At 39.1% G+C, this 144,179-nt stretch overlaps 1 protein-coding gene across 4 annotated transcripts; it reads left to right on the forward strand.

Annotated features, from left to right (window-relative positions):
- The first annotated feature begins 25,909 nt into the window (after positions 1-25,909).
- LOC105484395 (paired related homeobox 1) lies at positions 25,910-100,632 on the forward strand. Of its 4 annotated transcripts, XR_011611038.1 has the most exons (6): positions 26,644-27,611; positions 82,021-82,196; positions 88,542-88,723; positions 92,603-92,674; positions 97,345-97,622; positions 98,229-98,364. XR_011611038.1 is itself a non-coding variant. In XM_011745926.3 (5 exons), the coding sequence occupies exons 2-5, from the start codon at positions 27,512-27,514 to the stop codon at positions 98,365-98,367; spliced, it is 597 nt and encodes a 198-aa protein (XP_011744228.1). In that variant the 5' UTR covers positions 25,910-26,025; positions 27,458-27,511; the 3' UTR covers positions 98,368-100,632. The 4 variants fall into 4 exon arrangements, 3 of the variants coding, with proteins under 3 accessions (XP_011744228.1, XP_011744227.1, XP_011744226.1); XM_011745926.3 differs by lacking the exons at positions 92,603-92,674; positions 97,345-97,622 and adding an exon at positions 25,910-26,025 and having other exon boundaries at positions 27,458-27,611; positions 98,229-100,632; XM_011745925.3 differs by lacking the exon at positions 97,345-97,622 and having other exon boundaries at positions 26,645-27,611; positions 98,229-100,632.
- The last annotated feature ends 43,547 nt before the right edge of the window (positions 100,633-144,179 follow it).

A 144,179-nucleotide genomic window follows, 5' to 3' on the forward strand; every position in this document is an offset into this window, starting at 1 on the left:
GGATCCCTTCCTTATACCTTATACAAAAATTAATTCAAGATGGATTAGAGACTTAAATGTTAGACCTAAAACCATAAAAACCCTAGAAGAAAACCTAGGCAATACCATTCAGGACATAGGCATGGGCAATGACTTCATGTCTAAAACAACAAAAACAATGGCAACAAAAGCCAAAATTGACAAATGGGATCCAGTTAAACTAAAGAGCTTCTGCACAGCAAAAGAAACTACCATCAGAGTGAACAGGCAACCTACAGAATGGGAGAAAAATTTTGCAATCTACTCATCTGACAAAGGGCTAATATCCAGAACCTACAAAGAACTCAAACAAATTTACAAGAAAAAAAAAAAAAAACAACCCCATCAAAAAGTGGGCAAAGGATATGAACACACACTTCTCAAAAGAAGACATTTATGCAACCAACAGACACATAAAAAAAAAGCTCATCATCACTGTTCATCAGAGAAATGCAAATCAAAACTGCAATGAGATACCATCTCACTCCAGTTAGAATGATGATCATTAAAAAGTCAGGAAACAACAGGTGCTGGAAAGGATGTGGAGAAATAGTAACACTTTTACACTGTTGGTGGGACTGTAAACTAGTTCAACCATTGTGGAAGACAGAGTGATAATTCCTCAAGAATCTAGAACTAGAAATATCATTTGACCCAGCAATCCCATTACTGGGTATATACCCAAAGGATTATAAATCATGCTGCTATAAAGACACATGCACATGTATGTTTATTGCAGCACTATTTACAATAGCAAAGACTTGGAACCAACCCAAATGTCCATCAATGATAGACTGGATTAAGAAAATGTGGCACATATATACCATAGAATACTATGCAGCCATAAAAAAGAATGAGTTCATGTCCTTTGTAGGGACATGGATGCAGCCGGAAACCATCATTCTCAGCAAACTATCACAAGAACAGAAAACTCAACACCGCATGTTCTCACTCATAGGTGGGAATTGAAGAATGAGAACACTTGGACACAGGAAGGGGAACATCACACACCGGGGCTTGTCGTGGGGTTGTGGGAGGGGGGAGGGATATCATTAGGAGAAATACCTAATATAAATGACGAGTTAATGGGTGCAGCACACCAACATGGCACGTGTATACATATGTAACAAACCTGCACGTTGTGCACATGTATCCTAGAACTTAAAGTATAATTAAAAAAAAAAAAAATCTCCTGACCCAAACATTATTATTGTTAGGGACATCACATAAAAAATTACTGCAATTATTGGCATTTCAGCTTAGGAATTATTCCAAGTTTCTGATCATTCAGGCCTCTTTGAATCCCATCATGAATGGGTTTTCTCAAATCTCCAGTCTCCCTTGCCTTTGGATCTTGGCTTTCCCATCTGTTGGCTGCACAACCTCAGACCATCCTTATTGTTTTGGGTTGAATTGTATCTCACCCTCTCCCCTCAAAAGATATGTTGTAGTCTTGTCTTATCCAGTGCCTCAGAATATGACCTTAGTAAAGGCCTAAAGATGGAGTATTCACAGAGGTAATGAAGGTAAAATCACCGGTGCCCAATATGACTGGTGTCTTACAAAAAGGAAAGAGAAAGACATAGAGGGAAGACGATGTGAAGAGACACAGAGAAAACACAGCCATCTATAAGCCAAGAAGAGAGGCCTAGAACAGATCCTTCCCTCACAATACTCAGAAGGAATGACTGCTGCTGACATATTATTTCAGACTTCTTGCCTTCAGAGCTGGGGGACAATGTCTGTTGTTTAAGACACTCAGTTCATGGTACTTTGTTATGGCAGCCCTAGCAAACTACTACACTGATCCTCACCTGACACTACCTTCTGTTAACTGTTCTTTGGCTTCAGGCACTGAAGCCAAAGCCAGGATGCCGCTACCCTATGGAAAAACAGCAGCAAAACAACACACACTCCTTACCCTTCACTTATCAGGAGAAGTAAACTGGATAGCCACCCCTTGGGCTTCAGAAATATTTTTGCTATATAGCTATATATCTATTTAATAGTAATGATTAGGATTAATCTCTTTCAAACACATAATTCACTATTGCATTAACTCATAAGCATTGTCAAGGGTATTGTTCACCGTATCACCCACATATTTAAATAAAATCCCACATAAGAAACATCTTCTGAAATTCAGTGTTTCACAATTTGGTGATATCTATAAAACTTTCAAATGTAATGATAATCTATGACCGAGCAATTCTACATGGCTCTTAGGGAGGCAAAAGCTTGGAGTGTTTGTGGAACATGAAAAAGGCCAGCCTTCATCTTTAGGTGCTTCAAGATATGGATCTTGGCCAGGCACTATAGCTCATGCCTGTAATTCCAGCACTTTGGGAGGCTGAAGTCGGTGGATTGCTTGAGCCTAGGAATTCAAGAACAGCCTGAGCAACATGGCAAAACCCCATCTCTACCAAAAAACACAAAAATTAGGCAGGCGTGATGGCACCTGCCTATAGTCCCGGCTACTGAAGGGGCGGGACACTGAGATGGGAGAATCACTTGAACTCAGGGGGGGGCGGTGAGCCCTGGTTGCACCACTGCACTCCAACCTGGATGATAGAGGAAGACGCTGTCTCAAAAAAAATAAAAATAAAAAAGATATTTCTGGAACAGTCTTTTCTTCATCTTAGTGAACAATCAAGGTTAGAGCAAAGTGAGAAATATTCCTAAAGCATAAAACGCATGCCTGTAATCCCAGCACTTTGGGAGGTTGAGGCGGGTGGATCACCTGAGGTCAAGAGTTTGAGACCAGCTTGGCCAGTATGGTGAAACCCCGTCTCTACTAAAACTACAAAAATTAGCCAGGCGCAGTGGTGGGCACCTGTAATCCCAGCTACTTGGGAGGCTGAGACAGGAGAATCGCTTGAGCCAGGGAGGTGGAGGTTGCAGTGGGCCAAGATCACGCCATTGCACTCCAGCCTGGGTAACAGAGAGAAACTCCATCTCAAAACAAAACAAAACAAAACAAAAAACGTAAAATATTTTCTGTTTGGCCCTTTTGGCTCCTTGGAATTTACAATGTTTAAACTGAGGGTTTCAGTTTAATGTAGACCTCATCTATACCATTATAGGTGTGACCCTTCACGTTGTGGGTCTTCAAATATGAGATTAAGGCTAATGATGCTGATATGATCAAGTTAACAGAGCAGAGGCAACCATCAGGTGTGTCTTGTCAAGCAGTTCTATAGCATAGCTGAGATAGCCCTCACACCATATATATGGCCATGATGATGGGCTGCTTGTGAATTATTTTTTGTGTTGTCATTTTTTCAATTGACAAGTAAAGATTGTATACATTTATGGTGTAGAGCATGATGTTTTCATATATGTATACCTTGTGAGATGGCTAAATTGAACTATTTAATATATACATTACTACATACCTTTTTTTTTTCTTTTTTGAAACAGAGTCTCACTCTGTCGCCCAGGCTGGGGTGCAGTGGCGTGATCTCAGCTTACTGCAAACTCTACTTCCTGGGTTCATGCCATTCTCCTGCTTCAGCCTCCTGAGTAACTGGGACCACAGGGGCCTGCCACCACGCCCAGCTAATTTTTTGTATTTTTAGTAGAGACGGGGTTTCACCGTGTTAGCCAGGATGGTCTTGATCTGAACTGGTAATCCGCCCGCCTCGGCCTCCCAAAGTGCTGGGATTACAGGCGTGAGTCACGGCGCTCGGCCTACATACCATTTTTTTATGATGAGAACCTGTAAAATCTCTCCTAGAAATTTTTAAGTATAAAATATATTGTTCTTAACTGTAGTCACCGTGAGGTACAGTAGATCTCTTAAAGTTATCCCTCTTGTTTAACTGAAATTTTGTGTTATTTGACCAAAATCTCCCTGATTCTCCCACCTCTGTCCTCTGGTAACCATTATTTTACTCTCTGTTTCTAGGAGTTAGACTTTTTTTTTCTTTTTTTCTTTTTTTTTAGGTGGAGTTTCGCTTTGTCGCCAGGCTGGAGTACAGTGGCACAATCTTAGCTCACTGCAACCTCTGCCTCCCAGTGAGAGGTAAAGCTAGCTGGACTTCCTGGGTCCAGTGGGGACTTGGAGAACTTTTCTGTCTTACAAGAAGATTGTAAAATGCACCAATCAGCACTCTGTAGCTAGGATTGTAAAACACACCAATTAGCGCTCTGTAGCTAGCAAGAGGTTTGTAAAATGCACCAATCAGCGCTCTGTAAAATGGGCCAATCAGTAGGATTCTAAAAGTAACCAATCACAGGGAGGATTGAGAAAAGGGCATTCTGATAGAGCAGAAACAGGACATGGAGGGGGGACAATTAAGGGAATAAAAGCTGTCCACCCCAGTTAGCAGCAGTAACCTCTGGGGTCCCTTTCCATGCTGTGGAAGCTTTGTTCTTTCACTCTTCACAATAAATCTTGCTGCTGCTCACTATTTGGGTGCATGCCATCTTTAAGAGCTGTAACACTCACTGCAAAGGTCTGCGGCTGCATTCTTGAAGTCAATGAGACCACGAACCCACCGGAAGGGACCGACTCTGGACACACCAGGTTCAACTGATTCTCCTGCCTCAGCCTCCTGAGTAGCTGGGACTACAGGTACATGCCACCACACCCAGCTAATTTTTGTAGAGACAGGGTTTCACCATGTTGGCCAGGATTATCTCAATCTCTTGACCTTGTGATCTACCCGCCTTGGCCTCCCAAAGTGCTAGGATTACAGGCGTGAGCCACCATTCCCAGCCGGAGTTAGACATTTTTATACTCACATGTAAGTGAGGGCATTTGGTACTTGTCTTTCTGTGCTTGGCTTATTTCAGTTAACGTAATGTCCTCCAGATCATTCATGTTGTCGAAAATTATAGGATTTTCTTCCTTTTTAAAGGCTGAATGGTATATATTTTGATTTGTAACTGTATATATGTTTGATTTGTAACTGACTACATTATTGTGGATATATACTATATTTTCTTCATTCATCCACTGATGGTCACTTAGATCGATTCCACATCTTGGCTATTGTGAGCAGTGCTGCAATGAACAGAGGAATGCAGTTATCTCTTCAGAGTCTGATTTCATATATGTGCAGTAGTGGGATTGCTGTATCATATTGTACTTCTATTTTTAATTTTGAGGAACCTCCATACTGTTTTCCATAATAGCTGTACTAATTTACATTCCTACCAACAGTGTTCCTTTTTCTCCAGTCCCACTGGAATAAGCTAGTTTCCTGAGGCTTGGTTCCACTGGGGCCAAGAGTACCTATAGTTCAGAGGGGGTGAGCAGAGATGAAGTTGGTGCAAGTTTTAAAAAATGAAATATAAATGATCAAATATGAATTATTGATATGAAAACTGATGCCTTATTTTACACTAGAAGAAACAAACACTGTGCACCTGCTTCTGTAATCCTTATGTAAGTGAAGGAAGTGCTGTGCTTTAGACTTTATTGTGGTTTCTTTGGCTTCTATCTGCCCCCAAAGAAAACAAATACACACACAGCTGTTACAGCACTTGCTTTCTGCTCCAGAAAAGGGTAAGTGTGGAATAGAAATATTGGGTGCCTTCAGACATTGCCTAATAACTAATGTCAAACAGCAGGACTCTCCTAGTTCCCAGTAAGGAGGCACTAATTCATTATAAAAACAACCCTGCACCTGCAGTGATAGCTGTTTTATGCTCATCTGTGTACTGGAGGCTGTCCTTGCATAACTGTGAGTCTGAGGCTGAGGAAATAATATCACTACTGTGTAGAGTCTGGAGAAGGAATGCACAATGGTGATTCCAAAACCAAAGGACACAGATTTTCAGTCCCACTGGATAGACCAGTTTCCAAAGCTTGGTCCCATCCAAGTAAAAGTGCCTCCAGTTTAGAGGTGGTAAGCAGAGATAAAGTCAGTGTCAGTTTTTTTTTGAATGAAGTATAAACCAAAAACTTGAGAATTCTAGTACATGCCCATTTAAAATTATTTCAAAGGGCCAGGCAGCTGCAATACCATAGGTGCTTGGCTGATGTTGCCAATGCCAGTGAATTTAACCTTTCTTTCAACTGTTATTTCTCATTGTAGTTATTGGTGGTTTTGATGAAAGATTAGGTGATATATGGAGAATATCTTGTGGGCTTTATTTTAACACATCCCGTTGGTAACAGAGAGATGGACTGTCCTTTGAAGTTTCCTCTAAAAAGCTCTTGTCTTTTCTTCCTTCTATAAATCAAGTAATCTTGTAGTGATTTTAAATATGAATTATGTGGCACAAAATGAAGATACTAATTACAAATGCTATGAAGCATTTCACAGAAACATATTTACTCATGCATCCAACCAGCTTTGATTGATCCCTGAGAGCCAACTACAGGTTGGCTGGTAGAACAGAGATAATAAAAACACTCCATACCCAGGAAAAACATACATTTTAACAGGGGAAAATAGACATGTGAACTAATAAAAGCAATAGAATGTGATATATTCTATGATAAGAGGGTAAACTATGATTCAACAGGGCCCGAAGATGAGAGTGATCAAATATATCAGAATTTCTAGAGGAAGTAAAGTTTGAGTCAATTTCCTGAAATAGGACCAAATACAGGTTTTTAGGAGAAGGACAAATTGTCCAAGCAGAGAAAACTAAAAATGTGAAAGTAGAGTCTGAAATAGTCTGACACAGTTATACAGCTGAAGATAGATTCAATCAGAATAAGGGTGCAACCCTTTATTTATTAAATAAGTTCCGTAGAGGAGTGAACAAGATATGTTCAGTCAATGCCCACAGGAAGACTACGTTATAGTAATGAAGGCAGATTTTAAAAATTACTAGGTGAACAGATAAATAATATAATTACAAAGTATAAGTGCGTATAAAAAGAAAAGTGGGGGCTGAGATAGAGAATTGGGCAAAGAAGATGAGAAAGGGAAGAAGTATTCCTTAAAGTTCAGTAAGTGTTCTTGTGAGAGGTGCCTTTGAAATTGACACCTGAAGAATGAGCAAAAGCTAATCTTTAGCAAAGGAGGTGAGATAACCATTACAGACAAGTGAAGGGCACAAGCTAAGTCCCTGATACATGAAAAGGAAGGTAGGAGGTAATGCTAATCTAGTCAATGAAAGGAAGTGCATGCCATCACTATACTAAGATATTTATCCTCTCTTTTATTGGCAATAAGGAATCACTGGATAATATTAAAAGAGACAAATGATAATATTCTTTTTAGATATCCACTTTGGTGGCATGGTGGAGAGATATTGATCATAATGAAACCAGTTAGCAAATTACTGCAGTAGTCCAGTCAGTGGAGACAGAATTGAGGCAAACAATATTAAGGAAAGAGAACTGAAAGGATTTAATTTCTTTTTGGATATAGGATTTTTTTTTTTTTTTTGAGACAAGGTCTCATTCTGCCACCCAGGCTGAAGTGCAGTGGTGTGATCACAGCTCACTGCAGCCTCTACCTCCTGAGTTCAGGTGATCCTCCCACTTCAGCCTCCTGGATAGCTGTTAGTACAGGCATGCACCACTATGCCTGGCTATTTTTGTTTGTTTGTTTGTAATTTTTGTAGAGATGAGATCTCACTATTTCCCCAGCCTGGTCTTGAACACCTGGGTTCAAGCAATCTGCCAATGTAGGCCACTCAAAGTGCTGAGATTACAGGTGTAAGCCACTGATGCCAGCCTTGGGTAATTCCTTTCTATTTGCTTTATTTTACTTTTATTTATTGCTTATAATACAAGAAATGAATGTAATTTTGGAAGAAATAAATAAGCACCAAACAAAAATTTATACAATTAAATCATGAAAAATTCCAACATGTACACTTTCTTTCAGTCTCATTTCTATGCAAATACATAGTTTATAAATATGCTTGCCTAATTTTTTTCACATAACACCTGTACTGTGAATATCTTTCCAAATCAGTAACTCCAATGACTTCATTATTTTGATAGCTACATAATATTTAATTGAATTTATAATTTATTTAATCACCCCACTATTAGACTATTTGGCTCTTTCCATATTTTCTATTATAAAAATGCTGTAAGGAATATTACTTTATATAGATCATTGTCTTCTTGTTTGATTATGTTTTAAAGATTTATTCTTAAAAGCTGTATTATTATGCCATAGCAATTTTTTAATGCTTTTAATACAATTTACCAAAATATGCTCCAGAAAATCAGACACTTTCCTTCTATCTGAACTCAAAAACCATTTTCTCACACTGCAAAAAAAAAGGAACTTTTTTTTTTTTTTTTTTTTGAGACAGGGTCTTGTTATGTTGCCCAGGCTGGTCTTGAACTACTGAGCTTAAGCAGTCCACCTGCCTAGGCCTACGAAAGTACTGGGATTACAGGTATGAACCACAGTGCCTGGCCAAAACAAGTAACTTTTATTGGGACTGCATTACATTTACTGATTAATTTGGATATAATTGACATTTTTAATATATTGAGTATTTTCATCCGGGTAGGAAATGCCCGTCCATGTCAGGGCATATCTTCTTTTATGTCCTTCAATAGTGCTTTCTTAGTCTTCTTTTGTATGCCTTACACATTTCTTTTTCATTTTGCACTTAGATATTTGACATTTTATTATCATTATGATTGGGGTATTTTACTTAACGTCATGTATTCTGACTGACTATATTTGATATCTAGAAAAACTTTGGAATTCTAAATGTTTGATTTGTAACTGACTACATTACTGAATTCATTAGTTTTAAGGAACTTTTTTGTTGATTTTTTATTTTATGGTATTTGGTAAATTTACTTCTCTTTCCAGTATTATTACATTATTACATAGTTTTCCTATCTAATTGTGTTAGTTGGCATTTTCTGTATAGTCTTATATAATCATTGCAGTTATAGACTCCTGTCAGTAGTCTTGCCTTTAATGAGAATTTCTGTAGGATTACATTATGATGAATGATATTGTTCAATCATTTTAAGGTGTGCATTTTTATCATGTTAAAAAGTCACTTTCTAATTCTATTTTTTAAAATTTTATTGAGAATATATGCTCAATTTTATTAAATGCCTTCCACGTATCACTTCTGATACTTTTTATTTGATGAATAATGGTAATACATATTTTAATATCAAACCATCCATTTCTTTTACTTAGTCATTGTGGCTTGTCATTTTAATAAATAGCTTAGGTTGTTTAGTTAATATTTTATTTAGGAAATTGATGAGTCTTTTGATTTTTTGTGCTCTAAGACTTTGGTATCCAGATTGTGCTAGCTATATTTTTAAAAATTAGAAACACAGCCAATTCTAGCAATTTAATTAATTCTTTCTCTAGTTTTCTATACAGTTATATGTTCCTTCTTGATGTTTCCATTGTAATTTATACATTTAAAATGGGATAATATATTTCAAAATAATATATAATAGCACATAGTATATTATAAAATTATAGAAGTGTAATATATTTAATGTCATAAGATATAAATATATCACAATATATAATGCATATTAAAATGTATACCTTTCTTTTATTTTCCATGCATGTAACTTTCTAGTTATTCAGAAATATTAATCTACCTGAAGGTGGTAAATAGGAATGAAAAAGAAAAAAGCAAGAAAATAGTTGACATTCAACTTCTGACTACCAAAAATGGGACTTTTTAGTCATTTTTGTGACAGTATTCTCAGAAGGCCAGCATTGTGGAGAGAGTAAATAAATTTCTGTTTTTAAACTTTCTTTATAATATCAAGAATTAGGACAGGCTGACCTCAATATCAAGCTCTCAAGGGTAGAGAGAATTCATAGGCATAATTCCTTTCCATACAGGGAAGGGAGAATAATATGGCTTAATATGGGTCTAATAGATTATGAGAAGGAAAAGAAAAAAAGAGGTAGGAGGAGGTAAAGGTCAGACCTTGTCCCTCAGATGTTCTCCCCACAGGAGCCCCATCTTTCCCATCTTTCACTAACTCCAAGAGCTTGTCTCCCTACTTCCCAAAGACCAGAAGTTTGGAACTCCGGAAAGAGATGGCCTCACAGGGTACAATCCTGTATCAAAATAAAATGGTGGAGAGACTTGGCTTGCTTGTAAGACCTGAGTTAGCCATTAAAAGACTTCCTCATCTCCTCTAGTATATGGAAGGGATCCAGAAGTCTTCATGCCTCATGGTGTGGAGCGGGGCAGGAGTGAGAAAGGTAATTGAGTTGAGCCATTGGATCTGTAAGAGACTGCTGCGGTAAACAGTGAGGGGACCTACTCAGTATACTAGTGCTGGGAAGCTGAACCCAGCCAGCTCAGATTGAGAGGGATGTGCAGTCCTGGAGAGAGTTCAACTGGAGCTTAGTGAGTCAGGGAAGACTAATATGAACTGATCAGCTAAGTGAAAAAACACCTTTATTAATAATAACTGCAAAAGGGAGCCCAAGGATTGATCCTCCCCACCAAACACTTTGTCACAGATAAATTAAAAGTCAACATAGAATTTTTATTCATGGAACTTAGACTCTCTCTCCCCAGCTTCTTGTAGACTTCAGACCCCTCCTTGATATACAGTAAGTTCTCACTTAATGTTGTCCATAGGTTCTTGAAAACTGTGACTTAAGCAAAACAGCATATAACAAAATCAATTTTACCATAGGCTAATTGATATAAACAAGATTTAAGTTCCTATGGCATACTTCTGGTCATGCACACGAAAAAATCACTAAGCTTTTTTTTTTAAAAAGAAGACCAAATATTTCTAATATTAAACATTGAAATAACAGTGAGCTCTACATACATTAAAGAAAGATTAATAAAAGCAAGTAAGACATGTATTTGTCCAAGTTTTGGCTAGTCATTGAGTGACAATGGTCATAGCGGTGGTAGGTTAAATCAAAGAATGTTTGCAAAGCAAAAACTGTAATGAGCTCTTCCTATCCACATGCCATTAGAAAATATAACAAATGTGGTGGGCTTGCCAAGTGCTTTTGTACTGCATCATTTATTGCCGTGCACTGTATGATTATTGTACACTTTACTGATTTTTATTTGACAATAATTTATGTCTATTCATTCATTTCCCAAACCATTTATTCCAGTTCAGGGTCATGGGTGGCCTCCCATGACCCTATCCCAGCAGCTCAGGATGCAAGGTGAGAACCAACCCTGAACAGGACACCATTCCATCTCAGAGCCATTCACCCCTCACCACACTCACTTAGACTGGGACCAGTGAGATACAACAATTCACCTAATGTGCACAGCTTTGGGATATGGGAGGAAACTGGAGTATCCAAGAAACCCCATGAAGGCATGGGGAGAACATGCAAATTTCACACAGACAGTGGCTCTGGTCAGAAATCGAATTTTTTCTTCATCAATTTTATAGCAAAACGATATTGAGTAAAATGACGTTATTTGAAGACCTGCTGTGCTAAGATGCCATTGTAGAAGAAAGTCAGAGGAAGGGGAAGCAAACTGAAAGACTGAGCACTGATATCTCAAAAAAGATGAAATTACCTTTGAGAGACGATTACACACTCCCAGGCGTCTGAGATGCTGTTAATTACTTAATTTAGGCTTTTCCTTGGCCCTGATGGATGAAGGGCTAGGATAATAGCTGTTATAGAAATTTAAAACAATACTTCTTTTAAGATTTGAGGAATAGAGTAAATTTAGTCCCCCAGATCCCTCTGTTTTCCTCCTTTAGCCTCTACTTCACCCTAACTTGATCCCCTTGAGTTACTTTGCACTACACTGGCAATTCAAAACATAAAAATATCACAAGGAAGAGGAAAACAATGATACCTATGCTTATCTTATTAAAGGGTTCATATCCCAAAATAGGGTTAACACAGATTGTTTTAGAATCTGTCTAGTTTTTGAATTCTTTTCCTGAAGATGGAGTAAAGAGGGAAGATATATAGTCAGCATGCAGACTTGCTGTTTTTCTTGGTAAAACAATGGAAAAGAGGGAATTACAAAATGAATACTTACCCTATAAATCAGAGAATACCTGCACTTAGATTATTTTTTCTCTTTATCTTTACACCCACCCTATTTTTGAAAGGTATTCATTCTTTGCAATGAAAAACTCATTTGCCATGTCAATACAATGGTATTTCACATCTGAAATACCATTCAGACCCTTGAATTGGTATTTCTTTACATCATTAATGCATTCCAGCATGATACACCATCTAGCAAGGTACTTAAGAGTGCAAGCCTTGTCATAAGAGGGAACCAGATTCTAACCATGCCTGGGTGACCCCCTGGGAAAACTTCTTAAGTTTGATTTTCTTATCTGTAAAAGACAATAGTAAAACTTACCTTATGGTGTTATTGTGAAGATTAAATGAGATAAAGGATATATACTTAGCACAGTGTTTATCATATAGCGAATACTCATTAAGCCATTATTACTACTATTACAGTTCCTTGGTTATAAAATTGAGGTCAGTGTGAACAACCGGATAGCTGGGAGAGAATTATCATGGTCTTATATATTTCAGATGCCTGTGTGCAATGCTATATACTTAGTATATAATTTCATCAGACACAAAAAACATAGTTAAAATCCTGCTAAATATTAGAAGACAATTTGTGAAAATACTTTGTTTTTTGGAGCAATTGATATTCTGTTTTAAGCATTTTATTCACATTTCTTACTCATTCTTACAGAAATCCTCTGTGGTAGATAAATACCAAAAACTGAGCCTCTGATTTCTTGCTTGAACTATAGTTTCTGTGAGAAATGTAATCATATGAGATGTTTTCAGCTTGAGAAGTAGAATATGGAGACAACCAAATTTTTTTCTTAAATAAATGAAATGTACAAATGGTACTCTGTGCCTGACATTTTTAAATCAACATTATCTTTGTGAGATTTAACCATGTTGCTGCATGTAGCAGCAGACAGTTTTCAACTATGTAAGTGTATCAATTTTTTTTAACCCATAATACTGACATTTGGGTTATTTGCAGTTTGGATCTATTACAAATAGTGCATTACTGTTTGTGTGTGTGTGTCTGTGTGTGTGTGTATTTCTTTGGGTACACGTATGAAAGCATTTCTGTTGGATTGTTACCTATGACCCAGAATAAAATGTCTAGGTCATGGCATATATTTGACTTTAGTAGGTGCCGCCCGTTTTCAAAAGTTGTGTCAATTTATATTCCCTGAAGCAGTGTGTGGGAGTTTCAGTTGGTTGTACCAAGTTACCAGCAGTATATGAGTATTTCAGTGTATGAGAGTGGTGGTGTAACTATTCTAAATTTTTTTTTTTTTTTTTGAGACGGAGTCTCGCTCTGTCACCCAGGCTGGAGTGCAGTGGCCTGATCTCAGCTCACTGCAAGCTCCGCCTCCCGGGTTTATGCCATTCTCCTGCCTCAGCCTCCCGAGTAACTGGGACTACAGGCACCCGCCACCTCGCCCGGCTAGTTTTTTTTGTATTTTTTTAGTAGAGACGGGGTTTCACCGTGTTAGCCAGGATGGTCTCGATCTCCTGACCTCGTGATCCGCCCGTCTCGGCCTCCCAAAGTGCTGGGATTACAGGCTTGAGCCACCGCGCCCGGCCAACTATTCTAAATTCTTAAAAGCACTGTCTATTTCGTTTAACTATTTTGGTGATTGTATGATATTATCTTAATGTGGCTTTAGATTAGATATATCACTATGTCATTTTCACATAAAAAGAGCTTTATTTCTTTCTTTCCAATTTTTTTTAAAATTATTTTTTCTTCTTTTTTCTTGTACTGCCTAGGGCCTTAAAAGAATGTAAATAGAAATGATATTAGTGGGCATCTTTGTCCCATTCTAAATCTCAAGGGGAAAGCTTTGTATATTTTACCAGCAAGTATTATTTTTTCAGTATACTTTTCCTAAGTGTTATTTACCAGATTGAGGGACTTGTTTTGTATCCCCAGTTTGTTAAGGTTTTTAAAAATGATTATGAATGTGTAATTTTATCAAATACTATTTCTTCATGAGTTTAGATAAACATCTAATTTTTCTTTTCTATTCTCTTAAAGTGGTGAATGACATTGATTGACTTTTTAATATTAAACCAGCTTTGCATTCCTGGAATAAACTTAACTTGATTGTGAAGTATTATGATTTTTGTATATTACTCAATTTGATTTGTCAGTATTTCACATAATAGTTTTGTTTGTTTACTTATAGAGATTGGCCTGTAATTTTCCTTTCTTGTGATTTTCTTTTCTTATAATGTCCCATTTTGGTTTTGTTTTCAGAATTATGCTGGCCTCATAAAACAAGTTGAGATTTGTGTCCTCTTTATTCATTCTTCAGAAGAATATTTATAATACTGCTATTATTGCTTTTTTAGATTAGTGAAAAAATTTATCCTTCATGCCATCTGAGTCTGTCTGAAGATCTCTGAGTGGAAAAGATTAACTCAATTTCTTTAAAATGCGTAAGATTACTCGTATTTTCTAATTATTCTTGTGTTAATCTTCTTAAATTCTATTCTGTTTTGTTTGTTTAAGATGGAGTCTCACCCTGTCCACAGGCTGGAATGCGGTGGCGCGATCTTGGCTTACTGCAACCTCTGACTCCCTGGTTCAAGCGATTCTCCTGCCTCAGCCTCCGGAGTAGCTGGGACTACAGGCGCACCACCATGCCCAGCTAATTTTTGTATTTTTAGTAGAGACCGGTTTTCACCATGTTAGCCAGGATGGTCTCGATCTTCTGACCTTGTGATCCACCCGCCTTGGCCCCGGCCTCCCAAAGTGCTGGGATGACAGGCGTGATCCAGCGCACCCAGTTTTGTTTTTTTTTTTTTTTTTTTTTGAGAAGCAGTCTCACTCTGTCACCCAGGCTGGAGTTTAAGGGCGTGATCTCAGCTCACTGCAACCTCTACCTCCTAGGTTCAAGAGATTCTCCTGCCTCAGCCTCCCACGTAACTGGGATTACAGGTGCCTGCCACCACATCTGGCTGTTTTTTTTTTTTTTATTTTTTATTTTTAGTAGAGACAGGGTTTCACCATGTTGGCCAGGCTGGTCTCCAACTCCTGACCTCAGGTGATCTATCTGCTTCGGCTTCCCAAAGTGCTGGGATTACAGGTGTGAGCTACCTTGCCTGGCCGTTAAATTCTGTTTTTAAAGAATCTGTACATTTCTTCTGAATTTACAAATTTATTTGAATGAAAACATAATTACTCTCTTAAGATGTATTTAATATATAGAGATCTATGTTGATTCCCCTTTTTTTACCCCAATATTGATAATTCACTTTTTTTCTCTTTTGTTCTGTCTTAGACTTACAATGAACTTACTGATTTTCTTGGTCTCTTCAAAGTATCTGCTTTTAGCTTTGTGGACTTTCTCCATTGCACCTCCTTTTTTTCTCTCTGATTAGTTTCAATTCATCTTTATTGCTTCTTTTATTCTACTTTATTAGTGTTTAATCTTCAGTTTTTTATGTTTTTGAGATAGATACTTGAATCACAGGAAAAAAGACTGAAAACCTTTTTTCCCTAATATATCTTAAGACTATACAACTATAAAATCACCATTACAAATATTCTCAGGTGCATTCTATATGTTGGATATGTAGGATTTTCACTGTGTAGTCCAAAATGTTTCTAGCTTCCATTGAAATTTCTTCTTTGATAGTTAATAGAATAAAATAGCTTAATTTCCAAGCATATTGGAATCTTCTGGTTATCTCTTCTGATTATGTCTTTATTTTACACTTGAATTCTAGCTTGAGCATTTAATTGACTAGTTTCAATGCCTTGAATAATTTTGAAACTCATTTAATGGCTCTGCATATATTTTTCTGCCTTAGTCATTTTTCTGTTGCTACAACTGGATACCTGAGATTGGGTAATTTATTAAGAAAATGCATTTATTTTTCATAGTTCTGGTTGCTGGGAAGTCCAGGGTCTTGCAGCCACATCTGGTAAGAGCCCTATTACTGATAGAGACTTTCTTTAGAGCCCCCAGGGTGCTGCAGGGCATCACATGGCAAGGGAGCTTATTAGAGACAGCCAAACTGGCTTTAATAACAGATCCACTCTCATGATAACTAACCCACTCCTGCAAACCTATTAATCCATTGATGAGGTCAGAGCCCTAAAACCCTTTTGAAGGCTCCATCACATTTGAAAGTTCTCATCTCTTAATGCTGTTACACCGGGGACTGAGTTTCCATATGAGTTTTGAAAGAGACACACATTCAAACCACAGTGCATATAGTCATTAATATTTTGGTCAATGTTATATATGCACTTGGAAAAAATATACATAGTTTGTCATAGTTGACTTCAGTGTTCCATATGTGTCAACTAAGGCCAAGTATTTTTCAGACCTCCCCTCTTTTTAATTTGTTTTTTTTTTTGTTTGTTTGTTTGTTTTCTGTTATGGAGAAAGAGACATTAAATATTCTCTATAATTATGGTTTTGTATATTTCTCCTCTTGGTTCATCTACTTTTTAATATGTATTTTTGGAAGCCACACTAATAGATGCATACAAAGTTTAATTGTAATGTTTTCATATAACTTTATTTGTTGTTATTAAATATCTTTTTTCATTTCTAAAATTGTTTCTTCCTTTTAAGCTTATCTTTTCTGGTACTCATATTCTTTGTTTTGCTAATCTTTTCACAAAATGTTCTTCTCATTCTTTTGCTTTTTACTTTTCTTTGCCTTTACATTTAAGGAGTAACTCTTGTAGCAATCTGTAGCAGCATGATGTTTCTTGTCTTTTAATTTGTGTATTTAGACCATATGACATTGTTGTTATTATTATTTTTACAGTCAATAGTCATTCAGATTTATTGACATATTTGCCTTTATTTTGCACTTTATTTCTTCCTGAATTTCTATGTTTCTAAGTAAAATCATTTTAGAATGATGTGTTTAGTGTGAGTTTGCTGGTAGCAAATTATCTCAAGTTTTACTTTGTCTGAAACTATCTTCATTTTGTTTTAACAAAGATATTTTCACTAGGCATAGAACTTCAGGAGGGCAGTTATTTGTTTTCAGTACTTAAACAATGTCATCCCATTGTCTCTGGCTTTCATTGTTTCCATTGAGCAGTCAGCCTGAAGTCTTGCTTTTGCTACTTTGGGGTCAAAATATCCTTATTTCTCTGGTCCTTTAAAATTTTTTCCTTTTTGTTGTTTGTGTTTTGTTTGTATCTCACCAGTCTTATTACGATATATGTAGGTATCATTTTCTTTTATTTGTATTTATTCATCTTGTTTAAAGAACTTCTTGAATGAGTGACTTGATGTCTTCCATCAACTTTGGACAAATTTCAGTCAGATCCAATTTCTTTAAATTTGCCCCTATCCTCTCTTTATCCTTCTTCTGAAATTCAACTACATGGATGTTAGATATTATCCATATGTCTATATCTTATCATATATATATTTTCTTTTTTTCTATACTTCTCATTATTTTTGCTCTCTGCTTCAGTCTTTTCTTCTGACCTATTTATTTTCCAGCTCACTAATTCTCTCTTGAGCTGTGTCACATATCCTGATAAACTCATCTATTGAGTTCTTAAGTTCAGTTTTTGCGTTTTTTAGTTCTAGAAATTTCATTCAATTCTTACAGTTGCATGTTTTCTGGTGAAATTCTCATCTTATCATTTATTACTTTGATTATGTTAATTACAGCTATTTTTTAGTCCATGTCTGCTACTTCCAAAACCTGGGCCATCTTTTTCTGTTGTGTATTATTTCTCTTGGACTTACTTTTTAATATACTAGATTTTTTGGTGCTTTTTTGGTTATTTTTATCAATTGGACATTTTGTATAAACATTAAAATGATTCTAGGCTGGATGTGGTGGCTCACGCCTGTAATCCCAGCGCTTCAGCACTTTGGGAGGCTGAGGTGGGTGGATCACTTGAGGTCAGGAGTTTACGACCAGCCTGGCCAACAGAGCGAAACAAGTCTGACTTACCTCAGAGCATCCTTGTCTGGAATATAGGTTTGCTCAAGTCTTGAATGCCTTGGCAGGTGTCTGATATTTGAAGTGAGGAAGATATAAATATTTTTAGGTTCTTAAGTTGCTTTTGGAGGGAGCACTACTCTTCTGCTATAAGCTACTACATCATTGCCAAATGAATTTCTCAACTAACTTTTATTGAGTATTTATTACCTGCCAGGCACTATGTTACGTCTTACTTATTATCTTACTTTTTTTTCAGATGTACTTTGAGCTTCTGAGACTCAAAGTGTGAGACTCAGAGGAACTAAGTTACTTGCTCAGAATTTCTTTAAAGAGGTAGAAGCAAAGAATAAACTTTCAAAGCCGCTACAGCCTCTAGTCTTTACACCACATTAGGGACAAAGTAGGATGTAATACAGTGTCTGGTAATGGTTAAAGATTAATGGTGAACTACTACTTTATGTCATTTGGTCCAAAATAGAATATAAATGTTGATATCTTTGATCCTGTGTAACAATTTTTGATGGAGACTGAAACACACAATAGTAACGAATGTTAGAGAGGTCACTAAATCTCTTTTCATATTTTGAAGGAAATAATTCTAACTTTTGGCTTAAAGGAACAGAAGATGCTCAAAAGAACAAATCAGGAAAGAGGAAAGAATAAAAGGGTAAGTAGCAAAAGGAATTCCTTTTTTTTTCCAGTATGTATTCTGGAGATAGGTAGTTGTGGTGCTTTAAATGCAGAGCTGGGTACCAGGTTCATGAAAGACAAAGGTATATATTGCATGAAGAGGTGAATGGTGACTTAACAAAATGTAGAAATAATAGGTTTGTGATCTGCAAAGTACTGATATAACACATTATTTTAGACTTTTTAATAAAAGTTAGTTTTCTTATTTCCACTGTATAAATCCTTACTTCTTTTCTGTAGTGATAAAGGCAAGAAAAGAATGTCAGGAAAGAATGACAACTGGAGGTAATGACAAATATAACTGGTCCTATATACAGTCATACCTTTTACATTGAGTTCCTCACATATACATTATCTCAAAGCATCACTTTGAGGCAGGAAAGAAAAAAATAGTCTCTGAAATTTTGTGAAATTACTGTGGAGAAAAACTTGAAATAAGGCAGATCCAGGTGTTTTTAACAAGATAAAAACAAGAAAAATTAGGGTAAAATTTATATACCTAACCTAACAGGTATAAAGTGACAAAAGAAGTTGTGTCCAGCTTGGATGTTTACCTATGAGCTAGTATTATAGGAAAAGTGGAGATCTGGGAGATAAGAGAGAGACACGTTTAGAAACTTAGAGATTCATAGAAGGGGAGGAAAGCACGTAGAGAAGTGGGTTGTACTTGGTTCCAGATTTACGGGAGCAGCAAGCCAAGGAATGTTATCCAAAGTGGCACACCCACTATGTATGCTGTAAATAAGCACCAAAGTCAGCTGAAGGACCTTATGCATTTCAAATCAGCCTAACTTACCCAGGTCCAGAGAATTTTGTATTTGTACTGTTAGATTCCATCTTATGTCTGCCTGGCCTGGAAACAGAGCTTCAGGGCCCAAAAGTTGAAGAGCTTGCAGAGGCACCAACCTAGCCTGGGATATCAGCTTAGATGTCTTATTCAGGGCCAATAATCTGGTGAGTATCAGGTTCTCAAATTCTCAGAGTGAGACACAAGAAAACCTACCAGGCATGAATTCTTCCTGCAAAAGAATGAGGGGTTGGCATTGGTTTCTCTTACAGCTCTGTGTGCTGCTGCTTGCCTAGAGCCATTCCCAGTTTTAAGCATCTAAGTTACATGCCTATGCCCATCCTTAAAGGATTTTTCTAAAATAGAAAGATAGCAAGAATTAAGCCTCCTATTACCCTGTGCAGCCCAGAAGAATCTGAGCATAAGGTAAAGAGTGGAGGAAGGGAACTAACATTTGTTGAATATTGACTATGATAAGGCATTTTTCCTTTATTCTCTTTCTTAATCCTCTCAATAGCCATTTGTGGTACATCTGAATCTGCCTGGTGAGTAAGATTTGGGTTCCTCAAGATAGAGAAGGTATGGCACCTGTATACTCATATTTCCTCTGAGAGCATCTGGCAAGACACCTGGACTACTAACTGTTATGTTTATATAATATGAACACACTATAAATATAATACCTACATATTCATATATAGTGTTGCCTATTCACCTCCTCCAGTATTACTTTATTTTCAGTTCCAATTCCACAAGGATTTATTGGCTATTTTGTATCAGGATTGATGCTAGCTAGATAATTTAGGCAGACCTGGAGGTGGCATCAAAGAGGAAGAAATTTGGGATAATTCCTAGGTTTACTACTGGGGCAAGAGTTTAAGTTTATGTTTCTTCAATAAATGTGCAGATCCAGCAAGGAGATAGCTATCTTTTTTTTTCTTCAGATCTTACTATATGCTAAGCACTGTGATAAATTGATTGCCTGCATTCTTATTTAATTTTCACAAATATATATGGTAGGTGCCATAATTAGAATTATTTGAGTGATGAGTAAGCTGAGGCTTGGAGTGGTAACTTGCCCAGTTTGCAGCAGATGACAGTAAGTAGGTGGACAAGCTTAAGGTTTACATTTTGGACTCACTGACAAACAGGTGGTAGTTAACTGCTATGGTTTGGATATGGTTTGTTTGTTACCACCAAAGCTCATGTTGAAATTTGATCCCTAGTGAGGGCGGGTTGGGGGTGGGGCCTAGTAGGGGGTGTTTGGGTTATGGCAGTGGATCCCTCATGAATGGTTCAGTGCTCTTCCAACATTAGTAAATACATTCTTGTTCTCATAAGAGTGAATTAGTTCTCAGGAGAATGGATTCTCATTGGAGTGGGTAGTTATAAGCTGGGATGCCCCTAAGGTTTCCCTCTCTTCATACATGTCCACTTCCCCTTTTACCCTGTCTGCCATAGTGTGATGCAGCAGAATAGGTCTCACCAGAAGCCAGAACTTGAACTTGAACTTCTTATCCTTGAACTTCTCAGCCTGCGGAACCATGAGCTAAACAAACCTCTTTTCTTTATATGTAACCCAGTCTCAGGTATTCTTTTTAATTATTTATTCATTTATTTATTTATTTATTTATTTATTTGAGACAGAGTCTCGCTCTGTCACCCAGACTGGAGTGCAGTGGTGCGATCTTGGCTCACTGCAAGCTCCGCCTCCCGGGTTCACGCCATTCTCCTGCCTCAGCCTCCCAAGTAGCTGGGACTACAGGTAGCCGCCACCATGCCCGACCCATATTTTGTATTTTTAGTAGAGAGAAGGTTTCACCGTGTTAGCCGGGATGGTCTCGATCTCCTGACCTTGTGATCTGCCCACCTCGGCCTCCCAATCAGGTATTCTTTTATAGCAACGTAAAACAGACCAAGACATAACCCATAAAAAGTAAGATATCTTCTAAGAACAACCTATTTATGTTGAAAGACAGTAAAATGAAGACCAGAATTCTGGAGAATATAAATATTTAAGGAGTGAGCAGAGAAAAAGTAATACACTATGAAAACCAAAATAAGTGGTCAGAGAAACAGGGGACCAGGAGAAAAATACTCAAAAAAAAAAAAAAAGATGCTCAACACTATCAATTATAGCAGAAGCATTTAGCAAAATAAGGCCTGAGGAATACTTACTGCATTTGTAAATGTGCAGGTCACTAATGTCTTTAGCTAAAGCTGCCTCAGTGGTATATGCAAAGTCAGTGTCCAGCCAGTGATTTGAGGAGCAGATGGGCTTAATGAAACTATTCTAGGTCCCACCTGAATATATTGGGCTTCCCAGCCTATAACAGAGTAGATCCATTAGCAGCTCATTACTTGGAAATATATTTTTAGTCTGACTTCCTTTAATTATTATAAAATTTCAAAATAACTCAATGAGGCTATTGGATAAAGAATAGAGCATAGAAGAAATGCTCCTGAAATAACACGTTTATTACAAGAATCAGAATTGGAAGGATAAAGGAGAATTCCTTTCAGGCCTGACATAAAGACTCCTTCTAAAGAGATTAAAATATGGGAACCCTGCAGAATCCATTTTGCATTTGTCTTTTCCCCTGTATCATTGCTAATGAATATGTCCTAGATTGTCAACCATGAGAAAGAAAGCATTTTCATTCCCACAGCATGTCATTCTCCTGAGAGTGGTGGTGTCTTCTTTATGTGTCATGGAACCTGTGACCTGTCACCTGATTGTCATGTTAGTTTATTAACATGTCAGGGCGTGCCACCCCTGGTTTCCACCTCAGAAAGGAAATTGCTTAGGGTGGGAGACATTCTGCTAGCCAGATAAGGCAGAGTTCTGCCAACTTTCAGTGCCAGGGAAACCCTAGACAGTAATCAGTACCAAACCTGACTATTAATAGGACCACCCAAAGGCACGTGGCTGGGAACCAAACCTCTCTCCTACCTTGGTCTGATCTATTGGCAAGTTTCCCTGCTAGATCCAGCTTTGCTCCTACATACATGGGGAGGAATTCAAAAACAGAAATTGTAAAGGAGGTAGAGCAGAAGGAATGGTTGGAAAGTGGGTCTCAGATGCTGGAAGGGTCATAAGGGAGAAGTTTCTGGTTAGTTACATCATGCAGGGCTTCAAACTTCAAAAAATAATAATTGATGGATGGAAGTCAAAGCTAAAGCCAAAGAAAGGCCTACACATGTTCAGAGATTTTGAGTTAGAAATTCTCTTTTTCCAGCTCTCTCTCCCGCCCCCAAAAATCACTTGGGGAAAGCAAAGTAGTGATTAAGGAACTACAGGGGCAACAGCAGGCTATTCTCTGGGGCCTTCTAAATGCCAAGCCAAGCCTACCGCCTGCTTGGGAGATGAGTATGTGCTCTCCTCCAAAACTTCCTCAAGTCTCCTCTCCTGACATCTTTCTGCCAGATGGTAGTTCGAATTCTCAAGGTGCTTGGCCCTCCTGGTTCCTACAACGTGAGCCAAGCCCAGAGAACTTTGGTCCATCAGTTTCCCCCTTGCTCCACCCCTCTTGCGAGCAGGACCTGGAACCTGGAGGTCAAGGAGAGGCTAGGAGTACCGACCTATGGCGCTCTGGGAAGGAGCTCCCAGCTTGTCCATGGATGCCTTTGGGAGAGCATCAGCTCTGGCTAGGAGGGTTTCCGGAGCGCCTTCTCCAGCTGAAGCACGCCTTTTGTCCTTTATGAGGTGAACGCATTATCAGCTCTGACTTGAATTTCCCTGTAGGGTTATCCCGATATTTTAAAATTACAATCCAGAGTCTTAACAAATTACGAATGTGTGTAAACATAATCAGAGTGTGAATGCAATCCACTTGTAATTGCTAATAGAAAAAAAGGAAAAGAAAAAAAACCACAAAGACTTAAACAAGCAAGAAAAACCGGGGAGGGGGGGTTGGGGGGCGGGGGGATCAGTTCTGCAGGGTGTTTGCCTTTGTGATTTGCTTCCTAGGGGACTTTCCCAACGCGTCCCGCAGCCCACCCTGCCTCCCGACTCCCTGCGGTGATGTCCGGGCTAGAGGAATCCAGGGCTTGGTCCCTGCAGCTGAGGCCTACGGGATATCCCGGGAAAGAGCAGCCTCTCACGGTGTTGAAGAGTCCCTCAAGCCTTCGCGCTCTGGTGACCTCCCTCCGCCGAATTCTGAGAAAAGCACTGCGGAACGGCGGAAGAGGGCCCTGCTGCTTGCCTCGCGCTCCCCGGGGACCGCGACTAAGTCCCCGACGCCTATCTTCCCTTTCCCTGAGGACCCTGGGACTCTGCTCCCGAGTTCCAGCTCCAAGGACTCAAGGACACTCTCCGTTCCTCACTCTTCAAAGGCCACCTCCTTTTCTAGAGGTGGGCTCCCCGACCTTGTGCTTCTAGAGCTGCAGGAGCGGCGCTGCACAGGTCTAACAAGCCCGGCACATTGGCGGGTGTTCGAGCTCTCAGTTCGAAAGACATTTGGGGAAAATACTGCACATAGAAATTTATATTATACATTACGTATATTATATAATATTATGTATATAGTCGATAAATTAGCAAATGTGTGCGGTGTTTTTCTTGAAACCGTTAGCATCCTAGTTGGTATTAGTGGTATTGGTTGATATTAACACTAATGACAAGTGGGTGATTTTCAAGAAGCGCCCAGTCCCTCCGAATATCATCGGAGACGTCTGCGTATGCCTCCGGTGCCCATCTATAAACTCTCTTGCTTGTGGCTATTCCTCACTCACCAACCATATTGACCATTCACCCGGATAAGGCAACTTCCTCGGAAGGGCGATCTGAGGACGCTGACCCCCTAAATGACTGAGGACGCTGGATCTTCAGGGCGAACATCGTGTCTTGGGGATGCCAAAAGTCCCCAGCCCTTACCCAGACCTTTATTACGAGGGGCAATTCGGTCTGTGTAGGGGACAAACAGCAGCGTTAAAACGCAAGTGTGTAAATGAGGATGGAGAATGCGAAAGGAGAGAGAGGCAAGGAGCTGCTCCAATTCTAGGGAGGTTTTGGGGAGGCTGATCCGCTCCAAGGACAAACCGCTGGGAAGGGAGAAACGGCCCACATCGAACTGCCCGGTGGAAACCTCTCTGCGCTATTAGATTGCGTCCAGTACAGCAGATGGCACGAGCACGTGCGGCGCTCAGCTTAGGCTCTCGGAGGCAGCTGAGTTGGAAATTCCGACGAAAGGCACCCACACACTCCCACTCTGCGCTGGCCCACCCGCGTGCACGCCCACCCCCCACGCGCGTCGATTTCACCCTAGCTCAGAAGCGCACAGATGTTTACAGCTTAGAGCCGGTACCGCTGGGGAGATCGAGCGACGTGCGCGGCGCACAGTGCGGCGCTGGCAGGGCTCTGGGCTCCCGGTCGGGGGTTCGAGTGGCCCAGGGATGGGAGTGGGGGTGGGGAGATTGGGGGGAGGGAGAAGGACTGCAGAAAGGAGGGGGGAGTGGGTGGACTAATGATGAAAAAGTCTCCTCCATCCCTGCTCCTTAATTAAATGCATGGAAAGAACCGAGGCGAGCACATCTGGTTTCAATCTGCAGCCCTTTGATGGCATCAAATGTTCTTTTCCCAGATCAGGGCTGGAAGTTCTGGGCTAACTATGGCCGTTTGGAGCCCAGAAACCATTTACACACACTCGTGCCCTTCTTTCTCTCCAGTCAAGCCTCTTGGCTATAGGACGAAAAAAAAAAAGTCTAGCAATCAAGGGAGTGCGGGAGTACGGATGCATGTGTGTGTGTGCGCGCGCGTTTAAAGAACATAAAACGCCACAAATAAGCACTTAATATTTTACTTAGTCGTCATATAGTAACTCATTTCTAATGAGACTGTTAAAGCTGTTACCAAATTCCAACAGGTCATGAAAAAACTGCTCAGCACCTCTCTGTCTTCTGTCAAGTTAGGGCTCCGCAGACGGACGACAGAGGATTATCCGTAAACTTAAATGGGGGTTCCTCCGCCCCTCTCTGTCCTCCCGCCACCACAGCCAGGCCGGACGCAGAACCGCACGGAAGCCTCCCCTACTCCAGCCTCTGTGAGTGCTCCTGCCTGCTCCAAGGAATCTGGGCAGCGGGACCCTCTAGGTTTAGCGTCCTCGCCTGGGGAAGCAACCTTGGCCGTACCATAGAAGTTACAAAATCGGCAGGGGGTAGGGAGAAATATTATAATATATTTTTCGAGTCCTTTCCTCCAGTTTAATAAACACGTACATTTCTCATTGCCCTAGCCCTGGTATTCCTAATGGCTGGGAAAGCCTCAAATAAACTCGGTGCCCTCTAGATCTCCCCAACCTGCCTTCAGTCCTTGCGAGAAGCGTAAGAGAGCTTCCCATTAGCATCCCTCTTGTTATTTTATTACATTATTTAATAGGCTCCCTCTACGGAACCAAAAATAGCCTTAATATGCTTACTTTCTCCCTGTACTCCCCCCCAAAACTGTTAGAACAGCAGAAAATTGTGTGTGTGTGTGTGTGTGTGTGTGTGTGTGTGTGTGTGTTTTAAAGGTGGTGGGGGAAGGCAGAAGGAGAAGAAAATTTGATTGTGATGGTGGTGGATTTTTTCCAAATTTCCCCACAGCTGTTATCAAAACATGCAAATGAGATTTTCCAACAGGATCTTAAACAAATCTGGAGGAGTTAATGCCGAAGCAAAATAATCCGCACGTTTGAAGTGACTGTGAGTTTCAGTTTGTCTTTTCTCCCGTGATATTATTGCAGGGGAATGATAATTAGACCTTTAGAAATCCAAAGGGGCTCTCTTGCTCTCTTCCCTCTCTCATTTCTCTTCTCTCGTTCTCTCTCTCTCTCTCTCCTTCCCTCTCTCTCTCCCTCCCTCCCTTCCTCTCTCCCTCCCTCTCTCTTGTTCCCTCCCTCTCCCTTTCTTTCTAACTCTGATGTTGGCAAAGGGGGTTTTCTTAATCAGACTGTTTTTTGGTCCCAGGGAAAGGAGGAAGAAGGAGATTGTGATGGAGAAAGGGGGTCTGTGAAACGTCAGGCACCGCACAAAGGCTTTGCCACGTAATTACAGGCTCCTATTAAGTCGAGATCTGCCCTCCCAGGGGTCTCCAATTTTCTTGTATTCCCTACAAAGCCTCCTCTGCATGCCAGTTTGTGCCTTTTGAAGTGCCAGAGAGCTTCTTGATCCAACTGAGAAGGAAAAAGGAGCCCAGCAAGAAGAGGGGGAGAGAGAGAAGGGAAAGGGGGGAACCCAACAGCACCCTCCTTCGGACTCTTGAAGCCTTTTTTTTTTTTTAATTCTTAATTTTTTTTTTTTTTTTTTTTTTTTTTTTTTTTTTTTTTTACTCTTTACAAAAAGTAAAGTGAGAATCCTGCTCTCTAATACATCTGCAAGACATCACCCTCTCCTCCTGAAACTTTAGTCACTCCTGAGAATCCACAGGAGTGCAGAGAGGGGGGAACACGTTTTCTTGAAGATGTTTTAAAGCTGGAACAAGCCTTCTTCTGTTGGTGCTTGAACTCTTGCCTGGGAATAACTTTTTTAACCTTTGAAAAAAACCCTTCACTTTGATTCTTCTCTCCCACCCCTTCTTCTCTCTTCTTCTGTTTGCCTAACTCCCCCGCCCTGCTGGCCTCCGCTTTCCTTTCTCCCCCTTATTATTATTTTTAGTCTGTGCGTGTGGACACTTTTGGAGAGTTGGAAGGGATTTTTTTCTCCTGACTTGAACATAGGGTGACTTTTTAATATTGTATTTTAGTGTGGATTATCTCTTTGGACCGCCCCGGACTTGGCCTCAGGAAAGCAACCAAGGCTGTGGAAGGCGGCTGGTGCAGAACGCTCTGCTCTACAGAAGGGGGTCCCCCGCCCTCTTTTCCACTTTTTTTTTTTTTTTTGGCCTTCCTCTCCTTCCCTCCCTCTTCCTCTCCTCTCTCTCTCTCTCTCTCTCTCTCCACTACCCCCCTCTTTCTTCCCCACTCGGCTCCTCTCCCCCCTTGCGCCCACAGCGTTTGGTGTTGATTCGAGCGGGAAGAGAGGGGGGTGGGTGGGATCGGTGGGGGAGACCATGACCTCCAGCTACGGGCACGTTCTGGAGCGGCAACCGGCGCTGGGCGGCCGCTTGGACAGCCCGGGCAACCTCGACACTCTGCAGGCGAAAAAGAACTTCTCCGTCAGTCACCTGCTAGACCTGGAGGAAGCCGGGGACATGGTGGCGGCACAGGCGGACGAGAACGTGGGTGAGGCTGGCCGGAGCCTGCTGGAGTCGCCGGGACTCACCAGCGGCAGCGACACCCCGCAGCAGGACAGTGAGTGAGGGGCGCATGCCCACGGGGGTGTGTGCCCGGGACAGAGGGCGGGGACCGGTGTAGGGCAGCGAGAGCTCCTCCGCGGCCAGAAAGACTAGGTCCTGGGACCAGGATAGGTGGTGGCAGACTTCAAAGGAAGGGCCAGTTACAGGGGAAACCAGATAAGAAAAGCGGGTCTCGGTCGAGGGCATAGCCAAGGAGGACGCTGGAGAGAGGCTCCAAGGTCCGGGGACACTCCGAGGCCCTGCGGTCTTAGGCAGGGACTCTGTCCGCCGCGGACTCTCTTTACTTTGGTCAGGCACCGGCTCGGTTCATCCCGCACGCGGGGCGGCGGGACTGGGATGGGAAGAGGTCTTAGCGGGGTGCAAACTCAGAGAGCCACCCCTGTTTGGGAAAGCAGCGGGTTAAAGATGCTGAGTCGGGTTCGAAGGGCTTCTCTCAGGCAGCGTATGACGGCTTGTGGGAGGGCACCAGGCACAGGGAGCAGGACTTGACACTCCACGCGGGCACCGTAAGGCCGGGCGCGACTTGGAGGCCGCGAGAGAACGCCCGGCCCGAGACACTGGAGCTGCTCTCTGCCCCCTGCTGTTGCCTCTACGGCAAATGGGTTTGAGACTGGCAGAGTCAAAAGCCCGGCTGCCTCTGGAAAACTCAGGCCAAGCAAAGGGAATGTCCTTTACGGGTGAAACCTGAAATCCAGCCCTGCATGATCCCGCACAGGCGAGCTGCATCTGGGAGGCGCGGGCTTCAGTGCGGAGGTCAGAGTCACTTTAGAGGAGCTCTCCCTATTGGCTCTTAAACGTCCAAGAAAGTCTAGTTTCCCTTCCCCATACTCACTGACCAACCTCGCGCCCCATGAAAATCTCGCTTCGCTAGTGCCTTAAAAAGAGACTGCAAATGTATCCCCATGTCCCCAAGCCTGTAACAGACCGGTCACCCTGTTCATCCCAGGTGACATGTGGCCAGATACGTACAGATACTCCCTCTTCTCCTCGAGGTTGCAAGAGTCTGAACTTAGCTGTAAGTCCTCAAATGAGGCTGTTCACTTTCTATATCAGTAGTTGCTGGTTACCATTTTGTCTTCAAATTTGGAAACCTGGGAACCAGGGGACCCGCCAGCATTCTATGATTTTCACAAAACATTGTCTATTTCAGACTCTCAAAGAATAGACATACAAGTCAAACTGGACATAGAAACAACTGGAAACAGGGCCCGGGCACAGTGGTGGCCCAGCGGGCCACGCTAAAGCAAGCGTCAGAGAGAGCCTCTGGTGTGCTGAGGGCGCGCGGTCTTTACCCTGCTTCCTTAATTCCGGCCTGGGCGCCCCTGGGTGTTTTTAGCCAAAATAGGCCTAGGGCCGATCCACCTAATGTACTAGCAGACTGCTACAGGAACTGAATGAGGAAGTCTGGCCTGGACACCAGAGAAAGGTGGCCAACTCTGAGGAATGAAGTACCAGGTGTCCCCAAGTTGCGCATAAAGAGCTAGGCGCAGAGACAGAGACGTTCTATGTAGGGTTTGGGTTCTTGAGAGGCTGCTTCTGCTGCCGGCACCCGCAGCCTTACTTCAGTGTTTGCATAGGCACTCTTAGTTCTAACAAAATGCACTGAGAAATACTATGATTGTTTTTAAACGTTTTACTAGGGAAAATGAAAAATGAAAAAAGTAGGGAGAGTCCAGGCGAGGTAGCTCACACCTGTAATCCCAGCACTTTGGGACACCGAGGTGGGCAGATCACAAGGTCAGGAGTTTGAGACCAGCCTGATCAATGTGGTGAAGCCCCCTCTCCTAAAAATACAAAAATTAGGCGGGTGTAGTGCCGCGCTCCTGTAATCCCAGTTACTCAGCAGGTAGAGGCAGGAAAATCGCTTGAACCCGGGAAGCGGAGGTTGCAGTGAGCTGAGATAGTGCCACTGCACTCCAGCCTGGATGAAAGAGTGAGACTCAGTCTCAAAAAAAAAAAAAAAAAAAAAAAAAAAAAACAAAAAAAAAAAAACCGTAGGGAGAACAGCATTCGGTGTAGACCCCAGCTTCACCAATTCTGCACGTCTGGTCGTTTCTGTTTTGCCAGGACGACTTATTAATTGCGACATTTACCACTGTTCCGATACTAGAGGCTGGACCCACAACAGAAAACAGGAACACGAAGAAAATTCTGCTTAGAAGACCAGAGTGGATCAGGAGAGACTAGATGCTGCTTTGCCCTATGAGGAGGTTGGAGGATGAGAAAACCATGGCCAAGGCCAGCGGCCTCGGCCAGCCTGGGGAACAAGCCAGCTGTGGTGGCCCTCAGATACTGCAGGGGAAGAGGGATGCAAATTGTACAGGTTGTTTGGCTCTGAGTGGACGCCACTCCTGAGAAGGGAACACGGGATTCATCGTGGCCTTAGAGTGGGTATGGAGAGGGGCTGGCCCGGCCTGAGGAAGCCAGCTATGGAGCGCCACCCAGCAGATTAGGGAGGCGACGCGCTGTGGCTGGGAGGCCGCCCTGGACTGGGGACTGGCTTCTGTGAGACCTGAGCCTGGCGCCTCAGAGGCCCTGTGGAGCACGTGGGCGTCCTCAGGGGCGCTCGAGGACAAGCTCAGCATCGCGGGTGGAGTTGGGGACTGTATGTTCCGGGAGAAGGGAAGAAGTCTCTAGAAACTCGCCCACGTGATACTCGGGAGCATCTCAGAGTTACAATGACTAAAGAGGTCTTGTTGGGAGAAGATCCCGAAAGGAAACTGAGGTTCAGAAAGAGGATGCTCTGCGGAAGCGTGATCAAGGGACAGCTTCGGGAGGAGGCCGCAGAAGGCAGAGCGAGGTGATGGGGACGAAGTGACAGGCACCTGGAGCTAGGAAAGTAGCTGAGAACCCCCCCCACACACACACACAAACACAAACACACACACACACACACATACACCCCAGGCCTTGCTTCCTAGAGAGATGAGGGTAGTGTTCTAACGAATAGTTTGTTGCTTTTATAAGCACTTTTCTCAACCTCTTTTTTCTCCGCTGGGATGAGAATGGGAGGGCCTGATGAGTCTTATGGCTTCCAGGGGAACCCGCATCCCTAGTTCTTGGGCTCCCATCAAGAGTTGCCAAGAAGGCTGTTGTGAGCTACTTGGAAATCAGGACCGCTGGGCCTCCAGCCTGCAGTGACAATGAGACTCAGACTGTGAATCAGGGAAGAGGGGAGTGTCACGGGAAAGGATGGCTAGAGCAGACTCTCCCCCACCCCCAAAGGGACTCAGGGATGGAACCGGGAGTCTAGCGCTCTTTGTATCCCGCTGAAAGTCTACTCCAGTGGGAAACGATTGTCTCCTTCGGAGAGATGGGGAACATTAAAAAGAAGCCTTTGACTCTTTTAGCTATATAGAAACAGTCCTTGTCCTTTCTAAATTTTCTCTTCAGCTGAAATTAGCAAAACAAACTCCACTTACACCTTCAATATTAGGTTCTTAAATTTGCAAAATTCCTAACTACAACGTGGGCCGAATATAGTTAGAAGGAGTAGGTATTGTCTAAAGTCAGGGCTTCTCCCAGACCCTCCCCACCCCATCACCATCAGCAATTCTGTCCCCACCCCCACCTTGGTGGACATTCACTACACTGTCCTCTCTGTAGAGTGCTTTCTTTCCCTTTTTACTGAGTCTCTTACTAGTAAATTCTCAACTTCTGGGCTCAAATACACTAAGTGTCCAAAGAAATAGTTCTTTAACATTGTTTGGAATCCAGTGGCTATTGGGAGAGTGTGGAGTGTGAATGGGGGTGGTGGCAGAACTTGGGTAATCAGGGAGAGGAAAGAGGAACAGGTCATTAAAATAAGCAGACATACTCCAATGAAGACAGTGAATCCCGCTGTCATTTCTTAATCTGAACTTCTGCAAACTCTTTTAAAAAAATGCGCCTGCCTTCCACGTTTCCAACCTCTAAATTAGTGAAACCAGATTGTCCTAATAAGACCTTTTGTTGGAAACACATGTAGTCATAAAAAGGTAGACGGAAAGTCAATTAGACACGCGCGCACACACGCACACATTCACAAGCCGGTGCTAAGTGTGCACCCGGCGCAGCTGGTTCCCGGGCCGCGGCGGGATGCAAATGCAAAACAGCGACGCGGGAAATCGATTTGTCACAAAGGGAGAGGTGTAAACGCAGCGCAAAGGAATTGCCTGCCCAATCTACCAGCCGCACTCTCCCAGGACCTTGCCCCGCCAACTTCTCTTCGCCAGAGAAACTCCCAGGAGAGCAGGAATATTTTCTAGGGCGCTCCCAAGTTGGAATTCGCATCACAGTAATATCAACTTCTAGAGTCTCAGCGTTTGCAACAACCCTGGCGCCAGAAATTTTCTTATGCAGCACCATCCTGGGACTCGGGAGCCAGTGCTGGCAGTCTAAATTTGGGCTTCAATTATCTCGTTGAAGAGGGGAGCCAATGAAATATATCGTTTTAAGGTTAGCCTGGAAACTTTTCTCTTTAGAGGAGGAGAAATACAGGATTAAGGTGCCTCACTGAGTCCCCAAAGTCGAATGTCAAGGCCGGTCAATAGGTGGTGATTTCGGTTTATTTTACACGCAAACGTAGGGGCCCGGGTGACCTTCTTCTCTTAGAATTTTGGGGAAATTGATAGTCCAGGGACTCCTTACCCACTTTTGGGTGAAGGACGACTTGGAATTTGAAGTGTGGGAGATAGGCCTGTAAAGTCCGAAGCCTTAGGCTTCCAGTCCTCTCTGGGGCTCCAGATCCCCCAACTCTGGAATGCAGTGAATTCCCACCCCCACGCTTCAGAGCATCTCTCCGGTGCGTTAGGACGTCGTGCAGTCCTGCATTTTGGCTGAGAGACCTAACTTCGGTGCGCGCTCAGTTCAGAGCGCCAGGGAGTTAGGCAAACAGGAATGGGTCACACGGGTCCCTATAGTTCCTTCCTCTTCCCAGGAGTGTCACTTTAGATTTTACAACACGAGCGAATAAGTCATCTCCAAACCAACAAGATGTCACCTTCAAGCTCCCAGTTGAAAAAAAAAAAAAAAAGTCCATTCAGAAGCAGTGATGATGCCTTTCTATTCCACCGACCCAGCTTTGAATGCCTCTCCCAGCCAGGACGCTTTTCCACGAAATAACAATTGTAGGTTTTCAACCACGACGATCCCTAGACCAATTTGATTTTTTATTTTAAGAGGCATGTTTCTTTTACAATCCCTCTCCTACACACAGTTTCCCGCTCCATCCAACAGCCTACCACACCATCATCGCAGACCCCTAACTCCTGGAAAACCCTCCTCCTTAGCAGAAGCACTAGGGCCGCAGGTAAGGGGTTGTTGCAAAGATCTGCGCGCGCCAGTGCCTGCATTGCGACTCCCAGCGCCCCTCCAGTTCCAGGGCCGAGCCCACTTTCAACCGCTCTGAAAATATGCATGTATTTCCTCCACTCCCCCCACCCCCCGCTTTAGAAGGAGCTATACGAGGAACAACTTTTTGAAATCGGGAGTGTGTTTGTAGAGACGGAGATGAGGATTGCATTTTGCTTATTTTTCTACAGGTGGTGGAAGTGTTTTGGGGGTCAGAGTATCCTCTCAAAGAAAAAGTAAAACGTGGGGGTTCGCTTTCTCTAGCCAAGCCTTTGGAAGTTTAATTAACAGGACCCTTAAAGTATTCCTTAGAACTACAGATAAAAAATTACAGGCAATATTTGGATAAGGGGCCAACTCTCCCTGTCCAAACATTTAGAGAACTGCCTGTGAGTGTAATTGTAATTGTGAGTGCCATTGTAATTTGATTGGGCGCCCTTTGTCGAATTCTGTGTTTTACTTTGATGCCTTTTGAATACCACTTCCATTGTTTGGGTGTCCTTTAACTCCGTTTACAACAATATATTAATAAAGAGGATGCATATGTCAGCGTTATGTATCCACAAGAATTTGGATTCCTGTAAAATCAAATGGCTTGGTGAGCAGGCTAACACTCAAAACCCAAGAGTCTCAAACAGTAATAATAATACCAACAAATGGTTGCAATGCCCCCCTTTTCTCCAAATGCTGTTTATTCTAAAATCAGTATATTCGGAGTTACATTGCAGAGAAACAGTCATCAGTGGTTCAGGGTCGGCAGGTTTGTTTTTCAGGTGTAGATGTTCTTGAGTAATACCGCTCCACTGTGGACTAAATATTAGTAAATTGTCATTGACATTTTTCTAATTTAGTGCGGCAGCCTCAGGGAAGTACTCATCCAGACAATTATGGGGTATCGATTTTAACTTTAAGCCTAAAAAAATACCGTATTTCACTTGCCCTGGGACTACTTTTCTTGATGAAAAAATATCTGGGAAGACGATTTTAGGGCCATGTTAGCGTAGGGGAGGGGAATAAAGGCACAAATGGTGGTTGGTTAAGGAAATTTTATGAAAGAAAATAAAGAAAACATGTCAGAATAAACCAATCAGATGCACAAATGTGTTAGAGGAATCTGAGGACAACCAGCATCTTGGGGATTCTTCTGTTCCCGAGGTTCGCAGATACAGGAATAAGGGTCTGAGTTATGCCCAGAATACATCCGTCGGGTACTGCATGTCCCAGTCCCTTAGCTGTGCCACGTAATGAAGAAGCTCTAATTCCCCAGAACGTTGGGGCTTATTTTTTTTTTTTTACCATTATTGAGTCCGCCCAGGCTCAGCTCTCTTAAAAAGGGATAAATCTGAAATTCGTGTTAATTTGAATCCCCAAGATCCGAATTATGAGAAAAGGCAAGGGCAGGTTTTATTCCTATTTTGTTTACTTTCACCGAGTTACTGTGAAGTGATTGGAAACGTTCTCAACCGGCAGGGAGAGAATACACCGAAACTCAGATGCAGCAGTAAAGTTGATATAGGGGTCGGAACAGGGGGCTCTTTTTGGATCTCACCTTTACTGGGGATTGAGGTTGTGGAATGGGTGGAAGAGTAATTAACTCTATGAAGAATTTTAACGTTGAAAACAGAGCCCACAGTATTTTTGGTTCTAATGGTGTGGTCTCTGCCTCGGCAAAGAAACAAACACCGCCACCGCATCGCCGCAGTTCTCCTCTCTGCTGCACCGACGCCCTGCGCTGCTTAAAAGAGCTGCGAGCCTCGCCAGACGCATTCCTCCTTCCCTTCTTTCGCCGAAAGGGGGCGCGCTCCTCCCAGGCGGCGCTGGTACCTATCCTGCCTTCAAAAATCTTTGGGCTCCTGCAGGAGAGAGAGTCTCTTGAACACGAGTAACAAAACCTGGGAAATAATAGCTTGAAGGCACTTCAGGGACTATATGAATATAAGCTGCACACACATGCATCTCATTGGAAACATGTAGACAGCTGGCAGGAACACTGGCTGCCTGCCTCTCCTCCTTTCAAATGAGGGTGGTCGGGGTTCCAGGGTGGCAGGAGGGGAGTGGGGCCAGATGACCGTGGATGGAATTGGTGGGTGCTAGGACTGGTGCCTGGGTTCCATGCTGGAGGAGAGGGTTTGTCCCCATGGAGCTGTGTGGACTTTTCTGCATATGTACTTGAGGTCTTTAAAGAAAGAAGGGCAGATCGAAGAAATGGAGAACTGGCTGGTATTAGTGAGATGTTGAAAAACTGTCAGAGAAGCCCTCACAGTGCCTGGAGTGTTAAGACAGAAGAGAAAACCTGACACCATAGAGTTTTAGGCCCTTGGATCAGGGTAACCTTTTGTCCCCACAAAAGAACAGTAACTGCCCCAAATCTTGTGTGAGCCTGCAACTTGGGTACCTAAAGCCATTTCCAATCTACAGATCTGACTCCTGGCCTCCACTGATCCTCCATTTTTGGGCAAGAGTTTCAAGAGACTCACAGGACAGATGAGGATAAATTTTTAACCCCTTCTGTAAATTTAGGGATTTTCGACTTCTTAGCACACCCTGACAATGGGGGTCAACAAATCAAGGCAAGAGTGAGAGTAACAAACTGGAAGAATGAATGTTTTGTCTTCATAGCATAGATGATGGTTAATACATACCTTCCAAGATAATCTGAGCTGGAGTGTTCACTAGAAACAGGAGCACAAGGCCAGAACTGTAAGGGAAATTGCTTTCCCACAAACGTTTGTCTGAGAATAAGAACATTCACCCCATTCACTTAATTTCTCATCATCAGTCATGCCATTATATTTTCAAGGACCTCACAGTGCTGGAAAGTGGTATAGTTACAAATAAGCATAAAAACAGATGGGTGATCCCAGTCCTCTAAATATGTACGGGAAGGCCAAATCTTTTCAAAGAGAATTCAGATATACAACTTAAAGGCCAACGAGCCCAACTCAATCAAAATTTGAGCCAGGATGTGCTAAGTTCAATCAGCTTGACTATGGGCAAAGTGTTAGACCTAGCCAGCTCTTCAGATTCATACAGAGAACCACATTTTCTCAAGTTTCCATTGTTATTTTCCACACAAATTTAGTGTTAGTCTTCAAAGGGATTGTTAGATTTGGAGGGTGGTGAGAGTCAGTGCCCCACGCTCCTGTCCTTGTCTACTCCCCTTTTTTTTTTGGTACTCTCTCTGCTTCAACAGTTTGCCGAAAATCTGTGTTGCAGAGAAAACTGACACCTAGAGGCCACAGAGGTCTCCTAAATGCTGTTTTCTAGGATCCTCAGAAAACAAGAGGACTGTTGAGTTCAATTATATGTAATATACCTCTTTATGTATTTTTCTTCTCTGCTAATTCATTTTATAATAGTCAAGTTAGAGACTTATTGGAGACTTAGGTTTTGGGGACTGGATATCATTCTGTTTTATTTTCAGCTAACTCGTAAATATATGAAGCTGAAAGTTCCCATGGAAGTAGGTATTGAATGTAAACCTTTATACCTGGGCATTTTCACGCATTACCATTAATTCAAACTGGGAGGTAACGTTAAATAATTATGTACATTGTCACTTTCCATCTTCTACCAGTGCTGCTTTGCTAAATACTGGTCTAGATTCCAGCAGTAGTATACTACTGGGACAGTTGCTAAATTGTCGCCTGTGTTCAGTTAATGCTTACCAAGTGAGAGAATGAGCTCTCCATCCTTGGTGGAACACCCTTCTAATCTAGCCTAAGTTCTAGCCACTTTACCCTCCCCTTCCCATTTTATACCTTTTGCCTAGGAGGTATCTTCTAGGCCCACCATTTTAATAACCATCTATATACTAACCACTCCCAGTTGACAGCTTCAAGACCCTCCATTGGAGCTGCAATCCATAGCCACAGTCACTTATTTGACATTTCCATTTGAACATCACAAATGCGCTTCGACCTCAAAAATCAACAAAACATGGAACTAATGAACTTTCTTTCCCGAGTCTGATCCTCCTACAACTTTCCCTGTTTTCCTTATATGGTAACATGTGGGTGCAAGACTCAGGCACTTCAGACTCATCCTTGACTCTCCTTCCTTTATGATTCTGTTCCATCCATCCCCAAATCCTAGCAAGTTTACCTTCTAAAATCATTTGAATTCATCTACTATTTAAATCTCTATCCTGGCTCACCTGCACTGCTGTACCACCCTCCTAGCCTGTGGAAACTCTCTGCGTCCATACTTGTCCTTGATGTGTTGGTGACAAAGACTAGATATAATAGATCCCTAAAGAATATTTATTGAATGTCCGAATGACAAATGCTAGTGTATTTTTCTACAAATATATTTAAAAAATCATGTCATGTTCTTTCTTTAGAACTCACACTTTTCATCCTTTACATCAAAATTGTTTATCTTTTTTTAAAAAAAAATCACTTGATAGTCTACCTCTCTGTCTCTCTCCCTCACACACACACACACACACACACACACACATGCACACACACAGATTGTAACTATTTTCCTATTGTTCCCTAGTATGCTAGCTAGGCTAGTATAGTAACTCCATGTGCTCTAGTCTCCTTTCATGGGCTCTGGTCTCATTTTGGCTTCTCTGACTTCTGATGTGAAGTGTCCTTGCTCTGTGCCTCGTTTTTGCAAATCTTCCCATGCTATCTTCCAAGATTCTGCTCCCATCACACCCCCTTGCAAAACCTTCTCTGACTACTTTATCTAGACCAGACAAATCTCTTTTCTCAAGACTTACTATGAAAATAACAGTCAGTGGCTCCACAAGTAGTGCTCAGTTATTTTCTAAATATTTTATGATTATCTATATTTTTTTAAGATTTAGAGACTTCTGGGGAAAAGGTGTATTCCGCAGCGTACAACACTGCTGCAGTAAGCAAATAGATTTTTTTTTTTTTGTACATAGTACTTCTACTGTTTTTGTAATCCTTTTTTTCCTCCCCTCTTCCCCATCTCTGTTTTTGTAATCTTTAGCTGCAAGTAGTTTTTTAAATTATAGGAGTAATACCAAAGTGTAATACATGTTCATTTTTGAAAATGTATTGTTGTACATTTAAAAATTGAAATGGGAATATCAAGACACCAATTTTTTCACAAGTCTGAGGTAGATACAGTTAATATTTTGGTGTTAAAATATTTTCTTTTAAACTTTTTACACAATTGGCATCATATTGCATTAACATTCTTCTTTACTGATTTTTCTTTATTCAGTGGAAAAATTTTTAACCCCATTTTCAAAGACTGTGTTTCTCTAAAATTGAAAAACTGCCTAAACATTTAACCCACTTGCTCTGATCAGAAAAATTAAACAAACACGCACCACACTAACAACGGTTCTACAAGGATTGTGAAAGCTGTGTTATCAGTTAATTCCCAGCTTTCTCAAGTTCCAGTGGGGACGTTTTCAGCAGTGAAGTCCTTCAGAGTTAACAGCTTCTTTTTCTTTGCTGCTGGTTCTAGGTGGGAACCTTCCCTAGACACGAGCACATGTCTTCTTGTGAAATTGGAAAAGCCTGCATAATACCGAAAGGACGTTCCTAAACCACAGTTAGAGAACTACTCCTCCAAAAATTAATTTTTACATGATTTGGTAAGGAAGAGCTCACAAAATTAGTGGGGGAAAATTTTGTAGCAAACTAGACATTTTCTATTACTCTTGGTCCCTGAATCTTGAATTTTTAAAATGAAATGTCTTAAGGCTCACACATGCTTTTTGAAAGAGAAAAGGAGGAAAATGACAGTTATTTCTTTATACCTTTTAGAGGTAAGATAGTGACATCTTCCAGGACATAATAGTGTGGTTTGACAGAGGAAGAAGCAATTATAAAAAACTAAAGATAGTGCATTTACCCAGACATGAGCATCTACAGCATCTCAGCTTTTTCAAATGTGATTTTTCAGGGAAACAATGTATTTTATTATTATGAAGTCTATTTAAAAATTGTTCCCAACCAAATGGACATTAAAACATTTGTCTGATGCATGCAAATATTTTATTTAGGGGAAGTATTAACAAGTGATATAAAATCTGATAGAACAGAAATTTTAAATTATGAATTACATGTATGTTAATAATTAATCTTTCTCCTCACGAGAAAGGGAGAACAGAGAGAGTAAACACCATTTTTGAAAACTAAAAACCACACTTGTCTAATAAAAGTTTCTGAAGTTCCCCCACATTGCCTATTTCTGAGAGAGGAAAGAAAAGAACCACCCAGAGAGCTCTTTGCCTATAACCAGATGTGCTGTTCAACAGCTCTAATCCTCCAGATCAGGGGAAGACCACAGGATGAATCCTCAACACATTTAAGAAATAAAATGTAATTTAGTTCATTAATCATGGAACCAAAATCTGCAGTTTTGCTAGACATATTTCAAGACTGAATCCCTTCTGACAAGAGAAATAGAAAATAATATCACTCCACATTTGACTGTTACAGTCTGTTCTTAGCTTCCCTCAGGGAAGAAATTTTTCCTGGTATGATCGTTTTTACTCAGAATATACAGACTGCTATTTAAATTTATATCTCCCTTCTCTCTCTCTTTTTTTTTTCTTTACCTCAATATTCTTTTTTTCTGGGTGGTGAGAATATTTGTTTTCTGAACTGTTTTGGGCCTTTTGATTTAGAGATTCAGAGCTACCTTGAAGGTCAGGAAATCTATGTAGGCCTTGAAATATAACCATTTCAGCTGAATTAATATACTCAGACTGCTGGTTTATTTAGATGACTTACCTTGTCATAAAGAATTAATAAAATTCTTAATATGAGAGATAAGGTGGGATAAAACATAAAACTGCTTCACAAACTTTAAGAACATATGCAAATGCTACTATGTTCTATAAAAACAATTTTAAGAAGTAAGATAGGGCTAATGTAATTATTTCATTTTACAGATAGGAAAACTGTGGCTTGGAGCTGCTCTGATCCCATGTTATTTATTTTTCATTATATTCCATGATCTTTGATGTCAACCAAATTCCTCCAGATGCATTATTATCTGGTGAAATCATACTGAGTTAGGAAGGAAGAGTCTAGCATGCCATTTCACAACATATTGCCATGCTGCATAGACCTTTTTAAATTCCTCTGGTTCATGTTCTTCATTATAAAATTGGCATGTGACTGCTGCACCTATCTTCTTCATGCTAACATAGCAGGTCGGAAAGAAATTGTGTTTGTGAAAATATTTGAGAAATAAAGGGCTACATGTATGTGCGTTATCATACTATAAGGGAGTGAATGGAGAATTTTCTAAATTAAGTTGTCAAGTAACAATAAAAAAAAAAGAATGCATTTTGTTGGATTTACAGCAAGGTCTCAAAATGTGAAACATTTTAAATTTAGATTTAGATACATTAGAAGTCTTCATGTGTTTTACGTTGGATTCAGCAAATTATGCGTTAAATTATGGTTCCACCATTTATTAATACTTGCCAACTGATTTTAGACAAATCTCTGTGTCTCAATTTACTCATCTATAAAACTGGCACAATAATATTTATCACACAGGTTTGTTATTTGGGATAATAAAATGATGTAAGCAAAATGCCTAGTACCCTACTCAAATAAATGCTTATTATAAATTGTTATAAATGCCCTTTAGGGCAAGCATTTATTTGAGTGCCTTCAGTGGGAATGGTAGTAGGGTACTGGGCATTTTGCTTACATTATTTCCGCCCCACAGCATCTCTGACTAGTATGACTTTTTTCTGGCATGGATATATGTCCACTGTGGCTTCCCAATCAATGTTGGAGGCCATTTAGTGCCACTGACAAGAGGAATATTTGCATATTCCAAAAGCCATACTCTTACAGCATGTCACTGATTGAGTCTATTTGTTTTCTATCTACAGTTAGAAACTGATGCTTCGTAACTTTTAGCGATACTTATAAGGCCACCCCATGAGTATCTGGCAGAACCAGGAGTTTGGCTCAGAAGTTCCTGACTATGGTTATCACCTTTAGGCCACCCTTCCTCTCTCAGCATGAAACAATAACACAGATCATTTTATATTTTTGGATGGCACCAATATTAAAGATTTTATAGGGACTGAAGACGTTACAGGGATTGAAGAAGACAAATTCCTTTCCTCTATTTAGCTTCTGAATTTTATAGAGACTCTATGACATATGCTTGGGATACAGGGTGTTAAGGGTTCTTATTCCAGACCTGACATAGCTAGTAAATTTCTGGAGGCCAACCACATTAAATTCTCTCTGTCATATAGTGCCTCTAACATAGCACTACCTTACTACTCCACTGAGATTTCTGTGGGTTTACTTAATTTTTTGTACATGAATAATGCTCACCATGTTAACTATAATTATACATAAAGTTGCCATTCTTTTGCCAACTTAGATTTCCTAAACCAGTTGAGTAAGATAAACATTCTGTCCTCTGTTTGATATGTGACCTGTCTGCATACATATTTTCCTTTGAAATCTGATAAGCCTGGAAGACATACGGATGGCACTTCTATATCATGAAGCATCCAGGACCCTATTTTCTTTCTTTTTTTTTTTGCCAAGCAATCAACAATTAAATCTCTCTGGCATTCTCGAGCAATAGATCAGCGTGGCTAGCAGTTGTGGTACATGTGGAGAAAACTGGTCACCATGGGTGAGGCACTTTGACAAGTTTATTGCAAGGCTAGTGTGCTTGTGGTCGAAGAAAGTAGCTTAACATGTGCCTTATGCAAGAGAGAAGGGGCAGGTCAGCCTCAACATGCTAAGTGAGTGTTAGGCAAAGATTAGGAGCACAGTTCTCTTGGCAATAGCGCTCTGATATATAGAAAAGTGTTTGTGTGTGTGTTTGCTAAAAATGTTGTCAATATTTTATCATATTGTGTAGGGTCTCTAATTGGGGTTGTAGATAACTCTGGCTCTCTGTTCTTTGGAGTGCGTGAAGCCCTTCCTCATCTAGGAAGATTTTCCTTTGGTCATTGTTTTTCTTCTTCTGCCTGTGTCTCTCCCATATGTGCAGTTCATGTCTAATAATTTAGAGAATAGGGATAAGAGAAATAAATGACAGATTATGGGATTCTTTCTCTAGTGTCCTTATACTCTAATCCTCCATATCTTCAATGTGATGCCTGGTTCACTTGCATCAGAATGATCCGAGGTTTCTCAAAATGCAGATTTCAGGGCTCCACTCATACCCAGTGAATCAGAATCTCCAAAGCATATGCATATTAAATATCCCAGATGATTTTTATATCCCACAAAGTCTGAAAACACTGACCTAGACCACTTTCTCCCATAGCAATTGGTATTGAATAATATCTTCCTTGTGACATCCACTGTATCCTGTGTGTTCCATTGTTATTTAACTCTCCATAAGTGTCAGTCTCATCTCTTCAAAGGAGTGCATACAGCTTTAAAGACAAGGGCAGAGGCAAACAGTTTAAGCCTCAGAGCACTTATCATGGTGCTTTTTATATTATAGGAGGCTTAACAAACGGTTACTGAATAAACAAATATGTGAACAAACAAGTGAGAAATAAAGAGCACACACATAGCAATTATTAGGCATCTGGCATTCTGTTAAGCACTCCACATAAAATCAAGAAAAACAATGTGAGGCAACTATCAGGGGATGTAAAAATTCTAAGTAAGACTAACTGTTTTATTTTATTTTATTTTTTTGAGATGGAGTCTTGCTCTGTCACCCAGGCTGGAGTGCAGTGGCACAATCTCCGCTCACTGCAAGCCCCGCCTCCCGAGTTCACGCCATTCTCCTGCCTCAGCCTCCCGAGTAGCTGGGACTACAGGCGCCCGCCACCACGCTGGGCCAATTTTTTGTATTTTTAGTAGAGACGGTGTTTCACCGTGTTAGCCAGGATGGTCTCGATCTCCTGACCTCGTGATCTGCTCACCTCGGCCTCCCAAAGTGCTGGGATTACAGGCATTTTATTTTATTTTTTGTCATATATTGACAAATTGTGGTTGTACATATTAAAACTAGTTTTAGGTGGTTGTTAGCACTTATTCTTGAAGAAAAAACATGTGTCAAAGAAGTGGCAACCTACCCCATGGATAATGTTTGCAATTTAATTTTAGTTTTAAGTATGTTTTTAAATGAAAGTTTATCTTTATCTTCTATTCTTACAAAGTCCTTCCTTACTTTCAGACCGTTGATAAAGCACAATTTTTCTATTTTGAAATTTTGTTTATTTATCTTTTTTATGGTCTGATAAAGCCAAGTTTTAATTTTCCCTTTTTTCAGATGCTGATTTTTGAAAAGACTATGTATGAAATTTCAAATTTCAACATAACCTTTCCAAATGTATCATTTAAAGACAACTGCATTTATTACACTAGTAGGTTTTGGCACATGCTAAAATTATATCTCAAATATCCCCTTTTAAGGTATGTTTTAGGGCTCCTGTCCTAAATGGATTTTCTATTAAATACCAGGCTTTGTTTTTTTTTTTTTCTAATGAAGTATATGTAATCATGAATTGCTGTCCAAAGGATGTATTTGTTGGTCTGTCTTGAATGACAGACCAATGAATGAATGAAAAGGAACTACATTTAGAAAAGCAGGATAAGTATGATTTTAGAAAACCTAAAGGAAGAAAACAAGAAAGAACGGCTCTTGTAGAGACGTGAAGGGGCAGAAAACAGAGGTGAAAGGGTTTCCTGGACCCATGTCTGTAGTAGAGACCACTACCGAGTTACAGTTCTCTAAGCCCATCTGGGATCCTTTGGTGACATGAACTTTGCTCTAGTGGTTTATGACATCAATGGAACCCCGTTGGTGGAATTACGACTTCATAATTCACCGTTAGCTCTTGTTTATTTTATATTTAATCATTAGCGGAGCATACTGGCAGCATACTCAGGGGAACTATGTGGTTATGCTCCTGCAAATCTTGTTGTTGCATAATTAAGTACGTCAGAAGTAATTCACCAAGTGTCATAACATCCCATATTTCAGGCCTTGCAGATGCTGGTGTTGGTTATGAATGTCCTGAAAGTTATCCTGGCTGCATCACCTCCTCAATGAGTTTTCGTTTTGGAGGAACAGTTACCAAAGACAGCTAGGCTTTCTGGTTTAAATAAAATACAATTTTCTGAGTAGCAAGCATGATGCTTCCATAGAAAGACAACTCCAGCACCATGCAGGAGTGACTTCTATAATGTGACTGTAAAATGTGGTTCTATTCCTGTTAACCCATGGGCGTGTAAAATGTATCAATGAAACAACAAAGGCAGTTTCGAGGTGAGCGAGGAGACTCTGGATTTGTCTCCATATTTATTTGTGTTTAGCCTGGAGACTCAGAAATGATTCCACTTAACTTGTGCCTTTGGGTCTCTTAATGGAAGAAGGGAGCTAAAGGGAAGAAATTAAGATGTATTGAATACCATAATGGGTCAGGTACTTGCTGGGTAATTTTTGCTAATTATGTTGTTTCAATTTTCACAATAATGCTGAGTGATAGATATTGCCATCCCTACCGTACAAATAGGGCCTTGAGACTCAGAGGAGTCGGAGCAATGTGCCTGAAGCGTCAAAGTTAGTGATTGACAAATCAGAACTTGTCTTGACCACTCTGTTCCACAGTGTTCCAGTATCTTCTAACTTTTTCTCCAGTGGCTAGAAAATTGGAAGGAAGTGGTTGAGTTGAGTGGTTTTTCAGTGGCATTTATTCAGTGGAACATAGAACTCTTGTAACTGTGGTACCTGACTGTTAGAATTACAAATTAAAACATGCAAATAATCCTTCAGAAAATATTATTGTTGCAAAAAAAAAAAACCCCTCTTGCTAGCACTAGACATTTAGATGTCAGATAAGCAGCAAAATTGAGGTCAATTACAGGGCTCAGTGAACATAAATGAAGAAGTGAGTTGGAAGATAGTACTAGAGAAGAAACAGGTGAGCCAGAGAGCTTTCCTGAAGGTGAGGAGTTGATTTTGACCATGGTCCTTCCAACAGTATGGCCTTGAACATGCCACCCAGCCCTTCTGAGCTCTAATCACGGGAATAATAGAAATATCTTCTTGACAAGTCTATTAAATATAAAATCAGATATTTATGTATCAACTTTACCTCACAGGTGGAACCAAGCTCCTAATTTGTATCATCTAATATTGAATTGTAAAACACTGAGAAAAAGGTGACAGGTTCAACATTTCTGATTATGTTCTCTGTTGCTATGGAAATGAATTTTTATAACCAAGAATAGAATTGTATTTAAAAGATTCAGACAGTTGTTTCTAATTTGGCTGTTTGGAACTGGAAATTCATTGTCCAAATGCAATGTTTTAATTTGTTATTAGGTTCCTAGGAAACCTCCAAAAGATTAGTCGATGGGTGATACAGTTGAACTGTAGTGTAAATGGAAGCAGCTAGTGTGTTGCATCCTGGAAGAAATAGATTTGTGGTTCAGAATGAGGAAGAAAGTGATGGCCCTTCTCTCTTTACTGGTATAGGACCAAAATTTAGGCAAAATTTAGAGCTAGATGAATTTAATCTCTAGGCAGCCTTCTCCAAAACCCTTCTCCCCGACCCCTAATGTCTGAATTCAGTGTTCTTTCTGTGTGCTCCCATGTTCTTAGTCACCCTTAACAGTATTATCACACTGTGTGGCTTAAGAATGCCAGTGAGGTTTTGGTGCCTCAGTTACATCCTACTCACTCCTCTTCTCTAGAGTTCCCCATAAGGAAGATAAACACATAGAACAGTAGCTGAAGAGGAAATAAGGTACTGAATTATCATCATCTAGCAAACACTCCATAAACTCTTGGCACCCCACGCCCCATCTCCTGGGATTTGTTAGTATAACAAAGTTGGAGGCCTAGGTTTAAATCTGTTATGTTCGTAGAACAGACTTTCATGCCCATCTCTTTTTCTTTCTCTCACTTATTTTTTTTATACATATTACACAAATATGTCTTGAGTACCTACTCTGTGCCAGTTATTATGCCAGGTTCTGGGATGCAGCAGTGAATAAAATAGACACGTTGCTTTTTCTCATGAACCTTACATTCTCCTGGGGAAAAGAGGCAATACACAAATAAATGAACACACACCTAGATAAGTAATTCAATTGAGATTACTAAGTTTTATGAAAGAAATGAAACAGGCTCTTTGAGCAGGAATACGAAAGAAAAGAAGGAGAGCTAACTATGTAGAGAGCAGGGTGAAAAGCCTTCCAGGCAGAGGAAGTGAACAGTAAGTGCAAAGGCCCTGAGACAGGAACAAGCTTGAGATGGCCAAGGAACAGAAAGAAGGTCAATGTGACTGGAAGATAGTAAGCGATTGGACTTTGAGAGGTGACAAAGTCAGAGAGGTATGTAGGGGCTAGGTGACAGGGACTTGTACGTTGCACTGAGGAACTGGGCTTATATTCTAAGTGTGATGACGATGGGAAGCCAGGGGAGAAATTAAAACTGGAGAGTTTTGTAATGTGATTTATGTCTTTAAAAGAACAACCCGACTGCTTTATGGAGAATGGATATTAGAGGAGGAAGGAGAAGCAGTTAGGAGGTTATTGCAAGAGGCCAGATGAGAGATGATGGTGTCTGGAACTGGCTGTATGAGTGAGGATGCAGCAGCAGTGGTAGGCACCCAGAGTGTGCCTCCTACAGGGGCTCAGGAGGCTGACGGAGCCAGCGGAGTTGAGCAAATGAAAGAGGAAAAGAAGGGACAATGTCAATGAAGCTGTGCAGCCTGGCCTGGAGGACTGACCGAGGACATTCATCTTTCTTAGTCTCATCTTTTCTGTTTCTGTACCTGGATTTTCTCTCAAATTTCCAAGTCTTACCATGGTGGGCTCCTTGGAAGCAGCTGCATGGGAGAAGGAGTGGTTGGTTGTGTGCAGTGGGGTATGAAATAGGAGCAATTTATTTTGATTTTGTTATTTGAAAGGTTAGAGTCTATAATTCAGGTACTGCCTGTAATTTTCCCAGAAAGGAAGGGTTCTGCTTTAAATTCTGCAAAAGCGGCCTCTTTGTAATTTAGCAAAACATCAGAAGGCAACATTGCTAAAGACTGCAATTCAGATATGTGAAGACTTGTGTAACTGAAATGTCTTCAGAAGTTATTAGTGTTTCCTGGGTCTGAGTCTCTTCTTTTTAGTATGTATGCATTAATGGAGCCAAAGGTCAGAAATCCGTCAGGTCTTTCCTCCAAGCAAACAATGAAATAGTAACCAAAATTCAGGGGAGGTAAAATCAGAAAATTATACCTACTACCAGTTTGTCGATTAACAAGTATGCATTGTATTCAGCATCACGCCAAGCACTTTGGAGGATATTAAAGAAGTGAATGGCATGGCCTCTTGCCAATCATCCAGCTGGCGAGATGGATATAAAATTGTGCCTCACATAGTTCATATTCAGCATGATTTTAACATGTCTGCTCCTGGGGTCAGAGATCCTGTTCCTCCTCTTTTCCCTATCACTCAGTGGTCCCTCATGCTCTCAGGTGGCACCTGCTCAAAATGTTAATAGCAACCTCAACTCCTTCCTGTCTTTTATGCGTATTTCTCAGGCTTATCCTCTCTTTTCCAAGACAGACATTTTATCTCAGAAACTTAATCAGATCTTTTCTTGTAGTTTCTTACAGATGGAACTTTCTATGACCCTGAAGTGATTGCAGGCTATGAGAATTTTAAACCCATAAGAAACAAGTAGTTGGAAAACTATCAGAATAAACTATTTGTATAGATACATGTTGCTTTTAAAGATTTGCAGTTGACCGGGTGTGATGGCTCATGCCTGTAATCCTAGCACTTTGGGAGGCCAAGGCAAGTAGATCACTGCAGGTTAGGAGTCCAAGACTAGCCTGGCCAACATGGTGAAACCTCATCTCTACTAAAAATACAAAAATTAGCTGGATGTGGTGGTGCACACCTGTAATCCCAGCTACTGGGGAGGCTGAGGCAGGAGAATCACTTGAACCCGGGAGGTGGAGGATGGAGTGAGCCAAGATCATGCCACTGCATTCCAGCCTGGGCAACAGAGTGAGACTCCATCACACACACACACACACACACACACACACACACACACACACACGAGCGCGTGTGCGCAATTTGGAGTCTCAGATACTTTAAGCATTCTGCAGTTTGTAGCACCATGAAGAGATTTAAGAAATGCCTCACTATCTCATTTTTCTTAGCATCTTGAGCTTTCCAACAGTTTTCATGATTTTAAAAATAATTTGGCAAAGGATAAGTTATAATCAGCATAAACCTAGAGTTATGCCATTGATTAGGTAGACCATGCAGAGAAGTCTAGTATTTGAAAAGAAAAACTGGACTTCATGTAAACTGAGACTTGGAACAGGAAAGACAGTCATCTGACTTCCAAATTACAATTTAGAATCTACCAGTTTTTAAATTTCTTGGCACAGGAAATTTAATCAATATTTTTTCCTGATGTTGAAATATTGGTTTTGGACCAGGACTTATTTGAAATTTATCTCTTCTTTTGAGCTTTCACTATTGTCTTTATTAATGATCTGAAATAAGGAATGGAGAAGAAAATTGGGTCAGAATAAGCCAGTTGACACCATTTGTGGCTGGACCCATGCAGGAGGACACCAAGAACTGTGTGAGGTGGGTGAGGCCACAGCCCGGGAAGTCTTGTCAAAGGGTGATTCAAGTGTGGGCTAGCAGCTGACTCAGGAACAAACCGGCAGTACTCTGAGGGTTGACTCAAGCTAGGGGATTTGTTAGGCCATCTGCAAGACACATTTAGAGGGAAAATGATCTGGGAATGAAAGTGCTGTCATCCAAACTTGAAAGTTTAAAAGGTATTCATTTTGATAGATGAAGACTAAAAGATTTTGGAATTTGGAGTCAGAAAATCTAGATTTCAATCCTGTCTCTATTTCTGCCACTCTTGGCTTCTATTACCTACTTGTAAAATGAAAATGGTAATGCCTGCTTGATTTCTTTCCTTTTTTTTTTTTTTTTTTTAATCATGGAGTCTCAAGAGGGCACAATGTGGTGGAAAAGTTATATATGGTTTGAAGTCTATTGAATACCTCTATGAAGCTCTAATATAATAAGAGGGTAACAAGCTGCTAGGGATTCGGAGGGTAGATTTTTCATCCCTAGCAAGGATATATAAGGACAGGCCTTGAGAGCACAAGGCAGCATGTGAATGTAACTTGAGTGTAATTGATTTTTTTTTTTTTACAAGTCAGACTATTGAGAGTTAAGAACAATATAAACAGTAAACAAGCAAATTCAATTGGACATATACCTGTTCATTCCCACAAGAGATTGAACTGAAGGGTGAGGCCTGTGAATTTCATTGGCAGTAGTCAATATTGCTTCACTCTGTTATAGTTAAAATATAGACCGTCTGCCTCCAAAGCTGTCAATCCGGCACCTTTCACCAGCACTGAGCTCACTTAAAAATGATTTGAAACATTACATTTAAAAAAAGCCTGGTAGATCCTTAGTTAAGGGTACAAAAAAAAAAAAAAAAAAAAAAACAAGTTGTTGTTTGCGTTTCAGATATTTTTTAAAAATACTGTCTGGTGAGTGGAAAATGGCAGCTTGGAAAAATGCCGGCGTAGAGGGCCAAAAACCTAAGAGGGCAAGAGCAGGCAGCTCTGCGCTTCATAAGCGAGCTTTTCTTTAAAATGAGCTACAGCAGCACTGGGCTTTGGGGGAAGCAGAAGGGAAGGAAGAGACGTGGGGAATAGAATTTCTTGTTCCAATAATCCCATAGTTTTCAGCAAGGTCAAAAGTCTGAGAGTTGTGTAGGGCCTTGGGGAGTGGGTCTAAGGAAAATGTGACCTGCCAAGGTCAGCAATTCTGACACTGATTCAAATTCTAGCCCTAGGGGGTAGCTGTTTGATGAGAACAGAGAAGGAGGTGGCATGAATAGATGACATTTAGCATTGGTAGGAGACGGGCGGCTGCAGCGGCTTGTGCAGTCAATTCCATGAGAGATATTTCCAGAACAAACAGAGTCACCTCCTAATTGCCTGCATATGGATTTACCACTTGGTGCATTCTTTTAAAATCTGTAGTTGACACCTCTCTCTAACTTGCACACTCCAGAGTTTGTTTATTTCATTATCAAAGAATCTACACTTTGAGAATTCAAAATCATTTGGAAATGAAACGAAAATGAGGCAACTATGTAATGTGGGAGATGGAACTATAATAACATTGGTTGAGTGCCTTATAAATGGTTATGCCTTGCCTCTCTCCATTAGTTAGAATAAACAAGAATTGACCGGATGCTTCTCCACCCCCATCCCAAATGCACGTCATTTAAGTTTCTTACTAATTAAGTATCCTCTCCCCCCGCTCCCACCCTCAGAGTACCACAAGGTTAAACAAAAAGCCCAATTTCTATGATAAGAAGAGCTTTTTACAAAAAGGTCACCTTGACCATTTAGGATTTCTCTCTCTGTCTCCCTTTTTTTTTTTTTTTTTAAATTTTACAAGTCAGAATGTTGTGAGTGAAGAACAAAATAAACACTAAACAGGCAATTTCCAAAATCCCATTTGTGAAGGCTGGTTTTTAAACGATGAGAAAATGTCTGCACTGCACATTTACAGTCTGTTGAAAGCATATTTGGTGAACAAGCCTGTTGGAGGCATTTATTGAAACTAAACAAGAGCTCTTGGTCTACAAGTCTCCTTCTCTGGCCTCTTAAAGGCAGTCTCTTTGGATGCTCAGGGATGCTCCCCAACTTTTGTGAATTCTGTCTTTTCTTTCCTGCTGTAAGCTAACAGTAGATGAGCTTTGCTTTGACACAGCAGCAGTTCACAAGGGCTAAGAACGTGTACTTGGTATAGCACCCTTCTCCCGTCACTTAATTGTTCTATGAAGTCACTCTCTGAGCCTTACTTTCCTTTTCTCTAAAATGAGGATTATAATATGTCCTTTATGGGGTTTTTGTGAGCATTAAGTAAAATAAGGTATAGGATGTGGTTAGCATTATGCCTTGCATGTAGCAAGTCCCTGCTTAATGAAAGTTATTTTATAGCATGTACTTAATTCTTATTTTACAATTGAACAGACATTGTGGAGTCCGTTATCAGTCATCCATAAAAACTGTGTGGATATATCCTTGAAATATTTGTAAACATCTGGAAACAATTTAGTCTGAGGACACTTTAGGTAACTAAAGGGACTCATTCTTAAAATGAATATATAGTCTCAGGAGACACCAGGGTCAAAGAGCAAGTGACCAAATACTTCTACTCAATTCAAAAAGCTCTGTGGTGAGAAAAAGGGGAAAAAGAAAGGAGAAAGAGAAGGACCAAGAAAGAGAAATAGCTAATCATCAAGAATATTTTGATTGAGAAGCAATGTGTTGCTTACTCTATAATTTAGAAGTCAAGCATGTAGGCTATACATTCATTCATTTGCTATGTGACCTCTAAATTCATTGTCATACTTCTCAAAAATTGCTATTATTATTATTTTCCTATTACCCTAAAGATCTTGAGAGATGAAATAAATCCTGGAGCTCCTTGTTGACTTTGGACCCAGAAAGCAGTATAAAATAAGAATGTAAGGAAAACTAACACTCCAAGTACAAAGTTGGTCCAAAAAATGTAATGTTGTATAGTGTTAATATATATTTCTGAAACTGGACTGTGCTGAGGCAGAAAATTAAGGTATCTATTTTTTTTCTATTTTTCTTAAAAATTGCTTTTATTTAACCAACCCATTTGAAAAAGTAATAGGAGTTCTAAAAATTTACTCTTAAAGATAGCTTTATCCATTATGTTTCAACAGTTTCTAACTTTTAATATCCTTGAAAATTAATTTCAGGTGAATGCTCAGGGTTATACAGATTTATGAAATTTATTTACCAATAAAATTTTATGTTTAAAAGGTATGAATATTACTTAAATAAAGACATTTAAATAAACCTCCTATAGTCTGCTGACTATATCATTTCATAGACAAAAGAACATTATAAGACCAAAATAATAAAATGGCTACTAATTACTACTAATTGTACTTGCAAAGTAAAACAATAAAAGGGCATATTTAACATATAAAACTTTACTATGTTGTACTGATTGTTGTACCCATTTAATTGTGAGACTTGAAGAGTTTGTCTTTGTTCTGGGAACTGTTTACAGGAAATTTCTAATTGACATCTTTTTTTCTTCCCATTTCTTAACTATATACTTGCTAAGTTCAGTATTGAAACTTATCTGATAATTTTGTGCTGACTCAAGTTCAAGTAAACTTCATATTATTCTTTAGCTTTGCATCTTTTGGTTTTTAGTTCTGTGACAATATAATTGTTACCAATATACATTAGCAATCGATAGCACATTTATAATGAGAAGAAAGATAAAATGAGCTAAATGTAGAGATTTGAGGCTTTTTCTTCAGGAATTACCGATTTGAAGTTGTATGTAATCTATCAGCATATGCTCTTTTCTAACCCATTGGTTCCCAATCTTAGATTCCCCAACTTCTTGAGGCAGTAAGAGAGGACCTTTATTTTTTTTCTGTTATTTCAAAAAGATTAATAAAAATGTATGTTTACTCTCTATAAGCAAAAAAAGAACTTTAAGATTTTTGGTGGGATTGATAATAATTTAGTGAGACTCTGTGGAGCTGTGTACTGTTCTTAGAACAAAGTAGGGACTCATTAAAGAGCTGAATAAATCAATGAATGAACAATCTTCCTGGCTATCACAGGCTAAATGATATCATAGTCTGACAATTTTGAATTTACTTAATGCAAATGACAAAATATAGTTGATTTAGTAGAAAAGGTTTTAAATCATGGAATCTATGTGGGAAGGCAGTCCATGGGGCTGAACAATTGAGAACATTCATAAAGATGTGAGTGGAAACAAGGGTGAGTTTTGAGGAAGATTTGTGTATTTAATCTTTATATGCCTGTGACCAGATGTCTATGCCAAGAAGCACATGTTTTTGTTTTTGTTTTAAACTTTCAGTTTATGGTTCCGAGGTCCTGATACTAATCAGCTTTAAAAAAATCGTTTTCATTTCTTAGGTATTTTTCTTGCTTTTGGGCACCAGGTGGCAATACGGAGTGAGGTGGGGAGTGCATGGGGCACAGAGGTTGGATTGTCATTAAGACCAAGCATCTGTAGAGTGAACTGATGAGATTTAATATCACATCTGTGTGTGTGTGTGTGTGTGTGTGTGTGTGTGTGTGTGTGTGTGTGTGATAGAGAGAGAGAGAGAGAGAGATCAAAAAAGAGAAAACTTTGTAAAGATTTGGTTCCATTTTGTCTGAGAAAGACTGGATTGGCATTCCTCATCTGTATGAAACACTTTTCTCAACAGATTCCATACAATATATCACTTGGAAAATTCAAGAGCTGCCAGGTCTCTAGCTCTTGCTAGCATTTGGTTAGCATTTCACTGTATATAAGATCCTTACTCCTCCCCTCCTCCCCATTTATTCAACATTTACTGAGCGCCTATAATGTCCCATGCACTGTAATAAGTATTAGAAATGTTGTATCAGATAAGATCTTGTTCCTGCCCCCTACAAGCTTATAGTTTAGCAGGGACAGACATGTGAACCCTAAATCAGCTGCATGTTATGGCTTCTACGATGGAGTCAGGATCAAGGCAGGATATGGAAGGATCACAAAGATGAAATCGTCAGTCCAATGGGTAAAGAAAAACATCATGGGAAATATGAACTATAAGCTGAATAGTGGTAGATGAACAGATATCCATCACTTAGACTTGGAGAGAGAAGTTATAATAATCGATTTTACTCCTTTGAACCCTTCAAGTGTGTGTGGTGCATATAAGGAAGTTGGTTGGATCTTAGCATTTATTTATAGTAATACTCATAAGCACAATCTGCAGTTAACATTACCAGCCTAGTTTTTGAATTTGAAAATGTGAGAAAATACGTGTTTGGTAAAATTCAACTTCCCCACTTTCTCCCACATACGAGATTTTATGTGATAAGAATAATTATAGTATAAATTAGACTTTAAGTATTCAAATGTTTTTATTGGGTCAGGGCAGATTAAATAGGTGCCACCTGAATTATGTACCGGAGAGGCCTTGGAACTGTGACTCTGGGAAAGGTATAAATAAAGTTAAATTTAGAAGATATTCAGAGAGATGGATATTTCAGAAAATGTAAGATATTACAGAGAGAACAGTAAGTTAGCTCGATGCAGTCTTTGCTGTGAGCATCAAAACAAGGAAATGCATGAACTGGTCAGATATAGTCCATCAGAAAATGCTTGATTCCAAAGAGAAGGTACTCATGGTTTTATCTAGACAGACAAAAAGAGGCTTGAGAGGATAATGTAATGAAAAGATGCTTGACAAAATTTAGGGATGGATAATACACTAATTTGGGTTTTAGAAAGCTATCGAGAGAGCAAAGTAATGTAGCCTTTCAAGTGAGGGCCATATTTTATTCACCACTGTTTTTCCAGTGCCAATCACAGACCTGGAAAATGGTTGTGCAAAAGGTATTTGTTGCATGAATAAATGAAAGAAATAAAGCAGATGGGTTGCATGTTTGCAACCAAACAAAGATTGGATTAAAAAATGTTTATTAACCAACCAGAGAGTGAAATATAAAGTAATGTCTTTCAGAAACTATTGATGGATTTAATCAGATCACACTTACATAACAGCTTGCTTTTATGGAGTTGCCACTCAAATGAATTCTGACATCCCTAAGAAAAAATTTATTCCCTCCTTCCCTTCCTTTTCCCCTTACCCTTCCCCTTTCCCTTTCCCTTTCCCTTCCCTTTCCTTCCCTCTCCTTCCCTTCCCTTTCCTTCCTCCCTCCCTCCCTCCCTCTCTTCTTTCCTTCCTCCCTCCCTCTCTTCCTTCCTTCCTCCCTCTTTGCCTGCCTCTCTTCCTCCCTCTCTCCATTTTTTAGTTCTTTTTAATATTTTTGTTTTTATTTCAGATATATTGTTACGTCAATTGCTTTCTTTAATTTTATTATTTCCTCTTCTCCCTTCCTTTCTTTTCCCTTCTCTTTTCACCTTTTCTCCCCTCCTCTCCTTCCCTCTTTCTCTTCTACTCTTGTGTGTTGTGACAAAGATAGTATTGAAAATAAACAAAATGAAGCATAGTCCAAATGGTTTAATGTAGAGTATGAAAATATTAACCCTGTGCCCTGGGTCATGATCAACAGAATTCCAGCAGCAGGTTTCAGAGCACTATGGGGCCTTCTGTTAGGGTGAGGGGAAGCAGTGTTCTCTAAGCCTGCCTTATTAGCACATTTATTCAAGAAATATTTAGTGCACAGTTATTGTGTGCTTGGTACTGTGTTAAGTGCTATGAGGAATACAAAGATCCCTGTCCTTAAGAGGTCATATATGGGTCTAGAATCTAGACTCTAGATATACACATAAATATAATATCAAATGGAAAGTGGTGCCATGAGAGAGGAGCCAATTCCATAATAAAGTTGTTTTTATCTTGGCAGACCAAAATTGAAGTTGGATCTATTCAGGTTTACATTTCCAGGAAAAATGTACATTTGTATTATTATTAACAATTGTCCAGGATCAGGAAGCCCTTTCTAATAACTGACATAAATCCTTATGGGGTAAGAACTCAATTTATTTTCCATTGTTTCAATACTTTTGATTAAATTCTTAATTTAAAGGGTTTAACTAAAAATAAAAGTGTACAAACTTCCAAGAAATAGAATTGATGAGCCTCTTGGGATATCTTTCCTTAATTAATGCTTGACATATTTTAGAATGTAGCTAACTTTCTAGAATGTAGTTAAGGGATCACCTTACATTATTTTTAAGTTGTTGCGTGTATTTGATGAAAAATTAAAGTTTTTTTTTTTTTTTTTTTTAATTCAGGCCACTAGAGTTCCACTATTTTTTAAGAACCAGGTCTGTCCTAGTTGAATCTGTTTTTTTTTTTTCAAGATAGGAAGTAATAATCTACAACAAGTATTGGGGATTAAAATGGGTCCAATAGATAATCTTCATGGAAATAAGTGGAAAAAACCCCTTAGCTAACAACTAATCCTCTCTCTCTCTCTCTCTCTCTCACACACACACACACAGACACACATGCACACTCACATGCATCTCTCACATTTTTCTGCAACTGAGACTTCTAGAATTTTTATATCATCAAAAGACTTACCTTCTGCAGAAAGCCCTTGACCTTGAGGTGCCTTGGGAAATTTTAGGACTTGGCCTAATCCTATATATATTCCAGACAAATTTTGACAGCCTTATTGCTTTTCATCATTAAGTGATCCTGGAACTTTTCCTAAATATTCAGGCATGTTAACACCAGCATCTTGATTCACTTCCAACCCAACCTTCAATTTATTCCACTTAGGCTAGTCACAACATTTTTCCCCAGTCCTTCTGTGACCTAAGCAATTCTGGGAGACTGCAATGTATGCTGTTAATATTTGTAGAGTTCTCAGGAGACAGAAGCTATAGAAAAGCTAAATACCATGGTTTTGTTATTACTACTAATTACAAGGCTCTACCTCAAAGGAATCAGGGTGAGAAGAGATGAATTAGCATTGATAAATGACTTGCAAAATAGAATATGCTGTAGAAAGGTTCTAAATATACTATAAAGAGTGGAGACAGCATGCAAATGTGATTAGGGAGGTGGGGTCAAAGGGCAAACACTGGAATACGGGTGTACTTAGGGTCAGTATGACCAAATTCTAGTATGATGTAATTTCCTGCACATACCAATCTCAGAGGCAGGCTCTCAGGAAACAGGATATTTGATATGGCAGTACAACCTTTCTCATGAAGGGTACTAGGAAAGAACAACAGTTGACTTTTGCTGGGCTGTGATCTTCCACTTTCCCTATCTGCCAGCCCCCACTAAAATCAATAATCACTGTTGTAAATAATTTGGAAATGTATGTTGTTAAGATAAAACTTACTCAGCTAGACTCTTAAAAGAAAAACTATTAGAAACAAGAAATTTGATAGTGTGGCTAGTATGATGGAAACTGGCAATTTGCTATTTAAAATTTCTTTGGAGGTTGGATCAAAAAGATGAGAAGCTCAGACCTTGAATCAGACTAAATTTACAAGAGGAGACAGAAGATCGAGGGACATTTATTCTCTAAGAAATCTGACCCGAATGGGGAAAATGAGATGTAGTGGCAAGGCAATGGGTCTGCATAGTATACAACTCAGGCAAGGTTTGTGCCCACAAAGAAAAATGGTTGGGAGCAATAATTCCATCTTATTTATACATATTTTATTACTAGTTTTTTTTTTCATGTGTTCACCACACAGAGATTCCATGAAGCAGAGACAGGCTTAGTTTTGTAAAGAACTTTGCAATTTTCCTGGAGGAAAGTTGTCGCCGTGAAGGACTTTATTACCACATACTTTGGTTTCCAGGTGCGGGTGCGTCCAAACCCCAGGTGCAAATATCTCCACATTTCAGCACCATAAGCTTTCAGTTTCTCACTTGTGTTTTATATAGTACCTGCCAACACATGAAACACGGTAGAAAGGTTTGATCAATTTTTAAAATGAATTTAGGAAAAAACAGTAACTTACAGAAACTTTGAATTCAGAGTTGAAAGAGAGCTTATAAATGATCAAACCAAACCTATTCTGAGAGCCGAAATTCCTTCTCCGGTATTCCTGGCAGACAGGATCCGGCCTTGCTTAAAGATTGTCACACAAAACAGCTGTTTTTGTTGCAGAGTGGAAATGGTTCTTATGAAATTTATATGAAAATTCTGTGAATGTCTATGTGTGTATGCATGCGTAATTTATATTTCCATCTAGGAGAGGCATATTCCCTATATAATTGCATTTGCTTATTCAAAAGCTAGTCGCACTGGTTGAGAAGTACGAGGGTACTTATGGGGAAAATAAGACAGAATTAGGATAGTACTTTAAATCTGGGAAATGTGCCCACGGTATTTACTGCTGTTTTAAGAAAGCATATTTATGCTTTTAATACCAAGCAGATCTTCTTGTTGATTCAGGACTTCTGCTATTTTACAATAAAAGCAGATTGTAAATGAAACTTTACTGATTTTCCTTTTTCCTTTTCCTGTAGTAATCAAATGCTCTCAGCCACTGGATCTAATGAGTAACAGCTGTGCTTGAAGTGTCCTTATAGATAAAAATTAAAAGTATGGTAACATCTAAGGATTTTGTTGTTGTTAGAATAACAGTAGACTTAGGAATTAAGAGGAGGCTAAAGGCATCAATGCTTCTAGTATGTCAGTCAGCCTCTTCATGTAGTAAGTTGGAGAAACTGACATAGTCTAATGAGCCGATGCATTGGGAGATATGCTGTGGTGATCTGACCTTACTTGGAGTTGCAAAGACTTGCACTGGAAGAGTCTATCTCCCTAGTGATGGTGGGGATGGTTTGCTAAATGTCCTTGAAGGCCTGATTTGCAAGATATCTGATGTTGTTATGATTAAATGCAATAACCGTACCCCATGAACCATTAGAGATAGAAGGAGCTAGAGAAGGTGCCCTTCCAAATCTCTTACTGACAAAATGAGGAAGCTGAAGTGATTGCACAAGATCAGCCAGCTAGCTGCACAACTGTGACTGGAAACTGAGCCCCTATGTAATGCTCATTATGTCCCACCAATGGCTTTCCTGTACCTGCATTATGGTTGTAGCCACTCTAAACAAGATGCTATTTTAATACTACATACCTAAAAGTTCAATCAGTTGGACGTTTTTCTCTTTTTACCAAAACCTTTTTAGAACATATTTGATATGAGTGTCATTTGTCTGTTGACATACGCTTGGTGGAAGGAGTAAGTGTCCTGGGATAGAAAGGCTATTCTTCTCTGCTGCGGATGTGTGGGATCCTCAGCCACAGTTGGATAGAAGAGAGTATTTTCTTCTTCAGAATCAAGACCACAGTTTTTTTTTTATGTGGCTAGCCTTGAGTTTTGTCAACTTAACTAAACATATCAATTCCAATCAATTATATTTCCTATTAGTTCAAACACTTCTGCAGTCAACAAGAAATCTGTAAAGAATCCCTGAGTCCCTGCCCTCACTCTCACACACATTTCTTTGTGTGATCAGTATGAATGTGCATCTTTTCCTTCAAATATCATGACCCCATCCTTATTTTCTCTTTTCCCTTATTTTCCTGGGTATGCTTTTTTCCCCTCTCTATTCTCTGAGGCCTTTGCTGGAACCTTTATTGAATGCATAGCACATGCTTGGAGCAATTTAGGATGACTTTTCTAGGATCATCCAGATGTCCAGTGTGGAGAAATAAAATAAAACATGCTTTTCTCTACATTTCAACATAAAGGCTTTGGTTGGCATTTTAGTTTTCTCTGTCTTTAGCAGTAGACATGTCCAAAGACCAGCACAAAAAAAGAGACAGAAGAGATCAGCATGTGCTTCACACCTGCACTGGTCACTCATTCAAGGTGCAAGGTAGGCAGGAGCAAAGGAGAGAGTGACGCACGAAAAGTTTCCAGGCCAGATGGCAGTAGGACAATCCAGGCATGCTTGTCTAGGTCTATTTGTAAACCCTGTGGGTGTTATCCCCACACTGCAAGAACAGTGATAAATACGCCATTAACCATGACCAGCAGTGACATGTCTGTATTAGAGAAAAAAAGGCAACGCTGAATCTTAACAATATATTTTACGTCTTACATTGCCTATTCTCTAGTGTGCAGTTCTCAGAGAGGAACGCACCACAGTATTCCAATAGTGATGAAAAGATAACATAAGGTGCGGCCAGCAGTCCAGAAGAGATGTGGTTAAGATTTGTGAAACTATTTGAAATCGTTTATAAGTAAAAATACCTCACTCAATGATTCTTATGAATTCAATTTTCCAGTTAAAAAAGGGCAAAGAACACATTTTGCCATTTGTGCTAGGGATTAATATCCCTTTATTTACATGCAAATTACTTTAAAAGGTAGGAAAACCTATAAAATTTTAAAGGTTCCACACTGGGGGCTTACACTAAGAGTCTTTGTCAAATAAAATGAATTCTCGCAGATCTGCTTTGAGCTACTTTCTTTGCCTCTAAGCACAGCCTCTCTTAGAGGAAGGAAACAGTAAAGTTCTCACAGAGAAAGAAAACGTTTGCCACTCAGTAAAAATCCCTGGGCCTCACTGTATGAAAGCTTTAATTTAGCTCGGCTCATTCCTCCATGAGTTAATTTAGAACACCAATAAAAGGAGATTATTTTTGGACTGAGAATCTGCCTGGCACATTTTTTGAACTTAATAGAGCTAAATAAAACTATCCAAACTCTTGTGATTTTTGGAGGAGGTCATCTACAAGCGATAGCCCTGTGATAGTTTTCATGAACATAGCAGACCAAACGTGAAGGAACATTCTCTAATCTGGAGAGATTAGGGGCCTCATACATGAATAGACTCACTTCTTAAATACACATTAACAGGAAGAGATATGGAATGTGAACATGCATGCACACGCTCTCCAGGCAGGAGACAGCCAGGAGAAATGGAAAGTGCAGAGGCCTAGGAATAAGATAAGCCATGTCTTAGCGTTGGCTGTGCTGGGGAACTAATTTCCATTGGGAAAACAGCTTCATCTCTTTGAACATTAGTTCCTTTTGTAAAATGGGAACAATGGTCTCCCTTGAAGGGTTATAATATTGCATGTGTACAAATGCATAATCTTCCAAGTGTGATATTTTTGTTTTGATTTATTTACTTTCCTGTATTGACCTTTTCTATTTTCTTCTAATAATAAATGTAAGACAAGCTTATCTTAAAGAATTAGAGAAATATATAGAAAGGGATATAAGGGAAAAAGTCTTCATTATTGCATCATTCGGAGGTTTTTCTTCCAATCTTTACATTATTCAGAGGCACTTTCTTCCAGTCTTTTGTTGAACATTTTCTTTTATAGTTAAGAATACACCACATTTGTAGCTGGAATCCTTAAAAAAAATACATATTTTTTGCATGTCTATAAATATACATATATATTTATATCTGCGTCTATAGATATACAAATACAGATATCCATATACATATATAGATATATAAATATATACATATATAGATATATAAATATGTATATATAAATATGTAGAAATATATGTCTATATAAATACATACGTATACAAATATGTATATCTATATACACATATACAAATATGTATATCTATATATACATATATAAATATGTATATTCATATATAAATATATCCAGATCTAGATCTAGGTCTGGATATATTTATATGTATCTAGATCTAGATCTATATATAAATCACCATGTTCTTTTGTATTATTAAAAGGCCTTTATATAACATAACTTTTAATACTGCCTATTCCACCTTCCCATCATCATCATCTTTGTCTTTATTAGTATCATCTCCAAGATCATTATCATCACCGTTTGTTAAACACTATGAACCAAACCATATGTAAGTAATTTACACATATTACACTATTTTACTTTATTCTCAATAATTATTCACATTTGTAAATGGAGACAAATATAGACAATAAAAACAAAAATATTGAAGAGAATAATAATCATCTGTAAGCTTTGTGCTTCTAAGAGAAACTCCAGGACCATTTCAAACTAACTTAACTGGCAACAAGGTGACTGAAACACTGATTATTACCTTGTACTTTTTTGGAAAGTTAAAGCTAAATAAGGCTATATACTTATATATGTTTCTTGAAAGAGAGTTCTTACCATTATATAACCACCTGAGAAAAACACTTTTTTAAAAAATTAAAAACTGAAAAACAAAGCGTCTCTTTATTTTTCTGTTCCCAAAGAATGGAATCATTTAAAGATGGGGAAATGTTTCAGCTCAATGCAAAAAGGCTTCTTCCAAGAATACATAGGCACTATTCAGGGTTTAGAAAGTTGTTTTAGAATCACAGTAGAGGCTTTTGCTTATTAAAATAGACCATTTTTTTTTTCCTGACCATTTAGCCTTGCAAAGCAGCTGAGAGGAGTAACACCATATTATTTCTTCAGCTTTCAGATATCTATCTAGTAATTTCCATTTTCATCCACAGAACACATTCAGAGCAGAATTGGAGTAAAGTTGTTGCTGACTTGATTTGGCCAATGATTCTTAAGAAATGACGGTGGCACAACTGTCACATCTTTCTGCCAAAACCTTGTCAGTCCAGCAGTCTCCACTGGATGAGGTGAAGGGAGACGAGGGCTAGAGATGGGAGAGTCAGTCCTGAGAGGGGAGGAGGGTGGCTGAGGAAGTGTCAAGGGGGTGTCTGGAGAAGAGGCCCCGGGCTATTAGCTAGCTGTCTAATCCTCCCCTCAGCGAGGGCTTTTGACTGCCAAGACTGTTATCCTGTGTGCAGTGTTGATGGTCTGTAATCCTTTGTCAGAGTAATTGACGGTGAAGTCTGCACTTTTGCAGCTAATGATAAATAGAGCCTTTAAAGGTTGTAATTTCTTGTTTAACTGATGCCAGTTGCAAATACTTTGTGCTGAGGAATAATTCCTCTCTGCCAAATAAAATACAGTGGAAGTCTGTGGTGTGTTTTTCAGCTTATTGTTAGTCACAGCTTTCCTGACAGAGCACTTTCTATGCAGGAGATAAATGCTCAGGCCCTCCGCCTGCCAATTTCAGCACAGAAAGGACTTTTCTGTGGAAAAGACTTTTCTGTTTCTCTAGTGAACATTAATAAGGATTTTTATTTATTTTACTTTTTTATTTTATTTTTTACAAAACCCTTTCAGGGGGCAAATGTTTGCTTCCTTGCAGTGAGAATTGTTTGAGTTTTTAAAACGGCTCTCATTTCTTTCTCTGTCCCATTCAGGAGCTCTGGTTTGCACACAGCTCCTCTAGATAAATGGCAAGAGGATGGCTCTCTAGTCCGTTCACAGAAAACTGTATTATGGCCAAAGGGAGTGGGGAAAGGCTTCCCCAAGGGTCTGCGCACCACAAGACTGAAGGGAAAATTATAGTAAAATGGGCCAGAGGATGGCAAAAAGGAGAAAAATCAGGTTCCTAGGAGCTCGAAGGAAGACTGGCCTGCTTGGATATAAATTGAGATTCATACCTTTCACAGCGAAACGAAGCAACACAAAAATGCACCGAGAAATACCAGGGTGCCTCAAAAGTACAAGTGAATGGATTTGAGAAGGAGTCTCGCTCTGTCGCCCAGGTTGGAGTGCGGTGGCATGATCGAGGCTCGTTGAAACCTCTCCCTTCTGGGTTCAAGCAATTCTCCTGCCTCAGTCTGCCAAGTAGCTGGGATCACAGGCTCCTGCCACCACACTCGGGTAATTTTTGTATTTTTAGTAGGGATGGGGCGAGGCTGGTCTTGAACTCCTGACCTCAGGTGATCTGCCAGCCTCAACCTCTCAAAGTTCTGGAATTACAGGTGTGAGCCACTGAGCCCAGCCAAGTGGATGGATTTCAAGGGTTTTCATATATATGACTATAATCACATTTAAATGTATTGATGGGGTTACAAACTTGAAAACATTCTGTGGCCTCCTATGGCCATTTTTTTAAGCAAATGAAACACCATACTCAATTTGATGCATTTGGAAATTATTTTTTGTGAATGAGTTGGTTCAAGCCAACCTCCTTCATAGGAAATAATTTCTGAGCCCAGGAAGTCCAGTAGGTCTCAGGTGAAATGTTGGCAGGTGGAGGTGCTTCTAGCTAGTATAGAACTGCTGATGAGTGTGTTACTGCAGGTTCTATTATAGGGTGGGAGAACCTTTAGGATATATATTCAGACCATTTGGAAAGTCCTTCAGGGCTCTTCCATACGTTAAAAAATGGCATGTCCTCGTGTCCTGAATTCCTGCTTTACTTATCTAGTCATTTAGATATATATATATGTCATAGATTGAAAGAAAGATGACCAGGAGAATTAAAAACAGACCTAGACAGGGGAGAAAGTGGGAGATGATGGACAGAGACACTATAGTGAAAATTTAGCTATCAGAGAGGCCTTAAGCATCCTATTCATTAAAAGTAGCAGACAGTCGGCCGGGCGCGGTGGCTCACGCCTGTAATCGCAGCATTTTGGGAGGCCGAGGCGGGCGGATCACGAGGTCAGGAGATCGAGACCATCCTGACGAACACGGTGAAACCCTGTCTCTACTAAAAATACAAAAAAATTAGCCAGGCGTGGTGGCGGGCGCCTGTAGCCCCAGCTACTGCGGAGCCTGAGGCAGGAGAATGGCGTGAACCCGGGAGGTGGAGCTTGCAGTGAGCCGAGATCGCGCCACTGCACTCCAGCCTGGGCGACAGAGTGAGACTCCGTCTCAAAAAAAAAAAAAAAAAAAAAAAAAAAAAAAGTAGCAGACAGGCCGTATTATTAGTGCTGTCCTTCTGAATCTGTAAAGCATTAATATTTGTCTCATGCTCAGCAAAAACCAAGCTCCGTGTTACCAGGTTGCTACCTGGAGACAAAACTGCCCCTATCACCCACTTTGCTGCTGAAAACCTGTTACTGACTGCCCTACCCTGGAGGATGCAGTTCAAGAGTCTTAGCGTGTTGGGAAAGGTCCTCTACCATCTGGCCCTACTTTCCCACTACAGCTTCATCTTCTCAAGGCTCTCAAATGCTGGCCTGAGACAACACAGGGAAATCATGATCATATCACTTATCAGCACGGCATTCCTGAGAAGTCTACTTTTCTGAACCCCTGAAATTAGGACAGTGACATAGTTTTTCATAGGGCTGTTATGAGGAATAAATGAGGTAAAAATCCACTTTTAGGAATGAGTAACACTGCCTTTATCATCCTGATCTGTCCATTACAAACAGTATTTTTCCACTGGTCAAAATGTGTATTTTTCCATCAAAATCTAGTGCAATTAGTTCCTCTTCTTTATGACTTATCTGTTATCTCATCTATTAAGGTACAGTTGATCCTTCCTTTGCATCACAACTTTACTATATATATCCTCCATTATTTTGCATAATTCAAGTTTGAAGTTACTTGCTTATATATCTGTTTTTCCTCACTAAATTTTGAGCTCCTTGTGGGAACCACTGACCTTTCATACTTATCAGCCAGTGCTCATCACCAGTAGTAAACATATATTACACTAAATAGAAAGAAAACACAACATAGGAACTCTGAACTGTGGTTTGTCATTGCAACTTGATTTGAATTCCATGGTTTAAAGGCTCATATAATCCTTGGGCATGAAATCAGTTTAACTTGTGGGCATCTGATCATTCTATTTCTACTCAGGCCAAATGTTTTGCTTGTTTTGTTCGAGAATTACAAATTTGAGTTTAAGAAATTTTCTTTCCAAAAACTATTAAGAAGTAGAAGAATTTTTTTTTAAGGAAAGATTTTTTTCAAAAGGGTTATTGCAATAGGGAGAATGCTTCAACTACAAGTTTTACAAATGCCCTAAAGTCAGACCAAAAATACATTTTCTTTATTGTTATTTTTAATTGACACGTTATAATTGTACATGTTTATTCAGTACAGTATGATATTCCGATACATGTATGCAATGTGTCATGATCAAATCAGGGTAATTATTAATATCATACCCATCATCTGAAACGTTTATCTTTTTTTGTGTTGAGAACACTCAAAATCCTCTTTTCTATTTGAAGATACACGTGAATTATTTTATAGTCACCCGATAGCAGTATAGAACAATAGTCCCCAACTTTTTGACACCAGGGACCGGTTTCATGGAAGTTAATTTTTCCATGGATGGGGGAAGGTGGGGGTAGGGAGCGAGAATGGTTTTGGGATGAAACTTCCACCTCAGCTCATCAGGCATTAATTTAGATTATCATAAGGAACCTGCACCCTAGATCCCGCGCATGCGCAGTTCACAATAGGTGGGGGTTTCTGCTCCTATGAGAATCTAATGCTACCGCTGATTTGACAGGAGGCGGAGCTCAGGCAGTAATGCTCACTCACCTGCCGCTCAACTCCTGCTGTGTGACCCTGTTCCTATCAGGCAACGGACTGTTACTGTAATTTTTTATCTGTTATTAACCAATCTCTTCCTAATCTCCCCTCCCCTCACACTTTCAAGCCTCTAGTAACCACAAGTGTACTCTCTACTTGGAAGAACTTTTAAGAAGTGGATTTGTCGGACTCCTCCCTGTGGAGTTGGCAGTGCTATACAGTGGGTGTGTGTGCAGGCAAAGCAGATCCACATTTCTGTTAACAAATGTAATTTATAACAAGTAAAAAGAGAACTCCTCAACTGAATTTCCTAAGAGCGAGGGTAACCAGTTCCCAGGATTGAGACTTTTGCCCGTGTTCGTAGAAGAAGGTATCACATGTTTTCCGTTGTTCTATGAGCACCCTGTAAAGGGTAAACGCTCAAATTTAAAATTTTATTTTTATGGTACTTAAAGCAAAAAGACAATATAATGTGGGTCTCCCATAAGTGGCAATAGCAGGGTGTTTTTTTAAAACTTGGAGATTCCAGAAAGCTAGGTTGCAGCATTTCAATAATTTACGATGTTCGGTGAAATGGATGGGTAGATCTACGCAATTATCTTGCTCTCATTGGCTTCGTGCATAATCAGATTAATGCTCCCACTTTTCTAAGAGGGATTTATAACCATTTGATCAAGAGAAGAACAGAAATATCTTGCAGGCTGGAACTTCAGTTTGCAAAGCCAACCAAATGTTCAGAGGCATTTCTTTGAAGAAAACATCTCTTATGAAAATCATAGAATTGCAATCCAATCATGTCAAGAAGTTTATCTGTTTATCTAATTTAATTTCTAGGTTAAAATTATACCCGATACACTGCCACGAATTCCTATCCACTTCTTAAAAGTTCTTCCACTTCTTAATAGTTTATAAGAAGAAAATTTTCTAACCTCTGAATTCTTTCAGGATCATTGGTTCTGTGAATGTCAAGTGATTCAGAACTTGGGCTCTGTAGCCAAACTACCAGATGTTGTCCATTGTGTGCCCTGGGCCTGGATGATCAGCTCCCTAAGCCTTGGTCTCCTCATCTGCAAGACCTCCTAGTGTAGTGAAATATGAAATGGTCCATGCAGAGCACTTAACAGAGGTTCTTAGCAAGTAGTTAGTACTTAATAATTGTTTGTTATTTAGAAATATTTATTAAGTATTTACTTGGTAAATCATATTGACTTGACATTACATTAGTTCCTGGAAAGTATATAGGAAAAGTACAAATTACTGCCTCTGTCTTCACAGAGTTTATAATAATAATACATTACATAATAGTGTGTTTTTTTTAAGTCATCTTACTTGAACCTCACAACAACACTTGAAAACATTTAGGACACTTTACATTTGTATTTTACATTTTATTTCAGAACTCGGTCTCTGTAGCCAAACTACCAGATATCAGCTGCATGCCCTGGGCTCAGGCAAGATGAGTGAGTTTGCTGAAAGACAGTGAATGACAGGACTGGCTCTCAAGGCTCTATCTTCTAATTAATGTCATTTCCAGTCCATGTCAGCTCTTCCCCCTGAGTATGTAGTTGAGACCAAAATACATAGAAAACAAAGAAGACATCATGAAAATATACAGCCATGTGCTACATTGTGTGAATCAAGCACTAGCTCAGAGTTAAGGAAGGAGAATAATCAATGTGACCTAGAATACTGGGAAAAGCAAAGCAAAAATAAAAAATTTTAATTAAAGGTTAAACTAATCAACTTACCCACTGACCATTTTTATTCTGAAATATAACTAAACATTGATTTCCCCAAATGTTAAATTAGATAAATGTAAACTTTGCTTAGTTTTGTTAAAATGTATTAAATTAACACTCTTTAAAATTAAAATTGTATTCTGTCCTTTTGTTATGCTATAAACACATTTGGAATATAAATGAAATAACATACGTGAGGTGTTTTACGATCTTTGAAAGAAAGGCCTATATAAATGCAACCTCTCAACGCTCAGAAGTTATGAACACAATTAAGTTTCTCTCTCATGGAATTCTGTTCTTTCCAACTGCACTGAGAATAAAGTGGGGGACATAGATTTCTACTTATTTTTCTGAAGTTCAAGAATCTCTAAGCTGTGGTTAACTTTTGGCATGAGACCACAAAAAACACACTCCAAATATTAATCATATTCATAGGTTAAGTAGGGTACACAAGATGTAATTGATTTACTGGCCATTGGTCACTGCAGTCATTGTATAGGCCTGAATGCAAACTTGCCTTCTCAGCTGTACTGTGTTCTTAAAGGAACCTTGAGAAGCAAGACAGACTTTGGAAAGCTGGTGTCATACATCTTTCCTGTTTCCTGTCCTTAGCCTCCACAAATGATGATCTTGGAGAAACTCAACTTCATGAGAGTCTTTGCTGGAACAAATAAAATGGTAAATAGATTTTCCCCAACAGATCTGCACCCGGTGTGTAATAGACTATACCCAAAACATTTCCAAACCTTAAATATTAGTCTTTCACATTCAGTCTGGAGAATACATGGTTTTTCTGGATTCTCTCCTTTTGGAAGAGGCATCATCTTGGGATCAAACTAACAGGCCTAGATTCTGTTGTTACTGGATGCTTTGTGCCATTATTTTTCCAGCCCTGACAAGAAACTGCTCTTCTAGAGGGACCCATAAAACTTACCTAGTGGCTTTGGTCTGAACTTTGAAACATATACTGCAAATAGTTCCAAAGGCACACATGTTATTTGGGTCCTGGTGGAATGGTCTCAATATATAAACGCTCACAATTAAATGGAAAAACATCCTTAGTGATTCATCTTAAATGTACCCCATTCCTTTTTTTGTCACCACTTTGCCACTTTCCTACTCCATGTTTGCATTATGTAGCAATTTAAGACCTCATTTATATAGTTCATGGTTGTGCCAACCAGCATAATCTGGCAATTTACTTCACTTGGAAACTTATATCCTCTGACTTGGTTTATTTAAATTTTAGACTATATACACAATATATATGTAAAATATACATAATGTATATTATATATATTTTATATATATATATATATATATATATATATATATATATATATATATATGGCCTCACTCTGTTGCTCAGGCTGTAGTGCAGTGGCACAATCATGGGCTCAGTGCAGCCTCGACCACCTGGGCTCAGGTGATCCTCCCACCTCAGTCTCCCAGGTAGCTGGGACTACAGGAGCACGCTACCACACCCAGCTAATTTTTGTTATTTTTGTAGAGACAGGGTTTTGCAATGTTGCTCAGGCTGGTCTCAAACTCCCGGGCTAAAGTGATTCACCCGCCCTGGCATCCCAAAGTGCTGGAATTACAGGTGTGAGCCACCTCTCCTGGCCATGAAATATCTATTTAAAATGTATATATATTTTGTTTACAGCTGAGTTCAGCAGGCAGTGATATCATGTTAGCTATTGTCTGGGAGCTCCTACCAGAAACTACTATGTCAAAGTGAGCTACCAGGTACAGTCAGTACTAGGTAATGACAGTAGGTCTCAGCAGTTTAGTGGGCTATGCAGAGAACTCAAACAAGTAAAACTTTCGCATTGCAAGAGGTTGTTCCTTCCCACTGTGAGCCTCTGAATCTGCTTCTAGTTTTCATGTTTCTAGCACTGTTGTTACCAGTTCAACTTTGGGTTCTCTGAGCTAAGTCACATATATACCCGCATAGACACACACACAGACACAGACACAGACACACACACACACACACACACACACACACACACACACACAAACATTTTATAAGAAATTATGCCCTTCCACCCTTAAATGTTAGATTGTTTTAAAACTCTAGAACTTTATACATGGTTTTTCAATAGTTTTCTTTGGTTTCTTGTTAAGTATTTGAATACCTGCTAAATCTGAACATTATCTTTAAAAATTATCTGAAAGAAAATAAGCATTGATGCAATGTTGAAATAACCCTAATTTCTGCAAATATCATTACTAGTGTTATTTAAAAACAATCAAAGATACTGCAGATTCGACCACGGCAATGTATATCCATGGAATTACACAATATCTGATTAATCCATTGTTAAATTCATAGATTCCAAAAATGGGGATAATTAGTAATTAAGTATATTATTCTTTACTATATACCTCTTTGAAGGCACAGAATTATCTATTGGTCAAGTACTTGAAGAGGAGTTTGTAATTTAAAATTAGAAAGAGTTATTAAAAATAATTTAATACTATGCCCTTTTCCAACAGCAACAGTAATAGAAATCTAGATTGGCAAAGTTACATTCTCAAGATCACATGACATTTTTGGGCCAGAGACAGAGAACTCAGGTTGTCTGGCTTCTGATCCACTGACATTCTTCCATGCCCCATTATATAAAGTTGACTTCTCATAAATTTCTATGAAAAAACTTTTACTAACATTGAATTGCTGAAAATGTGGGAAAGAATATAATATTATTGTTGTATAATTTGGTCTGGGGCTATGATTAATTAGAGATAAGTTTTGATATAAAAAATGGGCTCTCTCAGGTCAAGAAGTTACCTACATTGGTATCATTTGGTGACCACCTACACTTAATGGCCAGAAAAGCTCAGTGTCATTTGGTCTTGGGAAGACCTGAGACTGGTGCTCAAACCAGAAGTCTCAGCCGGGCTCAGTGGCTCACACCTGTAATCTCAACACTTTGGGAGGATGAGGTGGGAGGATTGCATGAGACCAGGAGTTCAAGACTAGTCTTGGCAACATAGTGAGACCCCATACCTACCAAAAAACAAATTGCTGGGCATGTTGGTGTGCACCTGTAGTCCCAGCTGCTGGGGAGGCTGAGGCAGGAGGATCACTTGAGCCCAGTAATTAGAGGTTGGAGTGAGCTGCGATTATGCCACTGCACCCCAGCCTGGGTGACAGAGTAAAAAAAAAAAAAAAAAAAAAAAGAAAGAAAATTGTAATAATCCTTCTAGCCAAGAAGATTTCTCCTCAAACTAACAGATCTGTAGTAAAGGAATAAGTTTAATGATATCATCAAGGAAGGTATGACCACTAATACTAAAAAGGCCTAGTATAGAAATAGCCAAATAGAACAAAGTGAAGGAGCCCAGCAGGGGTCTGCATAACACAGCTGAATAGCAAGAAAGGAAAATATTTCATTTTAACTCTCTTCTTGGCTAGATTAAAAAAAATAAAATGCAGCTTAGAATGTCTCCAACTTTGCCCAAATCAGTTACCATACACACATTTTCTTTAACTGATTTAATGCAAACACTGTGTTTATAAAATCTGATTTTCTCAAATCCTTTCTTCCATCTACTCACCTAGTCAGTAAATGTTTTCTCTAAGAATCTCCTGAGTCCATGAAAATTTCAAGTTTATTCCTATGATACTTTATTTTAAAGGTGCTGACTTCTGAATAAATTAGCCACCTAATTACACCCTGTGCCATTTTAATCAAATAGATTAAAGAAAAGAAATAAGAAGGCTGGTAAATGAAACTTTTATCAATTGTTGGGAATGCTCTTGCAGTGGAATTGAACAATAGTATATCCAGTTTGTCCTTGCTGTTGGTTCAACATATCACTATCAAAGTCCTTTTTCAAAGTAATTTAAAAATTGCAAAACTTTCAGAAACAGGGAAAACCTGAAAAAAGACCCAAGGTGATAGGAGGAAATATATCTGTAATTGCCATGGAAGTCATATTGGAAACAGATGCCAAGGTGGAGAATGACCCAGGTGGTGATTGAAAAGTCATTGTCCTTCCTTAACCTTGATTATCTTCCTTTTCTGGTTATCATTTTATGTTTAATCAGTACAACTTTTTATTAGGTCTTTCCTTCATTCACTTTCTTCCTGTTATGAATTGAGCGGTGTAAATTCTTGTTGCCAAATTTCAGATGATGAGGATTTGGAAGTGTTGGCCACGACATGAGTCACAGTGACACATAGATTACTCATAGATTTCCACTCCAGGCAGACAGAATGACTATTAACAAGGACTTCTTTAGGGCTGCTCAACAACAGGGGACATGATTCAATGGAATAGGATTATTCCACATGAATTTTTGGGTGTTTTACCCAAATGTAACTTTTTTTTCTCATATGACCTTAGTGCATCGGCTTCCTTACTAGTTAAAACAGTCACATATCCTTGGAGAGGAAATCACCATATAATTAAAGCTTAGGTGTGGCTGACAGGCAGTAATGTTCCTGTATATTGGAGAATGAATTAATTAGCTAGGCTTTTGCCCAAGCTCCTTTGCCAGAGAAAGGGAACAGAAAACACGGTGACTGGAAATGACTAACTAGAAGAAAATACAACCTCAAGCTAAATATGTTTTTTGGAACATAGAAATAACTGTATCAGGTCATGCCTTTTGAGACTTCCTTTGTCTTTTCTAGGAGCAAGATGGTCAATAATTCCATATGTGTCATCATTATCAAAGCCAAACATTTATTGAGCACTACTAAGAGGTTTAGGGCGCTATTCTATAAACTCTGTTCACCTGCCTTCAAGGCTTACTTTCTAATTGGAATAATTACTGCTGCAAAGTCATTCACTGAGAAAGTGCGTGAAAAACCTGCAAAACATTTGATCCTGGAATTTACATCTTACAAAAATGCAGTAAGCAGGAAATTTTGTGTGTCAAGATGTTATTACAGAAAGTGATCCCTGAAAGAGTGGTCAGGTTTGGTGACTGAGTGTGAACAGATCAGGTTGTTCAGAGTAGGCACTTTCACCAAGGACAGTCTAACATAGTAATTTAATAATTCTAAGAAAAGTACCCAAAATATGGAAGACTAATGTCAGGTGCCAGGATAGCACAGTTAACGAGTCAGTAAGGTGCCTACATTCATGAAGCTATATTCTAGGGTGAGGCAATCAACGTAAATAGTTACAGGTTGTCATAAGTGTTATAAAGCAGATGGTTAAGATGCTGGGTGAAGAATAGTGAGAAGACTACTTCTGGCTGTTGATCACAGAAGATTCCTACAAAGAATTGACAGGTCAGCTGAGACTTGGGGAAGGAGAAGGAGCCATTAATGTAAAAGTTAGTAGATATGGGTAAGGTCTGTGATGTGTTATTAGGCAAAGAAAGACAAGGTCGGAGAAAAATATAAATGAAAAGGACAAGAAAATTACGTTTTTATCACCATTAGCAGTACAACTAATGTGGAGTGATTGCGTGAGAAATAATAGATCAGCTGAGAAAAGCATGCTAAGCTTTAGGCATGACAAAGAGAGGCCCATGCAGTGTTTTCTAACCTTGTACTCACTTTGGTATCTCTGTCCTCCTTCCTAGCCCTTTCCTGGCTCTGATGGCCACCAAGTGTACTGGAATGTTTTTTTCTCTACTGTTACTTTACTTGTCAAGTGCTTTTGACTTCTTTCTCCAGATCAGTTATAAAGTAAGTATCTTGAAGTGTAGACAACATACAACATTTCTGTCTACTCAGAGCATCTCATTGCTTGGCATGTAGGTGTTCAATAGATATTTGTTCAAATGAATGAATAAAGTGATAGTGAGAGGATGCGAAAGTCAAGATTGAATGTAACCATTGTTAGTGGCATCCATTTTGGGATTAGCTTAAAATGGTTGATATAGGCAGTGTTTGCAGCAAGGCTGATGCCACTTAACTCATGGTTAAAAGGTCAAGGATGGCAGAGAAAAGAAGTATGTAGTTATTCTTATCTCCTTTTAGTAAATTTAGAAGATAGAATAACTCTTTATAGTTATTCTAAAAAACATCGTACGTTTCTTCTTTCTCTAGACTGTGGTTAGAGGTAAACTAATGTCTTCTAAAGATTCACATTGATTTCAGTCTGGAGCGTTGTCTCTGCAGAGTGCTGTGGGCATGGAGGAATATGTCAAGCACTGAAGATTTCTCCAGGCCTGGTAATTACATTGCAGCCCTTATACAAGATAAAATCCAGCCTAAATGTTTCTCAAAAAAGTAAAAAAACACCACCACCACCATCACCACCAAAAGAATATAATTCAGTCATCACCCTAAATGAGCAATTATTGAAAGTTTTTTAAATTAGGCTAGGCATCGGAAATGTAAAAGCTATCCTATAACTCCACAATGCTGAATTTGAAACAGATCTTAGTCCCAGAGCCTAACCTATAATTACGCCAGTTAGGACACTTGAGGGCTAACATCACAGGCTTTCCCAGTAACTCCCCTGATTTAGAATCAAAGCCTCCTTATTCCCAATCCAAAGCCATTTCCACAATTGCTCCATAATACATATTTTACAATAAAATATAAGGAAATGTGCACAACTAGTTGTCACAATTTGTATCATTTAAAAATATATGTATCACTTGTATCTTAAAGCAATTGTCATGGACTGAAAGTTTATATCCTCTCCAAATTCATATATCGAACCCGTAATCCCCAATGTGATGCTATTTGGAACTAAGGTCTTTGAAAGGTAATTAGGTTTAGATGAGGTCATGTGAGTGAGTCTTCATGATGGACTTAGTAGTGTTTTTATAAGAAGAGACCAGGAAGCTTGCTCTCTTTTGCTCTCTCTGCCATATGAGGATATAGTAACAAGGCAGTTGTTTCCAGGCCAGGAAGCAGGCCCTCAACAGGAACCCAAATAGGCCAGCCCCCTCATCCTGAGACTTCCAGCCTCTGAATTCTGTTGTCTAAGCTACCCAGTCTATAGTATTTTGTTTTGGCAGCCTGAGCTGACTAAGCCAACAACCATTTTACAGATACTGAAATTGAAAGCTTCAGATGTTAAAGAATGGTATTTTCCTCTAAAAAGTCAAACTGTAAGCCATTATTTTCACTTCAACTTTTCTTATTCTTTAAATAAAATTTGAATTTTTGTTCTTTAAAGAGAATTTTATTTCATCTAAAAAATATTTTAAAATATCAAGCTTCTTATGTTGACCATTTTAGTGTGTTTTCATCTTCAGATTTATTTGGCATCCAAGACCAGAGTAACACCAAAAACTTTGATATCCTTTTCAGACCTCTTCATTTATTCTATATAGTGTTACAGAATTACCCTTGGTTCTCTCTCTTATTGTGATGGAAAGCTAATTCTCTGTTACTGTGGCTTTCTGTGCTATAAGCACCTTGTCCATTTAACACAAGATTAACAATTATAAGAAAATTCAAGTCATGCTTTTGTTCTCACAAGTTCAAATACCATGTAGCTGTCTTTCTGTCTAAGCGGAGAAGCTCTGCTCCATCACTCCTGTCCTTCTAAGAGCTGAGCTTACTCATTAACTATGTACATCTCCTTCATTCCTGTCTGCTTCCAGTCTTGGTTTTTTAGAACCTGTGTTTACCAGATTTTTCTTTAGAACATTAAAAATTATAACCAAAACAATAAGGAATCATTGAAAAAGATGACATATGATGCTTGCCTCTCATGAAAACACTAGTTTCTACTGGTAATGGCAAGATTGATGTTGTCTCTTTTACAAAGTGATAACAGTCTCACTGCAAAGGGAAAAAAAGCTCAGCAGAAGAAGACAAGAGCATATGCCTCATCCTCAGCTCTGTTTGTAATCGCAGTCCAATTCCTAAGTCAAATAATGTATTCATGAATACATTATTGTTATTGGTATTAGTAATATTATGTATTCATGAACACATTAGTATTATTAGTAGTATTATTATTTCATGTCTGATTATTCACTTACTGAGCATTGATAAGAGCTTCAATTAAATACAAACACAAATGTGCTCTAGAGTTATAGTCTAAAACAGATTCATCATCACATGGAAAATGCCTACATAATGGGGGGAGGGGAGATTTATCAACATAGCCTCAGAAGTAAGTATGGTTCCAATATGAGACTACACAGAAAGTCTGTTCTGGCAAGTGTCCTTGCTTTGTGTTGGATATTCTCAGGGGTTCTGGTCAATAATCCTTTAAGAAAAAAGCCTTAAGAGAGTTAAAGCACTTAAGGTGATATGGATTGTGTTAACATTTTTGGTGCTATAGAAATGTATTTGTTCTATAGAAGTGAAAAGAAATACATAACAAAGAAGCTAAAAACAGTGCAAATCACATTAGAGTACCTCATATTCTTGAGTGTTCTCTACTTGAAAGGAGGGTTGGCTATATTGAGAGAGTTACATTTTGAGCTGTCTACACAGAGCCACTGACTCATCTTTTTGATCAAAACCATTCAAAATAATGTAATGTCACACTTCTTACAGCATTTTGTTCTCCAGAGAACATATGTCATTTCCCAAATTACGTATAAGATGTTTTAATCCTGTTTGCTAAGGCTTAGTCTGATACTTGACTAAAAATGAACCAAGTCTTACCAAGATGACAGTAAAGACCACCAAACAAAGTTTAGGGGATTTAGTGTGCTCTAGTTCAGGTAGCTGTGCTGTGATAATGCACAATAGCTGCACAGTTGGGTATTTGTATTGGCAGAGATCTGTTCACTCTTGATACTCGCTGGGAGTCAATGGTGGAGGACTGCTGAAGGACTATGCTGTTGAGAAGGAGTGGGTGTGCTGCTCAACTTGGCTTTGGTCATTGTGATGCACTAAGCTCAGTCTATATTGCAACAGTCTTCCCAGTTAAGTGACCTATGTGCCATTTATCAGGGCACATATTAGAAAGATGCTGTCCTAATTTCAGTTAATGCTGAGTGTAGCCAAAGAAACTCAAATGAATACCACCGCTCTATTTCACTGCTTTTCATAGGCCTTGCAATAAAAGCTAAATGGTTTTTAGTGGCTTTTGCAATTACACTTCCTTTCAATTTTCCAAAGGTTACAGGGCCTGAACCACACAAATCCCATTAAAGTAAGTAGCTGTTGTGCAATATAAGTTCCTTTGAAAACATTCTTCAATGCCCATAAAATGATCAGCGGGCTGCACTTTAGATCCGCTTGCCTGCCATGCTTTCAACCAGAAGGCAGATGACAAGCTTTGATGTGGTAGTTGGTTTCTGCTACTGGAGCTGGCATTTTATCTTCTTGCATCAGATTTTTTCCCAAACTGATGTGACCCAGGCATAGGAAACAGTTTTCTTCAGATTTTATTCCTAAAATATGTTTTTACCGTACCTTTAAATTACGTTTGGCTGACCAATGATTTGGAATCTCTAAGGTTCCTCCCACAGGATGCAGAGCAGAAGAGGGTGAGGGGTGTTGGAGTTAGTTGAAGCTTGCATGGTGAGTGCAAGGCCTTAGTGAATAGGGATCACCACATGCTGTCAGGTCCCCGTGCTTGAGGATGGCACTTTCTGCCTTCTCCTCCACCTTCCCTCTAGGGCAACGTCAGCAGCCACTTGAGGAGTCCAGAGTGAACTTCACACTAGAGCCAAGGTCAGGGCTATTGTTCTCTTTAACTCATATTTGAATACACGGAGGGTATCCTACCTCGGGCTTGCAGACTTCTTTTCTCAAGAAGTTCTTCATATGTATTCTAACATTGTGATCCCTTAGAAACACCCATCTCTTTTAGTACCTCTTTCTTGTGTACATTCCTGGTGGTTTAAATAATTCATGTGTCCTGCAGCCGCTTTTCTAATAAAGGATAAAAATGAAAGAATAATTCCTACATTTGCAAAGGAATCAGGCAACAAGCCTTTTTCCCTCTCTAAATCTGGTAACTATTCTATCTGATAAAGAAACACTGCAAAAGAATTTTTCCTCTGTGGGTAAAGCTATCCAGAGACAAAAGACAATGCTAACATAATTACTTGCTATGTATTATTAAAAAGAATAATTGGAATTCAGAAACTATGCAGTGCTTTAAAACTTCAAATAAATCACTAAAGTTCTAAAATTCTGGGACTGCTTCTATACCATGACATTACTATAACTCTTTCAACTTTTACTGTAACGTAATATGTCAAGGAATCCTATCTCTTTTCTATAGAAATACCTGAATGCACTAAGGTGACAAAATATTTACACAGAAAAAATTGAACCATAATTTAAAAAAAGTATTTGATAATATACTAATATATGTATATAAATTTAGAGCCTTGGAAATCAATATGAATTGGTGCTATCAGAAAAGGTTTATAGAGAAGGTAAGATTTGAGATGTGTTTTAGGAACAGAGACATTTTAAACTGTGTCCTAAAGTGAAAATCATCTTCCATGATTGTGGGAGAAGATAGAAGATGGGGCATACCACTAAGCTAAAATAACCCTGCACTTATTTAACTGATGAAGCAAGGACTTATGGATAGCATTGTAAAGAAGAATACAAGAACATCTGGATGAAAATAGCTTTCTAGATGAGAATGGTTGCATTTTTTAATGGCTCTTCTGGTAGGAAAGACAACATGTGATATTCATCGACCCTCTTTCTCAGACCCTTTTTATAACAGCTAGTATGGAAAAATCTGTCTTTCTTATAAACATTTTCCCTGGGGAATGGTTTCCATTTATGTGTTGGATGCTTTGTTGTTTCTCTCTTGCACAGCGTGTATGCTGTCATTTGCACTTAAGAGTGGAATGGAATTGGGAATCCTGGTTTCTCGCTCTGGCTAGAGGTCCCAAGTCTGCATTGTGATTTTGGGCAAGTCACATTGTTCTTCTAGATCTAATTTAACTCATCTGTAAAATAAGATGGTTGAATTAGACAATTTCATGGGTTTTCTTAGATGCCAATATTTTATGACTCATGATCCCAAGCAAGACTACACCTATTTATAAGGATGTTTTGCTTGTTTTTATTAAGAGCAACAATAACTACATATTTTCAGTTTACTCAATTATCAAAAAAGTGTAAAATCCATACACACTTTGGATTTGAAACATTGTGACTTTGATAAAAATGTATCCATGTAGGCTGGACACAGACACGGTGGCTCACGCCTGTAATCCCAGCACTTTGGGAGGCCAAGGCAGGTGGATCACGAGGTCAGGAGATTGAGACCATCCTGGCTAACATGGTGAAACCCGTCTCTACTAAAAATACAAAAAATTAGCCGCAGGTGGTGGCAGGTGCCTGTAGTCCCAGCTACTCGGGAGGCTGAGGCAAGAGAATGGCATAAATCCGGGGGGTGGTGCTTGCAGTGAACCGAGATTGAGCCACTGCACTCCAGCCTGGGCGACAGAGCGAGACTCTGTCTCAAAGAAAAAAAAACTGTATTCATGTCTCTGCTGGTTATTCTACAACTTGGTGAATCCTTCCCATTTTAGAATGCCAAAGAATGAGATGCATCCTAATATCCAACTGGATGTCAGTATCTTCAGACAGCATGTTTCAAAATCAACCTTCACTGTAGTTGTTTTTGCTAGTTGTAGTTGTTTTGACCCTCTTGGAATTTGTACAAACACACTGCTTTCTCTCCCCTGTATTCAACCAGAGCCAAGAATCTGATAAATGTGTTTATCACAGGTCCTTCAGATGCCCTGCAGATGTAAACCTCTACAGTGTTTATGTTTCCTTTTGTACTGCTGAAGATACTGTGCTGGATCCTGTTCTGCATTCTTGGGGAAAAACAGGGAGCTCACACTTTGTGATTAGTGAGCAAAGACAGACCATCCCCAGCACTGCTGCTCGAGCTGTCTCTGTTGCCCACTCATCGTCTCTTTCTATTATGCTTGCACTCTGAAGGACATTTGCCAGAGCCAGACTCCCTGGATCCCTGTTATTTGTGTCTTTTCTCACCTTCAACATGATCTGAACTAGTGTTTTCATTTGTTAAAAACAACAAGAACATTCACTGGGAAACTTTTGCTGGAATTGCTTCAGGTCATCATAGCTATTTATTCCCTGTCATAAACTGTAATTCTCCATTTCCCTTACTCCCACATCAGGGGAGTTGGTGGTTTATGGTGGACAGTCAGTGGAATTTGATTCAACAGTGGAATATTTCAAAGAACTACTGAGATTATGTAGCAGGTTGTAATACTAAGAACAAAACATAAAATATTCTTGGTCTTGATTGCAGTTGGCAGTACAAGAAGAAATAGGCTTATAAAAAACATAAAAGATTTACAATTTGTGGTTGCACCTAAGAAAGAATTTTCTTTGAGAGAAGGAAACAAATCATGGGATTGGCTTAATAAGGGATTTTCTCTATATGACTAAAAATAGAATTATCTCTATATTATTAAAAACAGAAATTTACCTGTATGATTAAAATGGCTTAGGGTCTAATTGGTCGCAGTTAAAACAAAGTACAGAAGCTAAGGATTTTTTTTTGCAGACTTCTGTTTTGGGGGCATGAAATTCAGATTATTGTGCTATCACAAGGGCTTGCATTATCTAGAAAGACCTGAAGTACAAGACAAAATGATTTGGAAAAATGAACATGAATGGGAGAAATGCTTCCAAATATTAAATAGGAAAGAGAATACAAGGGCAAGGTAACTACTAAAAGGTATTTAATCCTAGGTGTTTGAATTCTAGTGCTGATCTTATTGCAAACTAATTTTGCTAATCGCTAGTGGTACAATCAGTGATGTTGGTTAGAATATTTTAGGCATTGGTAGATCTCAAAAATTATTATTAAATTTGCTCAATTTCCAAGATGCAGCTGATCTTACATTCTTACTGAGTGTCACAGAAGTGCCACCAAAGCTGGGCCCCTAGTTGAGGCACCATAAATGTAAAAATCTAAAGAGAAGGTTGACTGCACAAAACTATAAAGCAGAGAGAATGGTGTGGTAGCTTCTTGGCTGGAGGAATCTGGTTGAGATCATATGACATTTTTTGCTACGGAAACAGTCTTCTAAGGACAAGAGGAGTTTCACATTTTCCCTGAAAACAAATTCAACAAGCATTTACTATATATGGGTGCTTTAATTATCAAGAGGAAATGTGCAGTCTCCATTCTAAGCTTCAGGGGTTTTCCTGGTAAGGAAGCATTGATGTAGAAGGGTTCTCTTAGCAAAAAGACTTAGAGACCTTAGTTGTCAGGCCTCTGGATTTAAGCTACATTTTGACTCTGTACACAAATCTAGAACATTCCCTCAATTTGTAATAAGAACAATATTATAGCTGAGGTAGGTGTCATCATGACTCGTGCTAATAGTTTTACTGAGTACGTTGTGTTTGTATTCTCTCTGTTTATAATCAGAGAGAATCAGGAGAATTTGCATATTAGAAGAGACAGCCAAAAGTACTTTCTAAACAGTGAATGGCCAAGCTCTCCTTTCTCCCCATCCTCACTACAACGCCTCATAATTTTCTTGGGGCTGAGCCTCTTTGGGGAAAAGCTAAGGGGAACATAAGTCCAGTTCATTAGATGGAGCGTATGACTTGGATTTTGGCAGCATGGTGTTGCAAATCTCTGGGACTCACACGGGCTCTGCAGAGCTCAGGTTTTAGGGTGACAGTTTGATGAAGGTGTCGGCATAGCTGGTATTCCACTCAGTTTCACATATACATCACTCCTGACTGGGCTGGGTGGGGGCAGCAGGACAGGAGCATACTACTCTCTGACTGCTATGGACAACCTGGACAATTATCTCACCAGGCTACCTTCAGGGGAGCTCAGAGAAAACCAAGGAAGGATCTAGACAGGTAAAAATGGTGTTGTGATTCTTCAAAGGTGCCTAAGATCTTAGGGTCCTAGAACTCAAGTTTGAGTGAAACATTTTCAGGGATCTTTCTGAACTGTTTCCTGTTCTTGGGTTCCCAGGGAGTGAGCTCCAGGCTAATGTTCGCTTGGGTTGATGGCATTGTAGCACTAGTCCTGATCTAGGCTGAGGCCTCTGAAGCCTGCCTTTGCAACAGCATGGAGTCTTCAGTGAACGCTGTTAGAAATTACTTGCTGCTTCAAGGGGAGTGCATGGTAAAACACATCCACGTAATGTGGTTTGAACAGAGTTTCTTCTCTATAACTCTACTTTTGTGTTCATGTATATATGTTAGGAGAGAAGGAACCAGGAGATAATTGGTCTACTTGATTATTAAACTACACGAGTGAGCATAATATTGTCAAAGACAAACAAGGTACAAAAACATCTACTTTTCTTCCTTTATCTCTAGAGAAGTTCAGAGAACATGAACAGGGGTACGATTTTCCTTGACATGTTTGTCAAGGCATCAAGGAGCATGCAAGTAATGTCTCTCTGACAGTTCAGGTCTTGTGCCAGATTTAGAGGCAACAGCCAAGCATTAGAATTGCTGGGATTCTTGACATATGAACTTGAGAGCACTAATGCCCACATTTGCACAAGCAAAGTGGCATTTGGCTATAGGACTTTGATAAAGATGTGAGCAAATGGAGCAATATCTCACTATAGATATACCATAAAAAAAGTTTTAACTGGGACTCCTACAGTGAATTTGGCTTCTTTTCATCATTGTATTCTATTCCAGATGATCAGCTGAACTCAGAGGAAAAAAAGAAGCGAAAGCAGCGAAGGAATAGGACAACATTCAATAGCAGCCAGCTGCAGGCTTTGGAGCGTGTGTTTGAGCGGACACACTATCCTGATGCTTTTGTGCGAGAAGACCTTGCCCGCCGGGTGAACCTCACCGAGGCCAGAGTGCAGGTAACTGAGGCTGTGGGAAGCTGGCACCAAGTAGTCCCCTCCTCAGAGGCACATCTCTGAAGATTGTTTAAAGACACAAATTATAGCCCAGCGCAGTGATTCATGCCTGCAATCTCAGCACATTGGGAGGTTGACACAGGCACATTGCTTGAGCTCAGGGGTTTGAAACCAGCCTGGGCAGCATGGTGAGACCTCATCTCTACCAAAAATACAAAATAAATAAACAAATAGCCAGGCATGGTGGTGCGTGCCTGTGGTCCCAGTTTCTTGGAAGGCTGAGGTGGGAGAATTGCTTGAGCCTGGGGGGTGGAGGTTGCAGTGAGCTGAGATTGTGCCACTGCACCCCAGCCTGGGTGACAGAGTGAGACTGTCTCAAAAATAAATAAATAAACAAATAATATACAAGTTAGAGGCTTCAGATGGGAGCTGGTACTCATAAGGGTTGCAAATGGTCAGCATAAGGATAGAATCCTGTTTCCAGCTGTTTTTCTTTGGGCAGCAAGTATTTTTTTTTTTTTAATAAAATTGAATGTTTTCAGGTAGGGCAGAATAATCTTTGCCACAGGTTCCTCTCCCAGCACCCGTTTCTTTCTGACACTTCCAGATTTATGTGATATACATTGTCCATCTGAGCATTTTACTCTGCACCCTTAGATTTCACTTTGATCTTGAAGTGGTTAAGATGAATTCTCTGTCCCCTACCTCAGCTCTCCTCCTCAGTCTTCAAGAAACTTGTTGCAAGTACACATGAATATGAGCACTGATGGAGTGGGAAATGAATACTTAGGAACTGAGTTAAGAGCACACTCAAGTGGATGATTTTATTTACCCTCAGGGTCTCTGTGAACTCAAAGAGGGTAAGAGCATGAAAGGCAGGAAAAAGAGAATAGCCATTCTTTCTAACATTGGTGCCATGACACATCAACTGCAAGCCAGACATCTAGAACATCATACAACCTGTGATTAACAGTCATAACAATAATGACAATATATAATAACTAACACTACTGGAGCCCTTATATGCCAAGTAGTGTTCTTTACATAAGTAATGTATTTCATCCTCACACTAATTCAACGATGTGGATAGTATTCTTCATTTTGCAGATGAGAAAACTGAGGTACAGAGAGGTTAAAATATTTTGCACAGCATCACATAGCTAGGAAGTGTCTGAAATAGGATTTGAATGCAGACATGCAGATCCAGAGTTCATGCTTTTAATTACCCCCACCGCCCCCCCCCCCCAAAAAAAAACTGAATGAATAAAAGTCTCCTGGCTAAATGCCTTTTGGAGTAGTGCTTTGCTCTCTGCTGAAAGATCTTATTGTCTTCCATATTGCCAGTAGCAAGATGCTGTTTTGATAAGGTGGGTAGGTCCAATCTGTCTTGTCTTCCTTACGAAATTATTGTTTGTATATCTATGTTCTGTCTGAGAGTTAAGAATTTCTTTCTGCAAATGATAACCCTCTTGACAGGCCAGAACTGAGCTAGACCCCAGGGTAGATTTCTACCCCATTGATTACGGTCTGTGTCTATGGAGGAACCACAGTATACAGTGGGAGACCACTGTGGAGTTGATGCAGAGATCTTGGTACTCCCTTCAGTCTGAAGAGAAAGTGTGAAAGTTTCCCTATGGGGAAACAGGGACCTCACCAAGAAGTACGCCCCAAGAAAAGAAATGAAAATGTCAGTGACAAAAGAAGAAAGTTATGGGAGCCTGTGGGGTCCCTGAGGGTAGGTTAGGAGGAAGTGTGAGTGCAGGTGCCCCTTTGGGCTCAAGTAAGAGTGACCCATAGGGACAACACTCAGTTTTGCTCTCCCATTCGCCATCCAGGGCAGATTATTAAATTTGTCTTCCCACACCCTCTTCCCCTACACTGCTCACCGCAAATCTCTAACTCTGCTCTTAAATCCTTTCCTCTCTCCTCAAAAACTCCATGTCTTTTATGCCACACCTCAGCTTGCAGTGGTGTAATGAATACTTTTAGTCCAGTAACCCACAGCACACTAATGTGCCACTTTTGCTACGGTGATCTAAATTTTAAATAAGGAAACCTGCCCAGGGCAACGGTAGACATTTCAAAAAAAAAAAAAAAGTGAAAGACCAATTTTGGGGTTGGTGGACTGTCTTGCCCCTATCATGACAGGGAAATGTCTTTTTCATATGTTGGAACTATTTTTTTCTTTCTCTTTTCCCACCTTGCTATGATTTAATGACTTTTAGAGCTGTGAACGTTTCCTAAATGAGTAGGACAGAGTTCTCCCTCCATGGCTTTACTCTTCCCCCATGAAAGCCTGTCTTTTTCCAGTCTGAACCAACCCCTTCTGATTCCGGGCTTCTTTATATTTATGGCGTTTATCATAACATGAAATGTATTATATTGAGTTGTATCTGGGCCAACTTCCCCCACAGGACTGAGGAGGCCTCTTGGATGGAGGCCATGTTTTATTCATCTTTGCAAAATTTATTTTTTTTTTCTTTTTCCTCTTTTTTTCCTCATACACTTATCAAGCACATATTATGCTCTTGAACCCAGTTTTGGTTTGCTGGGGATGAATAAGACACCGACCCTCTCCTTAAGGATGTTTGCACCGGGGTGGAGAAGATAGATGTGCAAACCATACATTTATGATATCATAATGTGATTCCTACATCAGTGGAATGTACAATAATTAGTGATAGAGCAGAGGAAGGAATGATCTAATTTGCCTGGGGGAAAAGGGAGAGAATTTATATTTATTAGACACCAATTCTGGGCCAACTCTCAAAACTATCCTGTAAGTAGATATTATTATCTCCAAGTGATTAGGAGAAAAAGGAGCAGAGAAATTAAACAACTCCCAGGACAAATCTTGAAAGTAGTGTAGCCAGTATGACTTTTAAGTTATGTTCAATGTTAAAGTTGAACTTTGAAAAAAATATGTAGGCTTTGATACCTGGACAAAGCAGGAAAGAATATGATAGGCAAAGGAAATATCTGGTGTGAATATTTTTAGGTGGGAAATAGCCTAACACATTTAGGAGTCCACAGGTAATTTTGAACACAGGGTAGGAGCTGGAGCCATAGAGGGCCAGTGTATGAGGTTAGAGTGATGTGGCTTGTGGCTGGATTGATGGACAAAGAGCAAATTCCTGAACAGCTTTAGTTCTGCGGTTAAGAAGTTTTTATTTTATTCTGTGACTGATGGGGAGCCAGTAGATGATATAAAACAAGGCACTTATGTGATTATATTAACATTTAAGATGATAGCTCTAAGAGCAATGTGAAGGCACAATAGAAACAGAAGAGCCAGGAGTCTGGGAAGCCAAGTCCAGATTCCACCTTGGCCAATTTCCACCCAGGCCCTTCATGCTGCGCAGTTCTACAGGGAACTGATCACATGTTATTTTATGTGTATGTTGTCCCCTCGAGCTGTACAACTGCTCACTCCACAAAAAGAATTTTGTTCTCCCATACCTTGTTATACATTTCTATAATTGCATTTAAAATACTTGTTTTGCAGTTTTTCAAATTTACATGCCTTCCTTTAATAGGTTGTGAGCTGCTTAAAAGCAGAGCATAAGTTTCTCATCTCTCTCTTTCCAGCATTTAGTACAGGGCCTGGACCATAGCAGGAGCTCCATAAAGATTTCTTGAATGAGTAAATGAATGAGTAGAATTCCATAGCACTCTACAAGAGTTGTATGATCATGAATTGGATGTCCTTGAGTTCAGAAACTCAGCCATTTATTATTTATGTGAATTTCAAGAGATTACAGTCATATAATGCTTAATAATGGGGAGTCTGTTCTGAGGACTGCATTTTTAGGTGATTTTGTCATTGTGCAAACATCATGGAGTCTACTTACACAAATCTAGATGGTATAACTGACTGCACACCTAGGCTATAGGGTATAGCTTGTTGCTCTTAGGTCACAAGCCTGTACAGCATATTACTCTACTGAATAGTGTAGGCAATTGTAATACCATGGGAAGTATTTGTGTATCTAAACATATCAAATTTAATTATAATATAATTAAGTTATAATTATTATAATTCAATGAGACCACCATCGTATACAAGGTCCATGATTGACTGAAACATTATTATGTGGTGCATGACTGTATTTAATCTCATTGAAATTGCTTTCTAACTGTAAAATAGAAATATTAAAACTTAATATGTGAAATTGTCATGTTGACTAGAAATAATGTATGTAGTGTGCTTATATAAGTTCCTAGCCCTAGTAACACTTAACAAACAATATTGTTTGCCCACTTTTTAATGGGATTGTTTATTTTTTTCTTATAAATTTGTTTAAGCTCCTTGTAGATTCTGGATATTAGACCGTTGTCAGATGGATAGATTACAAAAATCTCCTCCCATTCTGTAGGTTGCCTGTTCACTCTGATGATAGTTTATTTTTCTGTGCAGAAGCTCTTTAATTAGATCCCTTTTGTCAATTTTTGCTTTTGTTGAAATTGTTTTTGACATTTTCATCATTAATTCTTTGCCTATGTCTATGTCCTGAATGATATTGCCTATATTTTCTTCTAGGGTTTTTATAGTTTGGGGTTTTATACTTAAGTTTTTAATCTATCTTGAGTTAATTTTTGTATATGGTGTAATGAAGAGGTCCAGTTTCAATTTTCTGCATATGACTAGCCAGTTCTCCAAGCACCATTTATTAAATAAGGAATCCTTTCCCCATAGCTTGTTTTTTTCAGGTTTGTTGAATATCAGATGGTTGTAAGTGTACAGTCTTTTCTGAGTTCTCTATTCTGTTCCATTGGTCTGTGTGTGTGCTTTTGTACTAATACCATGCTGTTTTGGTTACTGTAGACTTCTAGGAGATTTTGAAGTCAGATAGTGTGATGCCTTCAGCTGTGTTTTTTTTTGCTTAGGATTGTCTTGGCCATATGGGCTTTTTTTCATTCTATATAAAGTTTAAAGTAGTTTTTTCTAATTCTGTGAACAATGTGAATGGTAATTTAATGGAAATAGCATTAGATCTATAAATTACTTTGGCCGTATGGCCATTTTCGTGATATTGATTCTTCCTATCCACGAGCACGGAATGTTTTTCCATTTGTTTGTGTCCTCTCTGATTTCCTTGAGCAATGGTTTTTAGTTCTCCTTGGAGAGGTGCTTTACTTCTCTTGTGAGCTATATTCCCAGATTTTTTATTCTCATTGTAGCAATTGTGAATTGGAGTTCATTCATGATATGACTCTCTGCTTTTCTGTTGTAGATGTATAGGAATACTTGTGATTTTTGCACACTGATTTTGCACCCTGAGACTTTGCTGAAGCTGCTTATCAGCTTAAGAAGTTTTTGGGGTGAAACGATAGGGTTTTCTAGATACAGGATCATATCATCTGCAAACAGAGACAGTTTGACTTATGTAGCAAACCTGCACATCCTGCACACGTATCCTAGAACTTGTAAAATAAAATAAAAATAAATAAAATTAAATGATAGGTTTATTATTAGCTGTAGCAAATGCTGTCTGTGCTGTCCATTTCCCTTGAACTCTACAATTAAGTGCAGTCTGGTCAGCTTCCAACTTTTAGTGCCTGCATTTCTGTGCCAGCAGTTTCTTTTAGAACTTCAGGAGACTGCCCTGCCTTCAGCATTCCAGAAGTGCTGGAACATTAATATCCAACGACTGACAGGATCCAGTGTACACACACCCAACTCCGTCAGCCCCAGGAGGGATAACTCTGAAGTGTGTGTCCTACATTAGTCTTAGTTTTCAGGATCTCTGTAGGATTGAGCTACCGCAGAGATAGCTGGTTTAGTAGCACACTCTTTAGTGGTTGCCTTTTCTTCTCTGTTACTTCCTTGCTCCCCAAATGGTGTTCCTTGCACCTCCCAAATAAAACACTTCCTTCTTAAATCTTAGTTGGAACATCTACTTTTGGGAGATGAGGAATTTTCTTAAAATATAATTGTTATGAAAGCAGATGACATTTTCACATTTTGAAGAATTTCGAGAAAGCTTTTAGAAAAGTCATTATTTCTGTGGCAGAAGCCTAATGAGATTTTTCTTGATTACAATTATAACAGGGATTATAACCCATATTTTGCTGTCCTGTCTGTAAGTCACACAGATCCCATCTCCGGAGACCTGATTACTGGAGAATTTCATGGTCTTGTAATAGTCTGGACCTTTAAGAATGGCCCTCATGAGGGAAGCCGTAAGGCATGTTTCTATTGTTCTAAGGAGAATTCCATAGCCATCTTATATCTTCCTTGGGAAGGCATTATATAGTAAAATCAACCAGAATTTCATCCATGTAACCCCTTCTTCTTTGTTTTTCCTCTCTTTCCTTACGCCTTCTCGCCTCCTAACAATCCTCCAGGTGTGGTTTCAGAACCGAAGAGCCAAGTTCCGCAGGAATGAGAGAGCCATGCTAGCCAATAAAAATGCTTCCCTCCTCAAATCCTACTCAGGAGACGTGACTGCTGTGGAGCAGCCCATCGTACCTCGTCCTGCTCCGAGACCCACCGATTATCTCTCCTGGGGGACGGCGTCTCCGTACAGGTGAATGACTGGCCCACTCTCCCTTGCTCCACTTCCGCTTGTTTCTCAGCGGTCGGTCATGTTTCAAGCTGCTTGTGCAGCTCACCGACATTTCTTACTGGGTTAATCTCTTCAGAGACATTCAACTTGCTGACATCCCCACATTTTCCCAGGAGATTATTAGCTGCCCCAGGAGCAGGGTTTGGGGCAGAAGTAAGAGGGGCAGGCTATCTCAGCAATCTCCTCTTGGACTCAGGAACTCTTGCAAAGGTTTCAAAGATGAGGAAGAATTTAAAAGAAAAGATCATTAAGCTGTGCCCAGTGTCCCTCTTGCAACAATTCTGCAACAACACTTTACCCTGTTTCCAAATTTAAGATAAATTCGTTGTATTATGCAAATGTAGGGACTTAACTTATAAAGCTCCAAGTATAGGGCCAAAGGCAAACTTTGCAGTAAAACTGACTTTGAATTTAAAAAAAGAAGAAGGAAGGAAGGAAGAAAGAAAGGAAAGAAGGAAGGAAGGAGAGAGACAGAGAGGGACTATGACAGAGAGAGAAGGAAGGAAAACCCAAGTTCATTCTGATCACTTTCATGGCCAAGGTTCTTTGTTAGTAGGTGTGAATTTCTTATAATGCCAAATGCCTTCCTAGTCTATTGCTAATTCTTGTCTACTTGTCTGAAGGTTTCTCTGGGGATCAGTTTGTGTGTATTTGTGTGTGTGTGTGTGTCTGTGTGTGTCTGCATGTGTTTGTGTGTGTGTTTCTTTTAAATAAAAAAGGAATGTATAATTTACACTAAACTTTTATATTAAAAAGTTGAACATTTTTAAAGAAACAAATAACAGAGTACTATTTCAATCTCATAAAGAGGTTTTTAACCTCCAATTATCATGCTGTTCAGAAAATACAGGCTGCCAGAAGGGAAGCTGAGACACAAGTGCCTAACCCACTGGATTAGTCTAGAGTGCCTTTCTTTGAAAGTAGACCTGAGTACTCTGAGAAACCAGGCCAAGCCTACGTGTTCTCCCTGGCTGATTTCAGTGGAGGCAGAACTATTCACAAATTCATTTATTATGCTTTTGTTTACCTTTTTATTGTCAAGGTTAATTATTGGTTTAAGGAGAGGTTTTAAATGAAATATAGGAGATTATGTCTCAGATGAAGTTGAATTCCTGACATGAAATGCTACATTTTTGAAATGCAAGTGTTTTTCAAAGGTTCATAGCTTTAATCAAAGCAAAAAGCCTCATCTAAAAGTTTCTTTCTGTTCCAAATCAGTTCCTTTAGAGAAACACGGTAAATGCATTTGGAAATTTCTTTTAATCCCCTGTTATAAAATTAGCCTGAATTCTTTTGGTCTTAGCACATAGAGACCCTCCGTCTAGGAAAGTCTTATTCTGGGCCCTGTTGCACTCAGATGTGGTGTGCTTTGCTGATCTTGAAACATTAGTTATATCTGTGTGCCCTATTTTAAATTTAAACTCTTCTCCTATAAGATTTACTAAAAATACAGTTTTTGAAGACCATTGTAAAATCACATATTCTCTAATATTTTAAATAAATGAAAGTCTGCTTTATTTCTCTTATAAATATTGGTATAAGAGAAATTTAGTGTGTTCATGAACATGCTAAATGACTTGGAAAATGGGTGTGGTTCAAAGCCTGATGCTTCAAGATCTCTGGTTTGAATATGGTCACAACCAGGAAGTATTGTTCCTTTTTCTGTCTGGGTCCTCCATAGGAATTTTTCACACCAGCAATAAACAATCCAGATGGCTGCCACATGGTCCTTACCAGTGAGAGGCTTCACACAGCACACTGCATGAATGGGGATGAAATCCTTCCTGAATTAATATAGGGTTATATTACTTGGACCTCAGCCATTTGAGCCTCAGCGTCTGCATCATACGTGTTTAGTATATGGACATCTAACTGAAATTATTAACATGGCAATTTATGCGTGCCTGTTTTGGAAATACTCTATTTTAATGGAAAGAATTATGTAGAAATACTGGATACATTTTTAAAAACATCCATAATTCACCATCTTGACATAACTAGTATGTTCATTTTTGTGATTAGAGTTCAATATTTTATATAGGTGTAGCCTTAGTATATATATTATTTTGTATTCTTCTCTTTTCACTTAAAATCATATAACCTAGTACGTTTTACTCATTTCATGGCATGCTTTTATATCATTTCTCTCTTAGAAATTGAATTTGTAAAAATTAATTAAAAAATCATAAAATGTTCATATTCTGTATGAAGAATAAATTATTCTTCAAATATAAGTAGAAAAGTGATGTTAAAACAGTAATCTAATCAATAATAATGTTTTTGATCCAATGTTGACTGAAGTGTTTATATTTTGGTTAATTTCTAAAAGTAGCAAAAAGCTATTCTGTTATTTGGAGAAGTTTCTGCTATGTTTAGAACCAAACTATGTTATGATTTCACACTTTGAAGCTTGATAGGAAATATTGTTAAGGAAATAAAAAAGAAAAACAAGTGATCCAAAGCAAAGGAAATGATAGACCTTTTGTGTTATGAAAAATTAACTCACTGTTCTTGTTGATACTATTATGTCAAGTTAGTTATCTCACATGTGACACTCATTAAAAGGCATTTCTCTTGGTTAATTCTTGGAACACTCCTGTGTGATAGCTCTGTCTTGCTCTGCTTCCAAAGAAGAGACTAAACACTTGCCCAAATTTAAGTCTTCAGCAAGCAGAACTAGAACTAATGCTTGTGATCCCTGTTTTTATCCAACATGTTAAGCCACACAACTGTACTCTCATTCAAATTAAACCTTGCATTGTATCGAAAGTAGTAAAAAAGTATAAGATTGGAAAACTATCTAAAATCCCCTTTTTATTCAAGAGCTATCTCAGATCAGTGAGGCATGCCTGCGGCTGAGGTCCACATTCCGTGCGGTGTGGGCATCCCAATGGACTGATAGATGTGGCTTGGTCATACAAGCCAGAGACAGTGAGCAGACAGTTTTACCAGAAAGGATAGTTTGTTGACTTCCACGGTTATCCCCTGAAAAAAGAAAGGAGAAAACCAAGGCATAAAAGCAGTTATTTGCATATGGTCAGAATTTTGGGTTGGAAAATAGCCAACATATTTTTTTTCTGGGTGTCTTTTACATCCAGAGTGATAGAAGTGTAATTTATTGTTCAAACTGGGGCATTTTTTAGAGAGAAAGGGGAACGCTATTAATAATTATACTAGGACAACAGGTATAAGCCAGGATTGTCCCTAGGACATATAGTTTGCTCTAATTATAGCACGTCATGACCTCACTCATTCCCTTGATTGAGCATGTTAGAGGTGATGACATTAGGCAGGCAACTGAGTCACCAGAGGGACAAAGCATTCCCTAACACGGACACTGTTGTCCTGGCAGGTGTCTTCTTTATCCATCCGTGGCCAGTTAAAGGAAGCTTGTTTTTGGCACACACACCCATTGCTTAACTCAGAGCTATTTTTCTTAGGCAACTTGTAAGAATGAAAGCACACACAAGCACCAAAATTATTCAGACTCACTAATCTTGCAGTGCTTTGCTTCTTGGGTAGCAGTGACCAACCAAGTCCTGAACTTTTGACTGTTATTTGAAATGAAGTAGCCAAGAAACATCTTCCCAGAGACATCCTTTCCTAGGTGAAGTGGGTAGTGAATGGCCTGGTTCTGCATTATTGACCTGAAGTGCTGTTTCCAGAGGGAAGCCTGGGCTTAAAAGAAAGCTAGTGATCAGTGAAAGAGAGGCCAGCTATCCTCGTCCACAGCTTCCCTCCCCATCCTTCTCCTCCCCTCATTTGATCATGGTCATGGTGCTGCCTGACATCTGCTGAACGCATTTGGCTTATTTCTCCCTTTCACACTTTCAAAAATAGATCCTCGTCCCTCCCAAGATGTTGTTTACACGAGGGGCTTCATAACGGATTCTAACGGAAGACACTGAAAAGGTAACTTGTCAGAGGGGGAAGAGGGCGGCTGCTTGGGGTAGGGTTTAAGTGGGAATTCAGAGTGTTTAAGAAAGTGGGGGTTGCAGTTCTAGAAATTTCAGCAGTGAAGTCCTCAAGTGAGGAATACTATTGGGAACCAGAGCTGCAAGAAAGCATGTCCACGAAATGAATGGTAGGGTGATACTAGTCTAGAGCAGGGCTCTTCAGAGATTGCTGTGCGCGGGAAACATCTGGGATCACGTGACTGTGCAAACTCTGATTCACGAAGTCCAGGGTGGAGCTTGGATTCTGTATCTCTAACTTGCTTCTAGGTGATGCTGATGCTGCTGACACTTGGTGCACACTTTGAACAGTGAGACTTTGTAGGTTACCGGACAGGGTTCAGAAGAATTATTTTCTTGTCCTGGCTTCTGCTGCTCCTCAGGCCAGTCAGATCATTGCTCTCTTATATAGCTTTGTATCTAACATGAAGCTAGCAATAGTTTCCCTATTGCTTATTTCACAGGGGTGTCTGGAACCTACTGATAAGCAATGTGCACGTCAAAAAAAGTCTTGCAACAATAGAAAGATATAAGAGGCTTTATATGTAAAAGCATTTCTAAAATGAAAAGTTAAAAATAGCAGAAAGATCACCGAATATATAGTACAAACTGAAAGCTTACCAATGAAATGTGCAAGTGTGTTCACTTTAAGAGATAAATATACATCTTAGAAAATCAACTTCTGAATTTCAAAACATAAGTTAGAAACAGAAGTTAGTTATTTAAATCACAAAAGATCCCTTTCCAAAGAATGTACCAGATCTCTTTTTAAAAGTAAATTTCCCTAGGAAAACTGGTATTACATTTTATCAGGTGAGGCAAGTATGCCTCTGTTGTACTTGCACTGACAAAAGAACAAACCAGAGACTTTCTGCAACTTCTATGCATCACAATCTTGAACACCATAACCCCTACAGTCTTTGAAAAAATCCTGAGCTGGTGAAACCCAAGATTTCAGGAAAACTCATAGACTTCTTGGCTGACAGATTTGTCTTTAGGGTGAAATTGTAAACGTCATCATTTGTTCAAAGGGCCACATAGAAAACAAAGAGTTGAAAACAGAGTCAGGTATTATTTTTTTCCCAAGCTAGCAATTGTTTTGTGATTTGTGGGACTCAACACTATAGGTTTTTAGAAAGCAGAGGGGCAGTTGTCCGTAAGTATCCTGGCTTTAAAATCGTACTACGAATAGTATTTTCTGGCAGTCATTTTAACATTTTTCTTTTTTCCTCACAACTTTCAGGGTAGGTTGAAGTGATAAAAAATGATTTGTCCCCAGTGAAAACAGTCCTCCAACCCTGCTAGTGATTAGCATTCTGCTATCTATGGCTGTGCTGCATCTGTTAGGAATCTCCAAATAAGGAAATGCAAACATTTGAAGCTGATTTAAATGTGTCAACTCCGTGTAAGTCTCAGTGCAGACTAGCTAAATCAACAGATGTGGTGCAAGCATTTATTATTAATCTCTAATTCCTCAGTGCACTTTATTCAGTAGTGTGGTTTCTTGGTCACTGACACAAAGAACTTAACTATAACTAACTAAAAATGGGGCTTTAGCCAAAACCTAAGAACTCAGTCCCAGAACTTATGTCTGTACCCTGCTTCCAAGAATAAATGGATTTTGCTTAGAAGGCAAGACCAACAGGCAGGATCTCTGGTTGTTGTTAAGCAGGCTTTTGGTTGTTGTCATGTGCTTAATCTGTACAAATCACTTAGTTTCAATCTCACCATTTGATCCGAGCAAGCTTAATCCTGTATAGGAAGGACTGGTCATTTTACATGCTCTGAATGGCTCTATAAATTGGTTGAAAACAGTTAATTACCCTCATTGGACTTTTAAGAAAACACTTTAGGGTTCTCTTTCTTTTCCTAAAGCAGAACTTCAGAAGTTTCCATGACATGGAAAGCAGATGGTCACAAACAATTTCATATTGGCAGCCACTCAAGACTGTCTTGCATCTGTTGACACTTTAGGAGGCAGGTCCTCTCCATCTTACTTCTAATGCCATTTTTGAAGAATGACTAAGCTACTCTCAGAGGACTCACTCACTAATTCTGTCTTTTCTGACTTGTAATAAGTTTTGCTTTTCACGGGTAAATCCAAGGACTGCTCACTGCTTGCTATATTGCACCCTTAGCTTAAATTGAGAAGCTAGATCCATGTCAAATTACTGGAAAACAGACTTGCAATTATTTAGTATGTTTACAAAATATTATTGGAATCCATATTTGTAGGATTACATATTCTAAAAATTTTTAAGAGGCTGTGAATTAAGATGGCTTTGGTTCTTTTATCCTACTTCTTATGGCTATGGAATGCTTGAACAAGTTAAATCAATTTTGAAAGTTTATACATTTCCTATGCATTTATCAAGTGAAAATGTTATCACCTATCAAGCTCCTAGGGAGCTGCAAAATTCATTCATTAAAAACAACTGCTTTTTAATCCTCATGCTCCACTAATTTGAGGGATACCTATAAGACGTTGTCACAGACTTGCCTCTGCTGGTGTTCTTATACAACGTCACTGTATAATCAGACAAGGGCACTGTTCTTTACTGTGGAAAAGCAGGCTGCAATTTATGTGAGAAATGTCCCAGTAAATACCCAATCTCCTGTGCAATAGATGATCTGAATCCCATTAATTTGTTTTTGAGATAGAAAGTGCATTAACATTCATCTCATTTGGGACATCACTGTCTTGCTTACATTTGAGAGAGAAACTCAATATTTCCAAGTAATGTGTGACCCTACTAAGTCCTCAGACTAGAATATCAGGTGGTAAAGCTAGTTGACTATGAAATCACTACAATAAAAATGGTTATGCAATAGACAACTCGTAATCATTATTATAGGAGACATTTCTGGGAAATAGCAATAGCATCTTCAGTAAACTAAAATAATCTCCCCAAGGTTCTAATCTCCCTTTTTGGCTAAAGAGATGGAACACAACTTTGATATCTAAGAAAGGGCAAATTTCTGTTAAATAGGACTTTGCTTGTTCAGAATCTCAAAAAACACATCTCTCAGAAAATTAGACCAAGTACTTAAAGCACAATATTCTATGACAATCTACAATTTAGCATCAGAAAATTTTTCTTTATCCTCTCTCGTGAAGTTTTAGCTTTCTGTTTTCAGAAGCCATCAAAGTTTCTTCTCAATACTTAGCAAATAATACAGGCAACTCCTAATTCCAGGTTCTCTTCTATGTGTTTAAAATTATACTAACTGTGCATCATCTTTAGGGCTTAATTCTGTCACAGAAACCTGATTATGAAAGGTTGACTTGGTTGATTTTATAATAATCTATGACTTAGGTACATTTCCCAAATTCAATAGTCTTTTTTTTTTTTTCTCAGATACTTAGATCTTTGGATTCTTGGTATATCCTAGAAATTTTTTGAATATAGGTTTTGTGGGTTTACATACATTTATGGTAAGGTCTTGAGTGGAACCGTGAACTAAATGATAATACGTATATGAGTTTTGAAAATAAGTGACATTTCTTGGTATATTCTTAAAAAAACTTGTCCCACTTTAGTGTATTGTTCCGGTCATTTATCTCACTTCTAATTTAAACCTACCTTAACTGGGAACTCTTCTGCTTCTATCCCTTGATAGGTAGTGGTAGAAGTGATAGTCTAACTATACTAATAACTTGTTCAGTTTTTATTGTGAAAGATATTTTTTGATGGGTCCAAGTATACACAGCCATCAGCTTCTACTTTTGTCATTACCTACTGACTTTGCTCTTTCTATTAAGATAGTAAAATTGGCAGTAAGGACCAGTTCCTGTGAATAAAAGCATATTGGTAAGATATATTTTGTTTTTAGAAATCATTGCTCACAGCAGAATGACAGAAACCAATGACATCGAGCAGGAATCAATTTAATTATACTATATCTAGATATTTCTTAGTTATCTGTTTATTCATTGAACACATAGTACTAGATATGGTGTCATTTCTACCTGAGGAAACAGTGTGAACAAGGCAGATGTGATGTCTAATCTATGGAGCTTATAGTTGAAACAGTGATAGATACTAAACAAATTATTAACTAAACTTGAATCGAGTGCTAAAAGCAAAAGTTTAGTGTGCTATAATAGAACATAGCTTTGTCTAGCTGTGTGCACACACACACACACAGAGTCACCCATACATTTAACCAGGGCTATAAAGATTTTAAATTAAAGATGTATATTTCTGGAAATACCTAGTGATCTGGGACTCATTATATTTCTTAATTTTTTTGAGTTAATTATTAGTAACTGAGCTGAAATAGGTTATTATGAGTTTTGACTCTGTGTGTCCCAAATAAGAATCAATGACTTGCGTTCTATTTGTGGAGTAGCTTTACTTTTCTCTCTTTCTGATCTTGTCACTTGATCCCCAGAACCACAAACTTTTATGTGGCTGACAAAATTCCATTGGAATGTAGGCAACAGAAGAGCACATGTCATTCCATTTATAAGTCTATCTCATTCCAGCCCTGAGTTGAAAGATTTTACTAATCTTAGAAGCAACTAAAAACATTTTTATTTAATTAAAATGCATATCCTTTTAACTATTTAGTAGAAAGAGTAATTTACTATTAAGTCTATGAAACCATTTCTTTTTCCTTTAATAGAGATTCATGGATGCAATGAACAGAAACCCACCAACGACAAATTTCTGCTTACCAGTGTTCTTAGGTCCTCATTGTAATCTCTGACAACGAAAAACAACTTCAGATTTTTCTCAGCAATAAAGACAGTGAGAAACAGTTACCTCTGAAGTCAAGAATGCTGAAAATGGAGACTTTGATAGTTTATCTAGTAGATTTAAACATTTTCAAAATAACTGACCCAAAAGGCAGTGTGTGCTATTCAAGTTCTTTTGAGGAGTTTTTAAAATCAAGGCCAGTGGGTTAGTAAACTCTTGATTCAGCAATGCTTGGTACTATCAACCAGTAAATTAAGAATGGCAGAGAACTTATGTCGGGATGTTTAACTGGTTCTCCAGGCACATTATTTATTATGGTATTTATTATCTAAAATGTGTTGGAATTAAGGTCAGTTATCTAGAGTGAAGGAGCAAAATTCCCTTTAGTTTATTTTCAAAAGCTTGTTTCTATTCCTCACTGCTCCCACAGGCTGGGGAGGTAGGCAGGACGAGAGATTAAATACTGTTCTAATTAGTCAGCTGATGAAACACCTGCTATTCAACTTGAGCAACTTTCTTCTCCTACCCCAGAAATAAATCATTACTCACTGTATCCACCACAACAAATACCTCTCCCTCCCTTTCCTCACTCTACACCACTCTCTCCTGCTCTTCAAAACATGACCACTCTTCTCTAAGTACCTTAGACGGATGGAAAGCTGGGGCTGTAAGGGACCCTAGAGGTCATCTAGTCCAAGCCATTGCCCCTGCCTGCCCCCATGCTGAGAGTACCTCCATCTGGGGCACGGACTTGCAGCTTTGTGAAACTAACGCCTGTTATTCTCCCTGCTCTCTCCTTTGTCCCTACAGCGCCATGGCTACTTATTCTGCCACATGTGCCAACAATAGCCCTGCACAGGGCATCAACATGGCCAACAGCATTGCCAACCTGAGACTGAAGGCCAAGGAATATAGTTTACAGAGGAACCAGGTGCCAACAGTCAACTGAGGAAAAAAATTATTAAACAGGCCTAAGAAGAAATCAAAAACCATAAGACACCTATCCCGCTCTGTTATTTCTTCATCTGCTGGGGGAGAAAAGTAAATTACAAACAAACAAACAAACAAAAAACAGAACTAAAATATTGGGACCATGGCAGAGAAAAGCAGGAGAGGAGCAAAATGAAAATTAGTTAACAAATGTTCCTCCTCCCTCTGGGATACCACCACCACTTGTTTCTGTGTGTGTTTATTTTGTTTTTCTTTCTATTCATGCTTTGCTTAATATACTCCAGGCTTCTTCAGCTAGGTTCAGCCCACCCAACCCCATGATTGTATGAAGTTTTTAAAAAAACTACAGCAGCCAAAGAAACCATATATACATTCAGAATGATTGCCTCTACTCTCCTCATTGACTTGTTTGAACCTCAGTGCCTTACCCTGTCCTCTTCCCAGTTCTCTTGATAGAAGCTCTAGGAGCTTTTGAAAAGCCAAAGTCTTTCTGAAGAATCTGTGCCAGACAGACATAATTCCCTTTCTCATTGTCTCCATCTTTGTTGGTCATGGTAAGGTTTTTCCATCAGCCTCTGAAAAAACAGTTGTGCACATCTGGTCACTGGACTGTCAGATCCAATGTAATTGGCTGTGTCTGGCTAATTCTAAGCACTAAGGTGTACATCTAAGCTATAGATTTAAGCTTGAAGCTATAGATTATATCACTATCACCACCACCCCTCACCATATGCAATCAATCAATCAATCAATCAATCAATCAATCAATCATCTTAAAGATATTTGTTGTCTTTGAATGATTTGCTGTCACAGACTATTTGGTAGAAGAAATATTTTTCACCTGAGAGAGGAAGAGAAATTTCTCTAGTAACACTAAGAGTGAGTCGTAAAAGGCATGCCCACATCTCTTTCGTGCCTTAAGGATAGTGAGATGCACAGTTATATATATACTGTATATATTTATATATTTATATATATATTTCATATATATATATATAATATTGCAAGCTTCAGTTTGCAATTTCCCAAACAGTACAAAAAGCAAATTATACACCATCACCACTGTTCTTATCTCTATAGTGATGAGACATTAATTAGGGATCTTGCTGCTTTTCTTTTTCTACACAAAATTTTCATTAAAGCCACAGAATAATTGATAGAGCAGCTGTTTTAGAACAGGTCTCATTTTCACATTAGGCCTTTAAATGGATTAGAAACTATTTGAGGCTATAAAAAATGTCCTTGAGTTTGGAGCCTGAGCTCTGGTGAAATGCTGATACATCTGATCTATCATGGGAATTGCAGTTAGAGAGAGGAGGGAAAACCATTTAGTCATCTACCCTTTCTTCACTCAGCAGGAATATGAAAGACACATGTTTAAGAGGAATACCTAAAGGTTTTTCTAAATTCCAACATTTAAAAGGCAATTGTGGGCTATTTTTATTTTTTAATATTTTGAAATAAAGTTTAGTGTCTAGGGCTGGGAGCCAGGACTGATCTTTCATTTCTTTTTCTTTGTTCCCAGCCATGCTTTTGTAACTTGCCAGGTGGACTTGATCAACTACATTACCATGCTGTGCCTCAGTTTACCCATTTGTAAAATGGGATTAACAATACTTACCTACCTCACAGGGGTGTTGTGAGGCTCTATTCATTTGCTCCTTTATTCTTTCCTGTATTCTCTGTATGTCCAGCACTTTGTAGCCATGGGAGGAAAGGGACTATAAAAGTGTACAGTGTTAATGGAATGATACGGTACCTGAAAGCCTTGTTTTCTAGTAAGAAAATGCTACCTTGCTGTACATACTTATAACCTTGTATTTGGAAATGAGAAATAGGTTTATATTTTCAGATCTCTCAAAAATCACATCATTTGACCAAAGAATAATTTAAGACACATAGAACAGAATTTTTTTTAATTTATATTTTCATCCTGACCAGCTTAGTTCTAATAATTTCTAGTTGTGAGTGATTAAAAAACTTTGGATCAATTTTGGTCAAATATGGCAACTTTGTAGTCTGAGTGACAGGCAAGGATTTTTGGGTTTAAGATGCACTTTTAGCACACATTTGTATTTCCCTTGGCATATCAGATTGAGCTAATGGTGATGTTATTTCAGTCTAACAGCCACCAATCTGAAATTGTATTTCAAATGTTGATTCTGTAGTTCTTTAAATAATAATGAAGCTCATCTTATACATTTTGCTTTCACCAATTGATTCCTTCTTCTTTTAACCCACTATTAAAGTATTTCTTACTGAATGGTTCGTGTAGGCTTGCTGAACAGCATGCATTACTTGCTTCCTGAAGAGCTCCTCCATTCATCCTTTTGTCCCACTAGTTGCTGTGGATTTTCAAGTTTTGAAGGAACAGTACATCCCAACAGACTGACACATTCTAAGTGAAATGAGTATAATCCAAGAAATTGATGAACTTTGGAGGTTTGGAGTTTGGAGAGAATGGCTAAGAAGATTTGAATTATAGGGAGGGAACAGAAATCATACATGAAAAGGTTTTATTGAGAAGGGAAAAACCTTAGATAGAGGGACATGTGAAACAAAATCATTTGAAATTTTGATTCAGACATCCATTTCCAGTGGCAAACAGCAAAGCCGGAACCCACAAACCCAAATGATCAGTGAAATTGGGTGGTTTTATCCAATGTCTCAGGCAAACAATGTCTGGGAATATCTTAGAGTAACTGGTGCTGGTCAGCCAAAGAAACATTCACTGCCAGTGAACCAACACCATAAGCATGTATTATCTAAGCACTTGATCAAGAAGTACACATGTTGTACAAGCTCTCAATTTTGTTCATTTACTATCAATTTTTTAAAATACAAGTTTGGTATGTGATTTGGAAAAGAAATCTTCTGGATCTTAAGCCAGTTGTCAGTTGAGGGCCTCAGGGCCACAAACGTCAAGACACATCTCTGTTCTTCACCATCGTGATACTCCAGATACCAGATACAGGTGAATACATAGGAACTATCTGCCTGTGTCCTCAATCTCCCTCCAAACAAGATGCTGATTTGTAGGGTACTTGGCAGGTTAAATTAAACCAGAAGAGGTGACTTAATAAAAAAGGGAATGACATTTAGGGTATAAAGATCTCATAAGAAATGTAATATGTAAATTATATCTTGCTTTATGTTGTAAAATATACATTGTTTGCGCTAGAATAGAAATGATTTCTTTTCAATAAAAAGAAAGGATACTACCATGTCTTTTGCTATATACACTTGAGCCTGCTGATTCTCTTCTCTTTGAACTTCGAAAACACAGATCTGCTAGAATCTGAGATTACATGCAGAAGAGTGAAGGTAAGAAGGGCTCATAGACAAGAGAACTATATCCGAGTGTGATATTATTTTCTATAAAACAGGAAAATAATCTATTTTTCCTCAGAAACAAAGACAACAGTAGGAAGAAGAGGGGACACAACTATTATAATAGATGAGAATAGAGTGGAACTTTTATGAGAGTTTAGCATTATTAAAATCAGTACCTTTAACATTCACAATACCGTCCAGTAAGGATCTGTACAGGTGAGAAACAGGTGATGGCTTTTCAAATGAGGGTGTGGAGAAGTAGGAGTGAAGGCAGGGATATAGGAATGAGGAATTTGTGTTCAAAGATATATGGCAAGATGGGCCTGAATGAGATGGCGAGTTAATTTTAAAGTTGAATGGAAGATACTAGAGATGCAAGTTGAGGCTTAATCTTGCAGGGTACTACACGTCAAATATGTTTGGACTTTTCCTCAGGCCACAGAGATCCACTGAAGGCTTTTCAGCATTAAAAAAAGCCATGTGAAAAAATGCTACTTTAGCAGGATCAAAAGAATGAAGGTAAACTAGAACAGAACAGGAACTGGAAGCAGATCAGATAGAAGTTGCTGTGAGAGGAACAAAAAAGAAAGGACGATTAGAAAACATCTTGCAAGGAAAGAATCACTGGGACTTTATAGCAGGAAAAAGAGAATGGAGTCAAAGGTAATATTGGTTTAAAACCTGGGGACTGGGAAAATAAATCACTGACAAAACTGACAAAATCTACCCAAAATGGGAAAGACTCAGCTACAGAAGATAAACACAGTTTTTGTTGTATTATTGAAGCTGAAAATTCAAAGGTAAGCATCCAGTAAGTGAAGACATAAAAATGGGACTTGGTACCAAAGTCAAAGATGGAGATATAAGTTTGAAATTAATATTTAAGGAGGTGATACTTAGAGGTACAATAACAAATGGGTTCATTGAAATGAGAGAGTGCCATTATGACTCAAATAATTATTCCCAGTAAATGACTTTTGAAAGTAGTTTTAGCCAGGGAGGAAGATTATACTTTGAAGAACATCTCTAGCTGGAGAAATGGCTAATAAAGTCTATTTAAAAGAAGCTGTTTAAAAAATAGGAGGAGATTTAATCTTCTTTATTATTCCAGAGTTAAGAGAGGTTTTCAATAAGAGGGGAATGTTTGATATATTCAAATGCTATAGAGAAGGCCAGCTAATTGGGAATGGAGGAAAAGCCATTGGATTCATGACTTTTGAAAGTACAGTTTACCTGAGTGCTGGAGGAGGAAGGTTGATTTAGCAAGTTATGGTAGGAATAAATGCTTTTAAAAAATGGAACCACTTGCATGGCATTATAAGCCTATTAATAAGGATTCTTTCATTTGCAGGCAGCAGAAACATCAAACTAGTCAAATTTATAAAGAGGCTTTATTTGAAGGACAGTTCATGCAGCCGAGACATGCTGCCAGAGCTGGGACAGCCCCAGGGATCCTAGACCCTGGAACAAAACCTGTACCTGTTTTCGTCAAGTTGGGCTGCTCTAACAAGATACCATAGTCTGGTAGCTTTAAAAACACACAGTTATTTCTCACAGTTCTGGAGGCTGGGAAATCCAAGATCAGGATGCTGGCATATTCTGTATCTGGTGAGAACCCTCTTCCTGAGACAGCCATCTTCTTGTGGCTTTACATGGCAAAAAGAGTGAGCTCTAGTTTCTTTCTCTTGTAACGACGCCAATTCCACAATGGTGGCTCCACTCTCATGACCTCAGCTAAACCTAATTACCCCCAAAGACACTACCTACTAGCAATATCCGATTGGGGGTTAAAGTTCCAACATATGAATTTAGAGGGTACACAAACATGCAGTCCTTTTAAAGTAAGAATGTTAGTCTGTTCTCACACTGCTAGTAAAGATAGACCTGAGACTGGGTAATTTATGAAGGAGAGAAGTTTAGTGACCTCACAGTTCCACAGGGTGGGGAAGGCCTCACAATCATGGCAGAAGTCAAAGGAAGAGCAAAGGGGTATGTTACATGGCGTCAAGCAAAAGAGCTTGTGCAGGGGAGCTCCCATTTATAAAACCATCAGATCTTGTGAGACTTATTTACTACCATGAGAATAGTATGGAGGAGACCGCACACATGATTCAGTTATCTCCACCTGGTCCTGGCCTCGGCAAGTGGGGATTATTACAATTTGAGGTGAGACTTGTGTGAGGACATAGCCAAACCATGTCATTCCACCCCTGGTCCCCTCTAAATCTCATGTCCTCACATTTCAAAACCAGTCCTGCCTTCCCAACAGTCCCCCAAAGTCTTAACTCCTTTCAGCATTAACTCAAAAGTTCAAGTCCAAAATCTCATCTTAGACAAGGCAAGTCCCTTCCACCTATGAGCCTGTAAAATCGAAAGGAAGTTAGTAACTTTGTAGATACAATGGGGGTACAGGCATTGGGTAAATACACCTGTTCCAAAAGGGAGAAATTGGCCATAATGAAGGGGCTACAGACCCCATGTGAGTCTGCAATCCAGCAGCACAGTTAAATCTTAAAGCTTCAAAATGACCTCCTTTTATTCCATGTCTCACATCCAGGGCATGTTGATGGAAGAGGTGGGCTCCCATGGCCTTGGTCAGCTCCACCCCTGTGGCTTTTCAGGCTACAGTGCCCCTCCTGGTTGCTTTTTCACAGGCTGTTCCTGAGTGTCTGTGGCTTTTCCAAGAGCACAGTGCAAGCTGTCAGTGGATCTACCATTCTGGGGTCTGGAGGATTGTGGTGCTCTTCTTACAGTTCCACTAGGCAGTGCCCCACTCTGTGTGAGGGCTCTCACCCCACATTTCCCTTCTGCACTGCCCTAGCAGAGGTTCTCCATGAGGGCTCTGCCCTTGCAGCTCACCTCTGTCTGGACGTCCGGGCATTTCCATACATCCTCTGAAATCTACGTGGAGGTTCTCAAACCTCAATTCTTGACTTCTGTGCATCTGCAGGCTCACCACCACATGGAAGCTGCCAAGCCTTGGGGTTTGCACCCCTGAAGTCACAGCCCAAGCTGTATCTTGGTCTCTTTTAGCCATGGCTGGAGTAGCTGGGATGCAGGTCACTAAGTCCCTAGGCTGTACACAGCAAAGGGGCCCTGGGCCCAGCCCATAATACTGTTTTTTCCTTCTAGGCCTCCAGGCCTGTGATGGGCAGGGCTGCTGTGAAGGTCTCTGACATGCCCTGGAGATGCTTTCTCCATTGTCTTTGTGATTAACATTTGTCTCCTTGTTATTTATGCAAATTGCTACAGCCAGCTTGAATTTCTCCTTAGAAAATGGGTTTTTCTTTTCTATTGCATCATCAGCCTGCAAAGTTTTCAAACTTTTATACTCTGCTTCCTCTTGAACACTTTGCTGCTTAGAAAATTGCTTTTGCCAGATGCCCTAAATCATTTCTTTCAAGTTCAAATTTCCAAAAATCTCTAGAGCAGGGGCAAAATGCCACCAGCCTCTTTGCTAAAACATAGCAAGAGTCACCTTTGCTCCAGTTCCCAACAAGTTCCTCATCTCCATCTGAGACCATCTCAGCCTGGACTACATTGTCCACATCATTCACTATCAGCATTTTGATCAAAGCCATCCAACAAGTCTCTAGGAAGTTGCAAACTTTCCCGCATCTTCCTGTCTTCTGAGCCCTCCAAACTGTTGTAACTGCTGTCTGTTACCTAGTTCCAAAGTTGCTTTCACATTTTTGGGTATTTTTACAGCAACAGCTCACTCTACTGGTACCAATTTACTGCATTAGTCTCTTCTCACATTGCTAATAAAGACATATCCAAGACTGGGTAATTTATAAAGGAAAGAGGCTTAGTGGGGCTCACAATTCTACATGGCTGGAGAGGCCTCACAATCATGGTGGAAGGCGAAGAAAGAGCAAAGGTATGTCTTACATGGTGGCAGGCAAAAGAGCTTGTGAAGGGGAACTCCTGTTCTTAAAACCATCAGATCTCATGAGACTTATTCACTACCACGAGAGCAGTATGGTGGAAACCACCTACATGATTCAATTATCTCCATTTGGTCCCATTTGGGATTCAATTATCTCCATTTGGTTGGTGAGGACACAACCAAATCATAGCAGTAACTCCTTACCCTTCTATCAGGCAAGGCCCATATGCCATGCCCTGAGCCTCACCTATATTCCTCTGACTGTGTGCCTCCCCTGAGAAAAGAGTTTATGGAGCCACCTGCATGTGCCCACCTGGAGCCTACATCCACAGTTCTTGACCACACTCCAGGTACTTGAGATTTGGAATTCCCTAAACAAGTGATCCCAAACCCACTCTTAGGGCCTGAACAGGCCTCTTCTTGTGGTTCATATATCATTGAGGGGTAGTCAAAAGGCTACTTTTGGTGGAGGTGAAAGTGTGAAGGTAGACCTGGGATATGTATGCTATAGTTTCCACACACACACACACACACACACACACACACACACACACACACACACACGTCCACTTTTGGTGCACGATGGGGCTGGGGTGAGGAGAGAAATGGGAAGGCTACAGGCTGGGGCCAAGGTCTAACTCCCTTCTCCACCACTGCCATGTTCTGGAAAGAAACTCCAAATAGTATGAGAATCCTAACAGCAAACCTGGCTGTTCAAGTCATTATGAAGGTATGTTTGTTGTAGTAGGAGACTAGAACACACTGTAACAATCTGTTAGCTTGATTTATACATAAATATATGGATATAAATATGCAGACCTTCCATTTCTACTCTTGCCCTGAGCACAAGACTGGACAAGGGCTCCCCACTCCAGCATTCTTTCTATTTCCATCTCTTATTTTGGCCTCTTACTTTCTCTTATCTTAATTCTTTCCAACTAATCGGCCTTTGAGCAGACAAATAGTATGGGTAGTGGCAGCTTGAGATTCACATTCTAATGAGGGGCAAAGAATCTTCCATGCTGGTTCTAAGCAGAACAATCTAGGGGAAAGATTCTGGTTGGCCTGGCTGGCGTTATGTGGCTGTCTGAATCAGCACTGTAGTCAGGGGGTGGGGGATCCTCTTATTGACCAGACTGCTTTATGAAGGACACTCTGATACGCAGATCCCTGAGTACCACAGGGAAATAGTCATGGAGCAGGATCAGCCTTCTATAAGAAGGGAAGTGCTATACTGGAAGGAAAGGGACAACAGACTGACAAAAGCAGCAGAGATGCAATTCCATTCCATGCCGGGAGCCCCAGGACACACACCACTTTCTTCCCATTCATAGTGCCTCCGCTTAACATGATGCCAAAAACTCTCAAGAACACTTATCTCAGAACTCTGAGGCACCCATATTTGTCAGTTAGATCTGTAGGTCTAACTTATGATCCTGTCATCTATAGCTAAGGTATTTTAACCATTCCTAATGGGTGTGGAGAAGAGAGGCTAACAACAGTAAAATTTTCTTTTAAGGAAGATTAAAGGGGAAGATATATATATATATATATAGATATCTATATATATATAGTGTTCACTTGTCTGTAGCATATGACACCAGGAACACAGAGGACTCAATCCCTTGACAATAAAGTGGTTTCATTGGCCAGTCTATCCAGCGCACACATCTGCCTACTTTACCCTTTGTTCCCCATGCATGCCCAGGCCTGGGAAACAGGCACTGCTCTATTATCCCCATGGATGAGTGACATACATGCTTTTAGATCTGGCTTGGCTGCTTTTTGATTCAATTTCTGGAGATTCCATAACTAGACACTAATATTGTTGAGTCAGAAATATTGTTGAGTTATATACTTGAGTCTGAACCTATCCCAACCCCACTTTGTTTCTTCTTCTTCTTTTTTTTTTTTTTTTTTTTTTTTTTTCTTGACAGGACTCAGTGGTCTGCTCATTCCTAGGACCTCAATTTAAAGGTTTCATTCTAATCTTCTGCCTTTGGATAGAATGATACAAGAGTTTTGGGCAGAGATAATCTGTCCTTGTCAGGCAAGATCCCAGCAGATTATAATTTACAGTGGGAGGGGGAGTGGAGTCCTGGCCTGTGGGGAGCAAGGACAGCAGGAAGGCATTGGGAAGGGGCTGAGGAAAGAAGATTTGCAGTCATTTCTCTAGCTCCTTTTAAGCCTCAATACTTTTCACTGTGTTTCACAATTCCTGGCTTTGTTTGAAAAGGAGAAAATGTTTCTACCATTTGGCAGATTCGGACCCTCGGTATGACACTCAGGAGTCTTGGGCAGCTGGTCTCAAATTGAGATCCTCCAGCTCTTCAAACTACCACAGGTCATCTAGGTCTAGATTTGAAGGCATGCACTTAATAACACTCCACTTTCATCTATCCATTTTTACATTTCTGTTCAGGTACACTTCAACTGTAAGTGGCAGCAACCCAACTCAAATTAGGCTAAGATAGTCAATCAGAATATTTATTAGATGGATGAGATGTGGTCACAGGATGAAAGGGGGATTTATAAGAATCAGAGTAACTCCGAGAACCTCAGGTCCTGGAACCAAGACTTGATGTCACCAGGACTCCATCTCCCACCTCTGCAGGCAAGTTTTCTCCTTGTAGTAGGGAAAGGGACTGCTTGAAGGTACAGACTTACCTCCATTTAGCTTTGGAAGAAGGATCTTAGAAACAAGCTGCTATTATAGAAATCCCAAGGGAGAATTCTGTTGTCCTACCTTGGTGTATGTAACACTCATGAGTCAATCATTGTGCCTTGGGGGTGCAGGTGTACTGAGTAGCCAGACCAGCATTGCCTGCCTGTCTAAGACACCACTTGGGTGCCAGTGCAACTCTTCTTGTCCCCACTTGTAGCCCAGTCATTACTGCAGTGCCCAGTCTCCACGATATTTCCACCAGCCTTGAAGATAGAACTTCAACTAAACCAATAGATAAATGCTCCCCAATTTTAATCTATGTGCATACAGTTATTGACCATCAGTCACCATAGAAATGGTGGCCACCTTGATCATGCGTGCTTTTTACCTGTATTCTCTCAACCCCTCGTTCCTGCTCTGTGGGATCATTTTCCAAGTAAACTTCCTGCATTATCAGCCATTACCTCCAACTCCACTTTTTGGAGGGGGGCTCTCAGGCTGCATTCTTATCAAAACTATGAGGACTGGGTAGTGGAGATCTGTTGTTATCAGAAGATAGACAAGGAAATGAAATGTAGGCAGACAAAAATAGCACAGGTACACCAGAGAAAGGAAGAAGAAAGAGAGCACTTTTGATTGCAAATTGTTTTTAGCTCAATTGGTATTACTTATTTCTTCTTACTAATGTTGGCAAACATTCGCTGCAAATACTTCAATTAAAACTATAACAACTTCTTTCCTCTCTCCTGTGGAAGAAAGAATTAGCATTTTAGTAAAGTCCATTTGCTCTTCCTTCTGGGCACACAGGTAGATTTCATTTCTCAGCATCTCTTACAGGTAGATCTGGTCTCATGACTAATTCCTAGCCAATGGAATGTGAGCATTAATGGTATTTGACAATTTCAGTCCTGACTCAGACCTCCCATTTGCTCTTCTTGCTATTTATTCCATCTGGCTGACTGAGATGACAACTTCTGATTAACTTTGGAAGCCACATTTTAAAGATAGTAAAGTAACAGTCAGCCTGGACCCAGAAAAGTGACTGCATAAAGAAACACTGCAACCCTCACTGACCTGGAACCATCCTGAAGTGTTATACAACAGAGAAATAAAGTTCTATTATGTTGAACCATTACATGGCGAAGTCTATTTGTTACTGCAACTCAGCCCTACATAAAAATATCCCCTTCTTCTTTCTTTCTCCCTCCCTTCCCTCCTACCTTTCCTTCCCTTCTGCCTTTCTTCCTTCCATACGACCAGCATTTTAACATCCCTGTGGTAACTCATAGACTTCTAGTTCTCAATGAATAGGGGAAATTATTCTCCCACATTAGATATTTGAATATGTAATATACAGTCTTGTGGCACCTGGTACCCTTGGATTATAACCTAATAAAGTAAATTGAATGTTATAATAAATAAACACACTAAATAACCCTTTCAAGAAATTAATGCCTGACACTCTGGAGTTCATGGAAGATATTTCAAACTGTTATTTTAGTTATAAAAAGTCAGCATTCCTAAAAGGAAGATAGCTAGGTCGTCGACAAATCAAAGGCATCTGAGAACTATTTCCTAGAGTCACATATTTATTTGCTTAGTGTCATTCAGTTAAGCAGAGGTAAAATAAGGCTAGCAATCCTGGACAGTCAGAGAAACTCACACATGTGCACAGGAAGACATGAACAAAAATGTTCATTGCAGCATGGTTTGCAATTACAAAATATTGGAAACAAACAAAATGTCCTTCAATGGGAGAATAAACATACTGTGACATGTTCAAACAATGGAATACTATTCAGAAATAGAAAATGAAGGAAGCACAGCTACATTTATTTACTTAGAAACATAACTTTGAGGGGAGGACGTGTTGTAGAAAGATGTGCCACCCTTTATAAAAAGTTAAAAAACGCACACTCTAATAGTATGCTGTTTGCAAACATATATCTATGTAGTAAAAAAGCAAAAAAAAATCATAGAAGTGATAACTAATTTCATAAAATTTCTGAATTGATTCAGAAACAATTTCAGCAAAAGCAACTTCTGAACAAGGGGGCAGAGGATAGGATTGGGACAGGTATACTGGGTGCTTCTAATACGTTTGAAATATTTTACTTCTTAAAAATATGAGAAGAAAATATAACAAAATATTAAATTTGATAAAAGCTGGGTGGTGAGTATAACATGTTTATAGTGTTAACCTCTGTACTTTTCTGTGCTTGTTGTAGTTCAAAATTTGTTAAATGTAGAAAGAAAGAATGGGCAGGTATATTTTACAACCTCAGCAGAGGGAGATGTGGGGTTGGGGTGGGTATGTTTGTGCAATCCTTGTCGTTGCTCTAGCCAAGCAGGGAGGAGGGAAATTGTAATATATTTTTAAGAAAACTACAGAAAGTTTAGTTGCATGCAATTCAACTTGTCCAGTCAAGCTTTTAGATGTAAAAGAGTCAAAGTGTCTAGAAGACTTCTACCAAAAATGTCTCCCTTGGTTTACTACTGTACCTAAATTGACCCAAGCAGAGACTTATTCCTGCCATCACCGCACAGTTTCCAGGAGTCTCTCAAGAGGGGCATGGGCTCAACCTGTGCCTTGAGATAATTATTAACCATTTCCACAACTTCTTGGTCTTAAAGGAACTGGACATAGTTTTGATGCATGAGACGAGGCAAAAAAGAAGTACGTGTGAGGTCTGGGAGGATTCTGCTGCAGAACAGCAAGCATTAACAGGAATTCTACAGACGGGAACTTCAGGGTACAACATGATGTAATGGAAAAAACATGGACCTTGATTCCAGTTCCTGCTTAGCTGCTTACTTTCAGTGTAATCTTGGGCAAGTTGCTTATCCCCTGAGCCTTTTTTCTTTTGTAAAATGATACCTACATCAGAGATTAGTGGCAAAATTAAAGAAGACAACATACATGAAACATTAACACAGTACCTGTGTCACACTTGAGGTTCCCTTTTCCTTCCATACTATCAAACGACAACTCAGATACATTGGCAAGAGTCCTGGGCTGCAGATTAGGAGGCTCAGGTTGTCCGTGTGGCATTACAGCAAAAGAAATTCAAAGACAAGGGCAATGTGGCAGTGAGAAGAGGGAGAAAACTGCAGAAAGGAAAAGAGGGAGTACATGGAATATCTGTGACTGCTCTGCTCTTTCCAGAAGTATATACAACATGCTTTCCCTGTTGCTTAGCTACACAAAGTTGAGGGTTTGAGTTTCTTCCCCCTTACATATAAAAACGGCACTCAGAAGTTTAGAAACCCCTTTTCCCAGCACAATGGAAAGTCTACAGAACAGTAACTGAGAGGACTTCTGAAGAATTTCTTTTTCCTCTAACAAAATAACTATTTTCTCGTAACAAAATAGCCTAGTCCCAAAGCAGTAGAGTGCAGAGTTAATTTTTGAGTGAATAAAAATCCCTGGAAGTCTTTTGCTTAAATCCCCTCTTCCTGCTGTTTGTGCAGTGCCCCTTCTTGTCAGGGATGAAGCGTTAGAAGCCAGTTAGTTACGGAGAACTTTTCTTCATCCAGGGGAGCAGTCCCTAATTCTCTTGACCTACTCAATCCCACCCTTCCTGGCTCCAGGTGAGTTTTCAAAGGGCCTACTTGAAGTTAATGCTTGGTTTTCCGTCAGTAAGGCAGAAAGCAGGCATCGCAGGCCTATGAATGAATACAGAATTGTCCTCTGAGCCCCAGAAAACCAATTATCTGCGCTGGCTCCCATAAGCCCCTGCTGTGTGTACCTCTAGGTACCTAACTCAGCTTTTGCCATCTCAGGGAAAGAATGCATCTCCTTCTCCACTTCACCCCAACACCAAATAAATTGCTGGTGGTCAGATGGAATTTTAACATTTTGCAAATATGCTGTTGACAGGAGATATGTAAAATGCAAAGATAGAATTTTGAACATAAAAGTGTGAGAAAATATACATCAGATGAATACTAGGCAAAAGAAATCTGGTCTCCCCACATCAATAACAGATAATGTGGATATTAATGCAAAGATCACTGTTAGGGATCAGGAAGATCATTAGATAATGATAAAAAGACAAAATTGTTCAACATGAAGCTGTAACAATTTTAGATAACACCTAACAACACTTAGTAACAGAGCTTTAAGATTTATAAAGGATAAATCAATAGAATCACAAAAAGGAATTTATAAATCCACAACAACAGCTGGAAATTTTAACATACCTCTGTCAGTAAATGATAAAGATTTAAAATTAGAAAGGTCATAGAAGAATTAAATAAGACCATTAACAAGCATAATCTTTATAAATATTTATAATATAATTTTAAATATCAAAGAACTCATTTTTATTGTAATTAAATAAAATTAACAAAAGAAATACGATGGGGTAAACATCATGGCCCATGTTTGAAAAGTCATAGACAGTAGAAAGAATTACAGAATAGGAGAGCCAGGAAGATATTTCAACATTTTAAGGAAGGGCGATAACAGGCATTATACCTATTATGTATGTATACAGGGACAAGCTCTACACCCAGTCTAAGGTTTGGTTGACTTGGCCTCTGGGTATATCAGAGCAACCCTATTTTTTATCCCACTGTATTGAGTTCAGGAATGTACCCGGACTGGGCTCATGTTGGTCTACCCAGACTGAGGGAGATGCCTGAATGTACTATATCAAACTGTACCCAGTAATCATATAGTATATTGTATAGTAGTAAGTTTGATTATCTCAAGCATATATGCATACCAACCTATGCTCAGTGCTCAGACCTGCTCTGTTTTTTTGTTTTTTTGTTTTTTTTTTTTTTTTGAGATGGAGTTTCACTCTTGTTGCCCAAGCTGGAATGCAATGGTACAATCTTGGCTTACTGCCACCTCCGTCTCCCAGGTTCAAGCAATTCTCCTGCCTCAGCCTCCTGAGTAGTTGGGATTACAGGCGTGCACCACTATGCCCTGTAATTTTTTTGTATTTTTAGTAGAAACGGGGTTTCACCATGTTAGCCAGGCTGGTCTCAAACTCTTGACCTCAGGTGATCTGCCTGTCTCAGCCACCCAAAGTGCTGGGATTACAGGTGTGAGTCACTGCACCCAGCCTCTGGTTTTATATATGATAGCCTGAAAAGGCATAGCAGCTAGGCTACCTGAAGACTGATGTGACTATCATTCACTTGGATGTTGTAATCTACAAATGTACAGGATTTAGGGTATGGAAACTTACCCATCCTTCTGTCCTGGAATATGTGCTGGGTATCCTAACAGCACTTTATTTAAAGATCTTTTAGAAAAATGAATCCAGATTTTTTTACTGATGTGATGTCTGTGTTTGTTTTTTTGGTCAATCCAAGCCCCCTATTAAAATTTGTTGTCATGTTTGATTTTGCTTCCCAGAAAACAATTGAGTGGATGGTTTTTGAGTAAAAAAAGTTGGGGGTTGGGGGAGGAGATAATATGGACACAAGGGGGTAGAATGTGTTCACTATGTTTTTTAAGTCAGAAGAATTAGTAAACTGATAGATTAGGAAATTCTAAAAACACTTGCTCATCTTCATTTTTGGAGGCCTTAAAAAAATGAGGAAATTTATTATGGTGGGGCTTTTGTACTCTTTTACTTGATGGCTTTATCCTTAGGCTGGTAGCTAGAAAGCTGAAAATGTCCAAGAAGATTTTGAGTAAGTTCCTCATTTCTCAACAGGAAAAAATAGACAAATATGAGACAGATGATTATATTGTACAAATGAATAAAAATTTTTACTGTCTGCATAATCGTGCCCAAAGTTCATGCTTATTCATTAACATACTTGAAGACTTTGTTTTAGGTACATTTTTACTCAATATTTTAATCAATTACTTCTGTAAAGGTAAAAAAATTCTATTACTTACAAAAATAGTGAAAAATCTCGTGATTCAAGTGCATTATTTTTTAAAGACTTGACCCAAAAGTGAGCCAAAGTAACCTGGCATATCTGACCCAAAGTAACTTGGGTCACTTTGACCCAACTGTTGAAAAAATAATTAATGCACTTGAATCATAAGATTCATTTGAGATGGCCCTCATTTTAAATAGATGTTAGATAATGGGTTAGTGGGCTCCTAATTCCAGGAGAAATGAAACGCTATTGAAGCAACATTCTTCACTAGTTTTAATTTCCACTACACACCCATTAGAATGGCTAAAATTACGGAGATTAACAAAAACAAATATTGGCAAAGGTATAGAACAACTAGAAATCTTTAACATTGCTTGTGGGAATTAAAATTTATATAATCACGTGGAAAGCAGTTTGTCAGTTTCTTACCCAGCTGAAAACACAGTTGTCATTAAACCAAATTATATTCCTATGTATTTCTCCAAGAGAAATGAAAACATTCTTTTATATAGAGACTTAAACACAAATGTTTATAGCAATTTTATTCATAATAGTAGCAAATGGAAACAACCTAAATGGCCACAACAGGTGAGTGGGTAGACATTTGTGGTATATGCATAAAATAGAATATTGCATGACAATAAGAAGGATCAAATCACTGATGCAGGCAACAACATGGATATATCTCAAAAACAGGTTGAGTGCAGGAAGATAAAGCAAAGAAGTGTATATATTTAATTCCATTATGTGAGACTCTAGAAAGGAAAAATCTATAGGAGCAGAAAGAAGTCCAGTTGGTTGCCTAGGGCTTGGGTTGGGGAAATTGACTGGGAAGGTCATCAGGAATCTATCTGAGCTAATGGAATTGTCCCCTGTCATGGTTGGCATGGTGGTTACATGACTATATACATTTGTTAAAGCTTATTATTAAACTGTACTCATGAAATATGTACATTTTATTTTATGTAAATTATGCCTCAATACAGTTGATTAAAACAGGATAATTGTATAAATCTACAAAAAAGTAGACAGACCAACAAAGTATGTAGTAATGGAAACAGAAGCTCCATGAATGCAATAGATTGAGCTGCAAAGTAATAAACTGTTGGCATATGTCGATTAATTCAATCAATTGGACATCCACACCCAAACAAAATTCCCACTATGACTTCAGAGAGTATCATATATGCAGACCTGCCCTTGAGGCCTAAAGAATATTGGCTAACATCAGACAACAAGAACTGATAATCATTATTATATTAGTTATTATATTTGATAACATATATACTTCTCTTGGTGAATAACATTAATGTATCTCTATGTTTACATCAAATTTTCTATAGTCGTTTATTGGAAAACAATAATTTCAATACCAAATACAAACTGAGGAAGATTTTTCAATGGAGATAATGTGCTTATATTTCACATGAATATGAACTATCTTGCCAAGTAAGGTCTCACTGTACATCCCAGAATGACTATTATATGGAAAAAATAGTCTTTAAGAATTAAAAAAGATAGACATCATAGAATGGAATATAAAAGCTAGAAGATAATTAAGATAAAAATCACAGACTGACCTCTACTTGTTCTGTTAAAATTTTCTCTGCAAAGAGACACATGTTTGGTGAGTTCTAGGGGCAAGCCTCAAATTTTAGAGCAGCAAAGATCTAAAATTGACATCTTAACATCACAACTAAAAGAAATAGAGAAGCAAGGGCAAACACATTCAAAAGCTAGCAGAAGGCAAGAAATAACTAAGATTAGAGCAGAAATGAAGGAGATAGAGACACAATAAAATCCTTCAAAAAAATCAATGAATCCCGGAGCTGGTTTTTTGAAAAGATCAACAAAATTGATTGACCACTAGCAAGACTAATAAAGAAGAAAAGAGAGAAGAATGAAATAGACACAATCAAAAATGATAAAGGGGATATCACCACTGACCCCACAGAAATACAAACTACCATCAGAGAATACCATAAACACTTCTATGCAAATAAACTAGAAAACCTAGAAGAAATGGATAAATTCCTGGACACATACACTCTCCTAAGACTAAACTAGGAAGAAATTGACTCCCTGAATAGACTAGTAACTGGCTCTGAAATTGAGGCAATAATTAATAGCCTACCAACCAAAAAAAGTCCAGGACCACATGGATTCACAGCTGAATTCTACCAGAGGTACAAGGAGGAGCTGATACCATTCCTTCTGAAATTAGTCCAATCAATAGAAAATGAGGGAATCATCCATAACTCATTTTATGAGGCCAACATCAGCCTGATACCAAAGCCTGGGAGAGACACAACAAAAAAAGAGAATTTTAGACCAATATCCCTGATGAACATCGATGCAAAAATCCTCAATAAAATACTGGCAAACCAAATCCAGCAGCACATCAAAAAGCTTATCCACCATGATCAAGTGGGCTTCATCCCTGGAATGCAAGGCTGGTTCAATATATGCAAATCAATAAATGTAATCCAGCATATAAACAGAACCAAAGACAAAAAACACATGATTATCTCAAAAGATGCAGAAAAGGCCTTTGACAAAATTCAATGGCCCTTCATGCTAAAAACTCTCAATAAATTCGGTATTGATGGAATGTATCTCAAAATAATAAGAGCTATTTATGACAAACCCATACTCAATATCATACTGAAAGGGCAAAAACTGGAAGCATTCCCTCTGAAAACTGGCACAAGACAGGGATGCCCTCCCTCACCACTCCTATTCAACACAGTGTTGGAGGTTCTGGCTAGGGCAATCAGGCAGGAGAAAGAAATAAAGGGTATTCAATGAAGTCAAATTGTCCCTGTTTGCAGATGACATGATTGTATATTGAGAAAACTCCACTATCTCAGCCCAAAATCTCTTTCAGCTGATAAGCAACTTCAGCAAAGTCTCAGGATACAAAATCAATGTGCAAAAATCACAAGCATTTTTATACACCAATAACAGACAAACGGAGAGCCAAATCATGAGTGAACTCCCTTTCACAATTGCTTCAAAGAGAATAAAATACCTAGGAATCCAACTTACAAGGGATGTGAAGGACCTCTTCAAGGAGAACTACAAACCACTGCTCAGTGAAATAAAAGAGGACACAAACAAATGGAAGAACAGTCCATGCTCATGGATAGGAAGAATCAATATGAAAATGGTCATACTGCCCAAGATAATTTATAGATTCAATGCCATCCCCATTAAGCTACCAATGACTTTCTTCACAGAATTGGAAAAAACTACTTTAAAGTTCATATGGAACCAAAAAAGAGCCCGCATTGCCAAGACAATCCTAAGCTGAAAGAACAAGGCTGGAGGCATCAGACTACCTGACTTCAAACAATACTACAAGGCTACAGTAACCAAAACAGCATGGTACTGGTACCAAAACAGAGATATAGACCAATGGAACAGAACAGAGCCCTCAGAAATAATACCACCCATCTACAGCCATCTGATCTTTGACAAATCTGACAAAAACAAGAAATGGGGAAAGGATTCCCTATTTAATAAATGGTCCTGGGAAAACTGGCTAGCCATAAGTAGAAAGCTGAAACTGGATTCCTTCCTTACACCTTATACAAAAATTAATTCAAGATGGATTAGAGACTTAAATGTTAGATCTAAAACCATAAAAACTCTAGAAGAAAATCTAGGCAATACCATTCTGGACATAGGCATGGGCAAGGACTTCATTTCTAAAACACCAAAAGCAATGGCAACAAAAGCCAAAATTGACAAATGGGATCTAATTAAACTAAAGAGCTTCTGCACAGCAAAAGAAACTACCATCAGTGTGAACAGGCAACCTACAGAATGGGAGAACATTTTTGCAATCTACTCATCTGACAAAGGGCTAATATTCAGAACCTACAAAGAACTCAAACAAATTTACAAGAAAAAAACAAACAACCCCATCAAAAAGTGGGCAAAGGATATGAACAGACACTTCTCAAAAGAAGACATTTATGCAGCCAACAGACACATGAAAAAATGCTCATCATCACTCGCCATCAGAGAAATGTAAATCAAAACCATAATGAGATACCATCTCACACCAGTTAGAATGGCGATCATTAAAAAGGCAGGAAACAACAGATGCTGGAGAGGATATGGAGAAATAGGAACACTTTTACACTGTTGGTGGGACTGTAAACTAGTTTAACCACTGTGGAAGACAGTGTGGTGATTCCTCAAGGATCTGGAACTAGAAATACCATTTGACCCAGCCATCCCATTACTGGGTATATACCCAAAGGATTATAAATCATGCTGCTATAAAGACACATGCACAAATATGTTTCTTGTGCACTGTTCACAATAGCAAAGACTTGTAACCAACCCAAATATCCATCAATGACAGACTGGATTAAGAAAATATGGCACATATATACCATGGAATACTATATAGCCATAATAAAGGATGAGTTCATGTCCTTTGTAGTGACATGGATGCAGCTGGAAACCATCATTCTCAGCAAACTATCACAAGAACAGAAAACCAAACACTGGCCGGGCGCGGTGGCTCAAGCCTGTAATCCCAGCACTTTGGGAGGCCGAGACGGGCAGATCACGAGGTCGGGAGATCGAGAGACGATCCCGGCTAACACGGTGAAACCCCGTCTCTACTAAAAAAAAAAAAATACAAAAAAAAAAAAAAAAAAAAAAAATAGCCGGGCGAGGTGGCGGGCGCCTGTAGTCCCAGCTACTCGGGAGGCTGAGGCAGGAGAATGGCGTAAACCCGGGAGGCGGAGCTTGCAGTGAGCTGAGATCCGGCCACTGCACTCCAGCCTGGGTGACAGAGCAAGACTCCGTCTCAAAAAAAAAAAAAAAAAAAAAAAAAGAAAACCAAACACTGCACGTTCTCACTCATAGGTGGGAATTGAAGAATGAGAACACTTGGACACAGGAAGGGGAACATCACACACGGGGGCCTGTTGTGGGGTCGGGGGAGGGGAGAGGGATAGCATTAGGAGATATACCTAATGTAAATGACGAGTTAATGGGTGCAGCACACCAACATGGCACATGTATACGTATGCAACAAACCTGCACATTGCACATGTACCCGAGAACATAAAGTGTAAAAAAAAGAGGATTATATATCAGACTCTATCCAGATGGAGCCTCACCTGTTTGAGTGATGAAAAAGTGACATCTACATTTCATTTTAAATTTGAATCAGATACCCATATTAGAATAATTTAAAAATACCCTTTTATACTATTCTTATATACCTACAATGCTGAGTGGCATGGCACCAACGCGAGCAAGATGCCAGCTTCTAGTTAGCTAACAAGTGCTGTTCTTTGGGTTCATTGTGGACCTTGCCATCTCCCAAGTTTCTTGGAGGTTGTAAGCCTTCTTATGACAAAATCAAACACAAAAAAGAAAAAACCCAGCATATTTTACTTGCTGTGCAGTTCTATCACATAGATTTCAGAAAAAATATCAGTGATGATGAATTTTCCTAGTTATGCTTGAGAACCTGACACACAATTTTGAGAGTGGCTTCATGTTGTGCTGCTCAGTTTAAACTAAAAATTGTCCAATTGCTAAACCAAACATACCCCAGGTTTGCCAAGAAAAATAATCTATTTTCCTATTTCCTGTGCTTCATCAGGGTACAAAACATAAAATAAGCCAAAATTCCTCCACAGTGGGCTTGCAATCTTAAAGAGACTATTATTTTCTACACAGAAAGTCAAATATTTTTTCCAGGACCATTTTTCTTGCTGACTACATTGAGCATTGAGAAATCAGTGAGAGCCTTCTTGGGAAAAATTGAATTGATAGGGGAATCTGGCTTGAGGAAACAGGAAGTGGGTTTCTATTGCTGTATATGGCCAGGAGAGAATGGGACTTCTAGACTACATTGTTGAAGGTGTGCGAATAATTCCTGGAAACAGTGACTATTTCTTTTGGTGCTTATCTAAACCAAAACAAAATTAATCCATTACTCCTCATTTAAGGACAAAGCTAGGCTAATATGGATGAATTTTTCTGAACTTTCTTTCTTTTCAAGGAAAAGGAGATCAAGTTGGGAAAGACCAATGCAACACTTCTAAAAAGTCTTTTTGTGCAAACATATTTCATCCATTAGGGTAATGTTTTCTTCAGGCTTGTCCAGGAATAAATCCCAACCTTCTCCCCTTAAGATCTGAAAGACACAGCTGATTTGTTTTCAGTTGGGGCAATGAAATGTTTAAATGGGAAACACATGTCCATTTGGTTTGGAGAGGACATGCTAGGAAGCTTCTTGTTTATGAGGCTCCCATTCAGGAATAATCTGACAGCCACAGAAAGACTAAACAAGCAACTAGCTATTAACTCCTAAATAATACCTCTTCCTGAGAAGATAGTGGATTTTAATTCCATGTAGGATACTCATTACCTAATACAAGGTTTAAAAGGCTTTTTATTTCAAAAAGGAGGAAATATTGTTTAAAAAAACCTCACTTAGTTGTTGCCCTTCTCTTTCTTGGAACACGAATCATTTGCCCTAACTGCTGTATCCAAATGCTCATGATCCCAGATTGCTGACTGTCCTAAGTAGTGTTTCCCCACAGGTATTTCTTTCTAGCATTTCTTCTACCTGAATACACTTTTCTAAATCCTAGCTCCCAAGAAAAATCAGCTGAAAAATTGGAGAAATGTGAAAAATAGTATATTCTGAGAGACATAACTCAATAAAAACATAGAAAAGTTATTGAGTCAAATGAGTCTCATAAAGTGATGCCACTTGGAGCGGAAGTTTAAGGTTCGTGTTTTTGTTACCAGGACAGGAGCACATAAGAGTGACGTGGTCACAGTGTAATCAGTTTTGCTTGTAGTTGCACCAGTGCTTTAACTATGTGCTCATGGCCTTGTGTGCTGCTAATGGTGCATCGTTCTTGTAAATAAAATTAATATTTTTATGTTTTATTGTACTAAATATTTTACACAAATTCTGTGAGTAGTGTTTCAAGAAATAATGGGTTTTGGAAGCAAAACAATTTCTTATATTAGTAATATTGACATGTGACTCTGTATGCTCCTGTTGTTAGATAGTCTGAATGCTACATTATTTAAATAACATTAATAATTTAAGCAAATAGTTTTTACATATCCATAATAATGAGTGAAGAGTGTAAAGAATGTTGGAAGTAATTTAAGAATAACTTAGGGCTTTTGAAATTCCTGAGAATTCCCAGAAATTCTCATCACTTGTTCCCTAAATCCCTAAGATTAACACCTTTGAGAATTTGGATGCTAGTACTACCTGAATTTAGGAAGAAACTTCATTCTAGAATGGAATACTGGAGCCCTGGTGTGAAGTGTCCAAGCAAAGAATGTTGAAAACATTTTGAACTTAAGAATTGGAAGAGTAGAAGTAGGCCCTCCTTCAGAAACTTGACCACTAGCTGGCCTTAAGCAAGTCACCTGGTCTCTTGAGACTCATATACAATATGGACATACTCATACTTACTGGATTGTTGATAATACCAAATAAGGTTAGGAATTCTATCCCTTTGTGTACTCTAGATAAATAAGGAGCACAAATTCAGGCAATAATCTCAAGTTATTTTTGCTAAATTTTCTGTGTCATGTATAAATTTGGGTAGGACAACAACTGGAGTTAATAATAAATGAATAAGTATTATTTATTACTTAATTATTATTATTATACACACATTTTAAAGATATCCACAATAATGAATAAAGAGTGTCAAGACTGTTATTAGTACTTCAGGGCTGACTGGAAAATTGGTAGAAAAAACTTTGTGGCCAATTCCAAGTATGTGTTCTGTCCCTGGTAAGGAGTTTTTCTGTGTACAAAAGAGGATCACGAAAGGGTGTGGTGAATGGCTGATGGACTTTGAAATCCAGGGGGGTAATTGGTGACTGCTGCCTCCAACTGGACTCCAGATTCAGTAGCCTTTCTTTGTTCAATATTGGAAAACCTTCTACCAGTCTAAAGAGAAAACACAAAGAAAAGATCAGCCACAACAGAAAATCAAAGGTCAGCTGTGGCCCAAGAATGCTACCACATTTTTGAGGTCATTAGAACAATAGTCATCCAGTTTTCCACTGTTTCCACACTTCCATTATTGAAGTACCATTTTATACTTTCTACAATATCTGCATAACACCTGTATTCTTATTTACTTAGCATTTTTCTTTAATCTGGCTCATTTTTAAACTTAGTTTTATCCCAAACAGTAATAAACCTGAAATTATTGATTGATGTGCAAATTATATTTGTCTAAGGCACATTTATATAACCATTACATATATTATAACATATTGGTAGATAACTATAACACTAAGCAAATGCCCATCTGTGCACCATCAAAAATCATCTCATCAACCACTGGACCACACTTTGGGAAGACTCAGAGGCGATTTTCACTGAGTTTAGTAACAAACTCTAAAGGAAAGTCATCTTAAGTGAATAAGGGAAGCAAACCTGGACAGTTACACAGGACCCTGCACTCAGAAAGACCCCATGCCTGCTTTAGTCTGTTCTTACATTGCTATAAAGAACTACTTGAGACTGGGTAATTTATAAAGAAAAAAGGTTTAATTGACTCAGTTCTGTGGGCTGTACAGGCTTCTGCTGCTGGGGAGGCCTCAGGAAATTTACAATCATGGTAGAAGGCGAAGAAGAAGCAGGCATGGTCCTCACATGGCCAGAGCAGGGGAGAGAGAGAGAGAGAGAAAAGGGAGGTGCTATACACTTTCAAATAACCAGATCTTATGAGAACTCTGTCATGAGAACAGCAAGGCAGAAGCCCATGACCATGATCTAATTACCTCCCACCGGGACCTTCCTAAAACACTGTGAATTACAATTTGACATAAAATTTGGCTGGGGACACAGAACCAAACAATATCAAATGCTCTGTTGCCACTTCTTGAAATTCTCAATTATTTGTGAATAAAAGATCCCACATTTTTTTTCCACCAGGTCTTGAAAATTATACAGCCAGTCCTGAAGAGGTAAAGGAATATAAAAGGTATGGTATAAGAACATGGCTCAGCTGTAATGCTGAAATTTGTTTTACACCAACAGCTCCTTTATAGTGACTCATTAAATAGTCATTAGAGAAACTACCACCCGAAAGCTATATAACACATCTGTGGAAGATAAAATGGAAATATTATGTGTTTTTTATCCAATGTTAAAGCTTATAGTCAGGTTGGGGAGATAACATTGATATTCATTAAGCAATTAGAGATTCTATAATTAAGAGCTAAATTATATGTTGTGGCTAAAAATTACAATAGTAGTTTAAGAGAGAAAGACACCTTTGAGGACAGGAGCAGTAGGAGAAGGTGTGAAAGGAAAGATTTGAGCCATTTGATAGCTCACATATCTATTTTTATAAATGTCTCTACTAAGCTTCTCATGTACAACCCTTCAGAGGCTAGTCCCAACCTCTCTCTCCAGCTTCATCTTTGACCAGTCTCTTCAAATATAGAACTGTGTCTAACATTTACAAAACTCAGGTCAAGAGGGTCAGTGGAATAAGGATGATGCTGGCTTCATAAAATGAGTTAGGGAGGAGTCCCTCTTTTTCTGTTGTTTGGAATAGTTTCAGAAAGAATGGTACCAGCTCCTCTTTGTACCTCTGGTAGAATTTTGCTGTGAATCCGTTTGGCTTGGGCTTTTTTGGTTGGTAGGCTCTTGATTACTGCCTCAATTTCGGAACTTGTTATTGGCCTATTCAGGGATTTGACTTTTTCCTGGTTGAGTCTTGGGAGGGTGTATGTGTCCAGGAATTTATCCATTTCTTCTAGATTTCCTAGTTTATTTGCATAGTGGTGTTTATAGTATTCTCTGATGGTAGTTTGTATTTCTGTGGGATTGCTGGTGATATCCCCTTTATCATTTTTTATTGCATCTTTCTGATTCTTCTCTCTTTTTTTTTCTTTATTAGTCTGGCTAGCAGTCTATCTATTTTGTCAATCTTTTCAAAAAAACAGCTCCTGGAATCATTGATTTTTTTGAAGGGGTTTTTTTTGTGTCTCTATCTCCTTCAGTTCTGCTCTGATCTTAGTTATTTCTTGTGTTCTGCTAGCTTTTGAATTTGTTTGCACTTTCTTCTCTAGTTCTTTTAATTGTGATGTTTGGGTGTTGATTTTAGATCTTTCCAACTTTCTGATGTGGGCATTTAGTGCTATAAATTCCCCTCTAAACACTGCTTTAGCTGTGTCCCATAGATTCTGATACATTGTGTATTTGTTCTCATTGGTTTCAAAGGACTTATTTATTTCTGCCTTAATTTCATTATTTACCCAGTAGTCATTCAGGAGCAGCTTTTTCAATTTCCATGTAGTTGTGCATTTCTGAGTGGGTCTCTTAATCCTGAATTTTAATTTGATTGCACCATGGTCTGAGAGACTTTTTGTTATGATTTCCATTCTTTTGTACTTGCTGAGGAGTGTTTTACTCCCAATTATGTGGCCAACTTTAGAATAAGAGTGATGTAGTGCTGGGAAGAATGTATATTCTGTTGATTTGGGGTGGAGAGTTCTGTAGATGTCTATTAGGTCAGCTTACTCCAGAGCCGAGTTCAAGTTCTGAATATCCTTGTTAATTTTCTGTCTTGTTGATCTGTCTAATATTGACAGTGGGGTGTTAAAGTCTCCCGCTATTATTGTATGGAAGTTTAAGTCTCTTTGTAGGTCTTGAATAACTTGCTTTATGAACCTAGGTGCTCCTGTATTAGGTGCATATAAATTTAGGAGAGTTAGCTCTTCTTGTTGCATTGAACCCTTTATCATTATGTAAGGCCCTTCTTTGTCTTTTTTGATCTTTGTTGGTTTAAAGTCTATTTTATCAGAGACTAGGATAAGCAACCTCTGCTTTTTTTTTTTTTTTTTTTTGCTTTCCATTTTCATAGTAAATATTCCTCTATCCCTTTATTTTGAGCCTATGTGTCTTTGCATGTGAGATGGGTCTCCTGAACATAGCACACCAATGGATCTTGACTCTTTATCCAATGTGGCAGTTTGTGTCTTTTAATTAGGGCATTTAGCCCATTTACATTTAAGGTTAATATCGTTATGTGTGAATTTGATCCTATCATTATGATGCTAGCTGGTTAGTTCGCAAAACATGGCAGAGACACAACAACAACAACAAATTCAGACCAATATCCCTGATGAACATCGACATGAAAGTTTTCAGTAAAATACTGGCAAACTCAATCCAGCAGCACATCAAAAAGCTTATCCACCATGATTAAGTCAGCTTCATCCCTGGGATGCAAGGCTGGCTCAACACATGCAAATCAATAAACGTGATCCATCACATAAACAGAATCAATGACAAAACCACATGATGATCTCAGTAGATGCAGAACAGGCCTTTGATAAAATTCAACACCCCTTCATGCTAAAAACTCTCAATAAACTAGGCATTGATGGAATGTATCTCAAAATAGTAAGAGCTATTATGGCAAATCCCCAGCCAATATCATACTGAATGGGCAAAAGCTGAAAGCATTCCCTTTGAAAACTGACACAAGACAAGGATGCTATCTCTCACCACTCCTACTCAATATAGAATTGGAAGTTCTGGCCAGGGCAATCAGGCAAGAGAAATAAATAAAAGGTATTCAAATAGGAAGAGAGGAAGTCAAATTGTCTCTGTTTGCAGATGACATGATTGCATATTGAGTAAACCCCACTGTCTCAGCCCAAAAACCCCTTAAGCTGATAAGCAACTTCAGCAAAGTCCCAGGATAAAAAATCAATGTGCAAAACCACCAGGGTTTCTATACAACAATAACAGACAAACAGTCAAATCATGAGTGAACTCCCATTCACAATTGCTACAAAGAGAATAAAATACCTAGGAATGCAACTTACAAGAGATGTGAAGGACTTCTTCAAGGAGAACTTCAAACCACTGCTCAAGGAAATAAGAGAGGACACAAGCAAATGGAAAAACATTCCATGCTTATGGATAGGAAGAATATCGTGAAAATACTGCCCAAAGTAATTTATAGATTCAATGCTATCCCCATCAAGCTACTATTGACTTTCTTCACAGAATTTAAAAAAAAAAAAACTACTTTAAATTTCATATGGAACCAAAAGAGAGTCCAAATAGCCAAGAAAATCCTTAGCAAAAAGGACAAAGCTGGAGGCCTCACACTATCTGACTTCAAACTATACTACAAGGCTACAGTAACCAAAACAGCATGGTACTGGTACCAAAACAGTTATATAAAATATAAACCCATGAAACAGAACAGAGGTATCAGAAATAATGCCAAACATCTACAACCATCTGATCTTTGACAACCCTGTCTAAAACAAGCAATGGGGAAGAGATTCCCTATTTGATAAATGGTGTTGGGAAAACTGGCTAACCATATGTAGAAAACTGAAACTGGACCTTTTCCTTACACCTTATACAAACATTAACTCAAGATGGATTAAAGACTTAAATATAAGACCTAAAACCATAAAAACCTTAGAAGAAAACCTAGGCAATATCATTCAGGACATCGGCATGAGCAAAGACTTCATGTCTAAAACACCAAAAGCAATGGCAACAAAAGCCAAAATTGTCAAACGGGATCTAATTAAACTAAAGTAACTATTATCAGAGTGAACAGGCAACCTACAGAATGGGAGAAAATGTTTACAGTCTACCCATCTGACAAAGGGCTAATATCCAGATCTACAAAGAATTTAAACAAATTTACAAGAGAAAAACAAACTACCCCATCAAAAAGTGGGAGGATGTGAACAGACACTTCTCAAAAGAAGACATGCATGTGGCCAACAAACATATGAAAAAAAGCTAATCATCACTGGTCATTAGAGAAATGCAAATTAAAACCACAATGAGATACCATCTCATGCCGGTTAGAATGTGATCATTAAAAAGTCAGGAAACTAAAGATGCTGGAGAGGATGTGGAGAAATACGAACACTTTTACACTGTTGGTGGGGTTATAAATTATTTCAATCACTCTGGAAGACAGTGTGGTGATTCCTCAAGGATCTAGAACCAGAAATACCATTTGACCCAGCAATCCCATTACTGAGTATATACCCAAAGGTTATAAATCAATCTACTGTAAAGACACATGCATACGTATGTTTATTGCAGCCCTATTCACAATAGCAAAGACTTGGAACCAACCCAAATGCCCATCAACATCAATGATAGACTAGATAAAGAAAATGTGGTACATATACACCATGGAACACTATGCAGCCATAAAGAAGGATGAGTTCATGTCCTTTGCAGGGACATGGATGAAGGTGAAACCGTCATTCTCAGCAAACTAACACAGGAACAGAAAACCAGACACCACATGTTTTCACTCGTAAGTGGGAGTTGAACAATGAGATAATATGGACACAGGGATGGGAACATCATACACTGGGGCCTGTTGGGGGGTGGGGGACTAGGGGAGGGATAGCACTAGGAGAAAAACCTAATGTAGATGATGTGCTGATGGATGCAGCAAACTACCATGGCGTGTGTATACCTATGTAACAAATCTGCACATTCTGCACATATATCCCAGAACTTAAAGTATAATAAATAAATAAATAAATATGAAAAAGAGTGTCAATGGAGGCTCACATACAATGTATTTAGATATTTAAAAGTTATAAAGCAAGGTAACAAACAGGTAAATAAAACACATCATACTATGCTATGGTGATTATCTTACATTTATAGCAATCTGAAAGGCTAGGTTTAACTTTAGAATTCCTGGACTCCTAGGAGCTCCACTCTTGAGCTTGGTAGGGCAGGGTTAGTTGACTCCCAGCCTGAGCCCTACAGTCTGCTAGTCCTTCTCTTTCTATGTGTGGTTCCAGCCTTCAGTGTGAGGGCCCTCATATACACCATGTGGACTCCAGCTCACACATCCAAGCTCATCCATAGCTCCAGAAACAGCTCTCCACCTCAGTGTAGCGTTGTCCACGTCAGCAGCATAATCTGTCTTTAGGAGGATGGACTTTGGGAAAAGTTTGTGCAGACCCTTAATTGGGTTTGGGGTCCATGTGGGCAGGGAATTCTGGATCCCTGGAAACCAAACTCTGGTCTGCAAAGGTTGTAGGGCTGGCTCTGGGTGAGCGAGTCCTCTTGCCCATGGACTTCTTATTCTTACAAAGCATGCAGCTGGAGGAGGGCTGAAACATGGTCTTCTAACACACAGGATCCAGGACAGATACTGCTAATATTTCCTATATTTTACCCCTCTCCCAGTTTCTCTTTTTCCCTAAAAAGTGCTTTTTAGTATCTTTTCATCTTCGCATACCTTATTCCCTCACTCCTTCTGGCTTTCTTTTTTTGTGTAGAACACCCACGTCTACTCTGTTTGAATAGGACCTTGTTCAAATGTCATTTTATCTTTGAAGCTTTGCAAACTTTCTTAGGTAGAGATAGCTCATTTATGCTTTGCAGTCCCTTGGCATTTTGTTTATGTCTCTTTGATGGCCTTTGTTACTCTGCATTGAAATCACTGTCTTTCTCCACTACATCACGAATGCTTTGTGCATGTTTGGTCTCTTGTACCAAAAGCATGATTGGTGACACATAGTATTCCCTCTTAAAAATATAGTTACTGAGGGAATCAATGAATTAAATATACTCTTGTGGTCCCAAGTATGCCACACTATGTAAAAGTTTATTTATCTTGAAGCATTACTTGTCTCTAAGAGTAGAGGTAAGCATCTACATGACACGGTCCTAGTGGCAACTGGAAACACTCAGTCCATCCAGATGTTTGGTATCACGTGGATAAATCTCCAGATGATTGACTGAATTTTTCAGTTTTCATTGGAATGATTGGCATTCTGTATATATGGCCTTATGTTATCAGCCCTGCACTCGTGCCACACTGGGTTCAAAAAGTTACTATTACAGACCCAAATGCTTAGTGAGCTGTTAATGGGACACACCATTCTTCATCATATTCTACTCATGTGAAAGCTGACAAGTTTAGTGCCAAAGGTGATTTCAGTCCATCAGTCCTCATTGTCATGATCAACTAGCATGTATTAGGCATTCACATGTGCAAAGCACATTTTCCAATGAAAGACATCATGACAAACATTAGCTGATGAAACGGTTTTTCTTAAAGCTGTGGAATCAACTTTCTGGCTGTCTACTACGCTATTTTATAAGAATTTGCCTAAAGAGAGTTCAAAGCATCTACCACATTTTGATGATTAAAATCTCACTCATCATGGAAGTTCTGGTTCCCTAGTTTCTCACCCACGCTTATGCCCTTGCCCTTTATCCCAAACTCTGTTTATTGGGTGTGCAGTTTGTTGGCACACTCTGCCACTTAGCTTAAGTAGCTGAGGTACAGCGGAAACACAGTACACTGAGAATCAGAAGACTGATTTCTACCTTGCCTCTGTCATTTGTTGATTTGAGGAAATTCTCAGACACTTGGTTTCCTGATTTGTAATTCTCAATACCTGCCTTACAGATTTGCTGTGAGGCTAAACAAAATAATGTATGAGAAAGTGCTCTGAAAACTCCCAAGTAATACAAAAATATTACGGATTATCGTTATTTGGCATTTGATTTGAGGTGTTGCCTCTCTTCTAATACAATCTTAGATGGAGTCTAAGGAATTGTCCTTTGGGGGTCCAGATGTAACAACAAAATAGTAAAAACTGAATAAAAGCTAATAAGAAGTAATGATAATACTTGTGATGGAGAGAAGACAAAGATAATCTTTTAAGCACTGATAGAAAATTTGAGGCCTGAAACTTTCCAGAGGTCTCCAAGGAGATTCCAGGACTCATGCAAACTCCAAGAGTCAATGTGTTCCTTCTATTGCACTGCCCTCTCCCAGAGACAGTGCTCCCTTAGGGTGCTATGAAGTGAGACCTAATTTTTCATGTGCTTTTATGGGGTTCTCATGATGGAAGAGCTGGAGAGCATCAAAGATGTGGCTCAGGGTGGTGTGTGCAAGCGATTCTGTCCCAATGGAGGCCTATGGGGCCAAGCGTTGCTATCCCATGTGGGGCTGTGATGAAAGGTAGCTAGCCAATAATTATGGAATTGTCCCTCTTTCTGGAAACAATGGCATGGACAAAGGTGCCCTTGTGGCTTTTTCTGAACAAACATATCTGGCCAACTGTTTCCCACAGCTGCTGGAGAAATTTAAGAATGTAGACACTTAAAAAGCCCCACTTAAAAGGAAAAATATAAGCACCTGTTATAGAATTGACAGAGTAAATTCAGATAAGATATGCCTTAGATGAGAACTAGTCAAGAAAAGGCCAGCATGCTAAAAAGGAGTTGTTTTAATTGCACAACAATACCACATGGTGGCTCTGGAAAGAACTGCACTGAGTATAAAACATCTACCAGTTTTCTCCCCTGCAGGGCCTTTCTTCAAGGTATTGCGTGAATTTCACAAAAACACGCACAGTTAAAAATGGAAAATTTGCTGAATATTAGGGACAGTTTTTTTAAATGTTTCAAATAAGTATTTTAAATGGTCATATTTTATGGAGACTTCTCTGTTGGTCCCCAGGCAGATAGCCATCTTACGATGCACAGGCAATCCCACACAACACAGCACTCTGTGTTGCACGGTAATCAACCAGATTACTTGTCTTTCTCATCCGAGAGGTAGGAACTTTCTTGAGGACAAAGCTGTGTGTTTCATCTCTGAAAGGCAGGCTATGTGGAAAGAGCAGGTGTTCCCGTGATGGAGGTGTTTCTGCACTCACTCTTCCAGAGCTAACTATATGACTGTAAGAAAACTATTTACTTATTATATTCATTTTCCTAATCTGCAAATGGTTAAAAACGATGACTTCTTCAGAGTCATTGCAAGGAAGGTGAGTTCATGGGTGCATAGTGCCCAGCATATAGCAGATAAATTATTATTTGTTGTTGAATATTTAAATGTAAGATTCAACTGAAAGATATCTGCTTGTGTTTTTCATTTTGAAACCTGTGGATCTTTTCAAAAACTCAATGAAAATTAAGGATTAAAATAAAATGATCTTTTTATACCTTCTTTGTTCTTTCTTTTAATCTTCTCTTTTACCATCTTTTCAGGAAGACACTCATTGGATTACACTTATATAATTTTCCTAGCCTATCTCTAATCTCTCCTACTACATGTAACAATATGCTTATAGCTTTGTGACTTGCAAATATTCCTTCAGCCCACAAATTCGCTAACATAATCTTTTCTTTCTCCATTTTACTGTCAAAATTCACATGTTCCTTGCACAGGTTCTCACATTTCTTCACTGTGAAAACATTACAAACTTGCAAAGCTTGTTTATTACCCATCATGTTACAGGAACTAAATGTACTCTTGAAGATCTCCCAATGACTTTCTTATCGCCAAAATTCATGGACTTTTATAATACTATTATCTTATTTTTTAACATTGGAAGGAGTAAAAGTTCTATCTTCTAGATCCAGAGCCACAGTTGATTAATTTTATAATATTAACTGAGTCCCCCTAAAACTCTCCGGACTTTAGCTTCTAAATACATGTACTTTGCAACATTGTAAGAATAAAATGAGACAGACTCTATGAGAGGTCTTTGAAAATGGTGAATTTTTGTACTCATATTAGGAATTATTGCTCTTAGTACTATTATCAAAGGCGTAAAATTAAATATAAACGAAACCTGCTCTGGAAGACTCCACAGTCTACTGTTAAAGGAAGACCTATGCAAAATAATTTTAAAATAGTCAGGTGAGCTCCAAGAGAACCAGTATAAAACTTTTTTTGGAAAACCTGGGATGGAGTGACTATGTTGGGGAAACAAGGAGCAGGCATTTGATTGCTATCTGTGGAATTGATGAGAGAGTGATATTGATGTAGAGACATCTCTGAGTAGAATCTAAAAGGTGAATTAGACCAATGGTAGGAAGATGATTTCAAGTAAATATCCTGGTAGGATATGTGTGGTACAGTGAAAAGTAGCCAAGAGCCGTGTTGTTCAGAGAATGTATACCATTATTACATTGTGCTCATTTCTAAAAAATAAAGTTCTAGAATGGCAACAAAGACAATTGTGTATAGATATTTCTTTAGCTTCTCCCAAATTATGTTTTAGTGACAATTCACTTTTCTTCCAACTTCCTTCAGGACAGTCTTAACTGGGAACAATTTTGCCTCCCAGGAAACACTTGGCAATGCCTGGAGACATTTTTGGTTGTCAAAACTAGGGGACTGCTACTGGCTTCTGGTGGGTAGAGGTCAGGGGTGCTGCTAGGTATCTTTCAGTGCCTAGGCAGCCACACAAAACAGAAAATTATTCAACCCCAAGTGTCAATCCTGTTGAGGCTGAGAAATTCTGATCTAGGAAAATCTCTTCCCTTAACTCCACTCCTGTTAGGGGCACTTTGGACATCATTTGCTTTAATTATCTTACCTCCTCACTTTATGATCTCATAGGTCAATATCTGAAAACCCTTCACAATATTATTTCGTATTTCCTTTTCTCAGGTGGGTAATGTGGCTTCTGTTTCCTGCTAGGCTCTTTTGACCAGTTTTTGAGTAAAACAGAAGGAAGCTAGAGCCAGAGACTGAAGGTGAGTTTTCATGAAGGTTTAGTGAGGCATTGCATTAGAGGAGTTTACAGTGGAGTGGAAATCACACAAACGACGTAGTTTTGTCCCTAAGGTAATTAAACAATTATTAAACCATGCTCACCCATTCCTTGAATCCTAGAAATCCAAAGACTTCTTCAAGACTTCTGCAAATTTCTTGGCAGAAGTGGAATGAGGAGTTGGACTGATATTCTAATGAGTACCTCTGCTTTTGTTCAAATTGTGTCTATATGTTACACACAGTGACCTAGATATAAAACATAGCTCCTTCCCTCTCAGCACATCCATTTCCACACAGCATACAGGCATGAGTTTAGCGTGCAGAGAAGTATTTGGAGGTAACTGGGAGACCTAGGAGAGCTTCACAATGCAGAAGTGGAAACAATGTTTAATTATATGTCATACTTTTTCAATCTAAAAATGTCTCCATCTCTAGGATTGTTCCACTGCGTTCCAGCCTGGGTGACAGACCAAGACTCCATCTCAAAAAAAGAAAAAAAAAAAAAAAAAAAAGAAAAAGAAAAGAAAAAGAAAAGAAGCTTCCACTTACAAATGGACTTACAGGTATTCCCTTGGCCCACAAATTCACTAACGGAATCTTTTCCTTTGGTCCACATAGATGCCAGCCTCACATAACCTAAGAAGCTACTTGCTCATGCTTGCCTTCCCTCTCATGAGTAAAACAGTCTCGTGCAGAAGAATTTAACCATCTATTTATTTCTCAGGCCTCTATCTAGGCAACATCCACGGCTACAAGGTCTTATCTTCAGACCTAGGTTGCTTATCAGAGTATTTTACTAAACAGTCATTTGTCTGTGTAAGAGAAAATCTAGTGCTAGCTATTAGGATAGTAAACTTTTATTTGCTGGGTAGAGACTGAGATGGAGGAGAAAGGCATTCTATCCATGCTTCCTTAGAACAGAGATGGCCCTGGAACCTTGCAGATAGGCAGAATGAGGAGCATCAGGTGACAGCACCATGGACAGCAGGGGCAGTAGCTAAGGGGAACTGTCCCATGGCTTCGTGAGAAGGCATCTACTGATAGGCAGTGGGGAGAGTGGGAGATGGAAAGAAGTTAGGGAGGAAAAACACAACAGATGTGTGATGGTAGCTGTAGTGGGAAGACTGATTTGTCAGCATATACACCACTGCTTAGAGATTTCAAGACATAATTGGGAGAGACTGTGGAAACCAGAGGTCTGCATAACCAGGTAAGTGCAGAATACTGGAGAGTTGTATGTCACTCCATCCCTATAATTCCAGGTGAGGCTTGAGGACACTCGTGTTGCATTTTATGTAAATGACCACAAGCCCTATCTCAGGACATTCTAGTAGCCTTGCTTTGGGGTCAAGAAACATTCCTTATAGCCGTAGCTCAAGTGTAACTTTTTTGTGATGTATTCACATACTTAATTTAAAAAGAATGCATTTTCTAGTTTTTTATATTGAAAATTAATTGAAGATGCACTCATATGTCTAAATTTTTTTTTCAATAGTTTTCAAGAGATTAACCTCAAGGGACAGTCCTTTGTAATCCAGTTTATATCCTCCTCTACTCCCATTTTATTGCTGCCATGCTTGTTTGTCACCCAGCAGGAATGAAATCCCTAATACCAGACATATGTTGGTCACTGTAAAGAGAGGAGAATCTGATGCTATAGAAAACTGCCTCACACTGGGGTTTGAAGAATCCACCAACAGTCTACACAGTCCTCATGATTATAAATATACATGGGTGGGTAGTATCATAATCTTGGAAATTAGTACATATTCCTGGAATGCTCAGGGACAAGAGACAAATAATGCATGTGCATATATAATATGTGTATGTACATAAATAATGCCTATCTGCTAGAATAAAGGTGTGGATCATAGCTTGTGGAAATGTTTAATAATTTAAGAGGAAAAACAGCCTTTAGTTACATTAGAAAGAATATTTCTATCTTAACAATATATTATTTATATATTTATCTATTAACTATGTGTTAACAACAGTCTGCTAATTAAAACAGACCATGAAGCATAGTTTAATTCATATGAATTTGAAAATAATCTATTAAAAATAGTACATCATTTTGAGCTGTCACTTCTCGCACCCTTGACTTAAATAAAATTATTACAGTTTTTACTATACTTTTGCACAATGCCCAGTTTCATTTTGAAGAGCAGTTCTATTTTCTATGGAAAGATGATGGAGATATGGTAAAAGGTGAACTATGTTACAATAGGATGTCCTAGCTTCCATTCTGGCTCTGCCATGTAAGGGCTATTTTTGAACTGGAATAAAGAGTCCTGCCCCTGGACTTCATCATTCTCACCTATTAAATGAGAGCTGCATGACCTCTAAGTTCCTGCCAGCTCTGTCAATCTCTGAGAATACTAGATTTTTCTCATCTTGCTCTTCCTTCTTTTACTCCTGTATTAGTCGGGGTTCTCTAGATGGACAGAACTAATGGAATATATATGTGTGTGTGTGTGTATATATATGTGTATATATACACACGTATATACTTAACACATAATAAGATACACATATATGTGTGTGTGTATATATATACATATATATGTGTATGTATATATATACATATATATACACACATATATGTGTATATATACATATATATACACACATATATGTATATATATACACACACACACATATATATATTTCAGTGCATAGGCAGCCCCACAAAACAGAAAATTATTCAACCCCAAGTGCCCAAGTGTCAATCCTGTTGAGGCTGAGAAATTCTGATCTAGGAATTTCTATGCCGTGTGGAAATGGAAGGGCTGAGAAGCAGCTATGTTTTATATCTGGGTCACTGTGTGTAACACATAGACACAATTTGAACAAAAGCGGAGGTAATCATTAGAATATCAATCCAACTCCTCATTCCACCTCTGCCAAGAAATTTGCAGAAGTCTTGAAGAAGTCTTTGGATTTCCAGGATTCAAGGAATGGGTGAGCATGGTTTAATAATTGTTTAATTACCTTAGGGAAAGAGCTACGTTGTTTGGGTGATTTCCACTCCACTGTAAACTCCTCTAATGCAATACCTCACTAAACCTTCATGAAAACTCACCTTCAATCTCTGGCTCTAGCTTCCTTCTGTTTTACTCATATATATATGGAATATATATATATATATATATATATATATATATATATATATATTCGGACCGCCAGTCCAAATTTCAAAACTGAAGAACTTGGAGTCCGATGTTCAAGGAGAGGAAGACTCCAGCAGGGGAGAAAGATGTAGACTGGGAGGCTAGGCCAGTCTCTCTTTGCACACTTTTCTGCCTGTTTATATTCTAGCTGTGCTGGCAGTTGATTAGATTGTGCCCACCCAGATTAAGGGTGGGTCTGTCTTTCCCAGCCCACTGTCTCAAATGTTAATCTCCTTTGGCAACAACCTCACAGACACACCAAGGATCAATACTTTATGTCCTTCAATCTAATCAAGTTGACACTAAGTATTAACTATCACAACTCCCATTACTTCTATTCTTTTAAATCATTATATTATAAAGACACATACATACATATGTTCATTGTAGCACTATTCACAATAGAAAAGATATAGAGTCAACCTAAATGACCATCAATAATAGACTGGATAAAGAAAATGTGGTACATACACACCATGGAATACCATGCAGCCATAAAAAGAATGAGATTACGTCCTTTGCAGAAGCATGGATGAAGCTGGAGGTCATCGTCCTTAGCAAACTAACACAGGAACAGAAAACCAAAAACTGTATGTTCTCTCTTGTAAGTGGGAGCTAAATGATGAGAACACATGGACACTTAGAGAGGAACAACACACACTGGGGCCTTTCAGAGGGTGAAGGGTGGGAGGAGGGAGAGGATCAGGAAAAATAGCTAATGGGTACTAGGCTTAATATCTGGGTGATGAAATAGTCCATACAACAACCCCCCATGACACACAATTACCTATGTAACAAACCTATACATGTACAGTGAACTTAAAATAAAAGTTAAAGGATCTTGTCAGCCTTGGTTATGTATCTTTTTTCTCCACCTTTATTTTGCTTAATTCATAGTGGAAAAGGTCATATAGAGTTCTCCGCCTTCAGCCCTGTATTAATCTCATGCTGATTATTGAGGTGCAGTTCACACTGTTAAAGAGAAGAGGGTTTGAACTCAAGTAAACTTGGGTTTGAATCCTGGCTTCCCTATTTACTAGCTGTGTGACTTTGGGCATGTCACTTAAACTTCTTATTCACTGGGAGAATAGGGTTAAGAATGTCTTCTTCTTATATTTGCTGTGAGAATGCCTGATCTTCCTACTTATGCCAATATATCCAGTTTTTTCCTAGTGAGCCTCTTGACTTCAAACTATCCTCATTCAGTCAAAAAATATTTGTTGAGTGCTTCCTGCATGCAAGCACACTTCCAGATGCTTGGTTAAATAGAGAGCCCTGACCTTGTGGAGCTTATGTGCTAGAGACAAACAATAAACAACACATAATAAAGAAAATGCTATGGTATTTTAGAAGGTAATAATTGCTGTGGAAAATAGAAAACAGAATAAGGAGAATCAGAAATGTCAGAGGAGAAAGAAGCTTGTAATCCTAACTTGAAAGAGTAGGCAAGATTAAGAAGAGGTGAGGGGATTTAGTGAAATGTATATCTGAGGGAAGAGCATCCCAGCCAGAATGAATGCTTAGAGCAAAATCCTAGATCATATAAGACCTCATGGGGCATTGTCAGAGCTTTGTTTTTACTCTGCATGAAATAAAGAAACTTTGAAGAGTTTTTAACCTAGTATGCATAATTACCTTTTTTAAAAAAATCACTCTAGAAGCTGTGAAGATTCTCAACCTTAGCCTTATTGACATTTTGCATCAAACTTCTGCTTGGGCGATTTCTTGTGTATTGTGTATTGTTCATAACATCCTTAACCACACCTACTAGATGCCTGTAGTACTACCTCCCCCAGTCATGACAATAAAAAATGTCTCCAGATAATATCCAATGTCCCTTGGTCAGCAGCAGGGGGTGGGGAGAACTTCCTCAGTTGAAAACTACTTGCATAGACTATTGAGAAGCAAGAGTAGAAATAGGAAAATCTTTTAGGAGGGCACTGCTATAATCTTGGCTAGAGCTCATAGTGGCTCAGACTAGGGTGGTAGCAGAAGATGTTGTGAGTAATGCTTTGAATCTGGAGAGACTTTGAAGGTAGAGAAAAATAGAATTCCTGATAGATTCAATATAGAGTGTGAGAAAAAGACAGAAGTCAAGAATGACTCAAAAGTTTTGGCCTGAGCAAATGGAAAGGTGGAATTGCCATTAATAGAGACATGTAATGCTATTGGAGGGGTAGGTTTAGGGAGCCCAGCAAAGAAAACTGGGAGTTTAGTGTGGGACAGGTTGAGTTTGGGACAATTAAGTAGACATTCAAATAAGGATGTGTGAGAAACAAACTCATCCATCCAAACCCAAAGAATGGACTTAGAGACCCAGAGAACAGTGAAAGTGAGACTTTTAATGATGATCTTGCAAGATCGGGTGTCTGATAGGCAGGCACACCCAGCACAGTTTTAACAAGCAATTTATCCCCTAGAGCACAGGTCCCTCCCCTGGTTCCTTATAGGCTGCATACTATGGGGTCACAATCTTCCTGGATGATGCCTATTGACTGCTGGGTAGGGGCTGTAGGTTTTCTTTTTTAGGGTTGTCTTATTGCATTTTGTTGCAGCCCACAATGCATTGCAATCCTAGTTTGCTCAGGTGCTCTTCAAATAATTTGACTTATGACCTAAGCAGCTGGGCAGACTGATAAGAACAGACAAAGCAAGCTATTTGGCAGGCTAATAAACTTTCATTTTAGACTAAACTTCTTTGGTTTGGGTGAAGGCAACTAAGTGGAGGTGGGGGAAGGGGGAAGAAGGGGGAGGCTAACAAGCAGGCATCGGCTACCCAGGCAGGGGTCTAGTGTGTCCCGTTTCTTCTGTAGTTTGCTGACCTAAGCTGATTTGAGGCACTTTATCTTGGAAATGTAGCACTGTATATATTATTTCCCTCAGATATCAGATAGATGAGTAGACACACACACCTGCAGTCTGGAAAAGAGTTCTTGGCTAAAAATGTTAAAAGCAGAAGTCATTGGCATACAAATTATCTTTAAAGTCATGCAACTGAGTGGGGTCACCAAGGGAGCAAGAAAAGTAGAGAAAGAAAAAAAAAAGACCAAAGACTGAGATCTTGAGCACTGAAATATTGAGAGGTAAGGAGACAAGAAGAAACCAACAAAAGGGAGTTGACAAGCAGCACTAATAGGAGGAAAAACAAGAAAGCTGATGATCTGGAAGCTAAGTGAAGAAAATATGTCAAGAAATGATTAACAGTGTTAATTGTTACTGATAGTTCAAAGAAGATGAGGCCTGAGAATTGACTAATGGGCTTAGCAATAAGAAAGATGTCGGTGAACTTATCAAGAGCGATTTTGATATGGTAGAGGCAACAGCTTGATTAAAATGAGCTTAAGAAATGCCATTACTCTGAAACATCAAGTATAGACAACTCTTTGCAGCAAAGGGAAGCAAGGAAATGGGGTTAGAATTGGTGGGTGAAACAATGCTTTTGGTTTTGGTCTTAATATGGAAGAAGTAAGAAGACATTTGCATCCTGATTAGAATTTTCTAGTACAAAGGGAAATTTTGATGTTGTAGGAGTGAGAGGAGACAACTTCTTCATTAATGCCCTTGAACAGGTGAGAGGAGGTAGGACTTGATCTACGCAAGTGGATAAATTTCTTTTAGGTAAGATCATGGAGAGAGTTTATGTTTAACAACAGGCAGGAAGGCAGATATTTGCCTGCATATGCTGATAAGTAGGTTGATGTGATGACAGATGTCTAAAAATTCTCTTCTGATTGCTTCGGTTTTCTCAGTAAAGCTGGAAGCAAGGTCATCAGCTGAAAGTGGGCATAAGGGAGATGTATTGGATATTTGAGCAAAAAAGGTGTTATTCGTTGGAGCAAAGGGAGAGTTAAATGGACTAGGTATTGATAGCTCGATTTCCTGACAGTGGTCACAAAGTTAAGGTCAGACCAGGCAAACATAGTTGTGTGGTGTTTTTATTTTTTTCCAGCCACATTAAGCAGCAGAAGTGCAGGCACAGAATACATGGAGAGTGGGATTAAGAGTTGTGGCTCCAACAAAGTGAGAAATGAAAAGGTTGTTGAGGGCATATGCAATAGAATGGTTATAGTAACTAGCTATAGAATTTAGGCTGTGTAAGAGAAAAGAATAAGAACATTACATGAGTGAATTCCAGTGAGAAAGTGGTAGGGTTATTAATTGTGGTAATGATAAAAGATGATTGGATTTGGATTGTCAATGGGAGCAGATGGGACAAATGGGATTAGAATGAATAAAATTGGAAAGACTGAAGTTATTGGTAGTGGCAAAGCCCAGGCAATGTCCATGGGAGGGTGTGGCTAAGGTTAGGGAGAACAAGATTATTAGAGGAGAAAAGCCAAGGATCTGAGAGGTCATTGCCATTTATTAGATGTATAACCTCAGAAAAGTTGAGGACTAGAATAAATGCTGAAAAGGACTTCAATAAATTAACCTTAATCATTCCAAACATTTATTTTATAATTTACAAGGTGAAGATGTTAACTTCTCCCTTTCTACTTTAAAGGACAAGTGGTTCAATAAATCAGGAAGTGCCTTGTAAACAATGCACCAGTGTGAAAACATGTATGTTACGTTGCATTTGCTTCTGTGCATGCCTACAGGGTGTGGGGCAGGTATTTATTGAAGGGCTGAAAATTTCAGACTGTACAAGATTAACAATACAGAGCTATTTTAGTTTCCTAAACTGACATGATCAAACAAAATTAGTGGATTATTTCATTTACACTGGCTAGAGATAAATCTGTAATTGCTTACTGATTTTCTCTGCTCTCTTGCCTTTCCAGTACAACTTTTACACTTTCTCCAAACATACGAGTTAAATCATTTTAGTTCTCTTACCTTAATATTCCAATTTTTTACATGGTAACATCTGTATTTCTGTGTCTGATGTTCAGTAGCCTCCAAGATGTGATGTAATTTTGCCTTTCCACCTTTATATCCTGCTCATCTCTTGTGCAGCCTGTGCCTCTCCAAAATTCCAGAATAAAGTATGGCCTTCCTGCTTCTGTTCCTTTGTTCATGCTCTTTCTTCAGAACTGTGATATTATTCTTCACAATAGAATCAATCCAGTAATGATTCTATTGGTAACATTATTTGATCTCACATGCCGTATAGTCAGTATAGCCTTTTGCCAAAGTTTATATAAACTTACATATATAACTTATTAAATAATTTTAATTGCTTATATATATGGCCCACGGGACTGTTAGCTCCTTTGGGGCAGGGATTATGTGTTATTTATCTTAGCAGAAATGAACAATAAATTTTATTCTTATGAGCACTTATTGTGGTTTTTATTATGCTCAGCAAATATTTGTTGACTGAATAAATGAGTAGAAGAATGATTGAAGGCTCCCTATGCACAGGGCACCACACTGAATTCTGTGTTGAATATTAAAATTAAAAATATGTGCTCAATAAAACTTGATTCATTTAAGTGTTCCTATTTCAAAGAGTTTCCCTGCTGAACTGGAAACTGCCTGCAGAGTAAGAGCAAATGGAGTTTGACATATTAACTTAGGAAAACAAGGCAGCTGTGGAGGAATGGAAAGAGAACGAGACCAAGAGCAGGAGCTCAGATTTCCAGGACCAGCTTGTATGATGGCTTTATGACTTCAGCCACCTTGAAGCATCTCTGAACATCAGTGTCCTCATCCGTAAAATGAGGTATTTGATTATGCGATCTCTAAGGTCCTTTCCAGTGCTAACACTTCATGATTCTAAGATGTTATGAAATCATCTGAGTCACTGTCAAACTCAAAATCAAGCTTTGCCAAGGAGAGCCATTTGTGAATTGCAGGATGGCCAATTATCTTGACTGGACAATGTAACTGTTCACAAGAGAGAACAACAAATTATAATTCTTTTTTTTTCTTGTCCAAGGCAAGATGATTGGTTCTGCAAATCACGCACTGTTCTTAGCTCAAAAACCCAGACAAGTTTTATGTCCCTGCTCTGTTTTAGAGGGCATGAATAAATGCACATCTTCTTCAATATAGATGGAAAATGTGACATACTTTAGGTTGAGCTCCAACCAGTATGCAGAGAATCACTTCCATAATCATTAGAAAAAAGGAAAAAAAATCCTGCAGAACTTCAACCAAATTGGAATTGATATTTGTTGCCGAGCCTGGGGACTTGTCTCTTGGCAGAAGTCGATTTTTCCCATTTGGTTGCAAAAGTCTAATGACATGAAACAACAGCTGGCCTTGTAATTCCTAATAGACTGCATCTGCTGCTGATATTTGAGAGTGACCATGACAGCATTCCCAATAGGGATCTCACCAAGCCTCAGAAGATACCCTTGTCCTTTTTGAAAATCATATATGTCCTTGTGCATACATGCCTATGACTGAATAAATCTTGGATTAACAGGGGAGACACATAGGGAAAATAAGAGTAAGCTTTTATTTGCTCAGGGCAAAAACTTAACGTCTCATAATTCAATGTGTTAGTCCATGACTGATTGCACTTTTTTCCATTGCTGCAGAAGAAGCAACATGGCATAATGGAAAAACCCCGGGTTTTGAGGCAGGTGGTTCTGGGCTTAACTAGTAGTGCCTCAATTTACTAGCTAAGTGGCTTTATGGAGGTTACTTAATATCTTTCAGTCTATTTATTCATCTGTAAAATAACACATTTCTTTTGCAGAGTTGTGAATAGGTAGATTTTACAGTGGGTAAAACACATATATACTTTATATATTCTAGATTCCTTGTTTGATTATAAAATTTCTATGCTGTGATAATGCTAGGGAGGATTCTATCTTAAACTACTTAAAGTGTGTGTGTGTTTTTTTTTTTTAAGTTGGGGATGCAATTCTCAGTCATATATACAGAAATGCTAAGCAGCATTGTTCTCAAATAAGCATCAACTACAGTGATTGTCTGGTCCCTCTTAGGAAGAAAACTCAGTAGGGCTAGCTTCATGGGCATGCTTCCTAAGCAGTCACAAAGGACCCTATGTTTAGAAGGGCTCCATTTTTGGTTTAATGCTCTGCTGTTGACATGTTGAAATTCGTAATAATTTTTGAATAAAGGCCCCACATTTTCATTTTGCACTGGGCCCTGCAAATTACACAGTCGGTCCTGAGACTTAGGAAGGAAATTCTCTGCTGCATGCATGCTTCCTCAAATTTATAAGAAAAAAGATGTCATATATGAAGGCATATTCTATCTTTTTTTTTTTTTGACGCAGTCTCACTCTGTCGCCAAGGCTGGAGTGCAGTGGCGCAACTATGGCTCACTGCAAGCTGTGCCTCCCAGGTTCAGGCAATTCTCCTGCCTCAGCCTCCTGAGCAGGTGGGATTACAGGCACATGCCACTAGGCCAGGTTAATTTTGTATTTTTAGTAGAGGTGGAGTTTCACCATGTTGGCCAGGCTGGTCTCGAACTCCTGACCTCAGGTGATTCACTCCCTTCAATCTCCCAAAGTGCTGGGAGTACAGGTGTGAGCCACTGCACCTGGCCAGCATGCTCTATCTTAAAAATAGGCATTAGGCCTGGTGCAGTGGCTCATACTTGTACTCCCAGCACTTTGGGAGGCCGAGGTGGGAGGGTCACTTGAGGCCAGGAGTTTGAGACCAGCCTGGGCAAAGTAGCAGACCCCATCTCTACAAAAATAAAAAATAAAAATAAATTAGCTGGGTGTAGTGCTGTGTACATTAGTTCCAGCTACTCAACAGACCGAAGCAAGAGATTGTTTGAGCCTAGGAGTCCAAGCCTGCGGTGAGCTTTGATCATGCCACTGCACTCTAGCCTAGGAGACAGAGTGAGACCTTGTATTTAAAAAAATTAAAAAAAAAAAAAGGTATTAGCATTTATGCTTTTGGTTTCAAAGGATAAAGTTAATTCTGAGTTAGTTTTGTAGCATCTAAATGAAATGGGTTACACATTTATACATGTAAGCATATTAAAGATTGGAAGTTGAACCAAAGGGTAACAAGAGCATTCTTGCTCTCCAACCAAGGCTCTCCAACCAAGACAGCCAAGTAGCAGTGAAGCATCGTGTTTAATAGTATTCTGTAGCTAGACTACTTGGGTTCAAATCCCAGTTCTGCTTACTAGCTGTGTAACTTCGGGGAAGTTACTAAATCTAACTATGTCTCGGTTTGCGATTTCATTGGGTAATTGTGAGGATTTTATAACTTGCTACATATAAAGCTCCGACAACACTGATTGACACAGTCAGTGTTCAATAAGTACAATCTCTTATTATCATCTACAGAGTAGAACCTAGCAGAGTTTCAGTTTCATTTGGAAAGATACAGTTGCTACTTTAAGGGATTTAAAAATCTTTCAGTCTAAAATAATAAAGATAACCAA

Source organism: Macaca nemestrina, chromosome 1 (assembly GCF_043159975.1).
Source record: "Macaca nemestrina isolate mMacNem1 chromosome 1, mMacNem.hap1, whole genome shotgun sequence".
NCBI lineage: Eukaryota > Metazoa > Chordata > Mammalia > Primates > Cercopithecidae > Macaca > Macaca nemestrina.

Bases quoted from the DNA above. Each gene is read 5' to 3' on its own strand.
- LOC105484395 (XM_011745924.3), top strand. From the start codon at position 27,371: ATGACCTCCAGCTACGGGCACGTTCTGGAGCGGCAACCGGCGCTGGGC. The intron at 82,197-88,541 runs GTAACTGAGGCT...ACAATCCTCCAG, and splicing joins TCACCGAGGCCAGAGTGCAG to GTGTGGTTTCAGAACCGAAG. The intron at 88,724-98,228 runs GTGAATGACTGG...TTGTCCCTACAG, and splicing joins GGGACGGCGTCTCCGTACAG to CGCCATGGCTACTTATTCTG.